Genomic DNA, 138,575 nt, shown 5'->3' with positions numbered 1-138,575 from the left:
ATTTGCTCAAATATCGTCTTTGAAAACCACAATTTTCATTAGCATTTATAATGGGATTGAAAGTTAGAAACAGCTGTGGTGTTGCGTGATTGGTTGATTGACATATCAAGTAATGTTATTAATGTATCCTTAACAGGTCAACATATCCACCACTTGTGTTTAAGTCTCTGTGGCTGTGTGGACTAGCCATAATTTTTTCTTGACTTTAACGGCGTGTATATATCATTTTCAAATACATTTAACACTGCAGTGGATACACCATTTCGTCCAGCTAATTGTTCTCTTGATTATTTCAAAAAACTACATGTCTTTCATAATAATATATTATTTGATATATTGAGTTAGTTTGTGCAATATACAGTAGTGAATTTCACATGTAATAGTTAGTTAAAATGAAGTAAAATCTTAATGATTAAGATTGGAAAGAGTTGGCGAAGCAAACGAGCCCTTCTTATCATTAGAATATTTCAGGTCCTCTTACTGGCTTAGAATACAACCTCAATAGTAAAATGACATGAAGTAAAACAATAATGATAAAGAATTGGCGGAGTGAGCGAAAATGACTAAGAAAACTGATGCAGGAAATGTGCATCAGATGAATGGTAGTAGGCAGACTTTTAAACACCCGCGAAATGGACATTCTTTGAATAGTGATTATGCCTAGTACTTTATGATTACCTATCTGCAATTCTGTTGGCTAAAAATGTAGGTTGAATTCTAAGACAAAGTTGAGGAAATAAAAAATCAATGACGTGCCATTTGAAAAGTTTATACGGATTGAAGATTATTAAAGTTACTGCTAAACTACTTTATTAAAACCGTTTTCATTACATGATACATCTGAACTGCTGGAACCTGTATAATCATATAATGTCTGTGATATCAGACTTTAAATTATTTCTATGGACAAATTTCTATGATTGAGAGGAGAGCCCACATCTCCAAGGCAGCTTCCAGTCCACTTTTCTCTAAGTCTCATGTGAATTACAGTTAAAGCAATTATTTAACAAAATGTTTTTCATTAGACCTTTACAAGTTCTTCTTTAGTCTTGCCTTAGAGCCTATATATTTGGCCAAAGATAATCAATATAACTTGGTCTGAAAATTGTCTCCATAAAATCTTATTTATTCACTTTTGAAACTGGGTCATGTGCAGTCAAAAGCTAGGACACCAAGTCTATGTGTATTCATCAAATCTTGTTCAAGCCGGATTTTAGGTCATATGCCATCAAATACTTGCTAATTAGGTCCTTAACAACAATCTAGCAACCATAATTTCTATTCAATATTCATTAAGTGTTTGCTCCCATGTGCAATGCCCAGACAAGCGTAGTAGGACCGTACTGACCCTCTTGTTTCATGAAACACTAAGGTTATATGCACATATGATTATGATAGAAAACAATACTATTTTTCTTTTACATGCTTTTCTTCAAAATATGTCATTACAAAACAATATTAAGCAATATCACTGAACTATTATTTCCATTATTCAACAAAAATAATATTAACATACTTGTTGTAAGAGCTTACTCTAGTGCAGAGTCTTGGTAGAAAACAACAGAAATAATAAATTTAATTAAACCTTGTAAGGATTTACGACTAAAATTCTGGCAGTTAATGGGATTTAATTGATATGTTTTAACCACATTTAAAACTAAAGGAAGCTGTATTTCAAACGATCCAAATACATGTATCATAAAACTTGTTCTTTGTTTGGAACATATGAGACTTAACTCATATTAAATAGTACATACAATGTACCAAAATAAAAATGTTTTATCATGATCATAGAACATATGCAAAGTTTCACACTGAAGTACATATGATAATATACATTTACCTACATCTACAACTACATCTCATGGAAATGGTCATTTCAAAATATCCCTTTTTTATCTATTGAACATTATACCTGTCCATCATATCCCAATATTCACAAAAATACTTAAATCATTTAAATCAACTCATTTTTCAACATAACAGCTCTACTTACTCTAGTTAAAATCAAATAAGTTATATTGAATAAAATCTTTGATCATATTTAGGAGAAAAAATGTACCAATTCATAACTAGCAGGACTTTAAAAAATGGTGTACTCTGTTGAGCAATTACCTAATTACTTATGTGATAATGTGGCCGGGAGTTTTTGTTCGTGAACTATATAGTGGTTTTTGTTTAGCGTATTAGTTAACACTGTTCACCAAAATGTACATTGAAGACTCCATAAAATGAGAATTAGTTGGAATTTTCTCACAGGTTCAAAACACCATTCAACCCATCTAGGATGAATCAAGATTTAAACACACCAACAGTTGCAGGTCTAAGAGTCCTTTCATGCAGTTTAAAGCCGGTTTTCTGACACACAGCGACTGTTCCCCCATCCTGACCCTCTGCAGCTGGAACCTCAAACAGGGCCTCGTGTACGTAGGGGTCAAATTTCTCTCCGACTTCAGGGGACAGCTTCGTAAGTCCATGCCGACTGAACACCTTTAGTAATTGTGTGTTCGTCATATTGAGACCCTTGAAGAGAGTGTTCAGGTGCTCATTTTTCTTCAGCTCTTCACTTGGAACACTCTGAGTGGCCTGGTCCAATACGTCTGCAACTTCTAGAAGGTCTTTACAGAAACCCTGAATACCAAACACCTTTGCGTCTTCAACCTGCTTTCTCATGCGAGTGCGTACATTTTCAGTTTCAGCTAGAGCTCGCTTGTACTTATCCTGAAACACAGTGGCAAAAAAATATAGTAACAGCAGGTGCATTCATCAAAATTAATCAATCATGATCTTTTACATAGTACTTTGCAACAATTTTCTAACAAGCCCTGCTATCTAAATTCTTGACTTTGGGCAAGGGCTCAAGCTAATTTCACCCACTGAATGTAAATGATATCAGTCCATTTCTTAGATGCCAATTCAAAGTTAGTTATTTTGACCAAAAATAAGATTACATATTACATCAGTATTTGCAAATTATAGTGATCAAGTTTTCCTTAAGTAACCTAAACTGTCAACTCATCAAGTTACTGTGAGAACAGAATGACACTGTCTAAAAATGTAATAATTCCAAGTGAAAACACAAGTAAACATAAGTTTAAGTTATATGCAAGTTTTGATTATGCACCAGTAATTGTAACCACGACCCCCCCCCCCCACCGGGTCGGGGATAGCCAGGGAAATGGGCCGTGTTTTAACCTTCCAGGTGGCCCTGCAGTGCTGGGTGAATATGTTGGTTTTGTCTTCGCGCCAAAAATAGTGGGGAATGAGTCTGATCCAGGGCCCTGGCGTGTGGGGGCATTTGGCTGGGATTTTACCATTAATTCGTTCCCGCAGGACGGAGGTTTTACCCGGGCTTGGCTGGACCCAAAGTCATAGACCCCAGCTATTCCCCAGTCCTGGGTTACAATTTCCTGGTGCATTAACATCAGTGTACACATCATAGTCATTAAACCTGAATGAGTGCAGTTGTACACTATTATGAAATTTGAGAGAAATGAAAAAAATAGTTACGTACATCTAAAGCCTTCAAATCTTCTGCAAACTTCTTTTTTGCAGTCTCAAACTTGTCACCCTCATCTTTTAATTTCTTCTCCAAATCTGCTACTGAACTATCTGACTTCTGCTCTGCCTCCTTGTTTATACCATTATTGGATGTGTGTGAATTCTGACTAGAATTGTTTGCTGTTGTTGCTGTACAAAGCCTTTGGACAAGAGACCTGAAAAAATCCCTCTACTCCATTAGTTTTATGTTTTACACACTTCAGTATCACATACTGTTCTATTTACCTGCAGTGGCTGACTGAAAACATTTACAAATGTCATCAGAAATGGACGCAGATGACCTTGTCCCATATTATGGTTAATTAAATAAAATACACAAATATGCTTACACACTTACTTAATTAGAATATAAGACAATTAAAAAAAATATCTCCTTCGACTTAAACAAATTTATAAGAAAATATAGCTAAATGAACGTGACATTTATTAAACTTGTCATATGATTTCGTGTCTCAGCAATGACAAAGCTTTCATCCTATCCTCGACCGAAATTACAAATAAAGAAATACATTAAATTATGGTATTTTATAAGCTGATATTTCTTACCCGGTTAGTCTTTTTTCCTGCAAAAAATAGCGGGCAAACGGCGATATTTTCCTTGAAGACCTGAAGCATACGGGCGCAGCCATCTTTGCGTTATACAATCGTGTAACCTCGGAAGTTTTCGATGACGAAATAGGTCATAAGGATATTTTCAACTATTAGTTTCTTGAAAGTAGTATAAGGTAGTAAAAACGCACCCCTCAAATTTACAAATCTCATTACTGCAGACAGTGTAGTAAAAAATCTGGAGGGGTAAATGTAGTTGACCCTGTTAAAAACTGCTACAAACTGCTGCAAACTTTTTTTCAGTTCATCCATTGTATGTCAATAAGGGAGCAGGATTTTTCAACCCCAAGACTTTTCAACCCCTTCTCAAAACGAAGACTTTTCAACCCTTAGACTTTTCAACCCCTATTTCAAAGACTTTTCAACCCCTACCTGTTTGGACTTTTCAACCCCTATATCAAAGACTTTTCAACCCCTAGTTGACATATTTTAATAGCAATATTGAAGACTTTTCAACCCCTATATCAAAGACTTTTCAACCCCTATTATTTTTTGTCAGCAAGGTGTTGTCTTTATTATTTTATTTTATTTTGGCAAGAAACTTAACAAATTTCACAAATTGTTTTTGAAATACAATTAAAGATTTGTTAGTGTTATTTGTTACTCTTTACTACAAAGTATTGGATAAAATTGAGACAAAGGTGTTGCATTGATTTACTAATCACTTGTTTGATGAAGGCAAATAATACCTTTGATTAAATATATGATTTTTTTAAACAGTGGATTTGCTTAACTAGAATATATATTACTCAAAATGTGCTCTAGCTGGCATCTAGCCATTAGTTGCAATACCTCACATTATGATGTGAGTATAAATTTAAATACCAGAATTGAAAAAATTGCAAAAGAAAATAAATGCAAAGAAGGATTTACGGAGCAATCCCCATAAAAACCTCTACTTGAAAATTTGTTAAACTTTTATTGCTTTTAAAAAAGGTCAGCGGGCGAAACATTTTGTTGTAGTACCATATTGCTTTTTCAGTACAGTTCAATTTTAGTTCCTGATAATGAAATCAATAAACTCTGAGCACGGGGGGGGGGGGGGGGGTAAATAAGTTAAATTATTTTTGTTCAGTTTTTAAATCCGAAAATCATATACAAAATTTAACAAGCTGCTCAAAGTTTAAAATGATGGCCATCAGGGTATTACAACCTTAATTTGAACTGTCATTTTCAATTCACTATAACCTAAATAAAAAGGTGTCATGAAGCCCCTTAATCCCTTAAGAATTTATGACCATGTCACACCTGCTGCCCATTAACGGATGTGCGACCTTCATCCAATTCTTTAATTTCATAAAACAATACAATGCATATATATATATATATTTATATAAGCCAATTTAAGCTGCACTCTCACAGATATACCATTTTCACAACTTTTTTAATTTTTGTCTTGGAAAGAGCAAATTTTTCCGTAAATATCTACAAACCAATAATAAAAGATTGCTGACAAAAGATCAGATCGCAGATTTACAAATTTCCGTTCGAAAATTAATGTTTTATGGCATAAGCCTTTACTAACGGTTTAAGAAAAATGCATAAAATATCAATTTTGGATCTATTTTTGTCAGCAGTCTTGTATCACTAGTTGCCATCGATTTTCGCTAAAATTGGCTCGTTCCAAGGCAAAAAATAAATTAGTTGTCAAAACGTTCAATATGTGAGAGTGCAGCTTTAATAATAGAATGATTTTTTTAATCTGAGAAAAAAAACATTAATACAATCTTATGTCACACTGGTTTATGTTTGTAACATTTTATCAACACATTTTAAAAGCAGTGATAAAACCCCTTTTATTCTTCCGGCCATAATGTTGTTTATTCACTATTTAAAACTGTTTCATCTAGGCTTGATATAATTATTATTCTATGTTATTCTATTTGTAATTTGAAAGCATTTGAAACTCAATATATACTTTTGTATTTCTGCTAAATATAGATATTTTGAAAAATTGTGAAGAATTTTATTTGAAGTTCAACACATTTAGGTGTATTTTTTATTGATGAAAAAATATGTTTTAAAAAATGTTTATTAATTCTATGTATTTTGGACAAACTAAAATAAAAAAAAAATATTCTGTTTCAATTAATTGTGGGAGCAGTACCATGCACATAATATAATGTGTGAGGATTTCCTCAGGGAGATAGAAGATTTATTGCTAAGCGACTAAACAGCTTTTAATGAACTGAGTCATTCTTTTTTATATTTATTTCCATGTATTATTTTATGAATTATTGTATTAGCATGTGTTCTTATGTATATTTTATATGTATTTCATATTTGTTATGTATTTTCTTTGAACTAATTGTTGCATTTTTATTCTAACTATATTCTTGATTTTTTTTAAAAAATCAAAATAAATTGCTTATTAGTGTAGGTAGTATATAAAAAGGTGAGAATTTAAGGGGTTGAAAAGTCTTCGTTTATTAGGGGTTGAAAAGACTTTGTTTTGAGGGGGGTTGAAAAGTCTTAGCACTTTTAGGGGTTGAAATGACAAAGGGGTTGAAAAGTCTTTGATTTCACAAATCACAAAGGGGTTGAAAAGTCTTGGGGTTGAAAAGTCTGACAGCCGTCAATAATACTAGTTGCTCTCAGCTTAGTTTAGTTGTACAGTAATGTTGATACTGTATGTTTATATGAAAACATAACACAAAAACTGTAAAATTTACGTGTTAAAAAATATGTTCTGTTCTGTTTACTTTTTAGTTTGATAGATTTGTGATTTACAATTCCAGTTTATCCTTAAAAAAGTTCATTATACTATTTTAATATTTCACACTACATTGTTTAATTGTAATTGTAATATATTTAATATGTATATGAAACACAAAAATTTGTATAGTTTACGTGTAATAAATTCTGTTCTGTTCTGTTCTGTTAAAGTTGGCAACTGCGGATAACACCTTTTGCCGCTATCATTTTTCTTCAGATTTGAATATTTCTAGAAGTATTAAAAAAGGTGCCAAATGAAATTAAACCCGTTAATCGCTATGAAGTAAAAGCAATACCGTAATTTCCTTTTCATAATAAAAAATATATATCAAGTCTGTAGATACAATACCAATGAACATATTAATACTGTCTCTCTATTCAGATAGTATGTAAACAAAACTAAGAAATTAGGCACATTTTACTTAAGTATTTTAAATGTCCAGTTCATTATTATACACTACTGATTAACTTAAATGATTATGTTACTTTAATAAAGTATCTTTGCAAACGTAAACTTAACACTTAATGCTTTGTGGCGCAATGAAAAAAGTTGATAGCATTCTGTTATATATATTAGTTTGTGAGTTCAAAAAGAAACAGTCGATGTACTGTTTATTTGCATACTAAGTTTATATAGTGACCAATATATAGCAGCTATAAGAATATCTAAGCAAAACCCACGCACCATGCACGGGCAGTGTATATCAAGTTACAATGGCCAGAGTAAACAAGGTATACAACACAACCATACATTAGTAAGTCATGCCCTTTCTTTTTCGAATTTGTATTTTTTTTCGTAGGTAGGTTTAATGCTTAATAAAACATTATTTCACTATTGGTCACAAATGGCAGTTATGTCACTCATAAATGGAGCAGGGAACTAGCACTTGTGATTTTCTGTATAGTTCTTCACCTTTTGGAAACCACTTGTATTACTTTTATTTTCCTGAGTCAAGGTCATGCCTTGCAAAATATGTTTGAAGGCATTAATCGCATATTTGTATCCATTTTGTTTTCGAACATTTATTACCTCATCTCCATTCACATCACTTTTCCGGTTATTGCACATGAAATGTACATATTTTCAATGGAACAACGACTTGCGGCTAATGTGGTGACCATTTCCCACTGTGATGTAACAAACATTTAGGTTAATTTCTTTGCATGTCCAATTAAGGATTGATCGCATTTTTTTCTTGCGTTTATGCTGTACATTGTATGAACGCAGTAGGGCAAGCAAGCAAAGTCCATAAATTCCACATTTCATTCTTAATAAGTATGTATTACCATTAAACATGAATGAAATCATATTCCATTGACGAATGACCACTCTCTAATAACTTTTGGGTAATGTTTTTGAGATTTGGAATCTCATGAGCAGCTGATTTCGATTTTGTCCGCTTAAGTATCACTCCAAATTGTCAACTTTTCAACATTAGACATTTTACCTACGACTTTTTTTAAATGTTAACAAGAAGATGCATGTCTCTACCTCGCAAGAGCTTCTTTAACTTATATTTCATGCCACAAATAACAGGAACCATTTTCATTCCCTATATACCATAAAAAGACATATTATAACATTTTTTCGCTTGTTTCGTTTGTTCTCCTATCAAACTAAGGCTTGTTTCTCTTGGTTATTATATTGTCGGACCATGAGGGAGTTAAATATATTTCTGTAATGCAGTTTTTGTCAAATTCCTTACACTTTTCAGTCTGTAATGCATACACTATTCTAAAGCTAAAATATTGCGTAAAAAGTGTGTTTAGGTATTTGTATTTTCTGGTGTATTGACAGTTTTTAAGGTTGGGACATTTAAATCTACATATAGAGCAATCTGCATTTTCCATAGGGCTTAGCTTTCACTGCATTCTGGATAAATCTTCTTTAATGACATTCGATTTCCACAACTGTTTATTGACAACTCTTTTTCGGCTCAAACGTTTACATCTGGACATTTATATAAATAATTGTAAACCGCATCTGTATGACGTGTAAGTTTAAAATTGTTTTTACATTGAAGGTACCAAGTGCACTTGGAGTTTTTACCTAAACAAATTTTCTCTCCAAAAGTTATACCAATACAATTCTTTAAATTTTGCCAATATAGGGAATGAACTTATAATTGTCCTCGAGAATTTGACCACATATGAAGCGTACCTTGTTTGCTTGAAAAAAAAACCCACACCTGTCAAATACCGTTAAGTCATGCTTATAATATCGCTCTCCTCACACCATTATATGTTCAGAAGAAAACTTTAAAATACTATGATCTCAATTGTTCTAGTGTTTCACCAACTGCAGTACGTCATCAGTGACGTCATCAGTGACAACATACATACGACCCGTTTCACTAGTTGGCAATGGGTCATTCACCACACAGACTTTATCTTCCGCTTCCATCCAAACGCAATCTTCAGCAGTTAGCCATTTAAAACAACATTCCCACTTTTCTCATGTTGACATAGATGTTTTATGGACAGAACAATCGTTGTCACCAACTTCAATTGCCTATCCAATGTAACATTCTTGATCAACGGTGTCACAACACACATCCCTTCTACTATCTTTGTTATTTCAACCTTGCTGGAATATTCCTTTTCTTGGTTTGTCACACACTCTTCCATTTCCATACATTCTCTGACATGTTCCGCGGTATTGTTGATTTCAGCCTCTGTTTCAGTCTGTTCTTATTCCGTTTCCTGTCCGACTCTCTTGCTCACTTTTTATGTAATGGTACATTCAGTCCATCCAAAAGTGGATTTTAATTTAAATAGTTCACTGGATTAAGTTCCATCGTTCAACCCACCAACCGCGTGTAGCTTTTGTATCTCATCGTTCAACCCACCAACCGCGTGTAGCTTTTGTATCTCATCGTTCAACCCACCAACCGCGTGTAGCTTTTGTATCTCATCGTTCAACCCACCAACCGCGTGTAGCTTTTGTATCTCATCGTTCTTTTTGTCTAAATTTGTCTTTTTTATTTTTATCGATAACAATTTCGTATGTTTCTCCTTTTTCATGTTGTGATGCCCATATGAAAAAAAAAACAGTGGCGTCTTGAGCCATTTCCTGCTTTACAGCGTTATCTGCGTTTTGCTTGGTTGTTCCACCTACTCCATCACAAGGGCCTTAATATATAATTTGCATTTTGTAGGTACTTGACTTTAGAATTAGTTTGTTTTCCACAGTGCAATTCCTTTGACTAGTCATACCCATGTACACATTTATAAATATTAAAAGCATGAAGTCGATTAATAGTACATGTACGAGTATAAACACACGTACACGAGCTGATTAGAATATGAGTCAATAATATGTACGTATGTGTGTTTACATAAACCTAGTATTCGTAAATATATCACATGGGTCGCATCGCGCATTTTTAGGCCTTCGAACACAATTATAATAAATGAAATAATCATAAATACAAATGCCCCAAATAATTATTTTGTCTATGTATATCAATTCTTCCAAACCTCTTTCTTTTAAGGATTGCCACTGGCACATGATTTTCTCAACAATTCATAACCCCAAGTTTACTCATGTTTCCATAGTAACCACGGATTTTGTCCGGACTTATTTTGGCTACATTCAAGGTCTGTCTTTAAAACGGCCCAATGGATTAACACTCAAAAATGAATCATCATTCAGGGCGGTTTTTGATTTGGATTAAGAAGCGGATCTTCTATGCTTATAACATAACAGTCACTTTACTTCTAGTGTTGGCTCATGTTTAGAAAACAAGTGAAACTTTCGTCCCATATATGGTGTTGTGGGTCGTGACACACTGAATATCAGTGTGTTGTTTTGGTCAATTCACTAAAGTATATAAAGGAAATATCTCATGTCATAACTGGCAAGCAAACCAATACTTAAATTATTTTTTTAACTGAGTGAATACTAAGACAATGTATATTGTTTATTGTGGTATTGTAGGTCCATGAGTACATATAAGTGCTACTATAACATCAGTTTATGCTTGAGTGGGGACACTTTGCATCCTAAATGCGAGTTAACAACGATACTTATCCATTAATATATTATCATGATCGTCACTGAGCGCACGGAAATACCCGTCTACCACTCTAGAGCTATAAATACAGAGCGTATTCAGGACTCGACTGGTTGACTATACATAGGGTACACCCGTTCGACAAGGAAGTGACAGCGACACACTGTGTTATGTAAACGTTTGAGATTGATAAGATTAAAAAAAAACAAATCTTAAAAAGTTAAAGTATTCTTACTAAATACTGAGTGGAAATTTAAAAAGAAAGTTTGATTACGACTGGTTTAACCTGTGGCAATAAGTAAGTAAAATTTTTAATATTTCGTCTGCTTAAAGTATTTGGGTTTCATATTTATTCATATAATTGCCAATTCGGCCTATTGGGGTTGTGAACTGCTTTACAGAAGATAACTTTTGAGATAGATTAGGTTAAAAACCAAAATCTTCAGAAGTTGAGGCTATTTTACTTAAAATAATTAAAACAATCGTGTGGAAATTAACTTTATTTTAAATTTCGCGTGGAAATTTAAAAAGAGGGTTTGACATTAGTATTGGTTAAGCCTTTGATAACAAGTAAGTTAACATTTAAACGATTCGCCTGCCTAAAGTATGTTTTATTATTACTATAAGTGGCCTTTTGGGTCTATAAACTGGTTCACAAAAGATAAATTAAAATGCTTAAATTTACAAGGTGTTTACCAATCTTATACTTAGAACCAATTCAGTGTTACTTCATTGTTGAGATAAATGAGAAATAAATAAAAAAAAACACCAGAAGATAGACATAGGCTGGGCATGGTGCTGTTTTTATATCTACCTGAATATTTATAAACCTTATTAAATGCGGGTTATATTGATCATGTGAGTTCATGTATGCGCCGCATTTTGATCAGGAAATATATAAAGTATTGCCAAATAATAGCATGTTTTACCACCTGAACAAGGTTTGAATACGGTATGTACAGCTAGTCACCTATCTATTGTTGATTTAGTCTGAAAGATAAAGGCTTTTCAGCGATGTTATGATTATAAATTCAAAATAACGATAATATATAGTATGCATTTGACAAACCAGGTATTCAAAAAATGACGAAATGTGTACATATAACATTTTGTTATCACTTTCGTAAAACAAATACCTTAATAGCCTCGATGTTTAAGTTTTACTTTGAGATAAACCATTCACCATTAGGGCGATCTTTAATTTTATGATGACAATGATGATGAGCAACAATGGATGATGATGATGATGATGATAATTATAATGATGGTGATGATTTCAGTGTTAATCCACCTCATCCTCCTCCTCCCGATACTACCATCATCACCATCGCCACCACCTTCACCACCAATACCATCATATCCTCATTCTCCTCCTCCTCATCCTCATCATCATTAGAAGCAGCAACAACAACAACATAAGCAACAGCAGCAGCATTGTCACCACCATCGCTTACAAAACCACCATCTAAATCATCATCATTATCATCATCATCATCATCATCATCATCATCATCATCATCAAAATCATCATCATCATCATCATATTCATCATCATATTCATTTTCATTATCTTAAGTGACGGGATCAAGCAAATATACTGTGTACAGATCAATTTTTAAATATTCAAGTAACAATTTTCTTTCATATCATAGCACGTCCTAATTCTTCAAAGCGGAAATCTTCAAAAACAGAAAACTGTGTGTGCAGGGCAATGACAGCATAAAATGAGTGACGACTCAAATCCGGCCAAGGTCATCACAGAGCCATTGAAAAACATTGGTCAGTATATAGACATAAATTCTTAACTTCCGTTGCTTGTCTTAAAAACCTTAATACTTCGGAAAATTGCCATATAGGGCTTTGGTGGTGTTTGCATATTGCATTCACTTATATCGTCCGTATAAACTACGTTTTATACTACAATGTAGTGATTGACGTCACAGACACATACATCTATATGTACGAGTATATGTATGACATGTTACCGGATATCGGCATACCTATAATGGTATTACTTAACCGGTGTTATTTATTCACGCTTCGGCTGCTATGAGTTATCTTTATAAAGTCTGTAAACTAAGCTTTTCATCTTTGGCAACTTCAGTACATTAGTCAATTCGGCACGCGGTGTAGATGGTGTAAATTGGTTTAAGTATGATACCAGAATATGTTAAGCGTACAAAAAAATGTCTTTGTACACCATCTTCATCGCGTGCCGATCAATGTGGTCCACACTATATTCATTAAGTAACGGATGAAACACACCCATGGTCATCTTCATCGCGTGCCGATCAATGTGGTCCACACTATATTCATTAAGTAACGGATGAAACACACCCATGGTCATCTTCATCGCGTGCCGATCAATGTGGTCCACACTATATTCATTAAGTAACGGATGAAACACACCCATGGTCATCTTCATCGCGTGCCGATCAATGTGGTCCACACTATATTCATTAAGTAACGGATGAAACACACCCATGGTCATCTTCATCGCGTGCCGATCAATGTGGTCCACACTATATTCATTAAGTAACGGATGAAACACACCCATGGTGGGCCGATTGCACAGAACATGGTTAAAGCTCACAACGTTGTTAATTGGATCGTTGGTTATTTTCAAATCTTTAACATTCTGAAAGATTTATGTACACACACAGTATCTGAGGTACTTTGCACAAATAATGAGATAACTAAGTAAATAGTAATTAAAAGATTCAGCTATGCTTGTTGTACAACGATAAATCAGCACGGCATTAAAAAATTCACCTACAAAAATTTAACATCTGTGTCATTAACAACGTTGTTAACTGTAGTTCTGTTCTAAACAATCGGCCCCATGATAGAGTACGACGTGTAAACGGTGCACCAAAACCACTCCCCATCATGTCTTCTAGTTTGTGATGTATTTAAGAAATATTACACACCACTGAGGGTCATATGACATTATAAGGACTGGCCAGTCAGCCACCAAAGGTGTATATGGACCGAGGCGTTAGCCGAGGTCCATTCACCTTCGCGGGCTGACTGCCCGGTCCTTATAATGTCATATGGCCCGAAGTGGTGTGTTATATTTCTTATATTATACCGTACACTTTCCATTACTAAACAGTATTTTTAAAGCGATTTAAATGTATTTCATTTCACAAACCTGATAATGTTTTCTTGCGACAAATTTTCGCCTTTGTGAAAATAGCAAGCCGCAAAACCAATCGTATGACGTCAGCGGTCCATATTACATTTTTGGCGAGGTCCGGACCGGCCAAAAATATAATATGGACCGCTGACGTCATAAAACTGGATTTTCATCAAATACAGTGATATACGGACCGATCGAGATTATATATATGTATAAAGAAGGGACAAATTTATGTGAGGTATAATATACAATAATAATACTGTACCAGAACATAACACTGGCCTTTATCTCGCAGGCGCACAGGACATCCTCAGTGTTGGTGCGATCCTGTACGATGGTACACTGCGCAAGCGCAGCAGGATTGACCGCTTCCTCGGGTCCACCAAATGTAAGTGGCTGACATGTGTATCTCCACGTAGACCCGGGCTTGCACTTCGTTAAAAAGTGTTGTCAATTTCGGGAAACATGCCCCGGAACCCCTAAAACATGACTGGCATATACATTAGTGTAGCCAGGCCCCTGTTGCCAGACAGATAATGGTTGCACATTTGGTGTTCAGCATCCCCCCCCCCCCCCTTCAAACATCAAAGGCGGACCACCATTGTCCTGTCCGATGACTCATTTATCTGTCCCTGAAATGCACTTTACCCGGGATATTTAGTTCCCGGAAGTAAAAAAGTTATATTTCAAATGACATGCTTAAATTTTGTTTGTTTGGGTTCCTTGCATAGTTCTTTGTTTAAGTACAAATACTTTTAGAAAAATCATTGGCGTCACCCAAACAATCCAGAAAGAGCTTTTTTTTAATTTATCGTAGATCTACGAAAAAACAGGTGCTTGTTCGTACGAAAAAAATCTTAATGAAACTACTAAACGGCCTGTGATACTTTGTACGAAGTTCGTACGCATAAAAGACTTCGTACGAAGCTTAATAAAACTGGCTGAGTCTCCCTGTTCAAGTGTTTTCAGGGTCAGATGCATGAGTTATCGAAAAGGACATATTGAAACATCGAAAGGGGATTACTATACCACAGTGTGTCTGCAAAGCAATATATCTACAATTAACCCTTCCTAACAACGGACGTAAACGTGACAATATTCGTACACGTATGTGCTGACAATGCCTGCATGAGTGTGAATGAGATCATCAGGATTTAGAACTTGTACAATAGTAAAACAATAGCTAAATAGGAATATTATGAACACTTCTTAGTGAAGTATCATGTACTATTATACGCATAATTAATTAACCAATCTCAAGAATCTCAAATATTATCTCCTTTCTTAAAACTTCCTTTTTCATTAGTGAGAAGTTATAAGACCCGATTTTTTAAAGTATGTGTATACTAAGCGTTCGTTTGTTAGTTATAAGTGTGAGGAAGTTAAGTCTTTACATTGATCACGATCAGTGGCGTAGCTACATACAGGCAGTGTAGGCCTGGGCCTACAACTTTTTTTAAAGTGACAAATTTGAATAACCCAGAAATACAATAAAAGCTAATTGCCACTCAAACACTTGCTGAACAACTCAAAATTCTGTTTTATTTTAATCAAAGCATGTCTGTTTATTTAAACTAAGTGTATTGCTTGATGTTTTTGTAATCATTGCAAGTATAATTCAGTGTGTGTAATGTGCATATACAAGTCCCCAAACTCACATAGAATCATCGGGCCTACAAGGCCCTAGCTACGCCCCTGCCGATGATTAATTTTATCTCATTAGAAAAAATAAAAACAAGTACAGATGTAATAGAATCATTACAATTTAAACCAAGTTTGATTGTGCTCGAGATTCCTTGTACACAATGGCCAATTTACTCAGCAAATACATTGTGTGTTAAAATGTGTACTATTTTCGCAGGGAAGCAGCGGTTCGTGGTGATCTCACAGGGCTGTATCTACTGCTTTAAAGATGAGTACGCCACCAAACCTCTCACAGCGTTCGCCCTCTGCTACTTCCAGGGGTAAGTGGAGACTTCCTCGTATATAAAACATTATAACCTTACCACAGGGCTGTAATTGAATCAAGGATGAGTACGCCACCAAACCCCTCACAGCGTTCGCCCTCTGCTACTTCCAGTGGTAAGTGGAGACTTCCTCGTATATTTAGCATTATAACCTTACCACCGGGCTGGAATTGAATCAAGGATGAGTACGCCATTAAACCCCTCACAGCGTTCGCCCTCTGCTTCTTCCAGTGGTAAGTGGAGACTTCCTCGTATATTTAGCATTATAACCTTACCACCGGGCTGGAATTGAATCAAGGATGAGTACGTCCTTTAACCCCTCACAGCGTTCGCCCTCTGCTACTTCCAGTGGTAAGTGGAGACTTCCTCGTATATTTAGCATTATAACCTTACCACCGGGCTGGAATTGAATCAAGGATGAGTACGCCATTAAACCCCTCACAGCGTTCGCCCTCTGCTTCTTCCAGTGGTAAGTGGAGACTTCCTCGTTTATGTAACATTATAACCTTACCGCCGGGCTGGAATTGAATCAAGGATGAGTACGCCATTAAACCCCTCACAGCGTTCGCCCTCTTCTACTTCCAGTGGTAAGTGGGGTCTTCCTCGTTTATGAAACATTATAACCTTACCACCGGGCTGTAATTGAATCAAGGATGAGTACGTCCTTTAACCCCTCACAGCGTTCGCCCTCTTCTACTTCCAGTGGTAAGTGGGGTCTTCCTCGTTTATGAAACATTATAACCATACCACAGGGCTGTAATTGAATCAAGGATGAGTACGTCCTTTAACCACTCACAGCGTTCGCCCTCTGCTACTTCCAGTGGTAAGTGGGGTCTTCCTCGTTTATGAAACATTATAACCTTACCACAGGGCTGTAATTGAATCAAGGATGAGTACGTCCTTTAACCCCTCACAGCGTTCGCCCTCTGCTACTTCCAGTGGTAAGTGGGGTCTTCCTCGTTTATGAAACATTATAACCTTACCACAGGGCTGGAATTGAATCAAGGATGAGTACGCCATTAAACCCCTCACAGCGTTCGCCCTCTGCTTCTTCCAGTGGTAAGTGGAGACTTCCTCGTTTATGTAACATTATAACCTTACCGCCGGGCTGGAATTGAATCAAGGATGAGTACGCCATTAAACCCCTCACAGCGTTCGCCCTCTGCTACTTCCAGTGGTAAGTGGGGTCTTCCTCGTTTATGAAACATTATAACCTTACCACAGGGCTGTAATTGAATCAAGGATGAGTACGCCCTTTAACCCCTCACAGCGTTCGCCCTCTTCTACTTCCAGTGGTAAGTGGGGTCTTCCTCGTTTATGTAACATTACAACCTTACCGCCGGGCTGTAACTGCATCAAGGATGAGGACGCCCTTTAACACCTCCCAGCGTTCTCCCTTATATATCACTGGATTTGTAATCTTAAATCTATAAACGTCACATATATTTTTTTTTTATTTCCACAACTTTGTGATCATTTTAATGCTGGCTTAATTTCAATTCACTCAAATAGATAACAAAACTATGCCACTATGACACTGAGATTTTTTCAATTTTCGACTGGCCTAAATCGAACAAGATCAATTGAAACGTCTCCTGGACCCCCGTGTAGGACGGGCCTGCACGCTTACTTAGTGGTATTGTCGTTTAGTGCCAATGTTTACACACGCAGTTAATCAATATTTTTATTGATGAAATCAGTAAACACTCGAGAGCTAATAACTGTCTTCATAGTCGAATAATAAGATAAATAATAATAAATTATATAAATTAATTGTTGGCACGCTTTTCCCATGTTGCAGTGCGGCGGACGTGGATATCGCGGGAGTGCTGAACAGTTTCGAGGTCCGTCACGAGGAGGCCGGGAAGAATCCTTACCAATTCGCCGCCGAAACGGAAGAAAAACGAAAGGTACTGGTGTGGTTTATATTGTTAGTAACAATTCACGAACGGGTTGTGACGCGTGTACTACCAGTACGGACGCAAACGGAAGATACTCGAGTGATGTATATATTGTCGGTAACAATTCAGTTATTTTCAATTCATTATACCCAGCTTCACACTGCTTCACACTGCTTTGGCAGCACCTGACTCAAGGGCGTAGCTAGCTCTCCTTTCACGTGGATTCATAATTGTGCTAGGGGGTTCGGGCATGCCCTCTCGTAAAAATTTGAAAACCATGGTGCAATCGGGTGCGTTCTGGGCGTTCTCAGGTTCTTTATTTAGTACTGGAAAACGGACAGTATTAGGACCATGGAGTCAAATATGCATGCTGCAACTGCTTATTTTATTTGTCAGAATCATATGGATTCAGCCGCCTACTCGCGTATAGGCAGATACGCGCTTGCCTGTGGGGTGAAACCTGGAAGAAGTCGAAACAGGGGACAAACCAAAGGCTCCGGGCGCGCGGTGATGTATTTTAATTACCAACCAAACTCGAAACGACCCAACGTCGGATACTGAATAAACTCGAAATGTACGCGACGGGGGCCACCGAGACCATTAAATGTCAGGCGCAGCGTTGTCTTTAGCGTAAAACAATAAAACTGATTTCAATCCATCGCATGGTATCCCAGTACTTAATTCAAATACACTGTTTTGTATCTTAATGACAATGATAATGAAACATGAACGAACGATGAAGCCACCGAGGCCGACGACAAACGAATTTTCCCCAGCGTAAAAAAGTTGTCTCTAGACCATGTAGACTTGACACCAAACAATACAGTTGGTTCTAAGCCATCGTCGATACTTCCATTTCATCGTGTTCCTTTTCTTCATTTTTCTTGCCAAACCAATCTTCTAGTATGCAATGGGAGGTATAGAAAACAGTGCTTTTCACCCACATGTCTTCTAGCAGGTCAGCTTGTGTGACCACTATAAAGCAGCTGGACATTGTTAAGAATTATTTGATCCCTAAAGTGTGAAGATAATGTGGCATCGTTAGTCTTGTTACACAGTAGATTTGCGACAGATGGTTATGAAATATAGTCTGCCAAAATATCTTCCGACATCTTATATAACTGACTTAAAATACGTGTATCTTATCAAGTCAACCTTTTTTTCCTTGTAAAATATCATCATATCAAAGGAGATTCTTAGCTTGACACTGATTATTTTATTCGGAACTGTTCGGCCATTTTCCATCGAAAACAACCTCGGATGTATTCCGGTACATCTGTAGAAGTAGATAGAAATATGTATAATATATTATTGATTAATTGCAGTGTTTTAACGTGTATTTTGTACATATGTGTTTCACATGATTAGCAAGTGAAGTGAATTATTGTATAAATTAAAAAAGATCTTCTAGAGTAATGTCATTAAGTTCAACTGCTAAATTGAAATTTAAATATAAAGATTTCTGACATTGTAAACCGTCCATATACAGCCGATGTTGTTTTCGATGGAAAATGGCCGAGGAGTTCCGAACGGACACTGATTATTTTGGGGGTTGCCTGTTTGCGACACTGACCAATAGAAAGTTGCTTTTTCGTGTTCTTGGATGGGTATGAACCATAATATATAAGCCAAGTTTAAAAACAGCTTGCCTCATTATTTTTAAACTGATAAATTAGTGCTCGATTGATAAGTTTTACTATTTTGCATTCAGGGCGTCGCCACTGAACACACATTACCTGCACCATACTCCTGAACGTTATCCAAATTAATGAGGTCGTATTTCAGATTCGGCGATTCTGTTTAATATATAAATGACCAAATATATGTAAGATAAAATGTCACAGTCTCTCCAAATAACCTCACAGCAATAGCAAAATCGTGTGCTTTGGCTTAACTGTTTTGAATTGTGTGACCTTCGACACCAGAGGCCTACCCGTATCATGAATATGATTAATGCTATAAATGATTTCACCTACATTCAAGGATATTTAACATATTCCATTTTTGTTATTGTAAAATTTTCAATTTTGTATTTACCACGTCTAACCATGCCATGTTTGCCGCGTAACCCGTATAATGTGGATGTTTATATTTCCTCTTTACAGACATGGGTTGGTTTCATAAACGCCGCTATTGGTGATGCGCGGGAGCCGAGGTTGGTTGATTTAAGTAAAATAGATATGTTATTCATTGCTGATTCATGTTTGTATACCATAATGATCACGGTTTTTTTTATAATTCCAACTTCCTTGTTTAATCACATTCAGCCTTAAACATGATGTGGTTACATAAAACACTCATCGACCTTCTTCAAATAAATGTCATTAGTTTTCAACTGTATTTGTTTTTGTTTTCAACATAATTTACGACTTTATATGTAGTTATAAACATGAACACTTCCTTTTGTGATTGCAAATATACTCAATTTTATTACAAACTACAATTTGATAACCTCACTTGAATCATGGACATGACTGCTTTGAATAACAATGCATTATGGTATCATCTCATTTATTTTAAGCTCATTTTTTTTAATTGACACCCTTGTTCATCAAATCAATACATACTCATGTACATGCATAACAAACAAACTTTTTTGAGTGATACACCTTTAACTACTTACTTAATAATGCATTTAAGGAAAATATTAATTACTGATAACAAGATTGTAACCGTGAATTTAAGAGCTGAAAACGCAAACAATTAAATGATTGGTGGGAGCTTAAATATTTTCTGTGATCTACCTATATAGCCTTATAAGATAGAAATACCATGTTTTCTGCACCATTCTTTCAAAGTTAACTCGCATTTGTGGTACATCCTATTTGTGAGTTAGTGTACATCTTTAAAGAAATACTCGAAATAATGGCGTACCCATGGCATCGGCCTCATCATCATTGATGTCACGTACATCTGTCCTTTCTTTACAATACCTTTCATATATATAATTATATATTATATTTTAGACAAAACCTGTCTGCTGAGAGCGACGAGGGAATCTGCATGGCGCCCACAACGCCAACATCTCGACCGCCATTAAAAAAGCGACAGTCTGCACGTGAGCTACCTCCACTTCCGGCCATACCGACAGGTACGCAGTTCATGGGTGTTCCATCTTATTCCTCTACCGGTTCTATCGGAGGACACTCAAGGTTTACCCTCTGTCTGTGTCCGTGATAAAGTTAAGTTTGCGATAATAAGTATGACGAGAGAGAATAAGTTATTCGATATCTATTTTTATTTGGACAAATTTGGTTGCCATTGTAAAGGAAGTAATCGAAGTACCAAACAAGTGAAGATTTTACGATTACAGTCGAACCCCGTTTTCTCGAGCTCGCAGGGACGGCGGAAATATCTCCTGCTTCTGGGAATTTGACCCAATTGGAATGTTTAGCTTCAATATAAAAAATGGTCCTTTACATCTATAGTTCGAGCCATCGAGGAATTCGAGCCAACGGGGTATCTTGCTAGAATTATTATAAAAATACTTAAATAGTTAAATAGCGTCATGATATTCTCGGGTCTCATATTCGATCATGATATTCTCGGGTCTCATATTCGATCATGATATTCTCGGGTCTCATATTCGATCATGATATTCTCGGGTCTCATATTCGATTTCACCGTAAGTGCGTCCCAGAAAAAAAAAGCAACATATCACTCCATATGTGATTTATTTTACAAAATATCACTTTATGTAAAGCATTTTTTGTTTTCATGTGTAATTACTTTCTCTTTCTCCGCCACAGCCCGGGAGCCGGAACACCGGAATGTTATAACCTCGTCGCGCTCCGAGTACGACCTGGAGTCAGACGAGGAAGAGGATGACCCATACGACAGAGTTCCCCTGGACTCGATCGAAGAGAAGAACTCAAAATTTCCGATCAAGGGGAAGGCGCTTCCGGGAGCCGTCCAGATGCTCCCAGGTATAATGTTAATGCCACTTAAAACTTTTGTAATCCAATTACATGTAACTTGAACGTACTGTTAAAACTTGTATGAAGATATTCCTTTCGAAAAAATTGCATAAGTTTGCTGTTTTGAAATTCAAGGCCTAAACCAGCTAACTGGGAATAACCGCCCCAAGACAACAATTTCCGGGAGACCAGGAATGCCATTACCAAACACACCTACGTCATACCAGCAGACTGACATCAGACATTCAACTACCGGTCAGGTTGTAATGGAAATACAGCACGAAGAGAAGGGTCATCAGCCGCGTGGATACCTCAACGTGGTCAGTGATGTAGATTGCAGATAACCACATACTCAGTATGGGAATGTACCACGTGATATAATTACGTCATAAACCCTACGTCAAAAGGCTAAATTTTGCTTCAATTGAAGACTAGCTAACTTTACTATTTATTCACCATGAAACACGGCGCAGAATACGCCGCTTACCTAGTCCCGCATTCGGTCTTTTACTAAAGTTCGATTGAGAGTTTAGTTTCTTAACAAGCACTTCGACAAACCTTTTCACAATACGGCCGCCTGATGGAGCACTGTCAAAACATTATTTTGGGAACAGGTTTGTCGATGTCTTTGATGAAACTAATCACCTAATCAAATTCAGGCAGTAAGAAGAAGGCGAGGCTTTTAAATCGGCATAGATTGCCTTTTTTCATTGAAAATGATAAAGAAAACGAAAAATATCTTTGTTTTAAGTCAGCATACTAAGCAAAATGTTGCCTCCCGACGTAGTATTTATGACGTATTTTATCACGTGATATTCACACATACTTATCTCTTAAGTATGTCGTCACGTTAGCCAATTGTAATGGGATATGATGGTAATGTCATTATTGTCTGTCAGGTTGCCCTTTGTAATTTGTATTGTTTCGTCATTCTCATTCATCACCGGGGATTTAATAATATAATGATAAATCTATCTGTGGTACGCATAGCATCATCACTCTGGTGTACGAGAATGTGTTTCGTAAAATAACACAGGATTAGTTTCCTTCATTATACCGGGCACTCAACTTTATGCGTATTTTTCAAACAACAACAAAATTCAATTCTTCAAATGAATAAGTCATTCGATTTGTTTCGCCTTTTACTGTGGATTTTACAAGGTGAATAAACAAGAATTACAAAGTTAGAAATGCGATATAGCCTATTGAGTGACCAGTTGAATTCTGTTTCAAACAATTAATTTACATATTTTGCAAAGACTTGGTTTGTTTTTATGGTTTGTTTCTATGCCTGTGGTACACGCACATGTACTAACCTTTGACTTTGAACGGCTATGTTTGGGTCCTACCATCACAATATGGGAATGTTTTTATGTATACGTAACATATGAAATGTCCGAACAGTTTGCTATAATTCAGTAGCTACATTGATGAATTATTTTGTTTCGAAACGCAAAAATCATTATTCCCATAGAAAGATATAATAGAATTAGAATTTGCGTTCCACGCGTCACGAAATGTCGCGTCACGTCACGTCACGAAACGTCGCGTCACGTCAGGTCACGAAATTGGTGTGTCCATGTACATGTACCACATAGAGATAAAGCCATTGACTAAAAATGGACTGAATTATTTTTTTCCGTAAAATTTTGTCAGCCCGGGATGTGGTGCACGTTCGGTTTGTTTCAGCATGCGCCTTGTCTAAAATAGTTACGGCCCATTACTAAGTAAGAAAATGACTGTACAGTATTGTGTTACATGTTTCGCTAAAAGAATTGCACCGGCACTCATGAAACTTCATAGGGTGGATTGTCAGCATTGGAAGGTGGGCACCTGCAATTCATTTGAAATTTTACACTGACTTACAATGGTTATAGCCCTTGATGTAAGCATGGTCTAAAGTTAGTGTTTCGCTTGTACCTCGAGTGGAATTCATCACTACTGCTCTAGATTATCGATTTTAATACATATCTACAATTCAATATGTGTTGCAAGGCTTGTTTACTCCCAGTGTTTTACTCACAGTGTCTCTATTATTCAATTTGTGTCGTCGTCGGCGAAAATCAAATATACCTTAAACTGCCAATTGACCCTGCCCTGTCATGTCATTTTACTTGATAAAAGAGGTATGCCGTATTTTAAATACTTATTAGACGATTCCATCAATAAACCCCATTAACTTTCTTATGCCTGTGCAGATAACGCGTGTGTAATTTACGTTACTTACATATATTTTGCACAGTAATGATTCATGCTGGTAAATGATTAATTATTTTTACCAAATTAAATACACACTCTGTATTCTGGTTTTATGTCTGAACCAAACACTTGACGGAAACTTAAAACATCATGTAAAGGGGCACAGTATTGGTTGATTTTATTATTATGTTCAGATCGTTTGACTTTAAAGATCAAAACAAAAACGCTTATGACTTGTGTACAGTAAACAAAATATAAGCGATATGTTGACGCCTTATAAGTGTGGAGTGTGTGATCAAGTAGCTGTTAATTGGAAAAAAGAATATATAAATACGCTTATATTTTTTATTTGTACACAATACATGTTGTTTTTGTTGTTGTATTTTAATACTGGTATCCAACGACAATGCAGATATTAAAACATAGTGTTATGATAAACTACGTTTTGCTCACTTTCTTGTATGGATTTTGCAGCCCAAGTTTGAATCGACGGACTACATGCTGAACAGCAAAGACAGACACGAGGCCGCCAGGTATATATGAAACTCACTGTAACGTTACATTCCCCGTCCTTAAACGAGCAAACAAAACAGCGGACTGACATCATTGCGTGGTGCCCAATGTTCTGTGTAGTGCACATTCAGTTTGTTAAAGAAGGTCAGATACATTCTAACAAAAGTATATCACAGTGTGACAAATACCTATGAATGACCGCCATAACACATGGTGATAGGCCCCAGTCACACAGATCTTACGACCAACTTACGACTTTAGGCGACCAGTATATGCTAGAAGTTTTGAATGCCAAAACCATGGATGGAAGGGAACGGGCAAGGGCAAGTGGCCTTCGCCTCAGAATGAATGTGTGGTGACCGGCACAGTATCAAGGTCACAAAGGCGTCCGTTGACCCTGCCATCAATCCCGTGGCCGCAACAGAAGCCGAACAAAGTGAATCTGTCTCTTTGGCATAAACATGAGCGTTTTCCTTGGACATTTTGCAAAATGATGAGATACGTGTCTGGGTTGTCCTTAAAAATGCCCGTGAACAGGTTGCAAACCATCGTACGACCATCGGCAACCATTCTTTGATTGTCGTCTAAAAGTCGTCGATCAGTCGCCTACCGGTTGCCCAGGGTCGTATGAGTGGTTGTTGGAGGTTGGAGGACGGTCGACAATTGGTCGTGCGACCAATCGCTGACCAGTCGCTGACTAATTTTCCATAGATTTTTTTCTGTGATCCGTCGCTAGATGTAATCGTGTGTCGCCGAAAATCCTGGTTGTCGGAGGTCGCTGGTTAGTCGTAAGCTATGTGTGACTGGGGCTTAGGTGCGACATTATTTGTAGGTGACCTTGTATGTGTTTTGGTCAATTCAGTCAAAGGTCAAGAACATATTTTCAATGCAGTTACTGAGAATACGTGAATTATTTAGCATTATTATTGAATCGATATAACAGTTTTATTTCAAAATTCATCTGGACAAATATGCTCAGGCGTATCCACAATATAATGACGAAACATTATGCTAACCCTAAGTCAAGGTACAGTACATTCATATAAGTAACCGAACATACTATACTATCAATCTTGATTCTCATATCAGGTGTTGCTTCCTAAAGCTGCACTCTCACAGATTGCACGTTTTGAAAACTTTAAAACTTTAACTTCGAAAATTAATGATTTACGCCTAAAAGCGTTACTAAAGCTTTAGGAAAAATGCATAAAACATCAATTTTTGAACATAAATAAAAAAATCTGCGATCTAAATTTTTGTCAGCAGTCTTATATCACTGGTTTCCATGCATTTTTGCAAAACATGGGCTCGTTCCAGGACAAAAAATGTTGTCAACACGTTTAATCTGTGAGAGTGCAGCTTTTGAATTAGCGTAACTTCACGAACAAGTTAGGAACATTATATATGTTTAAGGAATGAATTGCCGAAAGACAGTTCATTTAAGGAATGGAAGTTGAGGTGTAAATGTTTTACTATAAACCTATTTTGTGATTTTATAGGTTGTTGTCGGGTAAACCGGAAGGAACGTTTCTATTGCGTCAAGGCAGCTCGACGCCGACGGTTAGTGAATATTGGTTGTATATGTTGAAATATAAAGCCAGCATTTAGTCACAATGAAATTTCATCCTAAAAACAAATGTATAAACAAAATAGATTATCTGCCCCTTAGTAATTATGGATTATCTAGCCATGAATAGTCGTAACTTATGTGTCACTGACTAATGATTAAGTATCTGCTGCTGAGTAATCGTAAATTATCTGCCCCTGAATAGTAATGAATAATAATTATACCCCTTATTAATTTTGATTAGCTATTTCTGAATAATAATCGTTATAGGATCTTGTATAATCATGAATTTTCAGCCGCTTTATATTTATTTAAATATCTGCCGCTTTATAATTAATTAAATTATCTGTCCTTAAAAAAGCATGAATTATCTGCTCCTAAATAAAAATGATTCATCTGTCACTGAATAAGAATGCCACTAAATAACCTTGCATATATATATATATATATATATATATATATATATATATATATATATATATATATATATATATATATATATATCCCTGAATAAGAATATAGCTGTACCTGAATAATTATGTCCCTTAATAACCATGCGTATAGCTGTACCTGAATAATTATGTCCCTAAATTACCATGCGTATAGCTGTACCTGAATAATTATGTCCTCGAATAGCCATGCATATAGCTGTCCCTGAATAAGAATGCCCCTACATAATCATGCATATAGCTGTCCCTGAATAAGACTAAATAACCATGGATATAGCTGTCCCTGAATTAGAATGCACCTTAATAACCACGCATATAGCTGTCCCTGAATAAGAATGCCCCTAAATAACAAATACCTGAATAATTTTGCCCCAAGATAACCATGCATATATCTGTCCCTGAATAATTATGTCCCAAGACAACCATGCATATATCTGTCCCTGAAAGATTATGTCCCTAAAGAACTATGCATATAGCTGTCCCTGAATAAGAATACCCTTAAATAACCATGCGTGTAGCTGTCCCTGAATAAGAATACCCTTAAATAACCATGCGTGTAGCTGTCCCTGAATAAGAATACCCTTAAATAACCATGCATATAGCTGTCCCTGAATAGGTATGTCCCTAAATAACCATGCATATAGCTGTCCCTGAATAGGTATGTCCCTAAATAACCATGCATATAGCTGTCCCTGAATAGGTATGCCCTTAAACAACCATGCATATAGCTGTCCCTGAATAGGTATGCCCTTAAACAACCATGCATATAGCTGTCCCTGAATAAGAATGCCCCTGAATAACCATGCATATAGCTGTCCCTGAATAAGAATGCCCCTAAATAACCATGCATATAGCTGTCCCTGAATAGGTATGCCCTTAAACAACCATGCATATAGCTGTCCCTGAATAGGTATGTCCCTGAATAACCATGCATATAGCTGTCCCTGAATAGGTATGTCCCTGAATAACCATGCATATAGCTGTCCCTGAATAAGTATGCCCCCGAATAGCCATGCATATAGCTGTCCCTGAATAAGAATGCACCTAAACAACCATGCATATAGCTGTCCCTGAATAAGTATGTCCCTAAATAACCATGCATATAACTGTCCCTGAAAGATTATGTTCCTAAAGAACTATGCATATAGCTGTCCCTGAATAGGTATGTCCCTAAATAGTAAATAACCATGCATATAGCTGTCCCTGAATAGGTATGTCCCTGAATAACCATGCATATAGCTGTCCCTGAATAGGTATGTCCCTAAATAACCATGCATATAGCTGTCCTTGAATAGGTATGTCCCTAAACAACCATGCATATAGCTGTCCCTGAATAGGTATGTCCCTAAATAACCATGCATATAGCTGTCCCTGAATAGGTATGTCCCTAAACAACCATGCATATAGCTGTCTCTGAATAAGTATGCCCCCGAATAGCCATGCATATAGCTGTCCCTGAATAGGTATGTCCCTAAATAACCATGCATATAGCTGTCTCTGAATAGGTATGTCCCTAAATAACCATGCATATAGCTGTCCCTGAATAGGTATGTCCCTAAATAACCATGCATATAGCTGTCTCTGAATAGGTATGTCCCTAAATAACCATGCATATAGCTGTCTCTGAATAGGTATGTCCCTAAATAGCCATGCATATAGCTGTCCCTGAATAGGTATGTCCCTAAATAGCCATGCATATAGCTGTCTCTGAATAAGTATGCCCCCGAATAACCATGCATATAGCTGTCTCTGAATAAGTATGCCCCCGAATAGCCATGCATATAGCTGTCCCTGAATAGGTATGTCCCTAAATAACCATGCATATAGCTGTCTCTGAATAAGTATGCCCCCGAATAGCCATGCATATAGCTGTCCCTGAATAGGTATGTCCCTAAATAACAATGCATATAGCTGTCTCTGAATAGGTATGCCCCCGAATAGCCATGCATATAGCTGTCTCTGAATAAGTATGCCCCCGAATAGCCATGCATATAGCTGTCCCTGAATAAGTATGTCCCTAAATAACCATGCATATAGCTGTCTCTGAATAAGTATGCCCCCGAATAGCCATGCATATAGCTGTCCCTGAATAGGTATGTCCCCAAATAACCATGCATATAGCTGTCCCTGAATAGGTATGTCCCTAAACAACCATGCATATAGCTGTCCCTGAATAGGTATGTCCCTAAACAACCATGCATATAGCTGTCCCTGAATAGGTATGTCCCTAAACAACCATGCATATAGCTGTCCCTGAATAGGTATGTCCCTAAATAACCATGCATATAGCTGTCCCTGAATAGGTATGTCCCTAAATAACCATGCATATAGCTGTCCCTGAATAGGTATGTCCCTAAACAACCATGCATATAGCTGTCCCTGAATAGGTATGTCCCTGAATAACCATGCATATAGCTGTCCCTGAATAGGTATGTCCCTGAATAACCATGCATATAGCTGTCCCTGAATAGGTATGTCCCTAAACAACCATGCATATAGCTGTCCCTGAATAGGTATGTCCCTAAATAACCATGCATATAGCTGTCCCTGAATAGGTATGTCCCTAAACAACCATGCATATAGCTGTCCCTGAATAGGTATGTCCCTAAACAACCATGCATATAGCTGTTCCTGAATAGGTATGTCCCTGAATAACCATGCATATAGCTGTCCCTGAATAGGTATGTCCCTAAATAACCATGCATATAGCTGTCCCTGAATAGGTATGTCCCTAAATAACCATGCATATAGCTGTCCCTGAATAGGTATGTCCCTAAATAACCATGCATATAGCTGTCCCTGAATAGGTATGTCCCTAAACAACCATGCATATAGCTGTCCCTGAATAGGTATGTCCCTAAATAACCATGCATATGTCTGTCTCTGAATAGGTATGTCCCTGAATAACTATGCATATAGCTGTCCCTGAATAAGTATGTCCCTAAATAACCATGCATATAGCTGTCCCTAAATAGGTATGTCCCTAAATAACCATGCATATAGCTGTCCCTGAATAGGTATGTCCCTGAATAACCATGCATATAGCTGTCCCTGAATAAGTATGCCCCCGAATAGCCATGCATATAGCTGTCCCTGAATAAGAATGCACCTAAACAACTATGCATATAGCTGTCCCTGAATAAGTATGTCCCTAAATAACCATGCATATAGCTGTCCCTGAATAAGTATGCCCCCGAATAACCATGCATATAGCTGTCTCTGAATAAGAATGCACCTAAACAACCATGCATATAGCTGTCCCTGAATAGGTATGTCCCTGAATAACCATGCATATAGTTGTCCCTGAATAGGTATGTCCCTAAATAACCATGCATATAGCTGTCCCTGAATAAGTATGCCCCCGAATAACCATGCATATAGCTGTCTCTGAATAAGTATGCCCCCGAATAACCATGCATATAGCTGTCCCTGAAAGATTAGGTCCCTTAAGAACTATGCATATAGCTGTCCCTGAATAGGTATGTCCCTGAATAACCATGCATATAGCTGTCCCTGAATAAGTATGTCCCTAAATAACCATGCATATAGCTGTCCCTGAATAGGTATGTCCCTAAACAACCATGCATATAGCTGTCCCTGAATAGGTATGTCCCTAAATAACCATGCATATAGCTGTCCCTGAATAGGTATGTCCCTAAATAACCATGCATATAGCTGTCCCTGAATAGGTATGTCCCTAAACAACCATGCATATAGCTGTCCCTGAATAGGTATGTCCCTAAACAACCATGCATATAGCTGTCCCTGAATAGGTATGTCCCTAAACAACCATGCATATAGCTGTCCCTGAATAGGTATGTCCCTAAATAACCATGCATATAGCTGTCCCTGAATAGGTATGTCCCTAAATAACCATGCATATAGCTGTCCCTGAATAGGTATGTCCCTAAACAACCATGCATATAGCTGTCCCTGAATAGGTATGTCCCTGAATAACCATGCATATAGCTGTCCCTGAATAGGTATGTCCCTGAATAACCATGCATATAGCTGTCCCTGAATAGGTATGTCCCTAAACAACCATGCATATAGCTGTCCCTGAATAGGTATGTCCCTAAATAACCATGCATATAGCTGTCCCTGAATAGGTATGTCCCTAAACAACCATGCATATAGCTGTCCCTGAATAGGTATGTCCCTAAATAACCATGCATATAGCTGTTCCTGAATAGGTATGTCCCTGAATAACCATGCATATAGCTGTCCCTGAATAGGTATGTCCCTAAATAACCATGCATATAGCTGTCCCTGAATAGGTATGTCCCTAAATAACCATGCATATAGCTGTCCCTGAATAGGTATGTCCCTAAATAACCATGCATATAGCTGTCCCTGAATAGGTATGTCCCTAAACAACCATGCATATAGCTGTCCCTGAATAGGTATGTCCCTAAATAACCATGCATATGTCTGTCTCTGAATAGGTATGTCCCTGAATAACTATACATATAGCTGTCCCTGAATAAGTATGTCCCTAAATAACCATGCATATAGCTGTCCCTAAATAGGTATGTCCCTAAATAACCATGCATATAGCTGTCCCTGAATAGGTATGTCCCTGAATAACCATGCATATAGCTGTCCCTGAATAAGTATGCCCCCGAATAGCCATGCATATAGCTGTCCCTGAATAAGAATGCACCTAAACAACCATGCATATAGCTGTCCCTGAATAAGTATGTCCCTAAATAACCATGCATATAGCTGTCCCTGAATAAGTATGCCCCCGAATAACCATGCATATAGCTGTCTCTGAATAAGAATGCACCTAAACAACCATGCATATAGCTGTCCCTGAATAGGTATGTCCCTGAATAACCATGCATATAGCTGTCCCTGAATAGGTATGTCCCTAAATAACCATGCATATAGCTGTCCCTGAATAAGTATGCCCCCGAATAACCATGCATATAGCTGTCTCTGAATAAGTATGCCCCCGAATAACCATGCATATAGCTGTCCCTGAAAGATTATGTCCCTTAAGAACTATGCATATAGCTGTCCCTGAATAGGTATGTCCCTGAATAACCATGCATATAGCTGTCCCTGAATAAGTATGTCCCTAAATAACCATGCATATAGCTGTCCCTGAATAGGTATGTCCCTGAATAACCATGCATATAGCTGTCCCTGAATAGGTATGTCCCTAAATAACCATGCATATAGCTGTCCCTGAATAGGTATGTCCCTAAATAACCGTGCATATAGCTGTCCCTGAATAGGTATGCCCCCGAATAGCCATGCATATAGCTGTCCCTGAATAGGTATGTCCCTGAATAACCATGCATATAGCTGTCCCTGAATAGGTATGTCCCTGAATAACCATGCATATAGCTGTCCCTGAATAGGTATGTCCCTGAATAACCATGCATATAGCTGTCCCTGAAAGATTATGTCCCTAAATAACCATGCATATAGCTGTCCCTGAATAGGTATGTCCCTAAATAACCATGCATATAGCTGTCCCTGAATAGGTATGTCCCTAAATAACCATGCATATAGCTGTCCCTGAATAAGAATGCACCTAAACAACCATGCATATAGCTGTCCCTGAATAGGTATGTCCCTAAATAACCATGCATATAGCTGTCCCTGAATAGGTATGTCCCTAAATAACCATGCATATAGCTGTCCCTGAATAAGTATGTCCCTAAACAACCATGCATATAGCTGTCCCTGAATAGGTATGTCCCTGAATAACCATGCATATAGCTGTCCCTGAATAGGTATGTCCCTAAATAACCATGCATATAGCTGTCCCTGAATAGGTATGTCCCTGAATAACCATGCATATAGCTGTCTCTGAATAAGAATGCACCTAAACAACCATGCATATAGCTGTCCCTGAATAGGTATGTCCCTAAATAACCATGCATATAGCTGTCCCTGAATAGGTATGTCCCTAAATAACCATGCATATAGCTGTCCCTGAATAGGTATGTCCCTGAATAACCATGCATATAGCTGTACCTGAATAAGAATGCCCCCGAATAACCATGCATATAGCTGTCCCTGAATAAGAATGCACCTAAACAACCATGCATATAGATGTACCTGAATAGATATGTCCCTGAATAACCATGCATATGTCTGTCCCTGAATAAGTATGCCCCCGAATAACCATGCATATAGCTGTCCCTAAATAAGTATGCCCCCGAATAACCATGCATATAGCTGTCTCTGAATAAGAATGCACCTAAACAACCATGCATATAGCTGTCCCTGAATAGGTATGTTCCTAAATAACCACGCATATAGCTGTCCCTGAATAGGTATGTCCCTAAATAACCACGCATATAGCTGTCCCTGAATAGGTATGTCCCTAAACAACCATGCATATAGCTGTCCCTGAAGAGATATTTCCCTGAATAACCGTGCATATGTCTGTCACCGAATAAGTATGCCCCCGAATAACCATGCATATAGCTGTCTCTGAATAAGAATGCACCTAAACAACCATGCATATAGCTGTCCCTGAATAGATATGTCCCTAAATAACCACGCATATAGCTGTCCCTGAATAGATATGTCCCTAAATAACCACGCATATAGCTGTCCCTGAATAGATATTTCCCTGAATAACCGTGCATATGTCTGTCACCGAATAAGTATGCTCCCGAATAACCATGCATATAGCTGTCTCTGAATAAGAATGCACCTAAACAACCATGCATATAGCTGTCCCTGAATAGATATTTCCCTGAATAACCGTGCATATGTCTGTCACCGAATAAGTATGCTCCCGAATAGCCATGCATATAGCTGTACCTGAATAAGAATGCCCTTAAAAACTATGCATTATATGTCCGTTAATAATTCTGCTTCTAAATCTTCCACATAAATAATCCTCCGAAATAACCATGCATTACTTGCACCTTGCAGGTGCTATGCGTGGTGGTGGATAGCTCAGTCAAAGAGTTTCAGGTGTTTGAACAGGTAAAACACGCATCATATATAAATAAAATAACTGAAATTCTTCTGATCATTTAGTGTTTCTACCTTTTATGATGTTGACTTCAGTAAAGACATTTTCGTATTCTAAGAAAATATGTTAAGGCGTCGTTTCCTTGGTATATGTAACGTCCGTGTTAATTCCAAAAGCAAATGCATGTATAAAATTGCAGTATATAAATCTTACATTGTGAAATTTACTATGCTTTGTTCATTTTTCAGGATAATAAACATGTGTCACTTAACAAGGAGAAATATTTTCCCAAGTTTGACAATCTACTACTGTTCTACCACCAAAACTTTTTACCCAAGAAAGACTACAATGTGAAACTCAAGAAAGGCTACAAAGAGACATGAAATGTGTTGCGCGGTGATTATCGGACACTTGAAACACCCACTCACATATATACATCAGTGAATATCAGTGTGATGTTGTCTGTGTGTGGGTAGGAATACTTCTCTGTATGACGATGAACACTCGTTAGTAAAACTAGTTTTACCCGTGAACTCCACATCTTACAAGATCTACATGATATTTGTAATGTGATATATTTAACATTGACTGAAAACAAGTGACGCTTGTTCTGCCTTATCGCCGGCGTAGTTATTTGCCTGTAGCTGTTTTGTAAAGACAACCGCAACAAAAATGGCGGGAACTTCAATGTTGTCTGCATCCTTATCGTCTTAAAATGGCATAACACACTACCAAATGGTGAAAGAAAACACTTGTCAATTTTAATGAATTAATGGTCATATTAATTATGTTGAATAACAATAAAACATTTATTATTGAATGTTTCATTTAGACAGGGTTATCCAGGCCCGAATTTCTGGAAAGTTCTTGAATGTAGCTTATTTCCTCATTCGGAGCTCCTCGGCCATTTCAATCAACCTCTGATGTATGCCGGTACATCAGTAGAAGTAGTTCGTATATTTTTAAAATGTATCATTAATCAAATGTAGTGTTTTAGCTTGTATTTATTGATCTAAGTTTAAATTGATTGCCAGTGAATAATTGATTGATTATGTTATTGCAAACATAATTAAGATTCCCAAAAGTTAAGTCATTAAGTTTAACTGCTAAATTAAATTACTACGCGATCTACTTGCAGCGGACTTAAACATACCGATTTGAGTATGTAAACGGTCCATATACATCCGAGGTTGCTTTCGATAAAAATGGCCGAGGAGCTCCGAATATATTTCCTTAAGTCGAATTTCTTATTTTATCTTGATTTTACTTCATAAAAAAAATAATTTATCGTGACAGATAATTTCCCTTTGAAGTCCAAATATTCTTAATTATGTAATAACCATGACAAATTATACCAAAACAGAAATAGGGAGCTTAGCTTAATCCTGTAATAAAGGACTTAAAGATATTCCGAGAAATTGGGGCCAGTTCTGACACATGCATTTATAACTGCATGGTTAATTATTTAAAATTGGCAATCAAAATTGCTGTTATTCAAAGGACGTACATGTTGTTTTCTAACAGACGGGGTACCATATTGGTTTACGTTTCGTCTGATGTATTAAACACAGTCATGCCACATACTGATATCAAATCTAGAACTTTTTGTTTTCAAATCCGTGAGGATTTTTTTCACTTGCATTTCTTACAAATTTACCCTTATTACTTATTTATAACCATATTTCGGAAAGAAAATAAATAGAAAGATGTGTTAGTTAAGTTGAGTCATGCTGTCTTTTTCTTTTAGACGTGCAGAATTTCTTCCATTCTATTTCACGTGGCATTTTATTTATTTGTAAACGCTAATACTGCTCTCTCTTTTAACCAGGGCTGTTTGCAACGCTGTACCAAGTTGGTATTTATAATACTGGCTCCAGTTCCATCATTAAATAACTTATTCAAACCGATTTACCTCTTGACAGTCTAGAGCGGTTCAAAATTAAACTCAAATTTTTGCTCATGAATTATGTTGGTAAAAACATTTTTATTCAATGATTTAAACAAATGTTGCTACAGAGCAATAAATATGTTTGATTAGGTACTCGGAAATTTTAAGAGGTACCCGACTGTTCTTTTGTATTAGTATGACGTTGTTGATACAGTAAAAGCGACTGTTGGTTAAGATATTAAGAATAACAAACCAATTAGAAAATAACTTGACAATTTTCCTTCCCATTTTACATTTTCATATAATGAGTAAATATTTGAGAATACTAGTAGTGTAAATCATGGACCAGCTAGTCAATGTTGTATTACGGGAAGCCCCTGAATTATGCCTTGTGGGCAGCCCTTGAAACATGTTTTGTGAACAGCCATTGAAACATGCCTTCTAGACAGCCATTGAACCATGCCTTGTGGACAGCCCTTAAAACATGCCTTGTGGACAGCAATTGAATCATGTTTTGTGGGCAACTCTTAAAACATGCCTTGTGGACAGCCAATGAAACATGCCTTGTGGACAGCCATTGAAACATGCCTTGTGGGCAGCCCATCGAACATGCCTTGTGGGCAGCCCTTAAATCAAGCCTAGTGAAGAGCCATTTGAGATGTCTTGCAGGAGGCTCTTGAAACATGTCTCGCTTGCAGCTCTTGAAACATGTCTTTCGGGCAGCCCTTGAAACATGTCTTTCGGGCAGCCCTTGTAACATGTCTTTCGGGCGGCCCTTGAAACATGTCTTTCGGGCAGCCCTTGAAACATGTCTTTCGGGCGGCCCTTGAAACATGTCTTTCGGGCAGCCCTTGAAACATGTCTTTCGGGCAGCCCTTGTAACATGTCTTTCGGGCGGCCCTTGTAACATGTCTTTCGGGCGGCCCTTGAAACATGTCTTTCGGGCGGCCCTTGAAACATGTCTTTCGGGCAACCCTTGAAACATGGCTTGCGGGCGGCCCTTGAAACATGTCTTTCGGGCAACCCTTGAAACATGGCTTGCGGGCGGCCCTTGAAACATGTCTTTCGGGCGGCCCTTGAAACACGTCTTTCGGGCAGCCCTTGAAACACGTCTTTCGGGCGGCCCTTGAAACATGTCTTTCGGGCGGCCCTTGAAACATGTCTTTCGGGCGGCCCTTGAAACATGTCTTTCGGGCAGCTCTTGAAACATGTCTTTCGGGCAGCTCTTGAAACATGTCTTTCGGGCAGCTCTTGAAACATGTCTTTCGGGCGGCCCTTGAAACATGTCTTTCGGGCAACCCTTGAAACATGGCTTGCGGGCAGCTCTTGAAACATGACTAGCGGGCAGTCTTTGAAACATGTCTTGCGGGCAGTCTTTGAAATATGTCTTGCGGGCAGTCCTTGAAATATGTCTTGCGAGCAGCATTTGAAACGTGTATTTCGGGCAGCTCTTCAAACATGTTATGTGGGCAGCTCTTGAAACATGTCTTGCGGGCAGCTCTTGAAACATGTCTTGCGGGCAGCTCTTGAAACATGTCTTGCGAGCAGGTCTCGAAACATGCGTTGGTGCTTCATAGCGATCTATAGCCAGCTTTTTGTGTTCTTGCTGACATAATATTAACTAAATTATTTTAATGTTATGTGATTCTATTATTCTTTATGAATATGCTTTAATGTTGAACTACACTTTGTTAATACTTTATGCGATCTATAAATCATGGAAACATTGCATTTATCCACTAACGGAAGCTTCTTTCTTTATAGATATTGTTGCGGAAGAGGTATTGTATGAAAACAGGATTAAAACAAGAAAAAAATATGCATAGCATCAAGTCGGGGCGATAATTAATAGAAGAAAAAAGAACATGCATGTACAATGTAGATGACAAAAAGGTTGTTATTTACTTCAATGATAAGATGTTTGATGTGTGCCGGAGAAAAAAAACTTTATATAAAAGTTCTATTTTCATGCGCCAAAATGTTCTTGCAGTGTGTCTATGCACCGAAATGTAGTTGAAATGCTGTCAGATCTAAAAATATGAACCAGATCGTATCGGGAGGAAAGCTCCTGGCACCACAATTCGTATTATATTGAAACGGAATCGTAGCAAACCTGTATTAAACATGTTCTTACACGGTACAATATTCTCCGATTTTCGAAATATCTCCATGCAATCAAATATTAGACGAAATATAAGTTATACTAACGTATGTACAAATAAACAAAAGGCATAGCTGCACCACAGAAGTGTCGACAGCTCATTTTCTTAGCACCAATGATAAGTGGTGGAGCTGGCGTTTAGTAGGTGTGTGATATGAATTTGGTGTTGCTTTGTCAAAGAGACGTGGTATAACGTGTTAGTATGTTAACACACCTGCCCTATTAGACAGGATAACACGAAGTGTTGGGACGTTAAGTCTGTATTTTGACAGAACAACACGTGTTAACACGGGTTTTGCACAAGACAACATAATACAGTTGGCATATTATAATAGCATATTAAAAAGATAGCATATAAACACGGTCCGTGATATGAAATAGAAATATATTACAGGGCATGTAATGTATTAAGGCCATTCTGTTGTTGTTGTTTATTTTCAAATGTTTAGCGATGTCGTTTTATTTTCTTTATTTAACGTATGTATGCTTTATATTGGAGAATAACAGTGGCATTGCAAACAAATAGAATACTTCAGTCACATACAGTTTTGCGACCCCAAAATCGATACATCAAACTTATTTTATTTAAGGAATGAATTACAAGATTGATGTCATTATCTGGGTATGAACGCAATTGGACTGGTCAAAGTGTGTGGAGTCTCCACGCGTACTTTGACCAGCCCAATTCCGTTCATATCCACGATAATGACATCAATCCCGCAATTCATAACTTATATTTACACCAATAGTGCATTATTTCATTCAAGAATTGTTAAAACGTACTTTATTTCATTAAAAAAACATTTCAGTAACCCTTTCTTACCCATTCGGTTTAGGTTACACACCACCATTGTTATTTCCTATATAATTCAATGTAAAATTATAATTTTTAGACAACATTTAAAGGCATTTCGAGCGAATGCAGGCTATGATAACCACATATATTCTTAAAGTACAAGCTTTAAATTACCTTTTAAGCCAATAAAAAGGGGGGTCAAGTTATTCCTAAGAAAAATCACTCCACTTGAAAAACAAACTCTGAAAATTGCACCGTCCGCCATGACAGTTCTTCCAAAATGACCTTTCAACTATAGGGCAGCGGTTTATGCTTTAATCTCTACTCTAAATGATAAATCAAGCAAGAATAGATACTTAAGGTATAAAAGTTTCAGAAATAATGATAGTTTTGATTTACAGTGAATTGAGCATGTGAAAACATGTCTATCAATCATAATAAAAAAAAAATTATTGAGAATTTTCCACACAACGGAAGTACATATGACGTAATGGTGACGTCATTCCTAAATAGAACAACCCGGCTGTAACCGGAAACGTTTTATCAAATGACGTCACGATAACGCGGAAAAAGATCAACCACTGGAAATCACGTTTAAACGTAAAATTGAAACCCTTATGGCAACGATTCATTTAACATATCATAATTTAACACTTTCTAAAATGTTTATTTATATTTTACAGCACCTGCTGACACAATGCAAACAATAACAAGATAAAAAAATCATGTATATTGTAATGCGATGAATTGCGATCCGAACATATCCGAAGATATTGCGTTCATCGATTGCCGAAAGGCAGTTCATTAAGGGAATGGAAGTTGAGGTGTAAATATTTGTTTATGAATATCACATCTAATAAAAACAATAAAACTGAATTTGAATATAAATTGACGTTTGCGGTATGGCACAGTATTTGAATCATGAGTTATAAAAAAAATATTTCTTACAAACAATGTGTGTGAGAATGGGGAGAGGGAGCATTTGTAGAGATGTTATTTTAAAAGAATGCGTTCCTTATGGTTCTTACAGATTTCTATAAGTTGAAGTCAGTTACTTAAGTCATAAAATGTTAATTGTGAACATTATCGCGTTTCTATGTGTCCATTATATGAACAAAATACCAGACCCTTTATCACTCCTGGAGGTAACACTAGATTTAATATGCCCAAGTGTCCTTAACAGGCTCAAACATGAACACCCGCAACCCATTCGATAATATTCGGAACTACTTAGAATACTTTGTATAGCCTATGGGTTATAATAAAGTATATTCCATATAGCAAAATAATAATAAATAATGATAACAATATTGGTATATTTATTCATTATTTATTCACAATGTACAGAGTGTATTTTATGTAATAGTTTGACCATATCATGTAAACTCAGAGGGGCGGAGCGAGCGCCGCAAGCGAATCCTTCTTACTGTTTAACAGTTTACTCAATATATTCCAACTGACTTAGATCAAAACATATTTTCATAGACGGGAAACAAAATTATGACGTCATGTCCGATAAGTTGTTCAAGAGCAAATACGGCACGTTATGAAGGCTGATAGGCGATTTCATTGGCTGGAATAGAAGGTACTGAATTCATGCAAAAGATATATAGTAACTACCAAACTCTTTCCGCCCCTAAAATGGCACTGCTCAGGTATCCTGGAGATTATAATCTGCAGTTGGACAATATGACTTGAAAAGCAATTACTGATACCGATTCATATACCCTCCGATATTCCCGTACTTGATTTGTTACGCTTTGCTTCAACATGTGCTGATTTATTCATTGTTAATGGAATAAATGTGTACCCTGGGTACCGACGATGCGATTCAAATACCAGTTCAACCCACACAGAAACAGACAACCACATAGCTCCAACTGTTTCATAGAATCATTAATCATATCTCCTTGCGATAGATACATGGTGCACGCGACAGACGCCCGGTGGAAGTTCCGTCCGCCCTATGGCGGATCCCCGGGAAAGCATCTTCAGGTGAGCCAGAATAAGCTTCAGGTCCGACAAGAAGATGACGAAAAGCGGGAGGCTTACGCAGATGATCCCTACCCAGCCCATTACCTTTGAGGAGCGCCGTAAGTCGTCAGCGCTGGACAGTTTCCTCACGTACGCCGATGTGTGTTTGGCGTCAATTGTAAGGTTTTCAGCGAGATATTTAGCCAGAACGGACGCCTGCTGCTCCGTTATGTTAACGGCGTTGACTGCATATTGATCTTGAGGACAAAGTGAAGGTGACGTGGACGTCACAGATTCTGACGTCATGTATGACGACGTCGATGACGCATGAAGAATTGTTGACGTCACGGATGAAATAGGCAACATCGATATGACGTAAGAAGTCAGTGTACATGATGAAGTTGATGTCATAACTTGGCCAGTAGAATATCCATGTTGACTTTGTTGTGACGTCATTTCGCAGGCGCACGTTGGAAACGCTGAAGTCGGGGTTATTGAAAGTGTTGATGACTGAGTTGGGACTACTGTTGTTGCTATGGTGTAAAAACATGAAAACACTCATAAAATACTCTACAATCATAACTATACGACAACATAGTTGAAAACATTGAATTAAACGGACCACATACAAATGGTGAGACAAATTTAACTAGAGGCAATCAGGACATCGGACATGATAACTTCTGGTCGAGAATGTCCAACCCAAGTATTGATTAACAAAAGTTCACGGTACATAACACTAGCAGGGTGACGAATACCCCACACCCCTTCCCCGTCTAAAATTGTCAAAGTGAACTTTTTATGTAAATATAAGAGAAAAAATATGAATAAAATACATCCGAATACACCATTACAACCTTAAGATAGCCAGATATTTCTTAGAGGCGACTCTCAATCCCTCCTAACTTCATTTGAACCTAAGAGTTGTCGGTTTTAGGGAGGGGGCTCACGTCCAAAGTTGCGCCCCCTCTAATGCCAAATTCTTGATCCTGCCCTGCATTATTTAAATACATGTATTATCCCTCCTAACTTCATTTGAACCTAAGAGTTGTCGGTTTCAGGAAGGGGGCTCACGTCCAAAGTTGCGCCCTCTCTAATGCCAAATTCTTGATCCTGCCCTGCATTATTTAAATACATGTAATATAACGCCTGACATGAAGACATCAACATACACATGGGGCGAGCAACATTTACTGAAAGTCCTACCCTAGTTAGTGACGCTCTTAGAGTAATGTCAAACAGTGTTATCATTTTTTAAGGTATTCCTTGCCTATATTTACCTTCGATGCATGATGTGTTTGGTATGTCGCTAAAGTCTGGAGAACTGTACTGGACTGTGGACTCATTCAGTGACACTGGAATATTCATGAACAATAAGTTTGACATGACATGACACAACATGATATAACATAACGTAACGTAACGTAACATAACAGGACAGGACACGACATAACATAACATAACATAACATAACATAACATAACATAACATAACATAACATAACATAACATAACATAAATTGTCATAAACTGACATGACATATGACATGACATAACATACATTGCAAGTATATCATGCGGCAGTCTTGCGACATATTTTCGGTTTTTGAGGGGTAAATAGCGCGGGCGAATGATCGCTTCGAAATAAAAACTGTCTGTCGTCGCTGAGGGTGGATAGCTATTCCACCTGAGAAAATCAGCCACTGTCACTACCTTTCTCTTGTTGGTTTTCTTCTTGGGATATTATTACATTTGCAAAAAGTTGAATAAAATAAAGTGACCTATGTCTAAGATTCTGGCAGAACTTCGATTTTTCCACTGAAAATTGTCTGCCCGCTCCCTTTAATGGCTACATTATGGCTCGATCCCGTCACACCCCAAAGTGTGACTTAAACAAAATTTTGAAGCAAAACGGGAATGTTTACCCCCAGCGATTGGTAGGATATTCACCAAAGGAGTAATATTGTACCCAAAATGCAAATGATATGCACAAACGTGGTTTCCTTAAATAGTCGGGAGATGGGCGCGCGAGCATTCCAAGGGCGACACACGACTGTTGTGTGGCACTCGCAAGCTTGTCGCCCGCGCATCCGGAGTTAACTACGACCTGGTCACGTGAAAAACAGTCACCCTGACCGACAATGTCTGGCATTTCTCGATGGGCAAATGACTGACGCCCGACTGACTTGCGACACGTCCACGAAATAAACACGACATATCTTTCTTTTGTGGCGTCTCAATCGCCAAACAATCTTTTATGTGTCGTAACCCTTGTGACCACTCGAAATGGAGTTCAAGAATGTTGCAAGGTCTGGCCACGACAAATATTTTATGGGACTACCACGACAAAAATTCGTAAGATCGGTCTTAAAGAGTATTCATGAACACAATTAAATACGTGTATTATAAAATGGATAAACCCCTCTTTCGGATAAAACGCAAATACTATGTCATGGTTTAAGGCTTTTAGTATGAAATTACAAAAAATAAATAGTATGATGCGACAAAATCGAATGAACATTATTTTGTTTAAGTACTTTAACTTTTGAGTGGGCTACATACTAGTGTGTTCACTACCCAGCTACTGTGTAGGCCAGCCACTGTTGATATCTACTTGCTCACATTGTTAAGATCAATAACGGCTGACTGCTCATTTACTGAAATAAAGGCTTGGGCAAATTTGAAGTATCTGCCATCACATTGGACAATCATGAACATCATGATTATAAAACAAGAATTCTGTCTATCGTATGTATCGCCTGTCGGGAGCGCCCACCATGTGTTCTTTGGCATTTTGTTCCCTAAATCAATATGGACCATCTACTGAGCATGACCAATGTGCAATATAAGTTTGAATTGATTACACCAACTCATTCAAAACTTATGGATCATTAACGAAAATCTGACGCCGGAAGTAATAACTATCCCTATGTGTCTGCCATGAGTCGCATAATTATGTTCTGGGCACTTCGCCTGCTAACCGAAATATTGAAATGAAAGACGAGCGCGTACCGCGATTTGTATAATCTTAATCGCGAGGAGTGCGGGTAACGTAAATGTTTGTACCGTGTTGTCACGGACACAGTTTAAAACCACCGTACATATATGTGAATAGCGTTATATTCTAATCAAATAATACCTATAGCACGGTTAAGCCCCGCCTACACGTAACCGTTCCGATATAGGAGTTAATGTATAGACGAAAACAGAGACAACGCTCTCCAACATGGGACACTGCTGTACGTTTGCACTACTAACACTTGTGTCAATAAACATGTGGGTAACTACAATTTGAGAAACTTACCTTTGAGACATTGTTTTGAAATGAGTGTCATGTAGGCATTTCCCCCAGGAGTTCCATCCAGAACGTAACACGCGTCCATTAGGCTACTGAATATAGCATCTGGAATAATATTTAAAAGGGTATAAAAATCGGAAAGTTTTGAGACTATCACATTTCTCAAGTTAAGTACCCACGATCCGAAAATAGGCGAGTCTAAAAGCTTTCGGGTTGGCCCGCGTACCATCTGGAACCAATAACAAAATCCTACTCCCAGGTACCATAGAATAATGTTGACCTTCAACACATTTGCCCGATAAGATTTCAGAACAATACCAAAGAACAATTATTGTATCATAAGATACACTGTATGTGTATTATACACAAACGCGATACAGTTAGACTATTAGACATGACAATAATCAACTCACGATGACTTTGAACATATAAATGTATTACACATCTTTCAAGTGCATAATAAAACAAATGGACCGTAAGGTGGTGCCGACGCCCGTCCATTTTCCTCATCTGATACAAGATTTCCATTTATGTTTAATTGTTTTTATGAGCGTTTTTTTCTAAATATGCAAACTATTGAGCAGTTTTGAAACCCTTCGATCCATTCAGCTTTAGATCAAATAAATATCCCTTGTACCTTTTCTCCGTTAAGTTTATTTAATGCTTCTTTTTCATTATTTAATTTGTCTAGATGTTCATTTGTTTGTGCATTGTGAAGTTCGGTTTCAATATCTCGTTATATTTTGTTTTCTTCTTGTGTATCAATTTTCTGAAAGACTGAACAAATTATAGAATTGTCACTGATTCTTCCTCTATTAACATCTCAAAGTGTATAAGGGTTCGAATGTCCGTTTCTGCATCTGGACAGTCTTTGTGTCTAATTTGCATCGGGACAGTTCTCGTGTCAGTTCTGCGCTTTCCTGTAACTACACAATACCTGGACAGTTCCCTTTTATTTTCTTACCACAGTGACCTAGAACCAAAATGGAGGGAGTTGGGGGGATGTAATTAATTAGCCTCCTCCCTTGAGTACCGATTAGTTTACACCTCCATGTTCTACAGGAATTCTAAAAAACAAATGCTAATTACTTGTAGCTTTTTGCGATTCTTTGTTCAAAGTAATTCGAACTTTTCTGAGTTTATACATACCATACAACACTTTCTCGACTCCCGAAAATCAGCGTACCGAGAACTGGTGTTTCTAAAGTAACCAAACTCATATATGCCCAGGCCGGGAATCAAACTCGGGACGCTCTTGTGGAAAACAAGTCAACTAACCACATAACTGCACGGTACCTGAACAGTTCTCCTTCGTCATGCAGAGGTCCTCACAATCTTCGATGGTTATGAAAGGGACAATTAACACCTTCACGCCGTACAGGGGCCGAACTATGTCACACGGTTCATCTGGAAAGTAAACAGAGAATGCGGTTAGACCCAACATGGTAAATTCTAATTGTATTCGTTTGATATTGATAGACCTTAAGCTGCCAATTGACCCTGCTCCCCTCCCCGCTCGCCCCAAGGGGCAATGTTGAAGGGTATAATTTTCCCAAAGCTTAAGTAAAACGCCACAAAATGAGCTATGTTTACGCTCTGAGGGAGTAGGCATAAGTGAGTAACGGACGTTGCAATAATTATTTTTTTATAGTTTTGTCACAACTGCTATGTCTTCTTTATGGCCAGTGGAAAAGTGACAGCTTTTCAGAAAAGCTTTAATACCGCTGTTGTTTCTAAGAGAAATGTGTCACAGTCTTACAAGTTTTGAAGGTGCCAATATTGAAATATTTCCCAAGAAGGCATTGTTTTCATCCTGCCAAGAAGCAGACATAAACATGGTCATTGTTAGAGCTCCAGATACAGATGTCCTAGTGCTTCGAGCGAAGTATTCCAGTGTGTTTTTTCCATATTGGTGGAGGTAAGAGCTGCGACTTTGCAATATTAATGATATTGCTAAAAACAAAGGAGAAAATATTTTTCAGTAATATTAGCCATTCATAGCCTCACAAGGTGTGATACAACGATGACACGCCTTTTATTCCTAAAAAAGAAATTAATACCATATACAGGTAGCTTTCTAAACTTTATAATAGTCACTCTTTGTCTGCTGAATACTATGGTAAACCAAAATTTACACAGATTAACAAATTGAGATGTGACACATTCTGCAAAAAGAACCAAGGTCAATGTTACTTTTTAGATTCGTATAATAGTATCAACATGGGTTTACTGCCGCCACGAAGGACATCTTTTGAAAGCATGAGGACCGGGTCAACTATCAAGTGTACGCCTGGCTTCACTCCCATAAAAATAACCCACTACGACTTTGAGATATAGAATGTAATGGTTGAGAAAAGGGTTTAGTGGTTTCGGAAACGAGTGAACAAGTGGTAACATTGTTTCACAAGAAATTATTGAAATGTTTTGTACTAATGAAGAAGTTAATTACAGTGACTCGGGAAAAAACGATGGCGAAGTTGAGCTTGATCATATGATTGACTGGAGCAAGATGTTGCTATATTGCGAGCATATCGGTATGAAAATGTAACGAGAATAAAATGATGTTACTTGACTTCATTGAAGATTGCAGAAAATATTACTATAATGTAGAATTGTATACACGTGTAGACATTTTTTATGTAAATTATGCATAATTGGTAAGATTTATGAGTAATGAATTTTGTCACGTATATGACACATAATTTTAAAAATGTCACATTGTTTAAATGTAATGTAAGATAACTACGTGTAAAGAAACATATTTTTTCGAGGGTGTACAGCACATTTCTAGTCTTTGTTTTTAACATAATTTGTACAATTAAAATTATATAGTAATGTTGCATGATTAATAATATTATTGTTAACAGTGGTTACGTAATCTACAGTATATAGATGCTATATATTATATCCGTTTTAGAGTGTAATTGATATTTCTAGTCCATTAACATAAACATTTATGAGTGTTGTGCAATCCAGTCAAAATGTCAAGTCATGTTATTGAAATTTGAAGTAGCTTATTTGATATGCAGATTCGTATTTTTGTAATATATCTTGAAATATTAGAGCCGCTCATTTGTTTGCAATAAAAACTTGCAAAACGGAATAGAGTTGTGTTGAGAAAAGTGTTAAGTTAATAATTATAATAAATAACGCTGGCACGGATTTATTCAGTGTAATTGTGGCATGTGTAACAGATGTTACCAAGATATTTCTGGCACAGAAATGGGAATTGAATCGAGCAGGGAGCCGTCTCTCCCCGATGGGCGTTTCCGGGCCTGTGTCGGAAGCAATGGTTGCCTGGCTGCCAAATATCTGTATCGTAATTCTCCAGAGAGTTGGTTGTGGCAGTCTGACACGTGGCTGCCCACGTGAATGATTCCTCGCTCAGTTGATACAGGCCAACCCAGTAGCTGGGGCCACTAGAAAATAAGACTTCCATTTTACGATTACATACTAAAAGCTCACGGTTGACGAAAGTGCCTACTTTAGTTATCCGGGTTGTTTGTATAATGTTTGACGAAAACTTTCCTTACATTTATGTTTCGAAAACGCTATATAGAATGTCGATAACGGAGTGCTCAATTATTTTCATAGCTTTGTACGTAGTAATAGTAATACCATCCTCGGCACCCCTGTGTATTATAACCTGGTTATAATACACTGGGTAGCCGAGGATGTAGTAATGCAAACATGGCAAAACAGTACTTGCAAATTAGAACTCAGTCCAAATTGTTGGTAAAATGCTTCGGTAAATGAAATGACGTCATGCAGTGATGTCATCTGGGCAAGATCTCCACCAGCATCTATACAGGTACGTCTGGCGTCGTTCCAAGAAAGCTTCGTGCTATAGTAGATCAGCTCAATCGCCTTCCCAGGGTGTTCGTCTAAAATTTACAGAAGGCGTCTACGAATATGTTCGAGCTCATTTTGGCGATCTACCAAAAAGGGAGCGAGCGCAGCGAGGCCGTAGGCCACAGAAAGCTCGCATCATTTACTCGCCAAAATGAACTCTAACTTATTTGGTGTTCGCGCTAAGTTTACCCACTAGCGCCACCCTTTGTGTTGTCACGTGATCACGTGGTATGTTGGCGCGAGAGTTAAACCGACCAGGCGTTAGTTTCATTAAATGAATGTCGGGCAATGCTAAATTGTTGCGACTTAGTGAATATGTTATAAAAGCAAATACAACTGATTGGTGTTTGTACAAAATGAAACAGTACCAAAACATGAACGTTTATAATGCTCTTCGTTTAAAAATGAACAAATTGTTGATATTTGAATTTAATATTAGAATTACCCAGTTATGTTTGAATAGTACAGAATCGAATCGGCGACCCATGGATAGCCAGTCAAGTGTATTACCACTAGACCACGGATCCGCCACGAGTTCACTAGCGCACCATGGTTTTATACATTCAGTATTTTTGTCCTGGTGTAACATAGAGAGTGTTCCAGACGGACGGAAAGATGGACGGACAAGGCCAAATCTCTATCCCTCGATCGTCTAATATTCGGTTTTGCTGGTGTATATTTATAAATTTATCTTAGAATGTATATGCTTACCTCTAGTGATCCCAATGTGGTATGGATTTAATGAGACTACACTCGCTATGACAAACAGACACACGTAAACAAGAAGGCTAAAGACAACCATCACTGCAGGCCGATAATCTCCAACACCAATGTCCTCCAATGTCCCGTGCTTCTCTTATTGCATTCTAAGGTTCGAACTATGGTTTTATTCGATCGAAAATTAATCTTTTATATTTACAGTAGTTTTTAAAAATAAATTTGAGCACAAATAGTTAAACTGCTATGTTTTGTTGATATTCTTTGTATGGATCCAAGTACGGTAATTGCCGAGGATGTTCGCTTGGAATTTGTCCTAGTTTTTTCGGTTGATTGATAGTTGAATTTTTAATTGACATGTATTTATTATAAATTATTAAGAACTTAAAATTATTATCCGATTAAACGCATTTGACACTGTTACATATTTTTTTTATAAACTAAGTCTTAATACATCTTTGTCCAACCGAACATTTTACAGACAAAATGTGACATTGAAAGTAGTCGGCTTGAGCAATAGGTCATATGCAAAATCATTCTTCGATTATCTTAAAAAAATGAGACAGCTTAATCATTGACTAGCTATTCTATACACACTATTGTCCTAAGCATCGACCACCCTCCCCTAGGAACTAAACCAGCCCGGGTAGCTTGCTCCTTTTGAAAATCTTTTCTGGTGAATATTATTTCTGCTTTTGAAAACCCGTGGTGCCTTTAGTAAATTAATATAAGTTCGTGATTAATCCTGTAACGTATTGTTAATATGGTTCGCTTCAATGGAACACATTATGGAAGATCCGTTGTGAAATAATTTCCGTGGGTATTTAAGCCGCTGAAAATGCCAATCCTGTTTTCTTATAATTGATATCGGCCTTTGCCAATCGTTAGTTTGGTACGCGACTTAAGATGTTTGAAGGGAGTATCGTGATGGTAAAATATGCACTCGTACGGTACGTGTGTACTAATATAAGTCTGCAAACGGGAATGTGTTATAAACTTTGCTTGCCAGTTTCAGACAGGATGTAATCTCATTCGGAACTCCTCAGCCGACTTCTATCGAAAACAGCCTCGGATGTTTATGGACGGTTAACAATGTCAGAAATCTTTCCATTTTAACTACGCTGCAAGTATATCGCCTAGTGATTTCAATAAACCAGTTAAACTTCATGACTTAACTCTTGGGAATCTTAATAATGTTTGAAATAATACACTTCACTCGAAATCAATTTACACTTAGATATTAAGATACACGCTAAAACACTAAATTTAATTAATAATAGTATTCAATTTTTTACGAACTACTTCTACCGATGTAACAGCATACATCCGAGTTTGTATTCGATAGAAAATGGCCGAGGAGTTCCAAACGAGTGTCATCTTATTCACGAGCGTATGACCAACTTTTGTTACAGCACCATGATCAGTTAAATACTTTTATTATGGAGTAAGTGCCACACTTGAGCTTAAATGTTTCACTTTTGAAATAAAATAAACCTTGCTTTACTGTGACCGACAAACAAAGTTGGTTTAAACAATATTTATTCATATGACGATAATACATCAGTATATTACAATAAATGGGAAAAGGGGTCGATGAGAGCGTTTAGAGCTAATAATAATTAAATTATAAAGTGTAACTGAATCAACTATGTGTGTGTACACATCTGAATATATTTGGTACTCTTTATGAAATATTTGCTTGATAAGTGCTTACTAGAAAGAAAAAAAACTATTGCAAATAGAATATATAGTTAACAGTATATGTTACGCTCATTAATGTAGAAACCATTACAGCAAGTCAGGTAAATATCCATTTTGTAGTTATATTAAACCAGCCTTAACCTTATTTAACCAAAACTCTACAATCATAATACACACCCTACCCCCCCCCCCCCCCCTCCCTTTCATTAGTCTGGTACTCGGCTACTCTGCACAACGAAATGGTAAGGGCATGTAATCATGGCTACCCTTTACAGTCCTACAATATGACATTGTTGTCTGCCTTAAATTTAAAAGCATTGTCTGCAACCTATGGCGGGAACAATATATGTAACATAAATTCGCGACGACTACACTCGATAGGAAAATGGATGTTTTGGATGCTCTAGAGAATCTTGAGAACGAAAGCGATGACGAGGGAGAGGCGATGACTGCTGCAGCCGTGCTGGAAAAATTAGAAGAGGTTTTCTATCTCGTAAATTATGCAAATCAGACTTTCAGCAAATTGTATTGCCAAATTAATTTGCCAGCCTGTCTAATGTGATAGCCTTGATGTCGTCATCGGTGTTGTGCTAATACTTTCAACTTGGCCATACCTGAAAAACCATTTAAAATATAAAAATGGAACTTGGTTCAATTGCAGGCTCGAGATCTAGTCTTCTTAAACACTGTTCTAATGTATCCCGTAACAACATGTTTTCGACCGCCTAAGGATTATTTTGATTTCGGTCCATAGAATTACCGGAATCCCCTTATTACCGGAATCCACCGGAATCCACCGGAATCTACCATAATCTGATTAAATTATACCTAAATGTTGTTTGGGGATGTTTTTAAGCTTTAATATATGTAATGTACTAAGAGGTATACCTTTATAATCATATTTCCATATACAGAAAGTGACAAGGATTCCGGTAGTTTGCAGGTCGGATTGCCGATTATAATGATTTGACCAAGCTACCGGAATCCCCTGAGAAATAATAAATAAACTATACTTAAATGTTGTTTGGGGTGTTTTTAAGCTTTAATATATGTTATGTACTAAGAGGTATACCTTTATAATCATATTTCCATATACAGAAAGTGACAAGGGTTCCGGTAGTTTGCAGGTCGGATTGCCAATTATAACGATTTGACCAAGCTACCGGAATCCCCTGAGAAATAATAATTAAACTTTACTGAAATGTTTTTGGTACCCAAATCTAATTAAACTATACGTAAATGTTGTTTGGGGTATTTTTAAGCTTTAATATATGTAATGTTCTACGAGGTACACCTTAATAATCATATTTCCATATACAGAAAGTGACAAGGATTCCGGTAGTTTGCAGGTCGGATTGCCAATTATAACGATTTGACCAAGCTACCGGAACCCCTGAGAAATAATAATTAAACTTTACTGAAATGTTTTTGGTACCCAAATCTAATTAAACATTACGTAAATGTTGTTTGGGGTATTTTTAAGCTTTAATATATGTAATGTTCTACGAGGTACACCTTTATAATCATATTTCCATATACAGAAAGTGACAAGGATTCCGGTAGTTTGCAGGTCGGATTGCCGATTATAACGATTTGACCAAGCTACCGGAATCCCCTGTGAGACAGAATGACTAAATTTCAATACTGTTTTCTTTTTCAGATTTAACGTAGAATACAATAGGAGTATTTCAATTACGTTTTTGAAAATGATATTTTGTTGTATATTTGTGTCGTGTTCTATCTATATATTTCTTTTTTCAATCTGAATGATGTTACTGTAGCTGGAAGGGAAGACCGCTACCACGTGACAATAGAGTACCAATAATACATAGATGGATGTCGGACAGAATCTGTTTCTTGATCCTTTATAATGTTATTTATGTTGAATGGGGAAAACAAATTCACCAATATAAATGAAAATTTATTTCTCGTAAACAATAAGAACAAGTCACATTTAATTCAAAACATAACCACACGAATGAGGAAAAATAGTTTTTTCAACCCTGTCTCATCAAGATGAACTAAATCTTTTAAATAATGTTTAGGGAATCTTATATTTTTCATACACAAATAGCTGCCGCTGTCATTAAAGATTTCGTTGATCTTTAAAAACATAATCAGCGGTAAACTACCGGAATCCTTGTCACTTTCAGATTAAAACTCTTACTTCATTCTATATTCAAGCATTAACATACTTGAAATAGTATTGAAATTTAGTTATTTTAGTAATTCACAGGGGATTCCGGTAGCTTGGTCAAAACAGAATCAGCGGTAAACTACCGGAATCCTTGTCACTTTTAGATTAAAACTCTTACTTCATTCTATATTCAAGCATTAAAATACTTGAAATAGTATTGAAATTCAGTTATTTTAATAATTTTAGTAATTCACAGGGGATTCCAGTAGCTTGGTCAAAACATAATCAGCAGTAAACTACCGGAATCCTTGTCACTTTTAGATTAAAACTCTTACTTCATTCTATAATCAAGCATTAAAATACTTGAAATAGTATTGAAATTTAGTTATTTTAGTAATTCACAGGGGATTCCAGTAGCTTGGTCAAAACATAATCAGCGGTAAACTACCGGAATCCTTGTCACTTTTAGATTAAAACTCTTACTTCATTCTATATTCAAGCATTAAAATACTTGAAATAGTATTGAAATTCAGTTATTTCAATAATTTTAGTAATTCACAGGGGATTCCGGTAGTTTGGTCATAACATAATCAGCGGTAAACTACCGGAATCCTTGTCACTTTCAGATTAAAACTCTTACTTCATTCTATATTCAAGCATTAACATACTTGAAACAGTATTGAAATTTAGTTATTTTAGTAATTCACAGGGGATTCCGGTAGCTTGGTCAAAACATAATCAGCGGTAAACTACCGGAATCCTTGTCACTTTTAGATTAAAACTCTTACTTCATTCTATATTCAAGCATTAAAATACTTGAAATAGTATTGAAATTCAGTTATTTTAATAATTTTAGTAATTCACAGGGGATTCCGGTAGTTTGGTCATAACATAATCAGCGGTAAACTACCGGAATCCTTGTCACTTTCAGATTAAAACTCTTACTTCATTCTATATTCAAGCATTAACATACTTGAAACAGTATTGAAATTTAGTTATTTTAGTAATTCACAGGGGATTCTGGTAGCTTGGTCATATCATAATCAGCGGTAAACTACCGGAATCCTTGTCACTTTCAGATTAAAACTCTTAATTCATTCTATATTCAAGCATTAACATACTTGAAATAGTATTGAAATTTAGTTATTTTAGTAATTCACAGGGGATTCCGGTAGCTTGGTCAAAACATAATCAGCGGTAAACTACCGGAATCCTTGTCACTTTTAGATTAAAACTCTTACTTCATTCTATATTCAAGCATTAAAATACTTGAAATAGTATTGAAATTTAGTTATTTTACTAATTCACAGGGGATTCCGGTAGCTTGGTCATAACATAATCAGCGGTAAACTACCGGAATCCATATTCCTTAAATACAGACTTATACTCATTATAGTCGTTGTATACTGACATGAAAACTACCGGAATCCCCGTACCCTTTCAGACAGTATGTACGTACATACGTTCATAATGATATATAATGGGTAGTAAATAATTAAAACACCTCCAAACACTTATATAAACTAAAACAATATTAAGTTTTAAATTTAAGTTATTTCTCAGGGGATTCCGGTAGATTCCGGTGGATTTTGGTAGTTAGGGAGATTCCGGTAATTCTATGTACCCTTTTGATTTCAATCATAAATAAGTGACAATGAAAGATAAATGTTTATGTGTACCATTAAAAGCAATCATTCATCTTTGAAAAAAAAATCTGTTTCAATCATTTGTTGTTTACATTTTGCATCCAAAATGGCGGCTGTCTCATGTTGTATTTGACCTAAATACAACCTATTTTCGGCCATGACCTTTAACTGTACTTCACAACAAAAGTATGTGCACAGCCATTTTCATATTAATTTGTATAACTTGTTTTAACTGTGTTAAGTATTTTATTTTTTTAGTCACTTTATAGCTACTTATCACCACAAGATGGGCAAAAGAATTCATCACCCCTTCTAATGGCTTTCATATGGGTACAAAATGATAATTTCTCCCATCATGAACCCTGGAATCATTGGACCAACTCTGAATGAGCCTCATAATTATGACCTGCCTAGGCTGATATAATTATGTATAATTTTATGATAAATGAGAGCCCAAGTATAATTCAATATAGTTACATGTAGATAAATTTCATTAATTTTAGAATAAGCAATATACCCTATTTTGATCCGCTTTTATGTTGTGCATTATACTTAGAAAACAATAGGGCATAGGTTTTAGGCTCTGGTAGATGTGTAAAATCTACCAGACAAAAACATGGTGTAAAATCTACCAGACAAAAACATGATTTTAAAGAAGTATTTTACACCTGAAATCATTCTAAATGAAGGGTTTAGTTTGGCATTGATTAAAAATGGCTAATTTGTGTTGTTTCAAGTTAAACAAGGTTTTTTTAACACTAGCATTCCCATTCTTTTTCAAATGAAGTTTTTTTGACAGTTCTACTGTTATGGTTAACAATTATTGGAGCTTATTTTGACCGGAAGTGACGCAAAATAGAAGTGTTTTACCTATCTTCAGGGGGCGGTCGAAAATAGGTTGTTCTGGGATACCATTTGGCTTTTACTAACACTCTGTAGCATGATATTAAACTAGCCACAATAATGAATATAAAGGGAACTTTTTTAACATTTGGACATTCATGAGTCGTACGAACAAGAAATCAACAAAAGACTCTAAAGCACTGTTTATATGGACTAGCAATTTAACCTGCTTTGTAAGTTACTAACCCTTTTTCCTTGGGGAAATTGGATCACAGTTGACCAGAAAATCAGTGATTTTTGTCAGGCAAATCAACAAATTTATTTGATAATTGACTGTTAACTTGAACTTTATCACAGACTTGGAGATATTGAAGTGCTGGATTTGCTTTAAAAATTGACCCTGTCTTATAAACGAGTTGATAAAAAAAACACGAGATTTCAAGGGCAAAGTTAGGTAGTGGTCTTTTAAGTGGATCGATCGCTGTATAAAAAGGCGGTACATAGCTGCACAGAGCAAAAATCCAAACACATCTGGTAGATTGTACTCACCACTTTCATACCAATCAAATTAGCACCTGTGATTTGTACCTATTCAGACTAAAAAAAAATCAGAATTCCGAAAAAAAGTGTTGGGTCGGTGGTTAAAATTTAGGGTTTATCGGGTCTCTGGAACCATACATATTATTTTCTTTGGCCTATCTCAGGTTTGAGTAGCAATGTAGCAATGCAACATGACTTTTTTTTAATCATAAAAATGGCATTTTATTATGTCTTTTATTTTATCATATTAATTACTATAATTGGTCATCCACTCCAATGTGAAATGGTTACCCAAAAGTCAATAGTGACAAAATTGGGCATTGAAAAAACATATTCCTATAGCACGGTTGGCTATCATAATAAAAAATATCTGGTATAAGTCTGGAATTGGACTGGTTAGGCTATGAAAAGTTTGCATTGCCTACAGTATGTAAAAACAAAAGCTTAGCCTCATTTGTTATGGCATTTTATTAGTTAAAGATGCACTCTTACTCCCAAATAAGATTTACCAAAATTAATAATATTGATTTAATATTCCAAAGAGGATGAATAAATGTCGTAAACAATGGTTTGTATGAAGAAAACAGAGTTTTATTTGAAAGAAATGAGCATAAAACACGGTATTTCTACCTTATGAGACTATAGTAGACCACAGTTAATCTTTTAGCATTCACCAATCATTTAATATTTTTGCGTTTTCTGCTATTAAATACACGGTTACTATCTTGTTACCAGTAATAAATCTTTTCCATAAATGCATTATTTAGTAAGTAGTTAAAGGGTTATCAATTAAAATTTATATTTGTTATACAGTGAAACTGCGTTCCCTCAAACAAGCGGTCGTTCGAGAACCGGCGTTCCCTCGAGGTCGGAGCTTGGTCCCGAACTTTTTTCCTTCTATTTTCATATAAAATATACCCATGCTGCATCGAAACCTAATTATGTCGAGCAGTCGAGCAATATCCTCGGTCCCAAGTACACAAATCATGCACAAAACCTTATGGCTCCCTCGAGGACATAATTTCACACTTTTTCCTGAACGCGTGTTCCAAAATAAACAAACAATTGGTAGGTGTTACAATTTTCGCAAGTAGTAAAAATTGCAATGACAGTTGAAAGGCAATTTGATAAGGTGTGAAAAACTGTTTTTCACTGTTAACGCATAACCGATATGAGTTGATATGATAATCATTTGAGATGATAATGACAAGAAGTTAACGCTTTAGATGTGGTCAAAAGGTTCCTTGAATTCACTGCCGATGCTGACCGTGATCTTCAGACGCTCTGTACGCTGTCACGTCACATTACGATTGAACAGTTTCGCGAAACCGACAAGATGCGCCAATCAACAATCTTTGATTTTGCGAAACTTTAATCTGACTAATGCCACAATATGTTCTGTCATTTAAATATTGCTTGTTACAAAAATGTGCTTTTTTGTTAAAATAAACATTTCTATTTATTCATTTATTGTTTTTTCTTTACGTTTTACATTTAGTTTATGTCAACATATTAGCGATTTCCACAACGCAACACATAATCGGTGTATTAGTAAACAGTCTGTTTGACGACTTCAAACTTAAAATACACTGAAAGATATTTCATATCAAACTGGAAAATTGAAAATCAGGTCGTTCAAAACATCGGTTCCCTCGAGGTTTTGGCTCGGTCCGTGGCGACCTCGAGCGATCGCAGCTTTATTGTACATGTATATGTATTGATTTTGAATAAAGAATATTTAACTGAAACTAAGAAATGTTATCATAGCACTGACTGCTGTGGATTATTGTCATTCTCACCACAAGCTCTTTCATATATGGCATTCTGAATAAATCAACAAAATGCAATCTTGGTTAACTTACTGACTTCTTGAAAATTCAGCCATTGGAAGTAATAAAGTCTGTAATTGGATAATATACTTCAGTCAGCGATTAAACATATCTCACTTCACATCAACACATTGATGATTTTTGGGGAAATTTAAGGCCATTTTTCAAAACAAGTGTTACAAATTTTGTTATTTTTCGTAGAAGGGAATTTCCTGCGAAAAAACAACATTTCCACCTTTTAAAGTTACCTTTCTCAAATAAACAAGGACTGGTTAACTTTTACATTGATTTCATAGAGTATTTGAGCGTTTTGAAAGGCACCCCATCTGATGTGTAATTCTCTAAAAATAGATTATGTAGCGCCTGTGACCTAGCGACTGCAGCATTGTTAGTTTTAGTAATTAATGAGTTGTGTCCACTGTTGGACTAAAATACAAACGACAAGAACAGAATCTAATTGTTTTTTTTCCATATATGAAGCAAGATCACATATATGAACACATTTCAGCAGATTTGATAGCATTTGAATAGAAAACAAGAACAGTACATGATGACTGTACTATGTATTTTTTCTGCCCTAGGCTTGGTTGAATGAACGTTTTGCCCCCGAACTACTGGAGGCAAGATCAGACCTTGTGGAATGTATGTTGGAACAAATCACAGAGATGGAGGAGAACTTCAAACGAGCAAAGAAAGGAGACTTCAGGGTATCACTACACAGCATGGAGGTTAGAATACATGTTCAATTGCTTTGTTCTCAATAAGACTTAACTATTCCTGTTGGTGCACTTGCTGCTTACTAAGGCGACTTGGGTTCAATACCTGGCCTAAGTTTGGTTTGTCGTCATCAAACCATACAAGTGGGTTTCCTACCAGTACTTGGGTTTCCCCCACAACACAAGACCACACTCGAGTAACATCTTGCCAACGAGAGTGGTTGATATTATGTTGTAATAACTTGTTTCCTGATCATTGTAAAATAATTAAGTTTAATTTAAGACTTTAGAATTAACAAGCTATCTCCTGTGTAACAGCCGGGGATTATAATTTACTTCATAGAACAATTGTTTATGCTTATTGACATTACATATGAAAAGGAAATATTTGATTTGGCTAAATTTCACTTGAAGTCAATTTGTTGGTGGCTCTTTTGAATTGTCCTTGAGTTAACTTTTGTCAGTGTTCACTTGTTCCTCTCTTGTGTTAAACTTGGGAGTTGCTTTAAGTAACAGATACAGTACAAGTTTTTCTTAAAAAGTATCCTCTTACAGACTTAAGTCGTTTCGCTTGGATAAACACCAATTTGGTCCGAGGCGAATTATATATAATAATATTAGAGAAATGCATTCATAAATAAATAAAATTAATACAGATTTATAAATAGATAAATAGAAATATTTTTCCGAAAGATAAACATTAGATTATATCATGGCCTTTATAAATAAATGATCGGCTAGTGGGATTACTCGAAATTCTCATGCACGGTATGCTTACAACCGTAAGACGATACTTTTTCAATAGATCTGCTGGGGGTATAGTCCTATAAAATTAGAATACGGTCTGTGCCAGGGCTTCTATAAGTTTGAAACCTCAAGCGGTTCGGGAGCAGCAAACACCCCCCCCCCCAAAAAAAAAACAAACAACAACTAAAATTTGGACACTAATTATTCGGATTTATGCTAGTATCAGCTGGCAGTGATTCTTCTGTTAAACAGGTTTGTGTATTACAATTCTTACTGTTTTGGATCGAAAATATAGACAAATGAACACAGTTCAGACTGATTAATTTAATCATTTAATGTTCCTGAAATCGGTCCGGCATGGTCAAAATCAGTCCAGACCGGCAGTGCTGGTTTTAAGAAACCCTGGTGTATGTGGCCTTATTTGATTTATTTGATAGGTACGACTTCTCAAATGTTTTCATCTGGTAAATTTTGAGCTGAAATTCGGACCCCATTCCCAAACAAATAATGGGAAACCTTTTTTTACTTTTAAATTACAAAAAAACATGAATACACATATTAGCAAAAAAATGAACACTCCAAGAAAAAACACATTTTTTTGTGTGTGAAAGAGCTGATGTATTCTTTGAAGAACACAATTTTTAACATTTCTTTCTATTTCTTCCTACGAAACTAGTCAAAACAACAAATTTCCTCCACTCAGATGGGCCTAGACCATTCTCAACAAAATGGTAGAAACTTATCTTTGTTGATTGTATAATTTTAATATTCAGTCTTGTATTCCAAATAAATATTCACCTACTTAATCCTATCTTGTCATCTGTTTACATTTCTAAGCATTTTAAGCATGATTTTTTTTTTTACAGATTGATAGAATACGCTACATTTTGAGTAGCTATTTACGATGCAGACTACAAAAAGTAAGTTGTGTTGACTTTTACTATCCATTCCAAGTACAGCAAAACAGCGATACTTGCGGATGCTGGGGCCCGACCTAAAACCTCGAGTTATCCAATGCTTTGAGTTACCCATTTAAGTCTTTCATGAAATGCCTTATTTTCAATGTTTGAAGTCAAAACACCTCTAGTAGTATTATACCATATTAGTTTCATATTCTAAACTTTTATCTCACTATTTAAAAGCAAAATAACGTCATTTTAATACTTATATTGCTTTGCGCATGTCGGTCGATAGACCAAAGCTTGTCCGAGTGATTACTCTACAATTCCTGAACCTATTGTCAGCAAAGTTGACATGAAGGTTGGGCCTGACCAGTAGATGACCCCTATTGATTTTAGGGGTCATTGGGCAGTCTTCCCGAAATTGTAAAAATTCTGCATGTCCACCGGACAGGCACTTTGGAAGTTTTTGCCTGTCCGAAAAGATATTTGCCTGTCCGAACAAATTTGTCCTTACAAAAGGAGTAAAAAATGAATGTTAACTGGTTTTTAATGCTTTCCTTATTTAAATCACAAAAACAACATAAACACTACATGGACATGTCGATTAGTCAAAATAAACACACATAGTCTCGCAAAAAATATTTAAACACCGCCGCAATTTAGGTGCTTTCCGGATTTTGGGTCTTCCAGTAATATCAAAAACCGCCGCCATTTTGACCGAAGACAAAGCATATTGAGTGCTGACAATTTTGATGTATTTTGTTGCAAACCAAGAACCAATCAAAACAGTTGTAATAAAATGCCGTTACTAATGTATCGTATTTACTCGTATATCCCGGGCAATCAACATCATGATTGCATATCGGAAATGGCCAGCTTTTGGCGATGTTATGTGACATCAATATCAGTATGGGATTGACTAACTACCGCTATGGCAATAAATCAGCAAACAGTTTTTAGAGACATTTTGCTTTCAGGTACCTTTTTCGTTATTAAGTCGTCTCAAAATATGTTGTTCATCCCAACCGTCATTTTCGGAAGACCGGACCTGTACAAAATTTGCCGGACATGTCTGGCGGACTGGCACATTTCGGGAAGACTGATTGGGTCAAAGGTGAAGTTCACAGTGACCATTATTGGGAAAAATTGTCTGAATGATAAGGCCTAAAAAAAAAGGTTTGGTTAGGGTTACATCCTTTTCCAAAATAGGTAGGGTAGGTAGGCTTTTTTGGGGGGGCTTTATATAAGAATGTTATTTTCATCATTTTGAGAATTGTGTTTAAGGAATCTTCTGTATAAAGCATTCAAGTTTTAAACTACGTACTAATTTTTTTTATTTATTTATTTATTTATTTATTTTTTTTTTTTTTCAAACTGACTATAAAAATGTTAGGGTCAGCGCTTATTTCGTAGGTTGGGTCGGGTAACCCGAACCAAATGTATTTTATTTTAAGGCCTAACTCAAAAATTCCTGGACCTATGGCCATCAAACTTGACGTTGAGGCTGACCCTGACCAGAAGATGACCCTTATTGATTTTAGGGGTCATTGGGTTAAAGGTCAAAGGTCACAGTGACCTTGAATGCTTAAAGATTGTCCGAGTGGTAACTCAACAATGCATGCACTCATGGCCCTCAAACTTGACTTGGAGAGGTTGAAACTGACAAGTTCATGACCCCTATTGATTTCAGGGGTCAAAGGTCAAGGTCACAGTGACCTTGAAAGGGAAAGTTTGTCTGATTGATAACCTGCACCCATGGCCCTCAAACTTGACTTTAGGTTGGGCCTGACCAGTAGATGACCCCTGTTGAATTAACGGGTCATCATATATCAAAGGTCAAGGTCACGGTGGCCTTGAACACAATAATCATGTCTGTGTGATAGCTCCACAATGCCTGCTCCCATGGCCCTCAAACTTGACATGTATGTTTGGGGTGACCACTTGATGACCCCAATGGATTTTGAAGTCAAAGGTCAAGACTCATATTGGTTATTCAAATTACATCATATTTACTTGCTCCCTGCTGCTTAGAAGATACATGTTTATCTGCAAAGATCAGTCATCATCTGAACATGATTAATCTGATGATGATGGTCATAATCTTAAAACTGCCTCAAAGGTAACCTCAATGACAAATCAGTGGTCATTTTGGTCTGCATATTTTATTCAATTGTCCAAATATTCTTGACAAGATGGCGCTCATGGGGGGCATAATGTTTGACAAGCATCTCTTGTTAATTTTCCATTCGTCTGACATTGCAATTTTTATGCTCCGTCTGTTGGTCCTTCCGTCTGTCACACTAGTCTGTGCCATAACTTCTAAACTACTAATGAGATTGAAATAAAACTGGTTATATAGATATATGGCAATGAAAGGAAGTGCAGTGCACAAGAACCATAATTGTTTCATGTATATTAATTAAGTTATCTCCCCTTAAACATTTTTTCATGATAGGTGCTGTTCCGGTCTGTATCTTTGAATATACTAAAAGGATTGAAATGAAACTTGAACTGTAGATATATGTTAATTAACATTTTAACACCTGTCAATGGTTTGCTTATTTTGAAATATGCTTTCGGGAAAATTTGTGAAATTACGACCGCGAGTTATTTTTAAATTTTTGTGTATAATTTGTGTACTAGGGACGGTAATCGTGCCCGAGTGCTCAACTTATTTAGGTTTCGTGTTATCGTTAGTATATTTAATATGAAAATATAGGGAAATAAAGGTTGAGAATGAGCAACAAACCTCAACCAATCCATAGTACTTCAGTTTCTGTCTGCTCGAGTTACAGCAGATTCACTGTAATGTTTTGTTCGAAGTAATGGAAAAATATTATGCCATGACAGGGTCGACATTTACGAGAGACCGAACGACAGTCACTAGTACCTAGATAGATGGTCTGATCTAGCAATGTCAAAAGCTAGCTTGACCAACTGGTCGTGTTCTCAATCAAAGTACACCAAAATCATGTCTATAAACCAATAAAAAGCACATTATAACGGTCAAAATACTGATGCTTGTTGATTCAGTTCTCCAAAAATATGTTTTGAAACCCATATGTTTTATATTTAGTACCAACTTGAGACGTTCACTGATTGGCTAGTGTATTCAAAACGAGGGTTTTGGGTGGGCCATTGCCCAACTAATTGTAAAGCACGATAAGCTGGTTTATTTCTTAATTTAAATGCTCATTTTGTAAATGAAAAAGTTATCTTTTTATGTGGTAAAAAAAAGCAAGCGATGGAAGTTTATGCACGAACGCTGTAATCTTAACATTCATGTTGGGATCCCTAACACTAGACAACTGACCATTATCGAGTTTGTTTACATTGCATTTAGCACAGCTAACAGGAAAATATCAAATGGCCTCTTTAAAAATCTTATTTCTACTGACCAAAACGATTACTTATTACAAACTGTTTGAAAACATTAAACTGTTAATTTAAATTAAGTATGACTTTGTATGTTTTGTATGGTATTATGCTTTTTACACTTTCATCTACAGTACACTCAACGAGTTAGACCCACTTTCATTGCTCACTCCGAGGGATAAAGTCGATGATCGCGGGTTTCCTCCGAGGGTAAAACTGTTGCCCTCGCTAAAATCCCTCCGAGTTCCTCCGAGTGGCTGGCTTACCGCCGAGTTAAATATGAACGATAGCGTTGAGAATCGTCCGATTTTATGATCCCGCAGCGGAACTCCGAGTCTAATAAGATAAGCTAGAAATCATTCTTGTTTAGAAGTTATTTATTTTTATGCTTATGCACATGTTAAGCGTAAAAGGTTCTTACATGTACCAACTTTTAATTTGTATTTATGTCCGTAAACGCCAATTGAATATTGTCTTGAATTATAACATTGAATCAATTAAGTATATCCACTAAGTTATTGCATCATAAAGCAGCCGACTATTTACACGATTCTGAACCATGACCTCTGACGTCAAGCACGTGATCAATACAATGTAGAATATTCTTCAAAACCATGCGCTGTGAACTTTGAACGCGTGTTTGACCTCCTGATTTTCCGAAAATGTGTAACCTAGAATTTCTCGGACGAAATTTGTTTATCAGTCATTAGCAAAAACACGTTTATAAGATGCATGTGCAACTAGTGAAATACGACTGCATTCCTGTGGTAAGCTAACTTCATGCAGAACGGGCAGAGGAAAAAGAATAATAGCAATTTACTCGAGCCGTCGTAATCAGTTGAAAAATTTTCATAAAATAAATATAACTTTAGCGTAGATTCTTATCTAGTGTCCGCAGAGTTTCGCGGAGTTAACCCCTCCGAGGAACGCCGAGTTCGTTATTCTTCGGTCGACTGATCACCCTCCGAGGGCCTTCTATTCAAGCTCTGAGGAACGCGGACAGTCGATAAAATCGTTGTGTTGGCCGCGATAGCAAAAATTCGCGGAGGGAAACGGAAAGTGGGTCTAACTGACTAACTGTTGAGTGTACTGTAGTTAAGTTTAGGTCAGGTCTAGTAGGATTTCGAAGTCACTGTACCACTAATCCAGCTTTCAAAAAAGTTAATGTCAAACCCTGAATCTTACCAGTTTCAAGACACAGTGATTAGCAGTCACCAGGCCTGAAAACAAAGTTGTTACCAGAGTTGAACATAAGATACCTGCAGGGTCCTCACTGTAATTTGGGGAAACGGGGTCGCAGTCCTTAGATGGAGCTTAGTTTAAAGCCTATGATGAAATAAAAAACGAAAATAATTTACAACATAGATAATGTATATAATTATAATTAATGTTTTATCAAAATAATTCCACACTTTTAAACTCAATGGGACAATTCAAAGAGATGAAAGAGATATTTGAAACATTGTATGAATTTGAAGGTAAATACAGTGGAAACTCACTAAACCGGATCTCCACAAAACCGGAATCCTCGGGATACCGGACTTTTTTCAGAGTCCCGGTTTTCCCCTTCTATTTTCAATGTAAAATAATCCCTACAAAACCGGAACCTCGGAATTCCGGATACCGGACAAAAAATCGAGAAAATTTGTTACTTGTCAACGTAATTTTACCTCACAAAACCGGACGTATATTTGTTCAAACATGTCAAAATGATGTTGTGTATTAGGAATTCGCGAGTCACTTGGTCACTTTGTTTTGACAGCCGGTGCGTCGTTAAATATTGCACCTGTGATGTTGTGTTAACTCAATAATCGATAATGATGATTGCGCTGTGGATTGACTGCCGCGCGATAATCAAACTTGTGAAAAGAAAATTGATTGAAACATTAATTTGTGTGTTGCAAAAAATAAAGAACTAGAAACGGTTATTAAGTGATCATTTTGGAGGGTTGTTTTATCTAAAGACTTCTATGATTGAATCAAATACGAGCAGTGCGTTAATTAAACTATCAAACATACTTAACAAGCATTAAATTACGCGAGTTGTTTTATTTTAAGACTTGGAAAAAAAGATGATTATAAAATTGCAGAAATGTTTAATTATGTTTATCACTTTTGTATGTGCTTTAATCATGTCTCAACCTCCGTCTAAACGTCAACTTCCCTTCAGGTTAACTCAGTTAATATTTTGAGTAAACTTACTCCGTACATCAAATCCTCACTAAACCGGAAATTTTGCCCAGTCCGGACCTTGTCTGGTTTAGTGAGTTTCCACTGTAGTTGAATGGCAAATTTGTATATTTTTTTTCAATTATTTATGTATAGCTAATTTTGACAATCATTCGGGGGTGGGGGGGGGGGGGGGAACAAGGATACTTTTTCAGGGGTGACTACCAAAATTCAACCCCCTAAACAGGCAGATTGAGTCCCTTTGGCAAGAACCAGTATGTTGTTGTAACCAACTGAAGAGTTTTTCTCAAATTATGTTACAGATCCTGAGGGACTTGTGAATATAATGTTTCACATCACCGGAATTTTGTCCCAAAGTTTCGATTTTTTTCGGACTTTGGGGAAGAGTTTTGTGGTGTGACAGGAATGTTTATTGCTAACTGTGATACACATGTTGTGTGTTTTACGTTTGCAGATAGAGCAGTTTACAGCCAAGCTCCTGGAGGAGGAGGCTGCTAGGAAGGACGAAGAGCCATCCAAACTGTCCCCGGAGGAGTTTACTTTTGCTAGAGAGTAGGTGTATCCATAACATCTATACCGTAAATGTCTGTGTATAGGACACTCTTTTTCCCCCTAGAATTCCCAAGAATAAAATGCCTGCGTCTTATCAATCTTCTGACAATTTTTTTTAAGTCAAATTCAGGCCTAATTTGTTACTTCAGATAAATCAATGGGGAAAATGAGTTTAACTTAATTTTAAAGGTACTTGACACACATTGCCTCTATTTAGTTATAGTCAGTGGAAAGAATTTATGTATTATCACTCTGTAATAAACCACAAGTTACATGTTGGATGAAGTGATGTCTGGCCTGTGATGACAACGATAATCTAGTCATGTCTAACTCATTGCTTTATTGCAAAGGTTGGGGATGAAAACAGCATGGTGCTCTGTAAATAGATCAACATTCAGGAAGTTTTGAAACTTCAGTGATTGGTTGACGGATTACATTAACAGCCTTTTTACACAGAAATGCTATATTAACTGGTGCCCAAAATAATCAAATTTCCAATCCTACCTGCGTTACACTGTAAGCCATGGGACCTTAGCCATTGGGTCGTTCGAAACATAGGATCACTCTATGCTTTTTTCATCAAAATCATTCGTATCGTTTCATTCTCAGAAACACAGTCTACTTTTGTTTTCTGTTTTGATATTACGATCCCTTATTTAGTAGAAGTAAAACCCATTTCACTTGATTTTTTATTTTTAAATATTGCGCTAAACAAGAGTACTATCTCTTTCAGAATTATACATTTTTTTTCAAACATGCTGTGGACATACTTCTGACAAAATGGTTTTGATGGGACATAATGATAATGATAGACAAACGTCTCTTGTTTGAATTCCACTTAACAAAGAAGAATAAATATCTTTATACTTAGTTTGTAAAACAACTACATTTCATAATGTCTCCCCCATTCATATTGTTTTTGCCCTGTCCGTCAGTAAGTCTGTCATTCTGTACATCACACTTCTTTTCTGCTCAATAACTATAGAACGCTTAGACCCAGAAACTTCATACTTGGTATGCTGGTTGTTCATGACTAGTAGATGACCCCTGGTGATTTTGACATCCAAAGGTCAAGGTCACAGTTACCTTCAGGTAAAAACGATATGTTGGCGGTGACCTTAAGCTTAAAAATGGTTTCTGCTCAATAACTAAAGAACGCTTGTACCCAGGAACTTCATACTTGGTATGCTAGTTGGTCATGACTAGTACATGACTTCTATTGATTTTGAGATCAGAAGGTCAAGGTCACTGTGACCTTGAGGTGAAGAAACGGTTTCCGCTCAATAACTAAAGAACGCTTGCACCCAGGAACTTCATACTGGTATGCTCGTTCTGGGATCAGGTGGTCAATGGTCAAGGTTGCAGTGAAAAAACAATAACTGCTCAATAATTAAAGAATGCTTGCACCCATGAAGTTCATACTTGATATGCCAATTGTTCATGACTAGTAGATAATCTCTATAGATTTTAGGATCAGTTGGTCAAAGGTCAAGGTTGCAGTGACTCTGAGGGGAAAAACATTTTTCAATAATTACTAAAAAACATTTGCACCCAGGAACTTCATATTTGTTATGCTAGTTGGTCATGACTAGTAGATGGCTCCTATTGGAGTTGGGATCAATAGGTCAAAGGTCAAGGTCCTGGTAAAGACCCCAGTGACTGTCAGGTAGAAAAAATCCAATTAATGACTGAAGAATGCTTGCACACGGGACATTCATACTTGGTATGTCAGTTGGTTATGACTAGTAGATGACCGCTATTGATTTTCAGGCCAGTTGGTCAAAAGTCATGGTGACCTTGAGGTAAAATAACGTTTTCCGCAGAATAACTAATGAACACTTGGGCCCAGGAGCTTTATACTTGGTATGATTTTAGATTTTGAGGTCAGTAGGTCAAGGTCACAGTCACCTTCAGGTAAGAGACAATTTGTTGGTCACCAGTCTGTCTGTCACACTACTTTCTGCTCAACAACTTAAGAACACTTGGAGGAACTTCATACTTGGTACGCAGGTTGGTCATGCCCAGTAGATGATCCCAATGTTTGTTCATATCCATTCCATAAGTACAAATTTCAATTCCATCATTGATTTTTCACACCTATGACCACACAATGGGGAAGACAAGCGCTTTTTTCAAAAAAGCAATCTCTAGTTTGTTTATTGTTACAGGTACTCGGCCAATATGGAGAGTCACTTGCAGACGGTGGCCCTACGACACATGCCCCAGAACCTGCAGACACTCAACAATAAACAAACAGGTATATAGAGGGTTCGATAGTCACCTGTAGACAACAAACAAACAGGTATATAGAGTGCTGGATAGCTCTAGTTAGCCATGGCAACATGGAGGGTCCACTGTAGACAACAATAAACAGGTATATAGAGGGTTAGATAGCTCTAGTTAGCCATGGCAACATGGAGGGTCACCTGTAGACAACAAACAAACAGGTATATAGAGTGCTGGATAGCTCTAGTTAGCCATGGCAACATGGAGGGTCACCTGTAGACAACAAACAAACAGGTATATAGAGTGCTGGATAGCTCTAGTTAGCCATGGCAACATGGAGGGTCACCTGTAGACAACAAACAAACAGGTATATAGAGTGCTGGATAGCTCTAGTTAGCCATGGCAACATGGAGGGTCACCTGTAGACAACAAACAGACAGATATATAGAGGGTTGGATAGCTCAAGTTCACCATGGCAACATGGAGGGTCCACTGTAGACAACAAACAAACAGGTATATAGAGGGTTGGATAGCTCTAGTTAGCCATGGCAACATGGAGGGTCACCTGTAGACAACAAACAAACAGGTATATAGAGTGCTGGATAGCTCTAGTTAGCCATGGCAACATGGAGGGTCACCTGTAGACAACAAACAAACAGGTATATAGAGGGTTGGATAGCTCTAGTTAGCCATGGCAACATGGAGGGTCACCTGTAGACAACAAACAGACAGATATATAGAGGGTTGGATAGCTCTAGTTCACCATGGCAACATGGAGGGTCCACTGTAGACAACAAACAAACAGGTATATAGAGGGTTGGATAGCTCTAGTAAGCCATGGCAACATGGACAGTCACCTGCAGACACTGAACAACAAACAAACAGGTGCATAGAGTGTTAGATAGCTCTAGTTAGCCATGGCAACATGGAGGGCCACTTGCAGACACTGAACAACAAACAAATAGGTACATAGAGCTTGCATAACCACTTGCTTTTAGAAACTGTAACAAGTCTGGCTGAAAGGATCCTGGAGAAGACTGGCACACATTTTACTATTGTCAGGATTGGGGGCTTATGCTTTTTAAACCAGTGTACTTCAGATTCCAGTGGGGATGATTTGCATGAGCCCACAATTTTTTACCCTTTTAATCATATACAGTAAAACTGCAGTTGTTTGAACAGGTGCTCATTTGAAAACTGGCGGCCAGGCGAGATCAAAGCATAGTCCCAACCATCATTCCTTCTATTTTCATATAAAATATACTAACGCTGAATCGAAACCTATAAAAGTTGACGAGTCTAGCGCCATTGCCAGTCCCAAATACAAAGATCATGCCCAAAACCTTATGATTATCTCGAGGTCATAAGTTTACACATTTTCCTGAAAGTATGTTCCAAAACAAACAAACGATTGTCAGGTGTTAATTTTTCACAAGTTGTAAAAAATGCAATGACATAATTATGAAAGTGAATTTGATCAGGTGTGAAAAACCGATTATCACCGTTCACACATGACCGTTATTACTTTATGGGCATTTGAGATGATAATTGTGAAAATTTAATGACGAGAATTTGGAATTGTTTTTCCAAAGCCTAATTTTGAGGACTGCTACATATGTATTGTTATAATGGTGCATAAACGTCAATAAGGACAGACTATATAGACATCCTAGATGTATATTTATTACTTTTTTGCAGTTAGGTGGTGGCATGTATCAATATAAATTACATGTTTGGGCGATTGTTCAGAATGTTGGTTAAAGTCATAGTGATATTCGTATTTAAAATCAATACATACACATGTATAACAAACATAAATTTTGACTGATAAACCTTTAATTACTTATGGAATAATGCATTAATGAAAAATATTAATTACTGATAACAAGATTGTAACCGTATATTTAATAGCTGAAAAGGCACTTTAAAGAATATTAAATGACTGTGGGGTCCTAACAGTTAGAAACTAACGTCTTATAAGGTTATATACCATGATTTCTGCACCTTTCTTTCAAATTAATTACGGATTCCTTCATAAGAACCATTGTTTTCAATATTTATATAATCTTTTCGGTAAATTAAAACGATTGTATTAATTGAGGTACTTATTTGGGAGTAAGCGTGCATCTTTAATGTTAATAATGTGATTAACGACATCGTTGTTTTTTTTTTTAAATGTGAAATATTTGATGATGTTCTCACATATTGAAAAATAAAAAAGTACCAGCTCATCCAGTTGTCTCCAATGGTGTCAGAAATACAGCAGATCACAAGTGTATCCATTAAACTTTCAGAGCAGTAACAATTTGAAAGTTAACAACGATGACGTTAACAATTTTGTTCACTTTAAAAAAGTTCTGAACAATCAGCCAATTGTAATTAAATAAATAGATTAGAGTATATAATAATGGTGGTATAATTAAAGTTGTTTGTTTATGTATTTAATTAAAGAGACATTTATTGCTCAAGCTCTTTGGTATTGTATAAAACATGAACATTTTATTGATTAGATATCAATCCCGAATGGGAACAGAAAGAATAACTTCAAAATGTCAAATGTAAGTTCCACTGCTCTGGTTGACCAATTCAGAGAAGGACCCGGTATAAAATCTTACAATGTACAAATGTATGCAATTGTGGTTTTATATGTGTTTTGTGTGATTCATAAACGTAAAAGAAATAAATTTGACACAAATAATTCTTCTTTTGTTTCACTTTAATTTTCAATAATAAGTTTGCTGTTTTCACGACGAAAATATTTAACAAGACCGTTCAATTGTGGATGTAAACATCGTACAATCCAACTCAAACGTGTTGGGATTGGTGATATTTTTTGTAATTAGGATGAGTCGACTTTTCGTTATCTCGACTTTTTTCACTAGGTCCCGAAAAAGTCGACATAACGAGGTTCAACTGTATATTCATTGAATGCATATTGTGGCGAATTGACAAACTCATATGTAAGCTTTTTTTGTTGTATGCTTCAAATTCTGTTTGAAACTACCCAATAACTTTGATAAGGTATTGGTATGATCATGTCAGAATTGTTACTTCATTTTTAAGCCCTCACATTCTTGTAGAACATAATTGCCAGAAAAATATCCAGGGAAGCAACTCATTCAGATATTAAATATGTATTGTTTCTAACAGCTATCTCCCTTGACTCCCTTGACTTAATAGTTAACCCATACAAAAAAAAAATAAAAAAAAATCCATTGCTGAATTTCTTAAGAATAATTTCATTACCACCCTAGGATAGTTAGAATTCATGCTGGTTGATTATTGATGACTGTGTTGGTAGAAAGCACTTTAAAGAAAATTAATGTGTTTAATGATTTCTATCAATATCCTTAAAATAAAGATTACAAAATAATTGCCATACTTGGTTTTATTATTTAGATACTAATACTGCTTATATAAAAAAGAATACAATGTAGACTGACTGTTTGTGTATGCCTGAATAGCTGCAGCACACATCTTGTACACTAGAGTGGTACATGGTCATTTACGGGGACTCGAGCTTAGCAAGGTTACAGCTTTCAACATTAACAGGAGCTTACAACTTTTAACATGTTGTACTTGCATAGGCTTGGTTGAACTTGTTCCAGTCTCAGACCTGTCTTTCAAGGTGGCAGTGGATTCTCCTCTTGGCTAATATGCTATTTCGAGAAGTTTTATTCAGCACATTTTGCAATTTTCATTTACCCTTCACTCAATGATATATATTTACATCCTTTTGGGCATTTTAAATAAATACAAACTTCTCATTTAAAGCTATGTATTTTGTTTTTTTGGTTAATAAACACGAGTCTGACCTATACTATGCAACCTTGTCCTTTGCCAGTACAGCAGTAGTTAGCAGTATATTTTTGGAACGATGTTTTTCCATGACATATATTCTGGAAAGCTCAGAGAAGATATTTGTTGGCCAAGGCTAAAACTTTTCCTGCACTGTTTAGTTATGATGAATGTTTTGCATCCAAATTGGTACATCATCGTTGAAAAGTCGGTGAAAAGTCATTTTATAGGTATAGAAATTTGAGAATTAATAAGTTTCACTAATATTGATTGATTTTGACATTGCCTGCACAACATGGCAGACTGCAGACATTATGGGGATCATGTTGTCCAATAGCATCATGCGTCATCTGTGGCATCAAATATTCATGTCTGCTCTCTCATTAACTTAAACATTTGTAAATGAATCTTTATCAAACTTGGTCACAATATTTTTTTTGCATACGGTAATATCTTTCCATAAATCTGATTGACAGCAAGATTCCATTTATATATTGACCTTGTTTTGACCAAATTTACTTTATCTGCTCCCTAAGATGAGCATTTCTTATCCAATCTTTACATAACTCTGTAACAATGTATAAATACATAATATTTTGACCAAGTCTGGTCAACAGTCATATTTCACTATTCTCTCAAAAGTTATAGCCCTTGATTTGTCAGGGTTTAAATAAATTCACTCTGTCCGAAATTTAGTGACAGCATTGAAGATCATGGCGAGTTTTTGATGGTTTTAATTATTGCCTTTTGCATCACCTGAAATATTTCCTTTTTAGCCCCTCGACCAAACCTGGACAAGTATGTGTTTCTACGTGTGAACGAATCGACAGATGGCGTCCTGGTGGAGGAAGAGACTCTTGACACTGGGTAAGTACGAAGTCAGGGGAGGTAACATTCTACATTTTAAATCTGGATGGTAACTTTATGTATTTGAGTAATGGGTGGTAACTTAAATATTTAAACCAGGGGAGGTAACTTCTATATAACGATATATAACGATTGGAATGTTATAGATTGGAATCAGGGGAGATAACTATATGATAGGATTTGAGGAAGAAAAAATGTACATTGGAATCAAGTGAGGTATCTTTATATATTGGAACCAGCTGAGGTATCATGTTTTGAATCAGAAGAGATAATTTATAAATTGGAACCAGGAGAGGTAATGTATTGATTGGAATTGGTTTTTTATGAACTGGAATCGGGAGATTGAAATCGAGGAAGACTACTTATAGATTGAAATCGGGGAGGCTACTTATAGATAGAAATCAGGGGAGATAATAGATCTTGGAAGGCTACTTTTAGATGGACATATAGATGGACTTTAAAGAATCTGGGGATGTGAGTTTATTTTGGAAACAAGGGATAATCGTAGTATAAATGAGTTGAATCATAGTGATGATGATCATGCTTGATATCCGTGTCAATGGCAAATTGTTACGTAGTTATGAAAGCAGGTTATAAAAGCCACTATGAAAGCACCAACCAGTTAAGAACATAAAATGATTGTCGTGATTGTTTTTAGCTTGACTATTCGAAGAATATGGAGAGCTATACTACTAACCCAAGCGTCGGCATTGGCGTCATCCCTTGGTTAAGGTTTTGCATGCAAGCACACATAGGTTAATATCTCAGCAACTACTTGAGGTATTGCTTTTAGACTTTATACAATGGTACTCAACCATCCAACCTACTCAATTAACCAAGTTAGATAACTCTAGTTTGCATTTAATGCAAATAATTGCCCTTTATTATTCTACTTAGAAATTCTGGTTAAGGTTTTGAGTGCAAGCACACATAGGTTAATATCTCAGCAACTACTTGAGGTATTGTATTGAGACTCGATACAATGGTACTCAACCATCAAACCTACTTAATTAACCAAGTTAGATAACTCTAGTTTGCATTAAATTCAAATAATGGCCCCTTTTTTTGACATAGAAATTCTGGTTAAGGTTTTGCATGTAGCCACTTTTAAGTCAATACCTCAGCGAATACATCATGTATTGCATTGAAACTTTACACACAGGCTCCCAATTATTTAACCTTCTTCTTTAATCAAGTAAGATAACTCTATCTTTCATATTATATAATTTTTGCCCCTTTATTATGCGGCTTAGAAATTCTGTTGAAGGTCTTGCATGTTAGCAAACATAGGATAATATCCCAGCAACTACTTTATGTATTGCATTGAGACTTTATACAATGGTATTCAACCACCCAACCTAATTGAATAACCAAGTTAGATAACTGTATTTTGCAAATAATGGCCCTTTATTATTAGACTTAATAATTCTGGTTAAAATTTTCCATGTAACCACATTTATGTTAATATCTCAGCACATCATGTATTGCATTGAAATCTAATCTAACAGTGATCCATGCATGTTTCGCCAAAACTTTTGGCGGCGGAATAGTCGAGCGCGCTGTCTCTGTGACAGCTCTTGTATTACACGTGTTGGTCCTTCTAAAAGGATGGTTTAGTTGTTACAGCTGGCTGCCAGGAGATTTGTTAGTTTTGCAAAGTTTGTCTCACAAAAAGAGAAACAACGAAAACAAGGATAAATTATTCATATAAAAAGTAGACTGTGATGGGTAATAGTGATATTTTGTTTATTGTAGGCTTATTTGTGCAAAATTGTTGCCATGTGATTTAAACATTTGATATGGAAAGAGTTGAATTTGGTGCTGACTTGATTTGATGATTTTTTGCATGTTTGATGAAAAACATAATGTAACTGGATGCAATAATATCTTACATATTAAGTAGTTGCATTTTATGTGCATAATTAACTGATAATTTTTATTTTGTAATTGAAATTGTTGTATATCTCAAATGAGTGATCAATATCATTTGCATTAATAACACACATGACATGAGCTGAGATGCAAGATTTTGGGCCTTCAGGAATATTTCTTACAAATGAAACAACATCTAACCCTTACCGTAAACCTTACCTCAGATTTATTAAAATTGTTAATGTCAAACATTTCTTCCAATCTTGTTTCCTGAACAGTTATGTATTGTTGTATTATTATACCCCCCAAAACAAAGTTTGGGGGGGTATACTGGAATCGGGTTGTCCGTCCGTCTGTCCGTCCGTTTTTTTTTTGTCCGGGATTCATCTTTGTCGTTATTGAACAAATCTTTTTCAAACTTTCAGATATTAATGGCCATGATGTAAACTTGCGCCTCTGTGAAATTGGTACGGGTCACATGACCCTGACCAGAGTTATCTCCCCTTGATGTGTTAAAGTAGGCAAAATAAGCCCTGTCCGGGATTCATCTTTGTTATTATTCAACAAATCTTTTTCAAACTTTCAGAAATTAATGGCCATGATGTAAACTTGCGCCTCTGTGAAATTGGTACAGGTCACATGACCCTGACTGGAGTTATCTCCCCTTGATGTGTTAAAGTAGGCAAAATAAGCCCTGTCCGGGATTCATCTTTGTTATTATTCAACAAATCTTTATCAAACTTTCAGAAATTAATGGCCATGTTGTAAACTTTCGCCTCTGTGAATTTGGTACAGGTGACATGACCCTGACTGGAGTTATCTCCCCTTGTAGGCAAAATTAGCTTTGTCCGGCCTAACTCCAGGGCAAACAACCTAGACATGGAGGGGTGGGGGGTATTCGTTAGCCTATGGCTTACAGTTCTAGTTATTTTATTAATTTACAACAATCCACTTAACTCATGTTTCCATGGTAACAGTTTTTTTCACCACTTGTTTTGGCAAAGTTGACATTGTCCTTTTCAAAAGACTGGAATTTTGGTACAGGTGACATGACCCTGACTGGAGTTATCTCCCCTTGTAGGCAAAATTAGCTTTGTCCGGCCTAACTCCAGGGCAAACAACCTAGACATGGAGGGGTGGGGGGTATTCGTTAGCCTATGGCTTACAGTTCTAGTTATTTTATTAATTTACAACAATCCACTTAACTCATGTTTCCATGGTAACAGTTTTTTTCACCACTTGTTTTGGCAAAGTTGACATTGTCCTTTTCAAAAGACTGGAATTTTGGAAGGTAATGTTCATATAAAAAACAGGGTATGTAAGATATGTGCTTGAATCAGAAAGCAATACTTTTCTAGCACTCTGGAAAGGCATTTCCGATGAATTCAGCTGTGCTGGAAAATTACATCTGGCACCCCCTATGCCAGATGAGTCATGCACTGTGACATAATACTTTTTGAATTCTTTTATTACATTCTTTATCTATTAAATCATAATTATATGATTTCATAGATGAGTTCCATAGTTCCATACAGAACTAAAAAAATATATCTTCAAAACAAAACAAAATAACTCTTAAAAAGAGGTGATACTGAAGAAACTTCTTGACGTATGCAGTGAATAAAAATCACTGTGCGTCACAGACAAGAGTAGACATCGCACACACTTTTTGGTGAAATGTACAAGAATCCTTTTTTATGCCCCCCTTCGAAGAAGAGAGGTATATTGCTTTGCACATGTCGGTCGGTCAGTCCTTCAATAGACCAAAGCTTGTCTGAGTGATAACTCAACAATTCCTGGACGTATGGTCATCAAACTTGACATGAAGGTTGGGCCTGACCAGTAAATGACTCGTATTGATTTTAGGGCTCATAGGGTCAAACGTCAAGGTCAGAGGGACCTTTAATGGTAAAATAATTTTAATGCTTGTCCGAGTGAAAACTCAACAATGCCTAGACCTATGGTCATCAAACTTGATATGGAGGTTAGGCCTGACCAGTAGATGGCCCCTATTGTTTTTTGGGGGTCATTGGGCCAAAGGTCAAGGTCACAGTGACCTTGAATGGTAAAAGGTTGTCCGAGTGATAACTCCATATTGCCTGCACCCATGGCCCTCAAACTTGACTTGGAGGTTGGGCCTGACCGGTAGATGACCCCTATTGATTTTAGGGGTCATTGGGCCAAAGGTCAAAGTTACAGTGACCTTGAATGGTAAAAGATTGTATGGTGATAAATCGACAATGCCTTCACCTTTGGCCCTCAAATTTGACTTGGAGGTTGGGCCTGACCTGTAGATGACCCCTATTGTTTGTAGGGGTCATCAGGCCAAAGGTCAAGGTCACAGTGACCTTGAATGGTAAAAGGTTGTCCGAGTGATAACTCAACAATGCCTGCACCCATGGCCCTCAAACTTGACTTGGAGGTTGGGCCTGACAAGTAGATGACCCCTATTGATTTTAGGCGTCAAAGGTCAAGGTCACAGTGACCTTGAAAGCAAACTCGACAATTCCTGGACCTATGGTCATCAAACTTGACATGAAGGTTGGGCCTGACCAGTAGATGACCCCTCTTGACTTTGGGGTCATTGGGCCATGGTCAAGGTCACAGTAACCTTTAACGCAAAAAAGTTGACAAATCTTCTCCCAGTGATATCTCAACAATGCCCGAACCTATGATCATCAAACTTGACATGGAAGTTAAGCCTGATCAGGAGATGACCCTTATTGATTTTAGGAGTCATTGGGTCAAAGGTCAAGTCCACAGTGACCTTGAATGCGAAAATTTGACAATGACTGCACCCATGGCCCTCAAACTTGACTTGGAGTTATGTCTGACCTGTATATGACTCTTATGATTTTAGGGGTCATCGGGTCAAGGTCAAGGTTACAGTGACCTTGAACGAAAAAAGCTTGTCTGTGTGATAACTTGTCAATGCCTGCACCCATGGCCCTCAAACTTGACATTTACATTTTTGGTGACCAGCTGATGACTTCTATGGATTTTGAGGTCATAGAGTCAAAGGTCATGGTCATAACACACTCTATCCTCAAACTTTGAATGGTCATAATCTTAAAACTGCCTCAACAGCATCCAATGTCAGTGGGAGTTTATCGCCTGATAAAATAGTGCATTAATGGCACTTAAAGGAGAGTTATAATGATCCTGGTGTTATTGGTGCCATGTTCAATTACTACCAGTGCTCAAGCTAAGAAAAGGACAGGGTAGAGTTTTGGAAGGACCAAGCAGCTTTTCAGTGCAAGTGGGGTTGGGTGTGGGAGGGGGCCACTCATTTTTCTTTTTTAAATCCAAATAAATGCATTTTCCTTCATTTACAGGCTTAAACAGGTTTTTTGGGGTGGCAAATGCTACCTTTCTGAAGTCTCCTTTTGTGCAATTTCACATCTTTCTCATTAAAAGCATCTAAAATAGTAAAAACAGAGACAGCTAAAAATTGGATACAATTATAATAGAATTTATACACGCGTGCTATAAAATCATTAAGTGAAGTAATTGTTTTGGTAGGATCAGAATAGGATACGAATGTTAACATTCGGCTCCGCTGTTATATAATTGTCTTCTATTAAATAATATTTAATTTGCTGAAAAACCAAATGACATTGAAAATCACAGTCTTTAAAAATTTCCTTAATTTAGTGTAGAACATTGAAAATAACGGACTCCAAAAAGACACTAAGAAAAGCATAAAAACATATTTTGGAGTACAAAGCATTTTTTCATCATTAACATTCCACAAATCAACCTTATTTTTTAAACATTTATCAATAAGTGACGAATTTCATTTTCTTTAGGCCACGTTGTAATTGTTAACAAATATCTTGGATGCGGTCTGCTTCAAAAGCAAACATGTTAAAAATGGCGTGCCTGGTTTGTACAGTTCAATTATCAATTGTTTTCAAATGTTTGTTAGTGCTTTCAACATTTTTTTTATCATCTCTTTTCTTCTATCGCATTTCACAAATTTTTCTCATTTAAAGAGGTTGTTCTATATACATTCTGATTGGCTGACATTCAATAGCTCCGCCTCATGACAACATTCCACTAATTGGCTGTTACGCTACCCATTTATCGGATGAAAGATTTTCAATTATGAAAACACTTGTCTACTCATTACAAAAATACCCAAGAAACTAATATGAAAAGTACAAGGCACATGGGAAGATGAAAAGGCACAGCACATTTTGGGCAGTCAAAAGGGCAGCATGACATAGGCGGTGTGCTCAAAACATCAAACAAAAACACTACTATCATGTGTATTGCGCAATATGTTGCAAATATACCAGCACATTACAGGGTTACGATCTTAGGTGATGATTCTGAAAGAGATGGCAAACATCTTAGAAAATGAGAGAAGGAAAGAGAGACCCTTGAAACAGACAGGCCCCCAGTTAATCAGCTTTGTAAGACAAAGGGAGAAGAAGCCGACAACAACAACATGTAGCAACATCCTACAAGAAGTTTCCGGAGGAAGTGGCCCATGTCACCCTTCGGCCAGACATAGTTCTTTGGTCCAGGTCTCCAAAGCTGGTTGTATTGGTGGAGCTAACAGTACCCTGGGAAGAGAGATGTGAGGAGGCATACGAGCTGAAGAAAGGAAAATACCAAGACTTGGTAGACACATTTAGAGAGAGGGGTTGGAAGACATGGATCTTCCCAGTGGAAGTTGGATGTAGAGGATTTCCATCACAGTCTGTGTGGAAAATGCTTGGAGCTGTGGGCATCAAGGGACGAGTCAGAAGACCGCTGTCCACACTCTTGGGAGAGCTGCAGAGAGGGCATTCAGTTGGCTCTGGCTACGACGCAGTGAACCGACTTGGAAGCCAACATAGACGAGGTAGTGACTGATCACCACTACCTGCCCTGCCATCTAGTGGGTGTACCGAGATAAGGGGCGAAACACCCAGTGACAGATGGGCACTCGGCTGAGGATGTCTATGTTAAGCAGTACAGCTGTATCTTCACAACTGAAAATAAAAAGGCACTACCAGGATAAAAGGCGATGAAAGAGTTGTAAAAAAGGCATTTTCCAGTTTTTAGAGAGAAGGGGGAAATGAAAATGGACATGAGCTGACTGCCCTCATAAAGCAGGCTAGCTGGAGTACTTTACTACATAGTTATAGAAGCTGGTTTATATTACTATTGAAGAAAATGCACTTAAAAAGCACTCCCTAGATAAAAACATTACGTGACTGTAGGGATGTTGTTTTCAGCTAATGTTGTTCCTTCTCACCTAAAGGATGGTTTAGTTGTTACAGCTTGCTTCCCAGAGATTTGTCTGTTTGCAAAGTTTGTCTCACAGTATGTGTTACTGCAGGAGAAACAGCGAAAAACAAGGACGAAGTGTTTAAATATGACATACTATGTGATGGGTAACCGTGAAATTTTGTTCCTTATAAGCTTATTTGTACAGCTTTGTTTCTATGTAATTAAAACGCTCGGGAAAGAAAGTATTTTATTTCGTGCAGACTTCATTTGATGATTTGATTTGATGAAAAACATGCAGTAATATCTAAGATGTATTATCCCATTTAATTTGCATTATTAACAGATAATTTATATTTTGCCATTGAAATTGCCATATATATCTTTAATGAGTAATTCCATTTGATTTACACCAAAAACAAACTTGACATGAGCCATGATGCAAGATTTTAGCCTATCAGGAATATTTCATACATAATTTATGAACTATTGGTAAAAATGTCAAATTTAATGAATTTGTTAATCTTTAAAAAAACTATCAAATGACTGGAATTTTGAGAGGTTATGTACAGATTGGTAACAGGGGAGGTAAGCTATATATTTATATGAGTGGAGGATACCTATCTATGGGAGTCAGTGAGACTAAGTTTAAGATTGAATTCAGGGGAGATAAGTTGTAGATTTGAATCAGGGGAGTGGAGTTTCAAATAGGAATCAAGGAAGGTTCCACAGTAAGTACAGTAAGTTGTGTGGAATGGTGTAGAATGGAATCAGGTGAGGTAAGCTGTAGATTTGAATCAGGGGAGGAAAGCTGTGTATTTGAATCAGGGGAGGTAAGCTGAAGATTGGAATCAGGGGAGGTAAGCTGTAAATTGGAATCAGGGGAGTGGAGGTAAGTTTTAGATAGGAATCAGGGACGGTACCATGGTAAGTTTTGTAGAATGGAATCAGGGGAGGTAAGCCATAGATTGAAATCAGGAGAGGTGGAGGCAAGTTTCAGATTGGAATAAGGGGAGGGGAGGTAAGTTTCAGATTGGAATTAGGGGAGGGGGGAGGTAAGTTTCAGATTGGAATAAGGGAAGTGGAGGTTAGTTTCAGATTGGAATCAAGGGGGTGTGAGTTGTTGAATGGAATCAGGGGAGGTAAGTTGTAGGATGGTAGCAGGGGAAGTAAGTTGTTGAAAGGAATCAGGGGAGGTAAGTTGTTGAATTGAATCAGGGGAGGTAAGCTCTTGAATGGAATCAAGGGAAGTAAGTTGTTGAATTAAAACAGGGGAGGTAAATACTTGATATAACAGTGAAATAATTAAATTTGAAGTTTTAACAATCATGTTGTTAATGGTGGCAATGTTAAATCACTACAGAGTTAAAGAGCTGGTTTATACTACTACTTAAGAAAATGCACTTTTAAAAGCACTATCAGGTCAAAAACTATGTGACTGTATAGAAGTTGTTGTTTTGCTGGTGTTGGTCCATCTCACGTAAAGGATGGTTTGTTACAGCTTGCTTCCCAGAGGTTTGTTGTTTGCAAAGTTTGTCTCACAGTATGTGTTACTGCAGGAGAAACAGCGAAAAACAAGGATGAAATGTTCAAATATGACATATACTGTGATGGATAACTGTGATATTCAGTTGGTTTAGGCTTATCTGAACAGCTTTGTTTCTATGTAATTAAAACACTTGAGATGGAAAGAGTTGAATGTGCTGCAGACTTTTACAACAAAGAAAATTAGAAATGAGCAACATCATGTCACTGGATGCAATATTAACTAAAATGTTTTATTCCATTTTATTTCCATAATTAACAGATATTAAATATTCAGCTATTGAAATTGTCTTACATCTTCAATGAGTTATTCCCTTACATTTGCATTATAAACGCACGTATGCAGTGATGCGCACATATGCAGTGATGCGCTATTCAGGTCCATCAGATAGACTGGTTTCAAATGAATTAATAATTTGTAACAAAATGGGAATATTTATGAAATTTTACTTTTTGCTTTAGAAATGATGCATTGTCATATCATAAACTTCAGGATTTAAAACAATAAACTCATGTTTCCATGGTAACCGATTTCTTCTACACCACTAAATTTTACAAAATTGACATTGTCTTGACCTGATTATTTAAAAATATGAAGATGATTTGTCAAAATTTTCTTCATTTTATCTTCATAAGGATTCCATGTTAGATTAAAACTAAGTCAGAATAATTATTAATATGATAGTTATTCCTGTTGTGCTTTTAAAAGTACTTTTGCTGTGACATCATGTGTGTGACGTCAAATCTAGCACATCAAATTTGCATTGCATGGTCTTTCTTTCAATACCATATCTTATTAATCTTAATCTTATCACAGTGGTCGAAATTAACACGAGCCCGCAAGCCCAGCACTGGTAAATGTCTTCCGGGCTTGCTCAAAATCTAAATTTTATATAGCAGGGCTTGTTCAAAAATTTGATGCCAAGCTTAAGTATATGAATTCGGGCTTGTTCATCCAAAAGTCTAATTTCAATGGTTATCATGAATTTTTCATCATCATGACTACTATTACTGAAATATACAATAAAATAAGAAAACAAAATATATGCCTATTGACTGAAAAGGGTTTGTCTTGTGTCAAAGCTTTTATAAAAGTAACATTAATTTTTAAGACCGAAACATAATTTATGGTATTTTGTTATGGTTCAAAGGTTGAAATAGAAACACTGAAGAAAATGTTGTAAAGAGGACAGTTTTCTTTCACTGTGGTTTTAATAAATCATTACAATAACAAGATATTGTCAGTTACACATGTTATTGCAACCACAGACCTTCGTGGCTTTGAACTGTTTGGACATCTTGTTTTGTCACATAAACTTGCCAACAACAGTCTGATTTGATTGATGTCTTTAACGCTAGAGTTTTACATGTAATTCATTGTCTTTATGAAGGATGGATGGCTTTTTTATAGTTGATTAATGAGAAAACATATGTACAGCGATTACCAAGACACAGTTATACGCTTTGACATAATTTACACACTGTTGGATATCTGGTGGCTGAGTTGCTCCTTTCTTGTAGAAAATAAAGACTAAGACGGTGATGGTTTGTTTTAGTGTAAGATGGCAATATATTTCAGCGAGTGAAAACCAAAAGTCATATTTTACGAATAAAATATTTACTTCTGGTGTTCATGAGTTGAAATATATTGCAATCTTTGACTGAAACAAACAATGTTTCTTTTTATTTCATGCTTAAAAAATTTAATGATTTTTCAATTGGAAAACCACACCAGATTTTAGTCTAATGACTTGTTCAACATTTGTTATCATGCGCTAATAAAAAAGATCAATTTAATGTTGAAAAAAACTAAAAAAAATATGCATGGTAAAAAAGATTTATTCAAATGTAATCGCATGATTGAAATGGTTAATTTCAACATTGATACATGACTCTTATTTTTGTACATATTAGAGCCTTATCATGCACTTAGAATTTGTCTGAGGTTTATTGTATTCAAAACAATTATTGGAACTTGATTGTCACTGTCATGTGACTGACTGTGTTTGCATCTTCATAGGTCCTAATGCAGAGAGAAACATAGATATTTACATATATGATTGAATTTTTTTTCCCACCGTTGGGGATCTGTGTCAAGGTCCTGGATGATTCACACCATCTGTGCACAAAGATGAATCATACCCAAGCTGTATGTAAGATGCTTTGAACTACATTGTATTATTGTCTAAAAATATGTTTTGAAAGGAAAGAAAATTGAGGTATTGTGATAGCCTTATTTTTATGGGAGAAGTTGTTCAATCTTGGCCATACCTAAAATTCAATTTAAAATATTAATAGATGTTGCCAGAGACACAATTCACATGTGTAGCAAGCTCCATGACGCCAGTTTAAAATGGGATTGAGTTATGCCCCTTTCCGACTGAAAAACCTAACCCAGAGGAATGTTGGCGTACAAGTGGGTTGTTCTTGTTTATGTGATATTACCATTCAAGTGTCATTTCACTGCATTGTTATTACATAGTACAGTTAGTACTTTAACCTTATCAAGTAACCATAATTTGTTCAGCATGCTCCTTTGCATAGTATTATCTTGTTTTGCTGTTTTTGTCCAATTATCAATCCAATGTCAGCCAGTATTGCCCTGGCATGCTCTACTCTTTGCTATTATTCACCTTCAAACTCTGTTATGGTAAACGCAGAAGATTTCTTACAGGACATTCACCTCACAATCCAATGTAAAGGGCACTATGAACTGCACTATTGGGGACTCCAGGCAATTTGTTGACAGGTTTACATGTTTGCATGTACCTCAACTGACACACATTTGTAAAGAAGTTCACAACAACTGTCCAAGTCTAAGGATAACCACCGCCCACTTTACTAAGTAGCCCCATTATGTCAGAGGTCAAGGTTAGAGTGAAAAACACTTAAATGTTTGATAATTGATGGGGTTTTGATTGATTTAATGCTTTTATTGGATTTTCGGAGAGACTTTTACTGTGAAGACATAGATACAGGACTGAAGATAGGTGCTTTATGAGATTTTGTGGCTATTATTATCCCATTTAAAATAGATAATTGATTGAGTAACCCGAATTCTCATATTTAACAGTCATAAAATTATTTTCCATCAACATTCACAACATGGTTTTTAAGGGCTATGCATATGCTGAAACTGTGTTATTTTGATATATTTTATTTATTGAATAATTTATTATATATGATGTATTTATAATGAAATGAATAAATGACAGATGAAACTTTTATTCATTTTCTCTGCTTGAATAGTATTCACTCAGCCACAGATGCAGACTCAAATTATAGCTCCATATTTTTGAAAATAACGTGGCACATGTCACCTGGTACGTAACTTAAGATAAAAACAAAAAAACTAAAATGTATTTTACCGCTTGACCATTAACTACCCAAATCAGTACAAACTCATTAATATGACCAACACGCTAAACCGGCGTACTCCCCCTCTAAAATCGTCAAAGTTTACTTTTTATATTTATATGGGAGAAAAAGAAGTAATAAATACGCTCATAATGCACCGATTACAAATTGCTGAATTTCCTTACGGAAGTACCCCCAAATCCACATGCAAACAATTTATGCCATGTACTTTCGGTTCTGAGGAAGGGAGGCATCTTAAAAGGTTGCACCACTAAGTTACACCCCCTCGAATGTTAATTCCTTGAGCAGCCCCTGTTTACAGTATATTATTTAACCTCAATGATAGTGAATTAAATTCAAGTAATAGTACTTGCATTTAGTTTTTTTTTGTACGACATTGCCAACATTGCTGGAACATTAAAACAAGCTGATTATCAACCTCCTGTATGGGACATGTAACAGTGATTCACTATTTATGTCTCCTCCATTCATGGGGAGATATATTGTTTTTGCCCTGTCCGTCAGCTAGTCCATCAGTCCATCAGTCAGTCAGTCTGTCACTACGTCACACTTTGTTTCCGCTCAATAACTATAGAGCGCTTAGACCCAGGAACTTTATACTTGGTATGCTAGTTGGTCATGACTAGTAGATGACCCCTGTTGATTTTGGGTTCACTAGGTCAAAGGTCACCCTGACCTTGAGGTGAAGAAATGGTTTCCGCTCGATAACTAAAGATCCTTTGGGTCCAGGAACTTCATACCTGGTATGCTAGTTGTTCATGACTAGTAGATGACCCCTATTGATTTTGAGATCAAAAGGTCAAAGGTCAAGGTTACCTTCAGTTAAAAAACGATATGTTAGCAGTGTTCTTAAGCTTAAAAAATGGTTTCTGCTCAATAACTTAAGTAAGCTTATACCCATGAACTTCATACTTGGTATGCTGGTTTTTCATGACTAGTAGATGACTCCTATTGATTTTGAGATCAGTAGGTCATAGGTCAAGGTCACCGTGACCTTGAGGTGAAGAAACGGTTTCCGCTCAATAACTAAAGAACGCTTGCACCCAGAAACTTAATACTTGGTATGCTAGTTGGTCATGACTAGAAGATGACCCCAATAGATTTTGAGATCAGTAGGTCAAATGTCAAGGTCACCCTGACCTTGAAGTGAAGGAACGGTTTCCGCTCAATAACTAAAGAATGCTTGCACCCAGGAACTTCATACTTTGTATGCTAGTTGGTCATGTCTAGTAGATGACCCTTATTGATTTTTTTATCAGTCTGTTAGTCAGTCAGTTAGTCCGTCAGTCTGTATGTTACACTTTGTTTTTGCTCAATAAATAAAGAACGCTTGCACCCAGGAACTTCATACTTGGTATGCTAGTCGGTCATGACTATTAAATGACCCCTATTGATTTTGAGATCAGTAGGTCAAAGGTCAAGGTTGCCGTGACCTTGAGGTGAAGAAACAGGTACCACTCAGTAACTAAAGAACACTTGCACCCAAGAACTTAATACTTGGTATGCAAGTTGGTCATGTAGATGATCTCTATTGATGTTGTGATCAGTAGGTCAAAGGTCAATGTCACGATGACCTTGATCTAAAAAAATGGTTTCCGATCAATAATTGAATAACACTTGCGCCCAGGAACTTCATACAATGCAAACTTTGTTTACATTTTCCAAGATTAATCAACAACCCTTTTTTCTCTTCACTATTTAATACGGGTGAATAAACCAGACTTCACTGTTGGTTCGTCTCCAGTCCAAAATTACAAATTTCATGTCCATCATTTATTTTTCTCAGCTACGACCTCACAATAGGGGAGACAAGCGCTTTTTCAAAAAAGCAATCTCTAGTTATATCCTTGATATCATTTATGACCTTTAGATTACCGATCAAGCGATAATTGACATGGGTATCTGCACTAATTGACATATTGTCCCATTTGAGTGTCATAAACTGCCTTAAGTAGATGATTCATAGCACGAGATCAGTGCACAGTGATTGGCAGATGATTTAGGATCACAGTTTTGATGATTATTTAAAAAAAAATCAAAAAAATCCATGAATTGAAGAACCCATGAAATTGTCCTCTTTTTTTAATATATACACACGAAATTTCAAATCCACAAATATAAATGATTTCAGAGTAGATGAGGGATGTTTTAAAAATCTGTACACCTTGTATAGTTAAGTATTTTAGTTAATGGAAATTTAAACAAGAGGTTTGCATCATATTTTTATGATATTTTGCTCTTAAAATGAATTTTTTTTATTGCTTGTAAACATAGATTAGAGCTAGATTAGTGTTTCAATAACATGAGGTAAAGCTGAATAAGTGTTTCATGTACATGGGGTTAAGCTTGATAAATGTTTCATGAACATGAGGTAAAGCTGGATAAGTGTTTCATGAACATGGGGTAAAGCTGGATAAGTGTTTCATGAACATGGGGTAAAGCTGGATAAGTGTTTCATGAACATGGGGTAGAGCAGGATAAGTGTTTCAATAACATGAGGTAGAGCTGGATACATGTTTCATTAACATGGGGGTAGGGCTAGATAAGTGTTTGAATAACATGGGGAAGAAGTGGATACATTTTTCATTAACATGGTGGTAGGGCTGGATAAGTGTTTCAATAACATGGGGTAAAGCTGGATACATGTTTCTTTAACATGGGGGTAGGGCTGGATATGTGTTTCAACAACATGGGGTAGAGCTGGATTCATGTTTCATTAACATGGGGGTAGGGCTTGATAAGTGTTTCAATAACATGGGGTATAGCTGGATACATGTTTCATTAACATGGGAGTAGGACTGGATAAGTGTTTCAATAACATGGGGGTAAAGCTGGATACATGTTTTATTAACATTGGGGTAGGGCTGGATAAGTGTTTCAATAACATGGGGTAGAGGTGGATACATGTTTCATTAACATGGGGGTAGAGCTGGATAAGTGTTTCAATAACATGGGGTAGAGCTGGATACATGTTTTATTAACATGTGGGTAGGGCTGGATGAGTGTTTCAATAACATGGGGTAGAGCTAGATTAGTGTTTCAATAACATGGAGTAGGGCTGGATTACTGTCAATAACATGGGGTAGATCTGTATAAGTGTTTCAATAACATGGAGTAGGGCTGGATTACTGTCAATAACATGGGGTAGATCTGTATAAGTGTTTCAATAACATGGGAGTAGAGCTGGATAAGTGTTTCAATAACATTGGGGAAGTACAGGATTGTGCAGCCAAAAGATGTCAAATAGTTAAATATTGAAAGTAATATTCTTCGCTAGTTTCCATAAATATTGATAATGGTTTAATTAAAACATAACACAACAGTATTATATATCAATTACAATTATCCATTTGTTCCATTTTCAAATTTATTCCATTTTATTATTAATTCATGAGTTCATCAGGTATGGACAAAGTACCCCATTATGATTGATGCATCATCTATCAAACATTATTTTAGTCTTTGCCCTGGACCCACAGTGTGGCCTGACAGGCCCCTGTTCCCTACCAAAATTTCAGTATTCTGCAAAAAAAATCCTTTCACCCTAGTTCTGCCTTCCATAACTTTAATGTAGATATTTATTTTTTGGATGTTTATTACAAATTAAACATGTCCCAAAAGGTGATATATATTTATATATAATGTGTTAGCTGAAGTTCTTTAGCTACTTTCACCCATGCAATGTGCTCATTTTTGACAAATAACAATCCAGAGGTAAAATAGTGTTGATATATGTCATACTGGTAACATGTAACAATTTGTTTGTTTTATTTTGTTTCCCAACCTACCCTGATTTCTTGTATTGCCAGTAGACAATTGCTTTTTGACTGAGTTTATGGTATATAAACCGACCTACCTATACCCTATCTTTTTATCTACAGTGAAATCTGAAACAAACAAAACAAAAATAATTAAACAAAATTATGAGTAGGTTAAAGATCAGTTTGAGTGCTGTAAGATGTCCTTGATGATAATGTTTCAAGGCCTGTTTTTGTAGTGGAGTTTCATATATCTTGACATACTTTCGTTTCAAAGTTCAAGATCAGAAATTTCTACAGTCTGTCCTAGGTGACCTAGTTTTTGGATTGCATTTTACCTTCCAGCTATTCACCAGAATTTAATTGAATGTTTTAATGTAATTCAAGAGTTAAGTCTGAAAACATACTACTAAATTTAATGTATATTAAAAGGCAAACTTTAATTATATTTTGACATTCTGGTACATACTGAACTATTAAATTGTAAAAAAAATCCGAGCTATAAATCGAAATGTTTGATGACCTGTTTTGATAACCCAAACTGTTTTTATTCTCCTCAAAAGGAGAGCATATATATCATAGTTTGCCACTTTGTCCGTTTGTCAGTTACACGCTTGACTTGAGAATAACTTAAAAAAATGATGGGGTTTCATTGAAATATGAAAAGACAGTATCCGTAAGTGCAGTGGGCAAGATCCATAATTTAAGCTTCAGATATTGCTGAATTATCTCCCGCGTTCTCCTTTATAGCTTGCATTAATAAAAAAGAGGCCTGTCTGGACCATAATTTATAAAAGGATTTAAAATAGATATATCGCAAGTGTGGAAGACCTTAAATCCCCCACCTTCCAGTTTTACTGAATTATCTCCCCTTTCGGCATTACTTTTTTATCCAGATTTTAACGAAAACCAGGTTAGTAGAAAAAAAAGCAAGGCTCATAACACTGGCTTAGATAAGGGTTGCGGTGAGTTATATCTCTTTTGTGACTTTTAAAACAACAGACAAGGGACGGCTTTTGGCTTTTGCTTCACGGTACTATTGTTGTAATTTCCAAAGCGGGGGTATTCGTCACTGTTCATGATATTTCTCTTAAGGAAATGCTCTAAACTTAAATCATGCTGGAGATAGCAGTTTGTATGTTGTATAAAACGTTTAGAGTGCATTTAAAGGTGAATGAGCGGTCAGGGCAGATTAAAGTACATTGCAGACATTATTTAAATAGCCCAAATCTTTGGTCAATGGTCAAATGAGCTCTTGTAAAAATGGTTAATCAACTTTTGCAAATTACTATAGGATTAATTTACTCCAACCTTTCTGAAAATCAGGGAAATTTATTATTTTCATGTCTCAGACTAAGTGCCCTTGCTGGATGTCTCAGACTAAGTGCCCTTGCTGGCTGGGTGTCTGGCACTCTCAGACTAAGTGCCCTTGCTGGATGTCTCAGACTAAGTGCCCTTGCTGGCTGGGTGTCTGGCACTCTCAGACTAAGTGCCCTTGCTGGCTGGGTGTCTGGCACTCTCAGACTAAGTGCCCTTGCTGGCTGGGTGTCTGGCAGTCTCAGAATAAGTGCCCTTGCTGGCTGGGTGTCTGGCACTCTCAGAATAAGTGCCCTTGCTGGCTGGGTGTCTGGCAGTCTCAGACTAAGTGCCGTTGCTGGCTGGGTGTCTGGCACTCTCAGAATAAGTGCCGTTGCTGGCTGAGTGTCTGGCAGTCTCAGACTAAGTGCCTTTGCAGAATGGCTGTCTGGCAGTCTCAGACTAAGTGCCCTTGCTGGCTGGGTGTCTGGCACTCTCAGACTAAGTGCCCTTGTTGGCTGGGTGTCTGACTTTTAATGAACTTGCTATCTTTTATGGCAAAATAAATCATTTGTGGAATCTTATCCAGACATCTTTTAAAAGGGGTAGATGGGAAGATTTAATATAATTCTTCAAATATAAAGCATGTGGTAAGTTTGGGAAAGCTTTCAACGAATCAATTCCAAATATTTAGTTTGGGCGCATTGAGTTTTTGACAGGTTATGATAAGAATGTTAGGAAATCTTTCCTGTGGCATGAAACCTGATGTGGCCTCATTTTCGACCTATTGTAAATAATATACTGGACATATTAGATTATAAAATTGTTACATTTCTTAAAGTATTAACAAAATAGAGCTTGCAGAAAATGGTATGTTTTAGAAAAAATGTTATTAAGATTCTGCTTTATATGAGACAGGTATCTGTAGCATGAGGTGAAGATGTGCTCATTAGCAGGCAGAAAAGATACAGGGCTCATACATGAAGAATGTGTTTGAGATGCATGACCACACAAGTCTGTATTATTGTTGACAGTATGGTGGTTATACCAGATATAAATCAGAAATAATGGGTTTATTCTTACAGTATTATGGTTGATGAGCAATAAAAATACTGATTTTTTTTCTTGTCAGCAAAAGTTTAGGATCAGTGACCTTATATGAACTAAGTGTCACGGTTTTTGGGGGTCATCTAAGGACAATACCTCGACTATTTAATTTTAAGTTCCTGCTTATCTTGGTGACAGATTTGTGAGTTGATAATGTTTATATTAATATTAATACCTGGTATCTACTTTCCTAAGTTTCAAAAGCGTTGGACGTAAGGTTATCTGATGTCGTCCTTTGAAATTGAAGTTTCCTTATTTAATAAGTTGATCCCTTTTGGGCATTTTGTAAGTTTATTTGTTCTCGGTGAAGTGTTAAATTTATTTAAACTTTGAGTTTATAGCTAATGCTTTTAATTATATTGATAGAGTATCTAACTTAAACTTAATATACAATTACAAACACCTTTCAGTCAGGCTTATCAGCATTGATTGGGCTTATCAGCATTGATTGGCAAAGAAAGTAATTGGTTGACAACTAGCCAAAGATTAACCATGTTAGTGCAAAAACGAATTCTTTTAGCTACTAAAATGGTTCCGTTGTTTGGTAAGCGCTGTAGGCTCAAAGGTAATTACACTCATTCATCAGAACAATCTTGAAACTAATATATTTATAGTTTTTTTTATTGGGATAAAAACAGTTCTAGCTTTCTAAGACGCAGTTACCGTTTTATCCCTTAACCTTCACAGTGTTCTATAAAACATTGTTTGTTATACCTGAAACTGACTTATTCCTAGGTCAAACATTTAGCAACATTAATAACAAACGAGCAATGGTTGTGGGCTATTACTGGCACAAAACAAAGATGTGCTGTTGTTAGTTTAAACTTATATATTTTACAACGATTGTGAAACAAGTTATTGCAACATTATATTAATTACTTTCATTGGCATGATTTTACATGACAGTGTGGTCTTTGTTGCCGGAGGAAACTAGAGTATTATGAGGAAACCCACTTGTCCAGCTGGGTGACCACAAACCAAACTTACATGCGCCAAGGCTTGAAATTGAACCCAGGTCGCCTAATCTAAAGTAGTTCTGTTGTTGACCCGGTCCAACAAGGTATCCAATGTAGAATTATAGCAATCTTCCATCATTTTAAGGGAATTTATGTGCGGAGACAGAAAATTTAGAATACAACCTACATTTTCAGCCAGTGAGATTGCAGACAGGCAACCATTTGCTACGCTAACTCCGTCCATTCTTAATCATTAAGAATTCACTTTATGTCATCTAACTATTATTTGTTTAACATACGAGTGAGCAACACCCTTTCAAAAAAGTGTAGTAAAAAAATTATATGGGGTCACTAGGCATCCAAGTTTAACATTATCACCTGAGGTACAATGAAATGTATAGTGTTGTACGTCAGATGTCATTTCGGAAATTATGTTGTTGTGATTGTGTCCAAGCCCTGTACGCGCTGACGTTTGATATTGAACTAAAAGCAGGCTTAAATTTCAAAACAGTGAAAAATATCAAATTGTTATTTTCACTGTTTGAAACAGTGAAATATCAATTTTATTTCACTGTTAAATCTCTATAAACCACCGGAAAGCATCTAACTAAGATTTTATTTGGTTGCTTAACATCATGTCATTGTATTTCTTTAGCTCATTTGTCTTATTGAAAAAATATTTTATTTATTACTGTTATGCACATGAAGGCAAGATGTCATTGATGGTAGGAGTTGTTCCCCTTTGTCACCTAAATAATAGAGACCTGTATATAATTGCATGCTTTATCACGAGGTGAGATGTTATGACGGCAATTGCCCTTAACTATATTTTTGAAGGGAAATTGATTGTTTTTTTATATGTAAGCTAACCTACTTACTTGAAAGATAACATATTTTCATCAATGAGTGTTTTTCAAGGTTGTGCAGTAACCAATCCTGTCCTGGCTAGCAACCAGATAATCTTTGATAGATGAACGTAGATTACAAGAGTGTTAGGTGAATTTCATTTAAGAGCAGGTTTCCTTATAACAAATCCATTTGTATGTCATCTTATTTGCCTTGATAAGATTTGCAAGTTTGTCTACAAATATACTTGTGTACTACTAGTAAATAGACTGTCATTCACGAGACACAACCCAAACAGAAGATAGCGGCTGTTTTCAAGTTCAAGGTCAACTGCTTGGAGTGAATGGAATCAAGGCCATTTACCAAACAGGTGATCAGGCCTTTTGCAAGTTTGCATATAACTGAAGTAGAAACTAGACTCCTCCATCTTTCATCATGATTTATTGCCGGCCTGGCCTTAAGTGCTCCTTCATTTGCACTACTATCAAAGATGTCATATATCATTGCAGTGATTACTGACAATAGCAAAGGTTGACCTTGGCCTTGAAAGTGACTGTTGAACGGTGTAGGGGTTCATTTTAAATAGGTCTAACTAAATTCTTTGTACATTTTTTTTTTGAAATTACAGAAATATGATTTTTTATGTATATACTTAAAGTTATAATAATTATACTACCTATAATTGAATCCTGTAGAATTCAGGAATCCTTTTTTGTATAAAATAAATTATTATTGGGATTATGCACAATACATATGGAGTGAATAAAATTTTAAAATGAATATACTTATGAAACTTAATGCTCATGTTAACTGTGATGATGCACGTATGCGTCCAATCACTGGCTATTTAAAATTCAATTAAGAGTTATGCCCCTTGGGTATATAAGCAATATAATGATAAGCTTAGCAAGTGTGAAAAGTGTACCCCGGTAATAATTAAAAATTATCTTAATCTGAAAAAAACATAATTTTAAAGGGACTCGCTCATGTTTGACACCATTTTTTTCCCCGGTAATGCATCTGAAAACACTTATACATATTATAGCTATTCTACTTTTTGATACCAGAATTGCAGAAAAAATACACAAAAAAGTATAAACCAATATTCTGGTCTTAGTGGGCAGCGAACCAAGGCCGGTACAGTCAATGAAAAATTATAAAACTGACAAGAAAACCACACGCCAACAAGGACTCATACACAAAAATAAAGATATCTTATCTTTTGCTTATCCAGCATTTTGTTGAAAAGTGTTACTAACACTATTCAAAATCGTGGACTTCAAAGACAATATTTAAGCATATATCAACATTTGTTTTGAAGGGTTCCAGTCGTCAGTATCTTAGATTTAACACTCCTAATGATTTGCCACACTTAATTTAGTCATACAAAAAAAGTGCATTTTACAAAAATATAAGATAAATAACCAGTTGTTGAGGTCTTGCAATTGTATATTGATAGATCTTGTGTAGAACATCTCAAAAAAAAACCCATGGCATTACAAAGATAAAGGTCTTTGACAAAATAGTGGTTACAATTGCAATGTTGTATTTGTTATACTACAAAAAGTATATTATTTATGTTTTTTAAAGGCCCAGTTCTGTTGAAAGCTTGCAACAATGAATTGTCTATATATAAAAGGTACACTAAAAAAACAGATCTATAACATTTTAACCAAGTCTTGTTGTTTAGTATACCTCTATTATTGGTTTGTTTTGAAGTATTGACTGATATATAAAGGTAATTAAGATATTTATCTCTCTTAACAATCATTATTGTTTGACACCGTATGGGATAGGTATTCAATTCACATGGTTGAGATTGCCTGTGCCAGCAAAAATTATTTATCACAGTTAAATCACTTGTAAAACGCATGTTAAAAGATCTAGATTTCGTCCAACTTTATGAATGAAACTGCTGTTTAATTGTAGTTCAAGGTTTGAGTATATAAACTTAGATATAAGCCAGAGTAAATACATCTTGCCAAATATTGTGTCCATGTGAGATTGTATTGTCAATTAATGGGATTGATAAATTATGTGATTATTTACATAGGGTCGGTTCAACAATTGTTGGGTTTGATCGATGGGTATAGATAGTTGTATTGTGCAAACTTTGTTATTAAAGACCATTGCGTTGATCATGGGGTTTCAAGATATAATGTTTTATGACAGTTTTCGGTTGCAACTGGTGCAAACCACTGATCAGATAGGTTGGTTAATGCCCAAGTTGCATGCTTAATGAATATTGTTTCAACCCTAATTAAACAGATTTACAACTCTTTTTATGTGCCAAAAAAATATTTGTTTCTCATTTGAACTATATTTCACAATTACTTAAAGGAAATCAACAAGCTTTACTTAAGTAAATAAATATGTTAAACTTTGCTTAACTTAACCATTAATAATAAATTACTTATTTGGTGTTGACGTGAATGCCTTGCCTGAATGGAAATTTGATGGTAATGTTTTTATGAGAGGCTTTCTGAATGATTAAATCTGAATTTATTAGACTGCTAAGCCTGCACTGAGTAACTGAATGAATGGCTCTCTCAGAACCCGCCTGGTCAAAGGATGTTATGGTCAGGTGAGCACAGAAGGGCAGTAGCTTGTATGTTTTAATAAAATTAAGTATCTTAATTCTACCCAATCCCATTACCAGAGGCCTGAATACTATTAAAGTAGTATTTTCTTGAAGATTTTGTTTGGAACATTTTAAAAGATCCTCAGGAAAAACTACCCCAAAATTTAATTAAGTCATTACAGTTGAACCCTGTTGCCACGATTTCCTCATAGGTTCGAACTGGATGTAAATTACCGTTTTTTAACTACTGAATGTAAGCATTTCTGGTTGGCTCGAATTTCCCGAGGCTCAAGGTATTTTCGCCAATCCCTGAGCTTTTGAGCCAACAGCTGTAATTGATTTTTATTAAGCGGCTTATTTTGAAGTTTTCACATGCATCCTGACTAGTATTGAAACATTCAGCTAACTTAAAGGAAGTTTTAACTTTGCAAAACAATTTTATTGGCAGGCATTCAACAATAAACGATAACAGTCACTTGTCTTTAAAAACTTAAAAACTGCATATACAAATGAAAGCAGTTGTTGACAATCGGTTTTTAATATGAAACTTCTTTAGAAAAAGATAAAAAAACAAACTGCGATGCATAAATATGAAAATCTGCCTTGTTGATATATTGAAAAATAGTTCAGAAAGCGGTGCAAAAGAAGAAAAAAGCATTGTTTTTTAGAGAATGAACACTAGTTTGTGATGCAGAATTAAGACAAAACAAAACTTATTGTAATTTTATGAACAATAGTTTGTGATGCAGAAATGAGAAAAAAACTTTTTGTTAAGATAATGAACAATAGTTTCACTTTGTGATGTTGAAATAAAATGAAAGAACCTTGCTAAAGAAGCATTTAAAATAAAAATAGTTTGTTATGCAGAAATAAAAAAAGGCCTTGCTGGAGAAGTTATTTTTATGAACAATTGCTTGTGATGCAGAAGTAAGAAAAAAAGCCTTGTGGAATAATTTCTGAAATGTTTATGCTGAAATCAGTTTGATGTATTGCCAGACAGTGGTAATAGGGCTACAATAGTAGTTGACTGCCTGTCCATCAAATCTTGGCTTTAATTGGTCTCTGGATATTTTTCCCATCAATTCTCTAATGTGCCTATGTGCCTACTGGCATACTTATGGTGTGATTGTCTTCTTCACGGTCTTGTTAAGTAAAAAGTTGTTTTCTTGTTATGAAGTAGGTTTATTAAGAGGAGACCCATCATAATTATCTCTATTTCAGATTTTAAAGTTCCATGCAATCAGAGCAAAATATTTATGTTTTTTATTGCATGTATATGTGACTGAGAGGATTCTTATATTGGGCTTTGATGTCACACTAAATAATCTACCTGCCTAAGTGTCTGCGATAAGCGATAAGTCAGATAGATTTAATGCTTTACAAATTAATCAAACTTGTTTTGCTTAGTTTGTAAAGCATAAACCATGACAATGATGACATAAACATACTTCTTTTTATCAAGATCATCAAAATATGAAGAAATTCATTTGTATTTTCTGTCCATATAAACCAAGGCAAGGGACTGAGAAAAATTCATGATTAAAGTGAGTTTGTTTGATGTATTTTATACTAATAATACCATCATGGAGCACAAATTTGTTTTGGTATTCATTTCATGTAAAATTTGTGTCAGTTTTGGTTTCACAAGGTACAGAGTTGTCTTGTGATAAAGATGACTGCTTCTCACAACAAGGCATTGGGCTCAAGCCCCACCAGGGCCACTTTCTCTTGGCTCCCAAGAAGATCATACTAAGTTTCCACCCAGAAATTGGGCTCAGCAGGGATTTGTGTAACTGTCTTCATTAGAGCCAAAATAGAGTGTATCAACTAATCTTATGTGACTATCACACAACATAACATTGACAAATTTCATTACATGACCATATCAAGAAAAGATAAGGACACTATAGCTCAAATCAATTGCTACTGATATAAACTAATTTCAATATCATAAAAAGAAAATATGCTATTGCTTGTTTCAGGGAGGAAATCGTTGACCTGGAAAAGGGGGACCAGCACATCATGAGGTACAAACCCCTCCTGCCCCTTGTAGCATCTGGGGCCGTCTCCCTTATCTGATCTGCTCCCTGGAAACTAAACTATCATGCTCTTCATTGCATCCAGGGTTGTCTACCTTATTTGATTTACATGCTGGATGGCAATTCTTCTAGACTTTAAACATCAGGGGTTGTCTGACTTTTGTGCTGGGTACCATATCTGTGGACGTTATCATCAGGCGAAAAACCAATCAGTCAGAACTTGTGGCACTTATAATGTTCTGGCTGGGTATTGCAACACTATATTTTGGTAAGATCTTCTGGAACTTCTTGGACCATCTCCAAAATTGAACTAAAGGCTGGAAGAACAAGCTCGTTACAACAGTAATGGACTCATGAACTCGACTCACATGACTGTATGACCTTTACAACATTTTGGCGGTCAGACGAAAAAACGGAAAGTTACGCAAAGATGCACAAAATTCACAAAGGTGGAACATTGGTCATAACAATCATGGAAATAACTTGTTAATGATGGCATAATGATATTAAAGAACACTTTTTAAAAAAGCCAGTGAAAGTTGGCTTTTAATACCTTATATTAGTATTTTGCTGTGAAAAAACTCATTATTGTAAGAACAACCATTGTACTAGTACCAGGTTAACAGCTTGTTCTGAGTTATACTGATGTCAGAACATGTATGTTTTTTCAAAATTCATTTTTACAGCCCCGCCCTTACAAAGTTAATTTGGGGCTATATTGGAATCGTGCATATTTTCATGTCTGTCAGTTGAGGGGGGAATATTTGCCTAAATGAATTAATAACATCCTGTGTCAAGGTGGCATGTGGGGGTAGGCATCACTTTTGCGATACATTTAGTTTTTATTATCCTGAAGTTGGGGATATTAAAACACACTGTGCCTCTGTCTGTCCAGTCATCATGTTTTCCATATCCAGCCTGTAATTTTTTCATGCAGGGAAGGATTTGATGTAAAATGAAGACATATTAATACTATTACTCTACTGACTTGGACATTCATCCCTCTTGACAGATTTTGTTATTATTATATAATTTTACCAAACCCACAGACTTAAAGATAGTGTTAATTAATTTCTTGTCAAAGTATTGAAAATCTTCAACAAACTGTTGAAGTCAACCTTTTAAAGATCCCATAAACCTTGTATTATTTTTTTACTGTTGGTGCACACTCAATTGATCTGGCAATGCTTGTAAGAACTTGACAGAAAAGCAACGATTGTTTTGTTTGTCTGTCATTTGTGATAGAGTTTAACAACACGCAGTCCTTAGTGTGTTCTATACAGCACTCATGCAGTGTTTTCTTTGTTATTTATCTCTGTCATACGAATCTAAGTTAATAACTTCATATGTAATATATATGAAATAAATTCAATATAAAAATGTGTTAATAGTAGTCGATAGAGTAGAAGGCTTCATGTAAAACATAAAATACAAAAATTATCACAATATGATCTGTTTAATGCGACTATATCCTTCCTAGTTTCTTCATAAACGTTATAACCGTTAAGAGTTTTTAGCTCATCTGTCACAGTGGTTGACATTAGCAAGCCCTGTACTGGTTAATTGCCTTCTAAATTCATTCATTTTGATTGGTATTATAATAGTTCTAACAAAGACTCAAATCTCTACCAAATAGTAGGGGTTTTAAATGTAGGTGACTTGCCCAAATTTGCGATCCCAACTTTGAGTAGGGTCTCCTTCCCAAAATAGATAGACAAGGCCCCGGTTCATGAAAAAACTTTATAGTTGTTCTTAACTAAAATTCTTCAAATTACTGGAATATAATGTAACGCGTCCCATTTCATACAAGGTCCATAACTCTGGCTTTGATTGTTGCTGAGTAATGCTCCTTTACTGAGTGGGAAATCAAAAAGATGAGAATCGGTATGCGCCATTATTGTTGTAAACATAGCTGAAGAATAGATTTTGTTACTTAATTGACATGCAATATTGTGAACAAACATCAAATTAGACCAAGAACAACATTTTAATGTTCTTCCTTCAAAACAGGAAAATGTCTCCAGAAATTAGATGAGAAGAAACTTGTTTTTTGCAATGAGTTATTCCTAATACTTAAAGTCCCAGTGCCATTTAGGATTAAATAATTAGGAAAAACATACAAGTGTGTACATAACTATGATAAAGTCTCCGGTAATGTTTGATAAAAAAAAAAAACAGTTTCACAGATGCTTTATTGAACTTGACCACTGACACACTTTATGCTAATGAGGTAGATAAGAGGGCAGAGCGAAGCGCTTTGCAAACAGTACCTGAGCAGTTTCCTGAATCTGAGGTTTTAGACTTAATACATATTGAACATTTAAAATTGAAAATCAAGCTCCTGGGCACTAATTCAATAATGGATGTTAGTTGTTACATCCATTATCTTAAATCTGTATAAAGGTCACAAATGGCAATACATGGAATTTTGTTTCCGTTTGTTTGTTTATTTGAGTTTATCAAGGTTTGCCCGCACCCATTGGCTGCATAATGGCTTAACCCCGCCGTGACACCATCACAACTTCAATTGTGTTTAAATTCCATTAGTGACATGGGATAGAAGTGACAACAATTCGCAGTCAAATCCAGACATTGGAAGACTTGAAGAAACAGAGTGAGATACAAGAAGCCCGGGTGCCATACCCTAGCTCTTTGCGAAGAGACGTCTAGGTTCTTTAACGTGCTCGGTGTAAAGCACCGATACACGGGATACAACTTTCCTGGGTTGAACCAGTACTGAGTACACCACATTTCCAAGCACTACCCTTTAAATACCTAGCGCCAGGCAAGGGAACTACATGTACCAACTTTAATCGTCTTTCGGTATGACACGGTCAGGGATCGAACCCACGACCTCCCACTCCGTAGTCGGACGCCTTAACCACTAGGCCATGGAGAAGGTGATTTTGTTTCCTCAACTCTTGTGTTCATTTTCAATGGTGGCAAAAGTTCCATTCACACAAACATGTAGCATATAAATGGAACTAAATGGATAATTTTAATTTATGATTAAGATTTGTATAGAAACAGCCCCCTGTTTCTTAAACAAATGTGATGCAATCATTTTCAAACGAAAAATTATCAATGTTTGATTAGTGAAAAATCGTCAATTTAATATGTCATTACTAATTGTCTATTACCTCCCTTTCCTTCAGTTGAATATAATTTTGCTTTCAATTGAAATATTTTATGAAAATAACAGAGTAAGGATGATTATTTTGTATATAAGGCAACAGAAATTGTGGCAGTAAGACAGTCATGTGATATGCATGTTTAGAAATGATGTTTTATGCACTAAATTTAGATATTGAAATAAATGTATTTTTTATCACCCAAGGGGTTAAAAAATGTCATAAAGGCAAAAAGAAGTCATTTGGATATACATACAAAAAAATCACTTAACATCACTAAAACATACTTGGACTTTTAAGTTTTAATTTGCCAGTATAGTCTAAAAATAATTTCTTACATAGAACTCTCTGAGAGGTACTTGGCAAACTTACTTGGCCAATAGAGCTGTTAACTTTTTCACTAGGCACAAACTGTAGCATGGATCGGGTGCATGCGTACTGAATGTTCAACAAATGTCTTCACCAATGATTTTTTAATAAAAATATATGAAATGATAAATTCACCGCATAAAACAGAACCTTGACATTTCATTCTGTGGAGATGTGATAAAGTTATGAAAGCCAAAGGAAACATGAAATTACTTGTGTTCTATTTATTAGCATTTTGAAGAAAATCAAAAGTCCATGCATAAGATTGCATCCTTTGTGTAAGATTCAGTGCAACATGCTAACCTGAACCATACAGGGCTGGCCCCTGATTCTGTGCAACATGCTAACCTGAACCATACAAGGCTGGCCCCTGATTCTGTGCAACATGCTAACCTGAACCATACAGGGTTGGCCCCTGATTCTGTGCAACATGGAAACCTGAACCATACAGTGCTGGACCCTGATTCTGTGCAACATGGAAACATGAAGCATACAGGGCTGGCCCCTGATTCTGTGCAATATGGAAACCTGAAGCATACAGGGCTGGCTCCTGATTCTATGCAACATGCAAACCTGAAGCATACAGGGCTGGCCCATGTGCAACATGGAAACATGGAGCATACAGGGCTGGCCCCTGATTCTGTGCAACATGGAAACCTGAAGCATACAAGGCTGGCCCCTGATTCTGTGCAACATGCTAACCTGAACCATACAGGGCTGGCCCCTGATTCTGTGCAACATGGAAACCTGAACCATACAGGGCTGGCCCCTGATTCTGTGCAACATGGAAACATGAAGCATACAGGGCTGGCCCCTGATTCTGTGCAACATGGAAACCTGAACCATACAGGGCTGGCCCCTGATTCTGTGCAACATGGAAACCTGAAGCATACAGGGCTGGCCCCTGATTCTGTGCAACATGGAAACCTAAACCATACAGGGCTGGCCTCTGATTCTGTACAACATGGAAACCTGAGCCATACAGGACTGGCCCCTGTGCAACATGGAAACCTGAACTATACAGGGCTGGCCCCTGATTCTGTGCAACATGGAAACCTGAACCATACAGGGCTGCTTCCTGCTTTTTTGCAACATGGAACTCTGAACCATACAGGGCTGGCCCCTGTGCAACATGGAAACCCGAATCATACAGGGCTGGCCCCTGTGCAACATGGAAACCTGAAGCATACAGGGCTGGCCCCTGATTCTGTGCAACATGGAAACCTGAAGCATACAGGGCTGGCCCCTGATTCTGTGCAACATGGAAACCTGAAGCATACAGGGCTGCTTCCTGCTTTTTTGCAACATGGAAACCTGAACCATACCGGCTTGGCCCCTTTTCCTTGCTTCTCTCTTCTCAGTTGTCTTACTTTAAGTTGCCATCCATTGTTATAACACAACCACTTTAGACTTCTGCTTTACACTTGGCATCCAAAATCCTTTTTCTTATTGCATGTGGGAAGCGATGGAATAAAGCCGCCTTAGGGTGCAAGCAGACCTGATAAACTCTTAAACCACCACAAGAGATTATAACAACATTAATTGCAAAAAAAACAACACAAAAAACGTCATCTGGAGGAGTATTATTTGAAATGTCAATGAAATCAGGATATGTAGGAAGTGGCCTGATAATACTCTGCCTGCTCTTATTTTAAGCTTCAGTTTGTTTTTCAAAGAAAAACATTCAAGGTTATTTTCATAGCCTTAGTGTTGGCTTCGGTGGCGTCATTGTAGGCAAAAAAAGTAACTAAAAAATATCCATGATATTCAAATGATACACCTGAAATATTTGCAAGCAACAATATATTATCACAAAATGTGCTTGTCCGTATTCCAACTAGTGCAGTATGGCCGTATTTCAGTTGACTGATGTCACGTCATATCAAGTAGTATTGGGCAATGTTAAAATGGCAGTTAAAAACAAATTAACATTAAATTTAGTAAGAATTGATAGTGATGAAAGCAGTGTGTAAGTAGCTTATGCAAAGAGCTAGCTTGGGATCGCTTTTGAGATGGACAGGGTCAAGGTCTCTGTTACTAAAAATAGAAAAATGGTTTCCGCCCAAGAACTTATGTTGGAATTGATGGATAGTTATGTAAGTTGGTGTGTAGGTAGCTTATGTGAAGATCAAACATGGGATTGCTTTTGAGGAGGATGGGTCAAACTTACTTTAACTAAAAAAAGAAAAATGGTTTCTGCCCAACAACTTGAATAGAATTGATAGAAACTAAACACATAAGATAGTCATTTCTCACACCTCAGATAAGTAGATCCAAAAATTAAACCATGCTAGAAATTCTTATCTTGCCAACGGGCAAAGATAAAACAAGTACCCGTATGGAACTCCTTTTTAATGGTCATCACATTATAATTACCTCCCTTGTTGAAGACTGCCGTCTGAAGCATCATAGAAACCTTGTCTTGGAGCAATATTTAGAATGCAAATTAATTATTTCTCGCTTCAAATGTCACCAAAAAAAAGATTTCATGTACCTTTCACGAAAAAATGCTTCACTCTTCTCACTGCGCGCATATCCATGACAACCAGAAATTTTCACATCCATACGCATTATTTTCACTACGCACAAAAGAGTTCCAGCAAAACACAAATACATTTTTACTTAATTTTGTTTATCTGAGATGGGAGAAAAAGCATATGCCATAGCCGCTCGTGTAAGATAGGTTCATCCCAACACTTGCACAGTTTGTTTTGTGGAAACTCAGTAAACCTTGTTTCTGCAAAACACCCTGCGCTCGGGTCGAGATGAACCTATCTAACACTCTCGGCCATGGAAGATACTTATAATCTAGAGTAATTTTCAGTTAGTTTCTTCTTTATAAAAGTAAAGATAAAGGCCTGCTACTTTTTCCTTACTCATACAAGAAATTAATTGGCTATAATTTCTGATTGCTCATTAAAAACCTGGTTTCATCTCATTGCAGCGCTTCTAGTCTATGTCATGGCTTGAGATTTACTTCAAAATTTAATTCTCAAACCTACCCATATCTTTCAATGTTATGATTTTTGCCAACTTGTGTATAATAATGCTACAACCAATTACATTCCACCAGCACATTGTATTAAAGTTTCTGCCTTTTCATGGAATATGGGCATATGGGGAGCATCCATCCCTTCCAGTGATATTCTTGTTGCTTTTTGGTGTCAATTTGAAAATAGAAAGATATTTTTTCCTTATTGATGCTCATGTCCATCAGTCTAAACATATTAATTAATTGTAATGCTTCAGCATGAGGGGTCATTTATATTCATTATATAAACCTCATTTAATAATCTAAATTACACATGCATACATTTTTTGTGTGTCAGTGCATGGGTTCTGGATGTATGTCGTTCAACATACATCTGTAGTATCGCATGAAATATACAAATGATAAATATACGAGTATATCATCCGAGGAAGATCATTGGGTGAGTGAAAAATATCACTCTGTTGATCAATGTACAAGCATGTGGTACAAGACTGACTCTATTGTATATCCTTGTTCTTTCTGAAATAACATTATCTCTTTTTTCACAACGTCACAGAGGCTCTGCTCTGTTAATCACTGATGTTTACAGGTTTTTTTTTATAATTAACATTCAAAATATGTTTGTGTTTATAGAATGATGTCCTAGTATTCCCAGCTGACCTCTTAAGGTATTGGTCATAACTGATGTCTATAGTGAGTGTATATCATGTTTGTTTTCCTATTATTTATTGGTTGGATAATTTTATTATTGTACTGTATGTGCACATTATTTTCTTTTTATTTTATCATGAATCTTACTTAGTCAATTTATTTGGATATTCAAGTTAAGTCAAATGTGGGCTTACTTCTTAGCTTTATAATAAATTTTCCTCCTATTTCTTCCTGAAATTTAAACAAATTTCCCTTCATTTTATCAGTTGTAACAATAGTCTGATATCTGACTATATTGCATTCAGGTTACACACCACCATTGTTATTCCCTATATAATTCGATGTAAAATGATAATTTTCAGACAACATTTAAAGGCATTTCGAGCGAATGCAGGCTATGATAACCACATATATTCTTAAAGTACAAGCTTTAAATTACCTTTTAAGCCAATAAAAAAGGGGGGTCAAGTTATTCCTAAGAAAAATCACTCCACTTGAAAAACAAACTCTAAAAATTGCACCGTCCGCCATGACAGATCTTCCAAAATGACCTTTCAACTATAGGGCAGCGATTTATGCTTTAATCTCTTCTCTAAATGATAAATCAAGCAAGAATAGATACTTAAGGTATAAAAGTTTCAGGAATAATGATAGTTTTGATTTACAGTGTATTGAGCATGTGAAAACATGTCTATCAATCATAAGAACATTTTTTTTTATTGAGAATTTTCCACACAACGGAAGTACATATGACGTAATGGTGACGTCATTCCTATAATTCACAATTATATTGTAAAGCCTGAAGTTATAATATATAGGACACGTGCCAGTTTTCTAGCAGACTGCATAATCAGTGTCTGCATGTCACTGGGACCTTATGCATGTGATAATTTGAGTGTATTGCATGATATATTTCAGCGTATGAATAGTAGGCTTAGTGAAGGATATACTTGATAATTTACATTGGTTTAGTCCTTTGTATAAATTAAACTTGACTAAATATTGTAAAACACTGTAGGATTGGTGACGTATTTCTTCGTTTCAATGTAACGCTCTGATTGGATTAGCACGATGTCATTTAACCAATGATATACGTTACAAATACCAGCTATACTTTTACATAAATGTGTTGTTGGTAATATTTCTTTAAGAACAAATACTTGATTGCAGCAGATACTGCCAATATTAATCGTAAAGAATAATCATCTAAAATGTAAAAAAAATAAGTAGAGCAAGCATGCTAGCGTGCTTCATGGAATATGCTCGCACACTTTACTGCGTTCATACAGCATAATTAAACAAAGGAAAAAAGGTCCAACTTTTCATTGGGACCCCTCGCTTCACCAATGAATGGTTTAAGAAATAAAAAATAAAACAGTTATAACATTAACAGTTGAAGCTACAGGGAATATGCCCAGTGGTCGAAACTTTAACTAAGATCTTATGCCACCAACCTCTCATGAACAAGCATATTAGCAATACCGCGAAATATTATGTCAAGATATTGATAATCTGCTTGTTTGTTTAAATTTTGGTAAATTATGGAAGTTAAATGAATTATGTCATTTACAGTTACTGTCCATTTTTTATCTTCAAAGTTATGTGCCAAATTGTAGCGTCACTTTTATGACTTCATGGCATTCATAATTTTTATAATATGTTTATTCTATCATACTTGTTTGCTTCCACCAATGACAAGTAAAGTTTAACATGTTGTTCTTGAATGTGTGTCTTCTTACTAAAGTATACATGTTATATGTCTTTTTAATGAGTAAACCTGCTGGTTCTGTGCACTAATGACATTGGGTTGATTATTTAGACGTGGTTATTAACATCATTATGGTTATTATGAGCTGTTTCAGTAAGGGATTTTAGTTGTGTCTTCAATAATCATCTGTATAAACACCACAAACTGCAACACAATTTTATTTTTTTTCCCACGCCTTTGAGTTCATTTTAAATATTGGCTAAAGTTCAATTCACTTAAAAATGTAGCTAAATAGTGAAAATCATTCTCATTCATCATAAGTTTGATAATGATAAATCTAATGCATAGATTCGTCACTCTGGTGTACAAGAATGAGCAAAAATATGACACTAATATCATTTCAGTTTACAACTAAAATTACTAAAACCTTTATACATCAGTTTCATGGACATGCTTAGGATCTGAAGTGTATCTTACAAGATCTGATGCAACACTGTTCAGATCTGCTTGTTTTATATAAACATTTAGAGGCCATATTAAAATGAAATAAGAGTTTCTGAACAATCGGCCGATTATATGTGTGGCAATCCAAGTTATATGTATATTCTTCTTTATACTCAAACATGGATGTAATTTCTTGTAACATGTGTTGATAATTGACATGGGTGTTTTGATCTGAATATATTGCATACAGTATGATACTCAAGCCTAATAGTGTATAACACATGTTTAAGGCTTACTTAAAGCTGCACTCTCACAGATTGAACGTTTCGACAACTATTTTATTTTTTGTCTTGGAACAAGCCGATTTTTGCGAAAATGCTTGGAAACCAGTTATATAAGACTGCTGACAAAAAATTAGATCGCAGATTTTTATATTTAAGTTAAAAAAGTGATGTTTGTGCATTTTTCTTTAACTGTTAGTAACGGTTTAAGCCATAAAACATTAATTTTCCAACTGAAATCTGATCTTTTGTCAGCACTTATATATCATTGGTTTGCAGATATTTACGCAAAAAATTGCTCTTTCCAAGACAAAAAATAAAAAAGTTGTAAAAATAGTATATCTGTGAGAACGCAGCTTTAAGGCTTACTTAAGGGAATAAATATGGTATCTCTTTTTTCATGTAGTACCCTTTTGATTCAGAAGAATAAATTATAGGTGTAGGACTGGAAATGTTTCAAAAGGTTTGGGGGGGTTTTAAAGCAAAAGCATTAAAAAGTTCTACTTCAGGGAAAATACAAATAAGTTTCAAGGTTTTGATGTATTTCTTTGTAAAATAATAACTAAGATACTATCTAAAGAGAGATTTTGCCAAATTGTCATTCTTTGAACTACCTTTGGTAGCTAGTATTATGATAATGTTTGGACATTTATATATATATATAGTTTCATGTTATTTTCTGTCTGTATATTTATCATTTGTTGAAGCTGCGCGGGAGATATCTTAACTGCAACACCAGGATTGAAAGCGTTTATTTTTAGATTAATCACTTTTGTAAAATTGCTTCTGGTAAATTTAGATGTTATATTATGACGTGAATGTGTGGATACATTCCTGACACAAATCACGATGAATGTTTTCAAAGTTTTAATAATCTCAATGGTAAACACATGTATACAGTTCTTTGGAACACCAGTAGAAATAATTCCATTACAATGTCATCAAAATCGTCTTGTGGAACTATGAGTATTATAAATTTGCAACACAAATTGAATGCCTTTAACAGTTACTGTTCCTAATAAATATATTTGTAACACAAATTTAATGTCTTAACTTTGGTAACACTCAAAGTTTAAAAATATGAATTATAAATGGAGCACCTTACAGTTTGAAGTCTAGAAAACAAGTGGCTCTAATTAATAGGCTTTTACATCAAACATTTTGTTGTTTTATGGAAATAAAAGGAATCTTTGAAATGTCTCACTCAGGCTTAGCTATCTAAACTTGTCTAGCTAAGCCTGTTGCTTAAAGATTATCGACAACATATATGAATAAAGGTGCTAAAATCATAGGCAAAATGTAGACACAAGAAATAACAGTTTGTTTAAGATTAAAGATCACTAAAGATCAGTTATGAAAACCTTTAGATCTATGAAAAAAATGTATCAATGTAATATTGAATATAATTTTAAAGGTACAATGTTATCAAGAATATAACGAATTCCTCATAAAATGACAATCATTTTCATACCAAATATTATATATTTTTATATCTATATCTGTACATAATTATGTCATTCAATTAAAATTTTGTTTCATTACCTCCCTTTAATATACAATAATAGTAGCGTCATCACGGACCTATAAACAAGATCCGTGGCGTCATTATGGTGTTATTGAACATGTAATCTATGCAAAAATAATATAATTGTTGATCAATATAAACACAACAAAGAAATAAAGTCGATGATATTAAAACACTTCATATGCATCCTTAGCATTGATGGTTTACCTTCCACATACGTAACTCATATATTATGTTCATATTGAGTTACGACCCTTTTGCACTGAGCCCATACGGAGAACATGTACAACAACTTTTTCCAGTCGAGGGTGAAAGCAGTAAGTTTCTAAATTACATTAAATAAGGAAGCAGATAGGACCGTATCGTTTTCAGCCCACGAAGTGTTTTTAACAATTACATAATTTACGATAACTAGCGGTTTTAGAGGGGGGGGGGGGGGGGCGCACCCGGCGCACGCCCCCTCTAAATCGTCAAAGTTTACTTTTGATATCAATATGGGAGAAAAAACTCATGAATAAATACGCTATTATTGCGCAATTTCCGAATACAAATTGTTAAAATGTGCTTGAGGGGATAGCCCCAAATCCCCATGCAAACAGTTTATGCTATAGTCTTTCGGTTTTGAGTGAGGGACGCATGTCAAAAGGTTTTGCCCTAAGTTACGACAATTTCTGGATCCGGTGCTGACGATGGCTTTTATTTGATAGGGCCAGACGGTATCCGATCGATTGTCATCAGTTAAAGTGATGCAACACGAACATCATTGGCCGCATTTTTCAATTACTGCTGACAACTCGAGTAGTGATAACCCGTATTTATCATTTTCTTATCAGCCATTTTTTTCAAACTGCCTTGTTTGTTTGCTTTTTGATGACGGGAAGTTTAGTGTTTCCCGTTCATTGACAAAGTTAAAGCGATTCAGTTGCATTTTGAATGACGTATTTTGTTACTTGGACAGCTTCGCGCAGACGAGATATACCAAAGACGCGCAAATCGTCCTGTTTTGTCTGGACAAATGTGTAAACAACGGTGCACAGGTTTTGGAGATTGTGCAACTAATGCTTTTTCAACCGTTTTTACTCATTAAGAAGTCGATAGTTTTGCCAAATAAAAAAAAACACGTGACAACACGTGATCCTAAGGCCATTGGCACACCACCAGTTCCTAAATTGCATTTTCAAATAAGTACATGAATTATTCACAGTCGTACCATGTATTCTAGTTTCAGCATCCAATGTTTCACGAAATAGTGGTGATTTTTGTTAAAAGATGCATGCCAAAAATCAAGGTTACACGAACACAACTGAGGATCGTGTGATCTTTTTTACCAAAATGTTGATGTTGCAGCATGAAGAGTTAGTGTGACTGTGATACGTGTGACGATGTCCACAGGATTGCGGTGCAAAAATTGGGAATATCAGTCGAATGATAGCAGGAATCCGTTTCGTAAAGATGTTCAATTTCTTGGTTTTTAACCTGGATTTCCAGCATCCACAAGTACCACGCAATTAATACACATTTAAGCTAAGCAGACTTTACGTCATACTTTGGTTCCAAGCATGCTGAAAAAAGGTTACAATCTGGGTCGTTTCTAAGACATTTAGATCATAAAACGATTACAGTATCAAAGACTAAGAATGGCTCCTTCCGCTGATCTATCTTTTACCTATATTTTGATCCTAAAAATGCCGAGCTTATGCACCATTCAGTTGTAACCACGATCCCCCAGGTCCGGGAGTATACCGGGATTAGCGGGGGGAATCATCGGGGCCGTGTCTTAGTCCTTCCAGGCGGCCCCGCAGTGCCGAGTGAAAGCGGTTGTATTGTTTTCGCGCCGAAAATAGCGGGGAATGGGCCTTACCTAGGATGTTCCCGGGGTGCTGGTGCAGTAAGTGGAGCTTTTACCAGCAATTTGTCCCCTCAGGACGGGGATTTAACCAAGGATTGGCTGGACCGAACGTCAAAGTCCCCGTTATTCTCTGGACCTGAGGGGGGGGGGGGGGGCGGTTAAGCAATTGACTGGGTGCATTAGACTCTGGGCCGCAGGTCTATTTTATGTTAAGTGCGTGTGAAATGATACAAGGATTAAGCTAAGCATAAAACATTTTTTTGTTTAATTTCTTCCATTATTTTTATTTTAAAGTGATATTGTAAGCTGTTAGCCAACCCGATAGTTTTCCTAAACCTATTCCAGATTTATCCATACTGAAGGTACGTATTCCCGCTTGGCTCGAATTTTCCGAGGCTCGATGTATTTTCGCCGGTCACTGGGAGTTCGAGCCAGCGGGGTTCGACTGTATTTTTATTCGAAAAATAGGGACCAGGTATCACTATGTCAACGATAATACTTCACAACATATCTATACCCATCTGGGATTGCCAGTGTCAATATTGTAAGTTGAATAAAATTGATTTACGCGTACTTTCTTAACCATTTTGTTCTTTACTTGCCACGGCAGTGCACGTACAGGTAACCAGGTCGGTTGCTCGTGTGACCTTAATTTCACATGTTTGAGTAGCGTGGCCAGATAGTTATGTAAATAGTTGTTTTTAATCGTTTACATAATACGTCACTAGATTGTTCACATACGCTGAACAGAACAAACCCGATACATGTACACTGCCCTGTTGAGGGAAAATATCTAATTGCATTAAATTTTCCTTCTTAATAACCAGACTGAAGTGGATAAGGTCACCCAAACCTGTCAGTGGCCAAATCACTATGAATACAAACCTTGTAAACTTGAAAAGTGCATATCATGACTACACACAGCAAGTGCAATTCCTTAAGTGTTCTTGGAAATATGTATTTGTAATTAGTTTGTCATTCGATTATACAAAGAAGTGACGGGTCGACAAATACTTATCCCCTCCCCCATCTCCGCGTCACAGGCACGCATACGTACGTGATACTGGTACATATAATTTTGTGCTATGCAAAAAATTGTGATCCCATCAACATCATTTTAATGAACACCAAACTTTCTTACTTTAGTTCAATTTCATAGTTTGTTCGTCGCGCACGTACGTGACTGATCTGGTGACCTTGATCATCCCATCACGCGTGACCAAACCTTCACGTGTTTCATGATACTTCTTTATAATACATAACAATTAACATGGAACATAAAGACACGCCTGAATTAAATATTTCAATGATGTTTAACTCATAAATTAATACTGTTTTTATTTTATTGTTTACAAAATATTACGCAATGCGCGGAATGGAGAATACATAGTTATTTTTAGCTAATCATGCTTTCACACATAGTGGCCCAGTTGCCGAACACCTTCTGCCTCGACCCGCTGATTGGTCGACAAAAATAAACGCTCGCTGGTTGGTCGATCAAGGTGAGTTTGGACTCAGCTGTCGTGATCACATGTAGAATTAACCTTGAATAATGCTTAGTAAAAATGGAGCTCGTCGGCTATGTTCGTATTCAAATTGTATTTAGGTGTGTTGGAAAACGGACGTGTTTCTTCGAATGTTGAATTTGAATACAGACGTTAATGAAAGATACACATTTTCGAAGTTAACTTTTCAATGTATTCTACCTCAATTGATCGGCGCGAACAGTTGTGATTGGAATTTAATTGGCTCTACATTGTATGAATGAAAAGGTATTTTATTCAAATTCTTAATTTCTTTGTAGTATACTGCAGTTTTCGGTATGTGAGACTGAATGATCAAATTGTTAAAACATGGATGTAATGATGCAGTCAGTCATATTTTCTCCAGTTGTTAAATAGTAATAATAATAATAATAAAACTAATAATAATGAATAAAAAGGTGAAAAATAGCGCTAAAAATGATAATGATAATAATAACTTTATTTTATGAAGATAACACATTAAGACACATCAGTATCTAGTTTACAGTGTGGTATATTTAACATATTTATTTTAATCAATGAATAAATACAATTCCTCAAATTGCCAATTAAAATCTAGTTAATCAGTTTTAACTTTTATTCATTTTATGATAGTAAATAAAAAAAATTATGTAATGATTGTGGATAAGTACTAGCCACAGTTCCCCCATAATTATTTATAAACCTAGCTGGGAACATATATGTTGGTAATTAGAATAGGTGAAGGTATGTGGCATAACCACGCACCCTGTCCATGCAATGCACATGTCTCTGAGTGGATAATCTTCTGTAAGTTAACCATTGTTTTGTGGTGTGTTGTTACTGTACAATGTACTGCGATATTGTAAAGTATGTTTAATGCTTCTGCATTCTACCATTTACCTGATCTCGATTTGTGATTAGTTAAAGAATTATGTCATTCTAGAATCATGGAATAAGTCTTTGTGTTTAAAACTTGACAAAGTTAATACATTACTCGAAAATATATATTCATAAAGTAAAGTATATAATTTTTATTCATAAAGTAAAACTCTGAATAATGTCTTAGTTAGTACAAGTAATATTTACAGCGGAATATATTGTTGTATTTTGATCATATAGATAATTGCAGCTGGATGATACTTAATGGTACAACTATAAGTCATCATCTCAATTTTTGACTATTTTCAAGATAATCCAGCATTTTTTGTGAAGATATCATCAGTCTGGTTACGTATTTATCAAAGTAAAATGTTTTTTTAAGTCTACAGAAAATATAGTATTAAAGCGGAAGAGAGGGTGAAGCCAGAGAGACCTTAGTACACTCTTGCGCACAGTGGTCAGAAATTGGCTCAGTGTGAGCATTATTTGATAAGCTTATAGAGAGCTGAATTTTATACCTTCTGTAACCCTGTGCCGCACAGGCTGTGCATAGGAGTGAGTAGTTGGAAATGAGAGCGCATTAGAATTATATACTATCAAGTCGAACATATTAAGAATGATTAACTTAAGCTTCGATTGCTTGGTTGGTGTTGTAGTCTACTAGCCGCCACAGATGTTCGGTTGAATCTCACCATACATGTATCTTTTGATTCTTGTCATTTTTAACGCATCTTCGTAAAGTCATGATATATTTTGTAAGTCAATTCATTCTTCAAAATACAGTCAGAAAGCCAAGTATTTAATGGAATATGAACATATGAGAAAACAATTCTCATTTAGCCCACATTTAAAAAATAAGAAGTCGTGTAATTTGAATTAAGAATAATTAACATACAAAATTATGAATTTATGATTATGGCACTTTTTATTATCAACTATGCAACCCTTCAAGAACTAGACAGTGCCAGACATCTTTCACCCTGCAAAAAACACATTTATTTAAAATAAATTATTATAATCTTTATTTGCAATTTCCTATTTCTTGCTATATTTCCTGGCCACTTTCATATTGATCAGCAAGGGAGAGCTCATGATCAGCTGTTTTTGTAGCAATGTGAGGCAATGGCAACAAGATAATCAATAATACAGGAATAATACAGGAAAGTGGGGATGCAGCCATTCCCCTATCTTCCAGAATCATTTTAAACACAGTGCTATGCTTTGGATTACCAATATTTGATCACTTGTACAGTCTTTCATATTTTTTTGGATGAATTAAATGTTTAAATTTTTATGTTGCAATACACTTATTTCTTTGTAGGTGACTAAGGTAGTACTATTTTAATTTTAATAATTAAGTAATTTATTGATTCTTCAACATTGATCAGACTGTACAGTTACATTATTATTATATGAAAAATGATATTATAATGTTATACTTATAGTTTGTTTTAGTACATGTAATTGATTAGGTATGATTTATATAAATTCAGACACATATATTATATGCAAAGTTATAGTAGTACCGGTAATTTGATTTTAACAATGTTATTTTCAATTTCATTCTTTGTGTATTTTCAGAGTTGCTAATGTTGGCTGTGCAGACCAGTGAGTATCAAAGGGCTTGTAAGATGCCTGTAGATTTCACATCATATCTTCTTTCGGCGAGCCCGCCGGCAACGAAACTGGACCTTCTCAGTTATGCCTTCAGTCAAGAGGCTTCGCGCAACTGGCAACAACAGCAGCAGCAACAACAGCAACAAGTGGACAAAGCTGAAAATGAGAAAAACGACTCGTCTGTAGAAAAAATTGACAATGAATTAAGCAAGCTGAATTTAACAAATGAACATGTGAGGAATGGTTTTAAGAACTTGAAGCCTATTATCATTCGTAAAGATGACCTTGACAGTGATGGAGAATGGTCAGATACTTCTTCTGGTCCAAACTCTGGCCCCAATTCAGGGAGGGTAACGCCTACTAGTCCGTGTTCACCCAAGTCCAACAAAAAAGTTTCGTTCGCAGATCATAGGGGTTATGCATTAGCAACAGTCCGAATAATGACCGAGCCATCAGATCATCCGCCAAAACTAGCGGAGGATGTTTTCAAAACTATCACAAACGGTGCTGTGGCGGCTGTGTCAGGGTTACCTCCGTTTAAGTTGAATTTTACCCAGCCAGCCTCAGACTATATGGCTTTCCGTGATAAAGTTGGGAAGTCATTTGTTTCGCTGGAGAATGTCATTCTCAGAGACTACAACGTACTTGGAACCATAAAGGTGAAAAACATTTGCTTCGATAAGCGAGTGTTTTTTCATATGACAAAGGATAACTGGAAATCTAGTCAGGATTTGGAGGCAAAGTATGTTCAGCCTTTTGGTGGGAATTTGGTACATAACTTGGACACATTTTCATTTGAATTTGACATTGATCCACAGACTGATGGCCACCGTACTATTGAGTTTGCTGTGTGCTTCGAAACACCAGGTCAACAGTATTGGGACAGCAATGGGGGTGCTAATTACGGAATTGTTCCAACAGATTTCAACGCAGTGTCTAGCCCAGATCCTCTGCCCACGAGTACACAGCCATCATTGGCACGACGGGACTCATGGACGGACTATGGATGCTGGCATCATGTCAATACAGCTGCGCCCTACTATTGACTTATTGAAACCGCAACCCATAATGGGCTCTGTAGGTAATTTTCAAATGCTTCAAGAAAAGCACTCTAGAGAACGAATCATCAATTTTCGAGGTAAATGAGAAGTTCTTTAAAGCAGGAGCTTAGTATCATCTTCATCAGCAGAGGAAGGAGGTCCCTTCATTGAGTACTGGCTTCAGTTGTTGAGTATTCGCATCAACCAAGAGCTTTTCATGTAGCTATTCAAAGCTCCCGGCAATAATTGAAGTCGAGTGCAAAAGATAGATTCCCGGAACAGATTGATGTGTTGAGGGAACAGAATTGTCTGTGTGAGAAAATTACACAGTTATATTAAATATATGTATGATTCTACAAATACACATAAAATGAGATGCTTCATATGTGCCATACTTAAACACAAGTTCAACTATACATGTATAATTAAAAGCACAATTACCTACGGTAGTTTGCTTGCAGTTGAGATGGGCATTCAGAGGCCCCATACTGAAGATACTGGTTTTTGACACTACATATAAGATCACAATGTCTGAGCTATGAACATCTTTGTATACATACACTATACCATGATACAAAGATAATATGGTGGTTGTACAGAGTCTACCTCAAATAAGTGCAAAAAAGCAAAAGATTAACCTCAAGTAACGTCATCATTTCCATGTATTGATTTTACAAAGAAAAGGCTTTTGAGGATAGATGAGGAAGAGAGATGCAGCGTAGGAAACTTTACGGTGTGACATGTTACAATGAACTTGTAAAAGTACAGATTAAGAAACCTATGTAAAGGCAGAGTATAACTAAACAAACATTTTTTTTTATTTTTTCAAGTAACTGTTCACAAGATTAATTCATTAATTAATTTAAATATTATCTATGTACACCTTAAATTAAGTTATTTTTTTATATTTGAAAAGCAAATAAGGGGAAAACTTTAATTTCTGACATTGTGAGACAGCACTATACATCATGTAGGTGTAGTAATACTACAGCATAAGATATTTCCTTGTTTGTTTTTAATTGAGTGTTATATGTACAATAACGTATATGTTATTATGAATATAGGAGATTCCTTTTGTTTGAAAAATATTCAAACATAATAATTGTGAAATTGACAAAGATTTTGATCATTTTCAATAACAGACTATCCATGTGAAGTACATGTTCTTAAATTAAAATTCCAACATTTTTTTTGTATGCGTTTGAACAAGCACACCCTAGTGACGGGATTGTTTTTCCATGCAGTTTATTTTTGTTTGATGAATATCTGTGCATTATTGATATTGACTCAAATTTCAAACCACATGCTGTAAAAGATTTTTTTTTACTTTTAAGGTAACTTTAAATTTTTGACATCAAGCAACCAAAGGTTTAGAACTGGTTGAGGTTTGTTTAGGTCAAAGTCATCCAAACTTTTTTTTGACTGGTCAATATTTATCCACAACCAATCTGTTAAATATGCGAACAAGCCAAAGATACCATGGCAAAGATTTATACAATTGGCGGCTGTTTTTGAATTAACAAACTATGTTTTCTATAGTATTTATTATGAGCTGGTAATTAATGCATGTAATGCAAGTAGTATAAATTAGTAGCTGTTTCCATTTTTTCAAAACTATCAAATATTAATATGTTGAATTTCTAATGATGATACTGTTTTAAGTCAGTGTTGACTGATACATATATATCGTTAATTTTACTTAACAGTCATTGGGTTCCACCCAAGTGCAAACTTTCCTACATGTCTTCAAAATGGATTTACAATAACAATTTGTCAAATGTGGTAAATGATTGTTTAACTGTTTGAAAATTTGTCATTTACTTTATTTAAGACCTTTGGTAGTACGTGTTATCGCTGTACTGTATAAAGAGCTATAGGAGTGTACGTGCGTGAAGTTGTTTACCATTTAAAGAGGTCATAATTCATAAGGTCTCAATTCATTACATACATGTTGTCATCTAACCAGTTTAAACTAATTTATCTGTGTATGGAAGAGTGGTTTTTAGAGCCATTTAATTTACTTTGGAGTTGAATATATTAAGATACAAATGTAATTTAATGGTTATCATCATAGGAGATTCAGTTGCGGAACAAGAAATTGAAATTTTGAAATCTGATAAAGTTTACTTTTTTATTTGCCATATATCGATACACTTCAATAAACATACTCTCCCTGTTTTGTCATGCATTAAAGATAAATGGCTAAATTGAATTTATAATAATGACACCAAGGCAACTGTATCCGTCTAGTATGTAATCTTCAAGGCATTGAACATTTCTGTAACTAATTTTATTTAAGTATAATTTTATGATATATAGATTGATGTAATTTTAAGTTGTTATCTTAAATACATAAGTATTAAATGCAAGCGTTGCAAATGATCCAATCATTTTGTTTATCTTTTTGTGCAATAAGATTTGACTTTTTTTTGCTTCAAGTAATTTATTTTTAATTTTCCTATTGATAAGTGATTCAGCATTTTATTGCCATAGGGTTTTATTGCTATAGGTTGAATAGCCAACATATTGACAGTGTAAAGTTTTGTATAGTTCATGTCATTATTCAATGTCAGGAATAAGTATCATACAAGCAGATGCTTTTTAATAGTAAACTTTGTAATGGAAATATAACATTCGCTGGAGGAAGTACATGGGTAATAACAACAAGAGGTCCATAAGACACGGCTTAATCAGTAACAATTCATTTCAACCACTATATATAATACTTTATCATTTATTTTGGCTGTGCCTTGAACAATCGATTTTCAATGTATGTATACATCTCCAAGTAAACAATTTCATGATCAGTATGGTTTGATCATCGTTTAAAACTTCAACCTTTTCCAGAATTTAAACAAGACACAACCTGATTTCTTCTATATAAACTTTGTTCTTGGCAGGGTTTTGGGGTGGGGAGGGACATTTTATGTCTTACAATTGCAAAGCTATTTGAAAAAAAACCCAGTAAAATTACAGAACATTGTCATTTCGATATTGGTTTTCTGGAAGGTTCTTTGTCTGGCCAAACAGTTTGGCGTTGCTCAGAAAAAATGCTTATGTGCTGGCCTTCATCTCAGCTGAAAAACAGTTCTCATTGATTTTATATCTGCACTAAAGCTAGAACATGATTCAGGATGCCAATATCTCTTCTGTTCTGCAAAGTTTGTTTCATAGCTTGTTATGTTAATGCTTCTTTAAGGGTATGCTGTGAAATGCACATGTACATGAATCGGACGTATAAAAATTAACTATGTTATTTGAAGAATATGATGAAAATGCATTAAAACAGTCGTTATAAAACGATATCAACTGCTTGTTATTGTGAATTAAGTATTTACGCTTCAATTTGCCAATGCGTCATTCTTTTTTGATAAAATTCCTCATGTGCAAAAATCTTGGCATTCATGTTAATGATTCGGAAATTGAATGTCACTCAATTATGCAAATCTTTAATCTTTCTGCATAACCTTTGGAACTTTATGAAGGTTAGAAAGATAAATCTAATACTGCTTGGTAAATTAGTAGGTTCTTTAAATTGCTGTAATTCAGTTTGGGGTTGTTATTTGAATTGTATGAAGTTTTTATTGTATAAGGGTTTATTTTCCGTTATTCAAAAGCATATCAAATAATCTTTTTGGCGTAAACTCAAGTCGTAATTGATGTATGTCGCAAGACATACTGTCAGTAAGATAAGGATCTGTGAATGACTTCTGAAAAATCATTTTATGCTTGCAAAGACTTTACCAATTCAAACCAAGTTTCGTTAAAATGTTGTACTAAAACTTTTTTTGGTTGTTCAAAGCTGCTTTTTTATTTTAAATCTTCAAGGATGGGTTTAGTATTATGTTAATTCCTTCCCTGTTATTGAATTATCATATTCTTTTAATAAGGCTTGCACTCTTTGACTGCATCTAGCATTTGCTCATTGTTCTAAGGCCATGGGAAATACCCAACATTTGATAACTCCTGAAAACATACTTCTATACTATTGTTAGATTGTGTATCTGCAAAAACCTTGGCCCTTTGGTACGGAAACTGGGCCATTATTAACATTGAGTGAATTATTCAATACAACAAGGCCATGGGAAAGCCGGGCTGAAGGATAATGGCCCATGTTTTTGCAAAAAGAGTGGTTGGTAAAACATTGCCTGTTAATAACTCTCCTAGGAAGGTGGACTAGAAGATGTATTTTCTATGTATTTGTACTAATATTATCATGTAACAAGTCAAATTTGTAGGTTGTTTCAATCTAGGCTGAGAGGACATCTATTTGTTTTCCAAGTATTGAATCAGGGTTCTAAAAATAGCTGTAATAACGATACAGCCTTCACCCTTCAGGCATTTGTTCTGGAAAACTATAAATACACATCTACTATGCTTTGAAATAGGTCTTAACGGCCTGGTGGATATTAGAAAATGATGGGGGATGTTATTGGTACAAAGTAAGAATAAGATTTTTTCATTTCAGTTTCAACTGTTATCAGCTGGTAATAAAGGCAGTTAAAGTTCAATGCCCTAGTTGTAAGCCAGGAGTTCATATGAGGTGACCTCTAGTTTAAGGACAGGGAAAACGCTGGAAATGTCTGCACTCTTTCTCTTTTTCTGCCTGCTTATTTTAGGTGATTTTTTTATTGGCATATTTCTGTGAATAGTTCTTTCTGGTTACCTAAACATTTTTCTAGGATTGAATAAAAAAGGGAAGAGCATTATTAAGTTGCAGGACAGGATAAACTCTTAAGTTGAGTGGGTATTGCATTGTTTGTATAACAGCTGAAGCTTTAGTGATACTATTGCTTTCGTTTGTTTGTTGTATGTGCTTGTAAAGTTTCTTTGTTTTATCAATCTGGTTGAGGCTTTCCAGTCATTGTCCAAAGGGAGATTTACCCCCACATAACAGTATGTCACTCATCTCAAAGATTATTTTTTTCCAAGGTCATTGACCAAGAGGTCAAACAAAGTTGACTAGAGTAGCATGGTCATTATCATTCTGCTAAGCCAATTACATTCCTATACAAAGGTACATTGTACATGTATTATTGTATAAGATGTGCTTTTTAATTGAATTTGTACTGAAACTGTATTCAAGAATTTGTGATTGTTATGATATTATTTTCCTGTTATGATAACGGGTAAAAATGAGATATGACCTTGATTCAGACTAGCACCTGTTTTCCAGACATGCAACGTTTTCCCTGTGTTACCTGGTTGTTTCATTAATAGTGGCAAACCTAGTTAAAAACAGTCTGCAGTTATGTGGCAATTTATTATTGTTTTATGTTGCATATACATGTATGCATGATGAAGCAGTCTTATCTGATCAAAATATTAATTATAAGTAATTAATTGCCTGTCTGGAACTAAAGAGTGGGAACATTGTTACAAAAATGATGCATGTGTGCTAAACAAGTCAGTGGCGTTTCTTCACAAAGCTAGGGGTGTACAAAATGCTCCTGGACTCCCGAATAACAGGCTGGGTCTGTACATCTTGTTCTGTCTAGCTATGCCAGTGCAAGCATTACAAATATGATACTGCAGTTGTCTAAGGTATAAACATTGTGCATTGTTTTCTTTTTTCTGTATGGCAAAGAAACAGATTGTTGTGAAACATATCTGTCAGACTTGACATAGATTTACCACATTTGACAAATTGTTACATTCTGTATTAGTGTTTTGGCTTGTTGATTAGATAGAATGATTTTGATGTTAGGATTTAATCTGATTTTAGGATGATTGTAGCAATAATGGAATAAGTAAATATATCATTGTAACTTGTAAGATTTGTACTATAAACATGGTCCATTACAACTACAGTACCTGAACTTTGTTGGGCATTAAATGTGACAGGCATTGAATGTTACCTCCACAGAAAGCATTGCTCTAGAAATTCTTGCCAGTAATAAAATGTGCCTAATTACAAAGAAATATTTTTGTAAGAAAATGTCACAGGGAACTCCAGTCTTTATAGACTTGCTAGACCAGCTGGTATTTGAAACATTATGTGATTACATGTGTATGCTACTGTGTACATTTTTAAGTCATGTATTATTTTTGTGGTTAAATAGCATGTATATTTGTTTGGAACATGTACACGAATTCCCACTGTCGACGGTGGAGATACACATAGGGCGTGTATATATACTAGCAACATTGCCATGTATTTCATGGGCATTCTCGTTGTTAGGCATTGCCTAATTTATTTTGTAAAAAATGATACATGTATGTCTTGGTATCAGGACTAGTGCAAACTATTATTTTATGTTTCAATATTTTGCTAAGGTGATCAATCTGCATAAATTCTGCATAAATGTATCTTGGCATGTACTTGGATTTCTTGTAGTTGTCTTTAAAAACTCCTACACTTACACAACTGAAATATGTATGTCGCCTGTTTCTTACATATATGTTCTTGGCCAGTTTAACCCTAGAAACTGCAAATTGCTCAATGGCTTATGACTCCTGCAGTATTCTATGATATTTCTTCTAACCGATCTGTGTGCGTATTTGATGCATAATGATAAATGCAAATAATTATCCACATACAAATTCATCTTTTGGTTCAATCAATCTCATATTTCACTTTAAAACTTACCATTTTGTTATTATCTTGTTTTTGTTGATACTGATTTACCCCATTCATACATGTACATGAGCAGCTTTAAAAATGAGCTTTAATCTTGCATCATTGCTGTACACGATTTTGTCTAGTAATGTCATTGTTGCTTTAATGCATAGCTTTATTGAACTAGTATTTACTGTTTTGTGTTTTTCATCTTCTTCGAGTTATTTTGTTAATATAAAGATTTGTGATATGATAAAATTGTGTAGCATATACTGTATGTGAAGGACAGCATTACCAGGAGTGAGAGCGAAAAGGTTTTAAGGGACATTGAATAATGAAGCCGATAGAGGCTTTTCGTTCTTGCCCCTATATTTACTAATTGTAATATACTCATTATTCTGTTTATACTTCTTTTGTAATTTCTATAATCAGATTGTATCGACTGTGTGATATTTTGTCTGTGTTTTGGTGCACCTATATATATAGATAGATCATGATGTGTATGTATGAGTGCAGTTGGACTATGTATTTTAGTTATCAACAAAAATGCATAATCTTTAAACTGAAAGTTCATACAGGGATTGTATAATACACCCAATTCCAGGTTTATTATACTAGTTCACTAAGAGAATCTTCGTTCAAACAAACGCCTGAACGCCTGTACGTGTTCGAAGTTTGCATTTGTAGAGAAAAAATATGGTTTAGCATGGAACCATTGAAGCCAGTACAATATTGTCAGTGTCATGATTTGAAAGGTTTTTAAAGAATATTTTAGTTTATTAATATATACATATTTTAATATGTAGGATATATTTACTGTGTTTGAGAAACAATCTGCAATCATCAGAGTTTGTTGTTCTGTTAAAGATCTGTGATGTATGTGGTTGCTTCTCAAATCTGTTGTTATTTCTGCATAAAATGCCGTATGTTTTCAAATCACTCGTTTTCATGTATCATTTTGTATTTGATCTTTTTTAAAAAAGGATCTGATACTGCATATGTATATTGTTAATTTTTAAGAAAATATATATATATAAGAAATCTGATATGACTTTTTTGTTATCTTCAAAGAGTTGTTGTATTGTGACCAGCTTTAATTTCTTCAGGCCGAAGCGTCTGTTACATGGAATTATGTTTCTGCGGTTATGAGAACTGGTGTTACGAGTTCACTCAATATTAATGCATTTCATACTGTAAATAACATGCCGTACTTAGAGTAAGTATATGGCATATATAGGTGATTGTACTGGAATATTGCACAGAGGGTCACATTGAGGGTGTGTTTGGCGCGAAACACTCAGATCGAATAATAATACCAAGGTCAATTTTAAAGTCATTTGTCAAATAACATTGTACTAACATTGGTATCCTGCACAAGACTGATCTGAGTGTTGTATGTCAAGGTCACATTATTAGTGGTTAAATTACTTTAACTGTAACTGATCTTTTGTTACTGCAACTCGGTAATTCATTTATATCAAGTACTAATGTGCATCGTCATGAGACAAAGTGTATCTCAAGACCCATGCCTGTTGGTCAAATCAAATTTGTTGATTGAGTTATGGTTATTATTATGCATAAATAGTGGCTTATCAAGCCATAGTTTGTATCGCTAACAAACACAGCAACTACAGTGTAATGCAAGTGTCAGCTGATGTTTTAGCTTGTCTGGATAATAACCTGGCCATGCTTTGGTTGACTGTAGCCTAGTCATGCATTGGTGGAGTGTAACCTGGCCATGCATTGGTTGACTGTAACCTGGCTATGCATTACCACTGTAACCTAGTAATACATTTGCGAACTGTAGCCTGGTAAAAGATTCAAGGTCAATTCCTGTTGGGATGCTACTTGAGACATAGACTGCGAAGAATTAGTAAGCCCTACTCGAATAGTCGAACTTATGTTTCATACATGAGTTGTTAGAAGAATGGGACGGCCAAGCGATTTTTTTCTGTTAAATGAAAACAGTAACAAACGATTCGAAAAAGTTGACACATGTGCACTATTTCTACTAAGTGCAGATCTGTGCAAACGGTTGATAAAAGGCAGAAAATCATCGTGTGCCTATTTTTAGTAATAGTTATGTTAATCCAACCCTTAGATGCCTGGTTGAAATGTTCATTTTGACATCTTCATAGCAACTAATCCTACCAGTTATCATTTAGAGAATAACTTGAAAACTAATGGATGGAATTCAATTAAACTTCATACAATGATTGGATTTATTTGAGAAAGTGAAGTGTACAAGAATCATAACTTTGTTGTAGCTAATTGAAGAGCAACTGCCGTTTCTTACTTGTCCTTGTCCTGAACATAACTTGAAAACTACTGGCTGGAATTTTATTAGACTTCATACTTTAGTAAAGCACAATATAAGGAAGTGCAGTACACAATAGCCATACATCTATTACAGCAAATCGCAGAGGCATTGTCCTGTGTTATTTTCCGTGTCCTGAACATTACTTGAAGACTCGAAGGTGGAAATTAAATACACCTTATAAGGCTGAATGAAAAAGCACAATGACTGGAAGTGCAGTGCACAACAACCATAACCCTATTTCCGTTTTGTAATTTTGCTTGTAAGCAACGTAACTTCTGAAGTATTCATGGATTGTAATTTAATTTTAACAACACACATTGTGGTAATCGTGATAAGTTGAAATGCAGTTTACAATAATCACAGAGTTTTGGCATCTTTTCAAAGAAATCGTTTGCTATTCCAGTGTCCATGTGGCATTCGGGGGTATTCCTCACTCACGGGACAGCTTGTTTTCTTTAATAACGTTGTTCAACTGCATTGACGTTGATCCTTCGTAAGGCCTTTAATAGAGTGGACAATGTTTGGGGTTCTTTTCTATTTATATGAACATACACCAGTGACCCTGCGGGTTCCATAATAAATACATTTTTGTAGATGTTCACATAATCAACATATCTGTTACCAGTACTTGTTCCAAGTTTGATTTAGAGTAGATGTACAATGCATGTTGTAGTCATCATGGAGCCACCACCCTGCCATTGGACGTCCGTCCGACATCTATCCGCCCGTCTGTCTGCCAGTAACAATTGGTCTGCTTATGTGAAAGGTTTATGGAAGAAACTAAAACTCTTCACGGGAGCTCAGTAAACCTATTGACTTTGCCATGCAACAGTTCTTTAACATGGATACATTTAAGCTGCACTCTCACAGATTTACTGTTGTGACAACTTTTTTTTTTTTTTTTTTTTGTCTTGGAATGAGTCAATTTTGCGTAAGTACTGCAAACCAGTGATTGAAGGCTGCTGGCAAGAGATTGCAGATTTTCATATTTCCGTTCGAAATTAATGCGTTTTGGCTTAAATCGTTGGTATTAAAATGGTTTAAGAAAAATGCATAATACATCATTTTTTACCTTAAAGTTAAAAATCTGCGATCTGATTTTTGTCAGCAGACTTATATCACTGGTTTCCATGATTTTTCGCATAAATTTGCTCGTTCCAAGACAAACTAAAAAAGTTGTCAAAACGATAAATCTGTGAGAGTGCAGCTTTAAACCTCTTAGGTCCAACTTAAGAATTGCAACAAAAATCTGCTCTGTGCCTACAATGTTACATTTTATTTTGTTACACTGCAGTTGCGTACCATTCATGCATGACGAGTACCGGGTCGGGGCGACCGAGGGTGAAATAGTAATACCGAATTTATCATAGTAATTACTGTATAATGCATTTTAATTAATGTTATTTTGTAATTAAAATAATGATGTCGAGCTGCCTTGCACGTAGACCTGGCGCCATGTACGAAAACACGCTATTAAAAAGGTCACCGGCTAAAAAACAAAATACCATAACTTGTTTTGCGTTGTTGATGATATTCACAAGAGCAATTATGCAATTAATCTAAACTGGTTAAATGTTAAGTGTCCCCGAAAGAATGCTGTTCTGTAGTCATTTTCTCTCGACATGTTGGGTTTGCTTAGTAGTACTTCGAACAATTCGACTCCTTGTTCCTGTTTGACCACCGACCCTGCTGTATGTAGGTGCTTTATTACGCTTGAAGAAAAACTGTATCTATAGTTTTATAAGTGAATACATATTGTCCAATGGCTCTGTTTGGCCCGGTTACACACATAGATGATTTGATTGGTAAATAGCTATAATTGGATAACTTTTGACCAATCAATAACCATTATGGTTATCTTTGACCCATCCATGGACTTTACCAGTTTTATTGACCGCAGACAAAGCAATAGAGCAGGTTAATTCGTCGATTCAGTCAAAGTTAGGCCAAAATATATTGATTGTCAAATATTCATCCAATTAACCAATCGATTAATAATATATATATATATATATATATATATATATATATATATATATATATATATATATATATATATATATATATATATATATATATATATATATATGTATTTCAATCTGCAAACTGGCCAAAAACAACTGTGGACAACTTATCAGACAGACAGACAGACATACAGAGATGTTTATTGTCGTAAACGTGTTATTTAACAGTTTCTTGACAACATATAGCAAATATAAACACACATATATATATTCAGTATGGTCACAACGATTCATGGCCTAAATACAAAGAAAAGAGAACAGTATCAAAATTTTACACTAAAGGCTGCAGCAAATGGTCAATATTTATTATTATAATTAAATTAATAAAGACCTTGAGGGTTCGAACTAGCCTTATGATTACCTGTTGACAAGTTATTTAATTTTTCTACAATTGGCTTCAGGTGATTATTAGAAGTACGTTATTACAAAAGCCGTGCTCAACTTTGAAAAAAAAAAAGCATTCATAAATTAATGAATTGTCTCAAAACAAAGATTAATATACATTAACAACTCATCTCATTTACAACCGATTGGGCTTCAATTAATTAGGCCAAAATTATTATTTTTGTTTGTTTCGGGTAACATTCCCAAAATTTCTAGGTAGGGTAGGTAGAGATTTTTTTTTTCAAAATCTGTCGTAAGTTCAGAGTGTTTTCTTGCACATGGCAGTCTTTCCTACATTACTGTCATTGCCTGACTTTGATTTATCATATAAACAATAATTCTGATTAAAATCTGCATTTATCCGCCCTTCGTAACTCTCTATTCGCTAACGAATATTTTGTTTGCTCTGAAACGGAAAAAAATAGTTAGGGTCGGCGTATTTTTATAGGTAGGGTCAGGTTACCCGAAACAGACATATTTTTTTAGGCCTTAAGAAACAAAGGCACCGCTCGGTAACTAACCTAAATACAAATAAGCAATGAATCGAGACACTTGTGTTTATCGTTCATCACGTGGAGTGTATAGCATATTGTTTATATAGCGAAAATAAAGCTTGAACATTTTACATGCATTAATGTATTTTTTTTATATAATATATTATAAGAATCAACTTGACATTTGAAAAAAACGGCTCGATTTCGAGCTGTATATGTATGATGTGAATCATCGACAAATATGATCAGCAAGCAGGGCCGTAGCTAAGCCAAATAGGACGTGCATTCAAAATCTATATTCTTTAATGGCCATGGAAACGTTTACGGTATATCTTGACCTGTATGACTAATGCAGAACTTTTTTCCAGAATGATGTAGAGACCAGTGGTGGTATTCAATATGCAGCTCAAGTCAACCTTATGGTCATACACCATTGACTGAATCGACTGTATAGATCCGTCATTTAGATCGAGCAGTCCGATTAGCTACATCGTTCTTAGATCCAATTAAGACCAGTATTACATACTACCCCGAGCCCATGTACAATGCCGCTACACCACTGTACACGCGGAGCTTCGCCAGTGTCAAGAGCCGCATGTTCCCACCGCCAATAGTTTTTTCCTGCCATTTGAATAAAGAATTCGGTCTTACGGACACTATACTACTTGTAGTATGATCTTAATCAGAATGCTTTGTAAAATACCACGGCGTCTATTGAAAACAGAATTTAAATTAGGTTTATGAACCAGACAAAATATCCGATTATTTGCTATCAGCATGCACCAGATGTAATACAACCAGAGATGAAATACATGTGGTATAATAATAAATTAGAACGCCAACAGAACTAGATAAAACCAGCATTGGTCTCGTTTTTATATCTGCATTATAAAGTGCATGAGTGCAAGGTTGCGTTGTTTTTAACTGTTCCATTTAATACGCGTTCATGGCCGTCTGGATTATTTGAATAACGCCGTTAAGTTGCCGAAATTGTAGTTGGGGACAGGAATAAATATCGGCTATATATATCTTCTGTTGAAAATAAATCAGGATTTTTTGTGTATTTTTTAAAATATTTTTTAAAGAGCGCAACTTTCGTTTCTTTTTTTTAATGCTGTGTCTATCCAAGATACATTGGTAATCATATTAGGTGCATACCACACTATATTATATAAAGATATGAAAGTAGTATCAACACTTAAACAATAAAAATCGTACGTTAGGGCTCATTCAATAGCGTCAGAATTGCCTTTTCTGCCAAAGCTCATCTGTTGCTGTCTTTTTTCAGTCAAACAAGGGCATCACTTGACAAGTATTCAAATCAGAGTTATGGGCCTTGCTACACATGTGCATAATTTGTCACAGGTAACATGTATACAACGTTTCATAGAAATACCATGAAAGTAATTGAGTGATGGCTAATAAAAGCTTTTGCATGACTATCTAGGGACATAACTCCAGAACCAGAGTTATGTACCTTACAACATGTGTGTATTGTCACCAAACCTAAACCATGCAATGTTTTCGAAATATCCAATTGATATTTTCACTGTTGTTATTTCACTGTTAAAACCCCATATTTCATCGTAAAGCATGAAAGAAAATGAATTATACTAGTTTTAGCTAAATACTAGTAAACGCTGAGTATGTATCATATGTGTATGGGCTGGATGTACGTGTTATGTACGTGTTATGGCACACTAAATCATGAATATATAAAACCCATGAATTCTACCACAATGCATTGTAATGAAGGATTGAAAATACATCAATTTCAGGTCCTTGCAATGTGTGTAAATACTAGTTCTCATATTTCTCATCCTCGGAAACCAAGCTATTTTATTCTCATTACAAAATTTATTTGATGCAGTTCTATGTCATGCGAGAATATATTTATCTTTAAAATTGTCATATCAAAGTCAATGATCTTTCAAATATACCTTGGGGTGAGAGTAGTCTCGTGGATAAGGTGTCCACCTCTCACCCAAGAGGTTGTGGGTTTGATCACTCAAAAAGAACACACTACTGGTTTCTGCCCTTCTCATGGCCTCTCAGAAAGGACACAGATATGGTTTCCGCCCTTCTCATGGCCACTTGAAAAGGACACAGAGCTGCTTTCCGCCCTTCTCATGGCCTCTCAAAAATGACACAGATCTGGTTTCCGCCCTTCTCATGGCCACTCAAAAAGGACACAGAGCTGGTTTCTGTCCTTCTCATGACCTCTCAAAAAGGACTCAGTACTGGTTTCTGCCCGTCTAATGGCCACTCAAAAAGGACACGGTACTGGTTTCTGCCCTTCTCATGGCCTCTCAGAAAGGACACAGATCTGGTTTCCGCCCTTCTCATGGCCTCTCAAAAAAGACACAGATCTGGTTTCCGCCCTTCTCATGGCCTCTCAAAAAGGACACAGAGCTGGTTTCCGCCCTTCTCATGGCCACTCGAAAAGGACACAGAGCTGGTTCCCGCCCTTCTCATGGCCACTCGAAAAGGACACAGAGCTGGTTTCCGCCCTTCTCATGGCCACTCGAAAAGGACACAGATCTGGTTTCCGCCCTTCTCATGGCCACTCAAAAAGGACACAGTGCTGGTTTCCGCCCAGAAAATTGACCGGAGAGTGATTCATATCAGCCATCAACTATTTTTGAAATCAGACTTACCGGTAAATTAGTATAAACCAAATACAATGACTTTAAAATGACAGTGCATTTTTCATTGATTACTTTTACTGGTCATTAGATAATGGTTTCTTGTCCTGATGTTTCATACAGTTCATAAATTATGTTATAGACACATGATGTACTATCATTAAAATGATTGATAGCGTGTTGTTTATCTATTTATCAATAGTATGGACTTATCATTGCAAAAACAACCTCCATCTCATTTGATCAGCGTGCATGCAGGCAAGGATGTGAGTTGGTGGTCACCAAGCCTGACAAGTGGGGTTTTCTGAGCAACCAAGTTTCCCCCACAACATAAGACCACTCTCTCGCGGAACACCATGCCATCAAGCGCGTCTTAGCATAAGTTGATATAACTTACTTCCTAATCATCGTTAAATAACTGGTTTAAAAAATAAATAAGGATGACACAGTTCTATGATGTGTTTTTGTATAAGCAAATTATCAAGTTAATTCATGACAGTGCATGTCATGAGGGAGAATAATACACATATACAGAGAGATAAGCTGACGCTGCAATTTAACATTATTTATTTAAAAAATATGCCAACAAACAATGAATAACATAACTACCGCACATTGAATAAGTCTTTTATGATAACATTTCTCATTCAAAATAAACAACAAACAGACCAAAACACACGGTGATGATGCATAGCGGATTCTTTCCGTCCACATTTTTCATTTACTGGTTCTATCCGGTACCGGTGCGGATTCTATCCGTTTTGTTTATATTTTACAATGGTAAGCCGATCAATAAATCGTTTAAATAAACAGCAAGTGATGTAAGTATGCGTGTGATTTGATTTCTAAAGAATAACTCCATTTAATATCGACTAAAAAAAAAATGAAAGTCCCATATCTTTTTATTTATCTAAACGAATGAAAACAAAACAGCGATCATGATTCCGACAGCTACTACCACGCAAAAGAAACGTTAAAATGTATGTATTATGAGATATTTGCATACTGATAAATACGTTTAACTGTTGAAATAAGGTATCGAAGTAGGTATTATTTAATTTCTTGCTTTTGCATATAATATTTGGGATAAAAAATGGAAATGCAGTCCTCCCTTATCGGTTTAGGGAAGCTCCGGATTCTATCTATTATGAGCGTATGTATAGAAATTTGAGCACCGGATACACGGTGATGATGCAAAGCGGATTCTTTCCGTCCACAGTCTTCATTTTCGAGTTCTATCCGGCACCGATGCGGATTCTATCCGTCTTGTTTACATTCAAAAGTGGAATGCCGAAATGTGAATCGGTGAAAATAACAACAAGTGCTGTAATTATGTTTGTGATTTTATACCTAAAGAATAACTCAATCAACTATCGACAAACAAACACAAAAATGAAACACCGTGTCCAATCGATACTGGTAGCGGTGGCTAATGTAACGCCTGTGTAGTGGCTAAATAACGCCAGTGTGCGGCTAATTTTCGGAGGGTAAGGTAAGAAAATTGAAAAAAGTAATCGACAAAGTTTTTCTAATAAGAATAGGTGGAGGATGTGGCCATACAATCATACTTTCAGGTCATATGTTTCTTTTTGCCCAGACTTTTGAGTGTTTCCATATCATCGTGGAAAACCTCACCCTGTTTGGAGTGATATTTCGATTTTCAATTTTAAAATCAAGATTCTAGCATATCTAACCATCTTAGGATTCAATTAAACCCTTTATTTATGCAATGTTTTGCATTGTAGTTATCAATTTGGGAATAGTATACGAATAAATGCACATAAATGCGTTGAGATTAAAATGATAAATTCGTAAATAAATGTCATCTGGTCTTTAACGGGCATTTGTTTTGAGAAATCTATGTAAAGATTGGCGTTTAAATGGAATATTTGACAAAAAATTAAGCTATGGAGTGCAAATATTTGCACCACCTCCTCAGGCGTTACAGAAAAAGCGCACCACTTCACATGCGTTACCACCGAATCGTTATTTAAAAGGGTCTGCCGAAGTAACATTATATTTTATTGGACAATCAGAATGTTGTTTAATGTTTACAAGTATAAATATAAAAACTTTAAAGGGTTTAATTGAATCCTAAGATGGATAGATATGCTAGAATCTTGATTTTAAAATTGAAAATCGAAATATCACTCCAAACAGGGTGAGGTTTTCCACGATGATATGGAAACACTCAAAAGTCTGGGCAAAAAGAAACATATGACCTGAAAGTATGATTGTATGGCCACATCCTCCACCTATTCTTATTAGAAAAACAAAAACTTTGTCTTACCTTACCCTCCGAAAATTAGCCGCACACTGGCGTTATTTAGCCACTACACAGGCGTTACATTAGCCACCGCTACCAGTAACGATTGGACACGGTGTGAAAGCCTTATATCTTTTTATTCACCTAAACGAATGAAAATGCAACAGCGATCATAATTCTGACAGCAAATAGCATGCAAACGAAACCTTAATATTTTCTTACTATCAGCTATTTACATCCTGATAATTACGTTTATCTTTTCAAAGAATGTATCGAAGTAGGTATAGTTTAATTACTTGCTTCTGTATATACTCTTTGCGATAAAAAGTGGAAATAAAGTCCTCGCTTGTCGGTTCAGCGGAGCTCCGGATTCTATCTTGTATGAGTAGTTGTATAGAAATTTGGGCACCGAATATATTTTGACACTCGCACCAGGTTCTATCCAAGATTTGATGTTTTTTTTTATTTGTTTGTTTGTTTTCAGCCGGAAAAGAAGATCAAATCAACACGTATATCATTCCCATGCATTCTAATGACATAAACAACAAAATATACTTAATTATTACTTGTTACTCTTAAGATACGGGATTAGATCGTCTTGTATGAATAAATATGGAGCAAATTCCAAATTCCTTAATTCACATATGAGAGTTATAAAGTCTTGAGAATTATTTGCTTATACAATTTAAAGTAAATAATAATTTAATGCTTCTTTGCTGTTGCCTGAAAACAAATGAATATTTTTGTTTGGTTTAGATTGTTGCAACAAGACCGTTATTTTTGGAGCATAGATGCTTATTAACAAAAGTCCTGAAAAGAAACAAATGGTTGATTAGTTTTAACTACTATCCATTTAGTCATTAATTGGTTTTATTACGTGAATCTAGAAGCTCGCGCATGCGCATGTGCACGGGCAAATATAAAGGCATGCATGAGACTTGTACGATTTCTACATTGCAATACTCCCTGGGCCGTAATCTGTAAACTAAAATACTTCATCCCTACATACAATAACGCACTTTTATTGATTACTTTCATTTTGCATAATTTCAATTCATCTTCCCTTTAAATGACTGTTTCCTATATCAGGAAAAGGCATCATGATTATAAAATTACAGTATCAATGTATATGAATATAGAACTCATACCATATTTGCGACATAAATGAACAGTGAGTTAAACTAATACCTTAAATACACTTCTAAGTATCAGACTAAGACTAAAGAATTGTTTCTGTGTAAAAGGCAACCTGATATACATAGCACCCCCACTCCGGAACAAGGAGTGCCTTCGAGTATATGATAAATGTATGTTTTGCAAACGTTATATTTGACCTTAGTGTCACGACCCTTCTTTTATGTTTGAGACCGCTACGATAAACACAGGTTTTTCTTTTTCGGCCTACTCTAGGCCCAAACCTTTATTCAGTCGAGCATACCAGAGTATACCCTTACTAAATACACACACAATCCTCTAGCATTAACTTCTTACAGACTCCAAAACAATATAACATGTAACGTGCCAGTAGAATCCGGTGACCACAAACGCTAGATTCCGTTGCCGTGTTAAATCGAAAAAAAAGTTCTTAAAACATGATTAAACAATGAATTTAGTTTAACTTGAAGCATGATTCTAAGGATAAAACTGCTATGCGTTAATATAATATGTTAGAATAAGTATTATTTCAAAAATAAAAACAAAAAACACCGTTTCTGCTCGTCGCCTACGTTTTTCATGCGAAATTTCTTCATTTTTTTGGTTAATTTGACACGACATCCCTTAAATAAAAATAGATTTACATTCACTTATAATATGGTCATTCTTTAAAATAAAGATATTTTCCTAAATCCAAAACGATAACAGTAACAATGCGAAGAAAATGCTGAGATGTACTGAACTTTGTTGCGATTATTACGGATAGAATCCGCATCGGTGCCGGATAGAACCAGTAAATGAAAAATGTGGACGGAAAGAATCCGCTTTGCATCATCACCGTGAAACACATTGAAATAAGGGAATTAAGCAAATTTTCAGCAACAGCAAAACAGCGTGCTTCAAAATTAAGGACAGTCTTTTCATCTTAAAAGCAACATGGCTACTTATTCAAAGACATCACAAAATAGAAATAAAATAAAAGTATCTCTGTTCGTAAGCCTGAGAAATTGTACATGTCACAGGTTAAGTGCAAGAAGGTCGTAACTCAATACAGTCTTCCACTAAGCCCACGATGTGTTGTCAGGCATTTATTTAACAAATAATTACTTGTCTAATTAAATACTTTATGACTTCATAAAAACAACTTTTTCCACATTATATACGGTACCTGTTTATCAGATTAAATGTCTTCGAATTAAATACTTGATGACTGTCATAAAAATGGCTTTATTTCATGTTATATACCTGTCTATCAGGATTAAATGTCTAACAGCTACAGTGGGAAGATATTTTCTTGAAAATGCAAGTCGTCATCAAGGTACAAGGCTTTGTACAAGAAATATCACGACCATAAATGCACTTTTCAATAACGCCAGTTCATCAGTCGCAAAAAAAATAGTTCTTCCCAAAAGACAGGTTTATGACAGATAATGTATGAAAGAAATTAAATATATTTTAAAATAATAATACATGGTATTAATTTTACAAAGACAAGTATTCTTATTGTATATCTGAAATAATTTTTGTAAAAAACTCTTACTGTTTATTCATGTACTCAATGAAACTGTACAGTAACTAATGGGGAATTGTATTTTTTTTTTAAAATATAAGCACTTAAGAATCCAATGAACTTAATGTAAATTAAATTACAAGCATGCACTAAGATTAATTATAAAACAACAACCCAAACTAGTCTCAATCTCCGTTATTTACTGAAATGGTGATTAAACTTTGTTTCATAGATCTTAATCACCACACCCTCTTCTGTCTTTTGATTTTACTACAACTAAATAACACATAGAGAATAAAAGAAGCTGTCGAAGCTCAGCTGTTGCTGTCTTTTTTCAGTCAAACAAGGGCACAACTTGACAAGTATTCAAGTCAAGAGTTATGGACCTATGTGCATAATTTGTCACAGGTAACATGTATACAAAGTTTCATCTAAATACCATGAATGGTTATTGAGTGATGGCCAATAAAAGCTTTTGCATGACTATTTATGGCCATAATTCCAGAGCCAGAGTTATGTGCCTTACAACATTTGTGTATTGTCACCAAACCTTAACCATTCAATGTTTTCATACACCGATGATACCAAACCTTAACCATTCAACGTTTTCATACACCGATGATACAAAACCTAAACCATTCAACGTTTTCATACACCGATGATACCAAACATAAACCATTCAACGTTTTCATACACCGATGATACCAAACCTAAACCATTCAACGTTTTTATACATCGATGATACCAAACCTTAACCATTCAATGTGTTCATACACCGATGATACCAAACCTTAACCATTCAATGTTTCATACACCGATGATACCAAACCTTAACCATTCAACGATTTCATACACCGATGATACCAAACCTTAACCATTCAACGTTTTCATACACCGATGATACCAAACCTTAACCATTCAACGTTTTTATATACCGATGATACCAAACCTTAACCATTCAACGTTTTCATACACCGATGATACCAAACCTAAACCATTCAACGTTTTCATACACCGATGATACCAAACCTTAACCATTCAACGTTTTCATACACCGATGATACCAAACCTTAACCATTCAACGTTTTCATACACCGATGATACCAAACCTTAACCATTCAATGATTTTCATTCACAGATGATACCAAACCTTAACCATTCAATGTTTTCATATACCGATGTTACCAAACTTTAACCATTCAATGATTTTCATTCACAGATGATACCAAACCAAAACAATTTATAATTATTTACGCTAATTATTTGCATAATTTGTCTGTGATAATCTTACTGAGTTTACAACTTTAAAACCATGCTTTAATGGCAGTTAAACATCATATAAATTGGCTGTATGAAGAGCTGGTTCATTAATATTGACAATTATTTCATCAACATCACATTCAAGTAAAAGAATCTCAACACACATGTAAATACAAGAGAATGAACATTACCGGGTATATTTAAGGAATTAATTGCGGGGTTGGTGTCATTATCGGGGTATGAACGCAATTGGGTTGGTCAATGTGTGTGGAGTCCGAAGGATACTTTATGTATCTTGGCATGAACTTAGATTCCTTGTAGTTGTCTTTAAAAACTCCTACACTTACACAACTGAAATATGTATGTCGCCTGTTTCTTACATATGTTCTTGGCCAGTTTAACCCTTGAACTGCAAATTGCTCAATGGCTTATGACTCCTGCAGTATTCTATGATATTTCTTCTTACCGATCTGTGTGCGTATTTGATGCATAATGATAAATGCACATAATTATCCACATACAAATTCATATTTTGGTTCAATCAATCTCACATTTCACTATAAAACTTACCATTTTGTTATTATCTTGTTTTTGTTGATACTGATTTACCCCATTCATACATGTACATGAGCAGCTTTAAAAATGAGCTTTAATCTTGCATCATTGCTGTACACGATTGTGTCTAGTAATGTCATTGTTGCTTTAATGCATAGCTTTATTGAACTAGTATTTACTGTTTTGTGTTTTGTAATTTCTGTAATCAGATTGTATAGACTGTGTGATATTTTGTCTGTGTTTTGGTGCACCTATATATATAGATAGATCATGATGTGTATGTATGAGTGCAGTTGGACTATGTATTTTAGTTATCAACAAAAATGCATAATCTTTAGACTGAAAGTTCATACAGGGATTGTATAATACACCCAATTCCATGTTTATTATACTAGTTTACTAAGAGAATCTTCGTTCAAACAAACGCCTGAATGCCTGTACGTGTTCGAAGTTTGCATTTGTAGAGAAAATATATGGTTTAGCATGGAACCATTGAAGCCAGTACAATATTGTCAGTGTCATGATTTGAAGGGTTTTTAAAGAATATTTTAGTTTATTAATATGTACATATTTTAATATGTAGGATATATTTACTGTGTTTGAGAAACAATCTGCAATCATCAGAGTTTGTTGTTCTGTTAAAGATCTGTGATGTATGTGGTTGCTTCTCAAATCTGTTGTTATTTCTGCATAAAATGCCGTATGTTTTCAAATCACTCGTTTTCATGTATCATTTTGTATTTGATCTTTTTTAAAAAAGGATCTGATACTGCATATGTATATTGTTAATTTTTAAGAAAATATATATATATAAGAAATCTGATATGACTTTTTTGTTATCTTCAAAGAGTTGTTGTATTGTGACCAGCTTTAATTTCTTCAGGCCGAAGCGTCTGTTACATGGAATTACGTTTCTGCGGTTATGAGAACTCGGGTTACGAGTTCACTCAATATTAATGCATTTCATACTGTAAATAACATGCCGTACTTAGAGTAAGTATATGGCATATATAGGTGATTGTACTGGAATATTGCACAGAGGGTCACATTGAGGGTGTGTTTGGCGCGAAACACTCAGATCGAATAATAATACCAAGGTCAATTTTAAAGTCATTTGTCAAATAACATTGTACTAACATTGGTATCCTGCACAAGACTGATCTGAGTGTTGTATGTCAAGGTCACATTATTAGTGGTTAAATTACTTTAACTGTAACTGATCTTTTGTTACTGCAACTCGGTAATTCATTTATATCAAGTACTAATGTGCATCGTCATGAGACAAAGTGTATCTCAAGACCCATGCCTGTTGGTCAAATCAAATTTGTTGATTGAGTTATGGTTATTATTATGCATAAATAGTGGCTTATCAAGCCATAGTTTGTATCGCTAACCAACACAGCAACTACAGTGTAATGCAAGTGTCAGCTGATGTTTTAGCTTGTCTGGATAATAACCTGGCCATGCTTTGGTTGACTGTAGCCTAGTCATGCATTGGTGGAGTGTAACCTGGCCATGCATTGGTTGACTGTAACCTGGCTATGCATTACCACTGTAACCTAGTAATACATTTGCGAACTGTAGCCTGGTAAAAGATTCAAGGTCAATTCCTGTTGGGATGCTACTTGAGACATAGACTGCGAAGAATTAGTAAGCCCTACTCGAATAGTCGAACTTATGTTTCATACATGAGTTGTTAGAAGAATGGGACGGCCAAGCGATTTTTTTCTGTTAAATGAAAACAGTAACAAACGATTCGAAAAAGTTGACACATGTGCACTATTTCTACTAAGTGCAGATCTGTGCAAACGGTTGATAAAAGGCAGAAAATCATCGTGTGCCTATTTTTAGTAATAGTTATGTTAATCCAACCCTTAGATGCCTGGTTGAAATGTTCATTTTGACATCTTCATAGCAACTAATCCTACCAGTTATCATTTAGAGAATAACTTGAAAACTAATGGATGGAATTCAATTAAACTTCATACAATGATTGGATTTATTTGAGAAAGTGAAGTGTACAAGAATCATAACTTTGTTGTAGCTAATTGAAGAGCAACTGCCGTTTCTTACTTGTCCTTGTCCTGAATATAACTTGAAAACTACTGGCTGGAATTTTATTAGACTTCATACTTTAGTAAAGCACAATATAAGGAAGTGCAGTGCACAATAGCCATACATCTATTACAGCAAATCGCAGAGGCATTGTCCTGTGTTATTTTCCGTGTCCTGAACATTACTTGAAGACTCGAAGGTGGAAATTAAATACACCTTATAAGGCTGAATGAAAAAGCACAATGACTGGAAGTGCAGTGCACAACAACCATAACCCTATTTCCGTTTTGTAATTTTGCTTGTAAGCAACGTAACTTCTGAAGTATTCATGGATTGTAATTTAATTTTAACAACACACATTGTGGTAATCGTGATAAGTTGAAATGCAGTTTACAATAATCACAGAGTTTTGGCATCTTTTCAAAGAAATCGTTTGCTATTCCAGTGTCCATGTGGCATTCGGGGGTATTCCTCACTCACGGGACAGCTTGTTTTCTTTAATA

At 36.0% G+C, this 138,575-nt stretch overlaps 6 protein-coding genes across 6 annotated transcripts; 4 read left to right on the top strand and 2 right to left on the bottom strand.

The window, feature by feature from the left end:
• Positions 1-412: 412 nt before the first annotated feature.
• On the bottom strand, positions 413-4,219 carry LOC128210815 (grpE protein homolog 1, mitochondrial-like). The gene is made up of 3 exons (XM_052915168.1): positions 4,108-4,219; positions 3,515-3,716; positions 413-2,721 (listed from the first exon to the last, which is right to left on the bottom strand). The coding sequence occupies exons 1-3, from the start codon at positions 4,188-4,190 to the stop codon at positions 2,293-2,295; spliced, it is 714 nt and encodes a 237-aa protein (XP_052771128.1). The 5' UTR covers positions 4,191-4,219; the 3' UTR covers positions 413-2,292.
• A 6,682-nt stretch (positions 4,220-10,901) lies between these two features.
• Positions 10,902-35,216, top strand: LOC128211602 (uncharacterized). The gene is made up of 13 exons (XM_052916584.1): positions 10,902-11,199; positions 12,554-12,680; positions 14,339-14,431; positions 15,905-16,007; positions 17,812-17,920; positions 20,017-20,066; positions 20,878-21,002; positions 21,661-21,837; positions 21,964-22,148; positions 24,502-24,560; positions 26,040-26,100; positions 33,460-33,513; positions 33,751-35,216. Exons 2-13 carry the CDS (start codon positions 12,626-12,628, stop codon positions 33,883-33,885), a joined length of 1,206 nt encoding a protein of 401 aa, XP_052772544.1. The 5' UTR covers positions 10,902-11,199; positions 12,554-12,625; the 3' UTR covers positions 33,886-35,216.
• A 5,027-nt stretch (positions 35,217-40,243) lies between these two features.
• On the bottom strand, positions 40,244-47,057 carry LOC128210790 (uncharacterized). Its single transcript, XM_052915142.1, has 5 exons — positions 46,820-47,057; positions 44,915-45,025; positions 43,625-43,723; positions 41,602-41,676; positions 40,244-40,854 (listed from the first exon to the last, which is right to left on the bottom strand). Exons 1-5 carry the CDS (start codon positions 47,055-47,057, stop codon positions 40,244-40,246), a joined length of 1,134 nt encoding a protein of 377 aa, XP_052771102.1.
• Positions 47,058-50,216: 3,159 nt separating this feature from the next.
• LOC128210336 (DNA replication complex GINS protein SLD5-like) lies at positions 50,217-98,237 on the top strand. Its single transcript, XM_052914619.1, has 7 exons — positions 50,217-50,369; positions 57,465-57,611; positions 59,213-59,266; positions 65,268-65,365; positions 67,534-67,622; positions 72,166-72,256; positions 96,798-98,237. Exons 1-7 carry the CDS (start codon positions 50,274-50,276, stop codon positions 96,892-96,894), a joined length of 672 nt encoding a protein of 223 aa, XP_052770579.1. The 5' UTR covers positions 50,217-50,273; the 3' UTR covers positions 96,895-98,237.
• Positions 98,238-98,728: 491 nt separating this feature from the next.
• Positions 98,729-101,749, top strand: LOC128210789 (uncharacterized). The gene is made up of 2 exons (XM_052915141.1): positions 98,729-98,738; positions 100,671-101,749. The coding sequence occupies exons 1-2, from the start codon at positions 98,729-98,731 to the stop codon at positions 101,747-101,749; spliced, it is 1,089 nt and encodes a 362-aa protein (XP_052771101.1).
• Positions 101,750-111,330: 9,581 nt separating this feature from the next.
• On the top strand, positions 111,331-122,450 carry LOC128211179 (protein phosphatase 1 regulatory subunit 3B-like). Its single transcript, XM_052915633.1, has 2 exons — positions 111,331-111,576; positions 113,770-122,450. The coding sequence occupies exon 2, from the start codon at positions 113,778-113,780 to the stop codon at positions 114,849-114,851; it is 1,074 nt and encodes a 357-aa protein (XP_052771593.1). The 5' UTR covers positions 111,331-111,576; positions 113,770-113,777; the 3' UTR covers positions 114,852-122,450.
• The last annotated feature ends 16,125 nt before the right edge of the window (positions 122,451-138,575 follow it).

This window comes from Mya arenaria, chromosome 12 (assembly GCF_026914265.1).
Source record: "Mya arenaria isolate MELC-2E11 chromosome 12, ASM2691426v1".
Taxonomy (NCBI): Eukaryota; Metazoa; Mollusca; class Bivalvia; order Myida; family Myidae; genus Mya; species Mya arenaria.
This window is presented reverse-complemented; position numbering and strand designations above follow the sequence as displayed.

What these genes read in the sequence shown, in the direction of transcription:
- LOC128210815 (XM_052915168.1), bottom strand. Translation starts at nt 4,190, where the DNA reads ATGGCTGCGCCCGTATGCTTCAGGTCTTCAAGGAAAATATCGCCGTTT. An exon ending in CAGGAAAAAAGACTAACCGG is followed by an intron (nt 3,717 to 4,107) that starts GTAAGAAATATC and finishes GGATTTTTTCAG; the next exon opens with GTCTCTTGTCCAAAGGCTTT. An exon ending in AAGATTTGAAGGCTTTAGAT is followed by an intron (nt 2,722 to 3,514) that starts GTACGTAACTAT and finishes ACTGTGTTTCAG; the next exon opens with GATAAGTACAAGCGAGCTCT.
- LOC128211602 (XM_052916584.1), top strand. Translation starts at nt 12,626, where the DNA reads ATGAGTGACGACTCAAATCCGGCCAAGGTCATCACAGAGCCATTGAAA. An exon ending in CTTCCTCGGGTCCACCAAAT is followed by an intron (nt 14,432 to 15,904) that starts GTAAGTGGCTGA and finishes CTATTTTCGCAG; the next exon opens with GGAAGCAGCGGTTCGTGGTG. An exon ending in GCCCTCTGCTACTTCCAGGG is followed by an intron (nt 16,008 to 17,811) that starts GTAAGTGGAGAC and finishes CCCATGTTGCAG; the next exon opens with TGCGGCGGACGTGGATATCG.
- LOC128210790 (XM_052915142.1), bottom strand. Translation starts at nt 47,057, where the DNA reads ATGGAAGTCTTATTTTCTAGTGGCCCCAGCTACTGGGTTGGCCTGTAT. An exon ending in TCTGTGCCAGAAATATCTTG is followed by an intron (nt 45,026 to 46,819) that starts GTAACATCTGTT and finishes TTTACTTTCCAG; the next exon opens with ATGAACCGTGTGACATAGTT. An exon ending in AAACACATCATGCATCGAAG is followed by an intron (nt 40,855 to 41,601) that starts GTAAATATAGGC and finishes TTTACACCATAG; the next exon opens with CAACAACAGTAGTCCCAACT.
- LOC128210336 (XM_052914619.1), top strand. Translation starts at nt 50,274, where the DNA reads ATGGATGTTTTGGATGCTCTAGAGAATCTTGAGAACGAAAGCGATGAC. An exon ending in TGCTGGAAAAATTAGAAGAG is followed by an intron (nt 50,370 to 57,464) that starts GTTTTCTATCTC and finishes TTTCTGCCCTAG; the next exon opens with GCTTGGTTGAATGAACGTTT. An exon ending in ACTCAACAATAAACAAACAG is followed by an intron (nt 67,623 to 72,165) that starts GTATATAGAGGG and finishes TTTCCTTTTTAG; the next exon opens with CCCCTCGACCAAACCTGGAC.
- LOC128211179 (XM_052915633.1), top strand. Translation starts at nt 113,778, where the DNA reads ATGTTGGCTGTGCAGACCAGTGAGTATCAAAGGGCTTGTAAGATGCCT.